The 120,251-nt window shown below is 42.7% G+C and overlaps 7 protein-coding genes across 18 annotated transcripts; 4 read left to right on the plus strand and 3 right to left on the minus strand.

The window, feature by feature from the left end:
• Nucleotides 1–10,942: 10,942 nt before the first annotated feature.
• On the plus strand, nucleotides 10,943–16,585 carry LOC114798242 (nuclear receptor subfamily 4 group A member 1-like). 5 transcript variants are annotated; one of them, XM_028993771.1, is made up of 9 exons: nucleotides 10,943–11,048; nucleotides 11,152–11,184; nucleotides 11,678–11,905; nucleotides 11,980–12,356; nucleotides 12,832–12,961; nucleotides 13,054–13,220; nucleotides 13,323–13,525; nucleotides 15,107–15,285; nucleotides 15,963–16,585. In XM_028993771.1, exons 3-9 carry the CDS (start codon nucleotides 11,680–11,682, stop codon nucleotides 16,214–16,216), a joined length of 1,536 nt encoding a protein of 511 aa, XP_028849604.1. In that variant the 5' UTR covers nucleotides 10,943–11,048; nucleotides 11,152–11,184; nucleotides 11,678–11,679; the 3' UTR covers nucleotides 16,217–16,585. The 5 variants fall into 5 exon arrangements, with proteins under 5 accessions (XP_028849604.1, XP_028849606.1, XP_028849607.1 ...); XM_028993774.1 differs by having other exon boundaries at nucleotides 10,995–11,048; nucleotides 11,152–11,233; XM_028993773.1 differs by lacking the exon at nucleotides 11,152–11,184 and having other exon boundaries at nucleotides 10,961–11,048.
• A 3,210-nt stretch (nucleotides 16,586–19,795) lies between these two features.
• On the minus strand, nucleotides 19,796–28,393 carry letmd1 (LETM1 domain containing 1). Of its 4 annotated transcripts, none has more exons than XM_028993600.1 (9): nucleotides 28,268–28,393; nucleotides 26,040–26,179; nucleotides 25,446–25,561; nucleotides 25,272–25,354; nucleotides 24,432–24,618; nucleotides 21,691–21,792; nucleotides 21,456–21,608; nucleotides 21,161–21,257; nucleotides 19,796–20,003 (listed from the first exon to the last, which is right to left on the minus strand). In XM_028993600.1, exons 1-9 carry the CDS (start codon nucleotides 28,384–28,386, stop codon nucleotides 19,930–19,932), a joined length of 1,071 nt encoding a protein of 356 aa, XP_028849433.1. In that variant the 5' UTR covers nucleotides 28,387–28,393; the 3' UTR covers nucleotides 19,796–19,929. The 4 variants fall into 4 exon arrangements, with proteins under 4 accessions (XP_028849433.1, XP_028849435.1, XP_028849434.1 ...); XM_028993601.1 differs by lacking the exon at nucleotides 19,796–20,003 and adding an exon at nucleotides 20,020–20,817; XM_028993599.1 differs by lacking the exon at nucleotides 19,796–20,003 and adding an exon at nucleotides 20,020–20,976.
• A 9,277-nt stretch (nucleotides 28,394–37,670) lies between these two features.
• Nucleotides 37,671–41,975, plus strand: gtsf1 (gametocyte specific factor 1). The gene is made up of 7 exons (XM_028994135.1): nucleotides 37,671–37,837; nucleotides 37,926–38,029; nucleotides 38,101–38,224; nucleotides 40,279–40,362; nucleotides 40,450–40,513; nucleotides 41,649–41,721; nucleotides 41,795–41,975. The coding sequence occupies exons 1-6, from the start codon at nucleotides 37,750–37,752 to the stop codon at nucleotides 41,719–41,721; spliced, it is 537 nt and encodes a 178-aa protein (XP_028849968.1). The 5' UTR covers nucleotides 37,671–37,749; the 3' UTR covers nucleotides 41,795–41,975.
• Nucleotides 41,976–42,022: 47 nt separating this feature from the next.
• cd63 (CD63 molecule) lies at nucleotides 42,023–52,647 on the minus strand. Its single transcript, XM_028994134.1, has 8 exons — nucleotides 52,504–52,647; nucleotides 49,849–49,943; nucleotides 45,625–45,813; nucleotides 45,335–45,409; nucleotides 44,759–44,854; nucleotides 44,346–44,489; nucleotides 44,064–44,147; nucleotides 42,023–42,478 (listed from the first exon to the last, which is right to left on the minus strand). The coding sequence occupies exons 2-8, from the start codon at nucleotides 49,912–49,914 to the stop codon at nucleotides 42,413–42,415; spliced, it is 720 nt and encodes a 239-aa protein (XP_028849967.1). The 5' UTR covers nucleotides 49,915–49,943; nucleotides 52,504–52,647; the 3' UTR covers nucleotides 42,023–42,412.
• Nucleotides 52,648–59,230: 6,583 nt separating this feature from the next.
• LOC114798547 (E3 ubiquitin/ISG15 ligase TRIM25) lies at nucleotides 59,231–61,470 on the minus strand. The gene has a single exon (XM_028994348.1). It carries the CDS (start codon nucleotides 61,425–61,427, stop codon nucleotides 59,775–59,777), a length of 1,653 nt encoding a protein of 550 aa, XP_028850181.1. The 5' UTR covers nucleotides 61,428–61,470; the 3' UTR covers nucleotides 59,231–59,774.
• A 1,491-nt stretch (nucleotides 61,471–62,961) lies between these two features.
• On the plus strand, nucleotides 62,962–73,635 carry emc1 (ER membrane protein complex subunit 1). 2 transcript variants are annotated; one of them, XM_028993249.1, is made up of 23 exons: nucleotides 62,962–63,096; nucleotides 63,539–63,666; nucleotides 64,288–64,353; nucleotides 64,443–64,536; nucleotides 64,784–64,912; nucleotides 65,022–65,148; nucleotides 65,429–65,584; nucleotides 65,668–65,835; nucleotides 65,915–65,986; nucleotides 66,094–66,192; nucleotides 66,281–66,377; nucleotides 67,151–67,267; nucleotides 67,632–67,640; nucleotides 67,913–68,112; nucleotides 68,279–68,428; nucleotides 68,509–68,670; nucleotides 68,802–68,921; nucleotides 69,002–69,139; nucleotides 69,395–69,568; nucleotides 69,727–69,937; nucleotides 70,283–70,367; nucleotides 70,459–70,588; nucleotides 72,756–73,635. In XM_028993249.1, exons 1-23 carry the CDS (start codon nucleotides 63,005–63,007, stop codon nucleotides 72,933–72,935), a joined length of 2,904 nt encoding a protein of 967 aa, XP_028849082.1. In that variant the 5' UTR covers nucleotides 62,962–63,004; the 3' UTR covers nucleotides 72,936–73,635. The 2 variants fall into 2 exon arrangements, with proteins under 2 accessions (XP_028849082.1, XP_028849083.1); XM_028993250.1 differs by lacking the exon at nucleotides 67,632–67,640.
• Nucleotides 73,636–73,937: 302 nt separating this feature from the next.
• Nucleotides 73,938–119,446, plus strand: ubr4 (ubiquitin protein ligase E3 component n-recognin 4). Of its 4 annotated transcripts, XM_028992759.1 has the most exons (106): nucleotides 73,938–74,096; nucleotides 75,399–75,496; nucleotides 75,658–75,761; nucleotides 75,840–75,969; nucleotides 79,192–79,331; nucleotides 79,498–79,600; nucleotides 79,694–79,835; nucleotides 80,163–80,287; nucleotides 80,388–80,512; nucleotides 81,047–81,106; nucleotides 81,218–81,408; nucleotides 81,547–81,646; nucleotides 81,755–81,892; nucleotides 82,402–82,519; nucleotides 82,925–82,963; nucleotides 83,128–83,315; nucleotides 83,634–83,790; nucleotides 84,001–84,086; nucleotides 84,174–84,343; nucleotides 85,105–85,384; nucleotides 85,617–85,749; nucleotides 85,839–85,918; nucleotides 85,999–86,127; nucleotides 86,194–86,376; nucleotides 86,476–86,598; nucleotides 86,680–86,909; nucleotides 87,262–87,380; nucleotides 87,476–87,573; nucleotides 87,658–87,815; nucleotides 87,906–88,112; nucleotides 88,276–88,377; nucleotides 88,463–88,563; nucleotides 88,681–89,068; nucleotides 89,438–89,501; nucleotides 89,604–89,795; nucleotides 89,930–90,000; nucleotides 90,071–90,218; nucleotides 90,348–90,581; nucleotides 91,202–91,372; nucleotides 91,490–91,672; nucleotides 91,757–91,915; nucleotides 92,128–92,280; nucleotides 92,474–92,701; nucleotides 93,328–93,485; nucleotides 94,197–94,368; nucleotides 94,464–94,665; nucleotides 95,505–95,668; nucleotides 95,808–96,024; nucleotides 96,504–96,720; nucleotides 99,285–99,317; nucleotides 99,598–99,661; nucleotides 99,740–99,874; nucleotides 100,212–100,386; nucleotides 100,569–100,709; nucleotides 100,792–100,913; nucleotides 101,433–101,544; nucleotides 101,646–101,776; nucleotides 101,979–102,156; nucleotides 102,330–102,434; nucleotides 102,590–102,727; nucleotides 102,804–102,972; nucleotides 103,059–103,263; nucleotides 103,665–103,778; nucleotides 103,894–104,103; nucleotides 104,199–104,348; nucleotides 104,512–104,739; nucleotides 104,822–104,900; nucleotides 104,994–105,209; nucleotides 105,298–105,466; nucleotides 105,622–105,766; nucleotides 105,976–106,061; nucleotides 106,152–106,239; nucleotides 106,326–106,519; nucleotides 106,607–106,846; nucleotides 107,011–107,149; nucleotides 107,282–107,407; nucleotides 107,559–107,687; nucleotides 108,648–108,991; nucleotides 109,075–109,165; nucleotides 109,260–109,344; nucleotides 109,429–109,556; nucleotides 109,711–109,840; nucleotides 109,957–110,114; nucleotides 110,199–110,308; nucleotides 110,472–110,613; nucleotides 110,682–110,763; nucleotides 110,963–111,136; nucleotides 111,223–111,344; nucleotides 111,457–111,654; nucleotides 111,970–112,050; nucleotides 112,139–112,226; nucleotides 112,294–112,421; nucleotides 112,514–112,621; nucleotides 112,974–113,093; nucleotides 113,278–113,468; nucleotides 113,674–113,847; nucleotides 113,945–114,044; nucleotides 114,250–114,468; nucleotides 114,594–114,707; nucleotides 115,142–115,284; nucleotides 115,370–115,495; nucleotides 116,687–116,881; nucleotides 116,998–117,222; nucleotides 117,363–117,453; nucleotides 117,541–117,703; nucleotides 118,500–119,446. In XM_028992759.1, exons 1-106 carry the CDS (start codon nucleotides 73,972–73,974, stop codon nucleotides 118,562–118,564), a joined length of 15,519 nt encoding a protein of 5,172 aa, XP_028848592.1. In that variant the 5' UTR covers nucleotides 73,938–73,971; the 3' UTR covers nucleotides 118,565–119,446. The 4 variants fall into 4 exon arrangements, with proteins under 4 accessions (XP_028848592.1, XP_028848593.1, XP_028848594.1 ...); XM_028992760.1 differs by lacking the exon at nucleotides 99,285–99,317; XM_028992761.1 differs by lacking the exon at nucleotides 82,925–82,963.
• The last annotated feature ends 805 nt before the right edge of the window (nucleotides 119,447–120,251 follow it).

Consider the following 120,251-nt stretch of genomic DNA (forward strand, 5'->3'; position numbering starts at 1 on the left):
GAGGTATGTGAGCTGCTCAAAGCTTGAGACTCTGCATTCAGGAAAGGTGACAAGATGGCCCTAAGATCAGCAAGGACCAAACTGTCTCCAGCCATTAGAGCTGCAAAGCTTGCACACGGGCAGAAAATTCACAGCCACTTCCGGTGACACACGGTGCAAGTGGTAGGGCATCCAGGCCATCACAAACTACAGGACTAGAACCTCTGCCTGTGATGGTGAACCCTCCCTACCAGATGGGCTGAATGTCTTCTACGCACGATTTGACAAACAGAACAATGTGGCTGTCTTCAGTGTTGTGTCTCAATGACTACCGTCCCATTGCACTTACATCATGAAACATATGAGGACCCACTGCAATTTGTTATTGTCCAAACCACTTCATGGACGATTTCATCGCCACCACTCTGCAACGAAGGAGATGATTGTTGAATTCAGAAGAAAGTCATGGAGGGACCATTCTCCACTGAACATTAACGGTGTGTGGAGATTGTCAAGAACTCAAAGTTCCTTAGTGTTTATCTAGAGGAGAACCTCTCTTGGAACCTCAACACCAGCTCAACCGCCAAGAAAGCCCAGAAGCATCTCTACTTCCTGTGAAGGCTGAGGTCTCCCACCACCCATCCTCACCAGCTTCTATAGAGGGACCATTGAGAGCATTCTGACCAGCTGCATCACTGTCTGGTTTGGGAACTGTACCATATAGGACCGCAAGACCCTACAGTGGATAGTGTGGACAGCTGAGAAGATCTTCGGAGTCTCTCTTCCCTCCATAACGGACATTTACAACACACCAGCTGCATAAGGAAAGCCACCAGAATTGTGAAGGACTCTACACACCCCTCACATGCACTCTTCACCCTCCTGCCATCTGGAAAAAAGGTACCGAAGCATTCGGACCCTCACTGCCAGACTCTGCAACAGCTTCATCCCACAGGCCATCAGACACCTGAACACTCAGGTACTTTCCACTCTGGACTTACACAATCACACATCACACACACACACACACACACACACACACACACACACTCGCACTACCTCTGTTATATTGTGATATTATCTATCTGTAATATTATCTATTAATGCACCATTCATTTGCACATCAATATTTGCACTATTTTACTTTGTACATTTATTATTCATTTCACTAGTTTAGCACTGTCTGTCTCATTATTGTCTATATGCTTTAGTTAAATGTTATTCTTGCGCTGCCTGTGTTCCCCATTTGCACTTTTATGCAGCCCAGTTTGTCTGTGTTGCACACGTGCCTTTTATGTCAGTATGTAACTTTGTCTAATCGTTTAAATGTTACATGTAGCGCCAGAAACGTTCTTTCGTTTCACTTTGTGCTGTCTAACACGTATATAGCTGAAATGACAATAAAGATCAACTTCAACTTCAACTGGCGGAAAAACAGCATGGGCGTTTGTGGGGGCAACGAGAGATGGGGAGAAGAGGAGACAGTACTTCAGTGGGACACATGGCAGCAGTTGAAGCACACAATGGCCAGAAGGTACAGTCTTTACTGTGGCCGGCAAGAGAATTGTTTTTGGGCAGATCAGAAAGGGAGCAGGCATCTGGTGAGAGCATTCTCATTAAGGGCTATCAGGAGGCAGAACCTGGGATGCACTTGCGGGGCCTGATGAAACATGGTTGAGTTCGTGAGTTGGGGTACCATGGCAATGGAGGCACTTGTCTTCTGGGAGGTCAGATGCCGGATCCCTCTCCCATGGAGCAGCAGGTGTGGAGGGCCAGAGGCTGAAGAGGTGTCCAACGGAAACAGGTCTCTACAGGTTTTTCACTGGGGGTGCGGTGTTGGCGCGGCAGCTGTGACAAGGGCAAATCTGGAGTCAAAAAACAAAGCAGAGTCAATGCAAGGCAATATCAGTCCAAGAAAGAAAAAGCAACATGGTGGTGGAGTAGGGGGCTGTGACACAGAGACAAGAATGTAGACCTACACAAGGCTGGAATGGGTTTACAAGACCATTGCCAAGCAGCTGGGTGAGAAGATGACAAAAGTGGGTGTGATTATTCGCAAATGGAAGAACCATAAAATAACTGCAAATTCCCTTGGTCTGGAGTTCCACGCAAGATCTCACCTTGTGGAGTGTCAATGATAATGACATTTACATTTTTTACATTTTACGTCAGATGCTCAGGGATTTGAACCTGGGTCTTCTGGTTCATAGGTGAGTGTGTTAACCACTAGGCTACTACCACCCCCTGACAACAGTGTTGGAACCAGTCCAGAACTACTTGAGACAAACTTGTCAATGATCTCAAGGCAGCTGGGACCACAATCAGCAAAAGGTCCCTGCAATGTCCACAAGGTCCCTATGCTCAAGAAGGCACATGTTCACGTTCACCACTGAACATCTAAATAATTCAGAGGAGGACTGGGTGAAATGGTTGTGCTCAGATTTTGTGCCACTACTCAACTAGAAAGAGGATGAATGCTGCTTCAAAGAACTCCATCCCCCCCGTCAAGCATGGAGGTGGAAACATGTCAGGGGAAGGGCCATGGTGCACATTAGCAGGAACACAGCAGAAGCAGGAGGGGTTGGAGCTGCTGGATGTGTGATAAAGGCGGGCAGAGAGGGAAGCGAATTCCGAGTACAAACACTTGGGCTGTTCAGGGTGTTAAGGGTGGCACACTGTGCAGCAAGAAAGTCAGGGTTTATCGTTGTGTGGTTGTAGAGGAAACAGGTGTACATTGGCAACAGCAAGGGCAGATGAATCTGAGGGCTGGGTGGAGGCATATTCTTTGGTCAGGCAATTGGTCAAGCACATCAGGGTCAGAATGAGAAGCAACCAAGGACAAATCCATAAGAATGGTAAGAATGCGAAGGCAGTTGGTGTGAAGCAGGGTCAGTCAGTAAACCACAAGTAGAAACAAAAGGTAGAACCACAATGATGAGCAGGCTCTGGACAAGTTGGCCGCAGGATGTTTATACGTGATGCCCACCCTGGTCTCGACTGCTTCCGGGTGGTCATCCCCATGGGTGGCCATGCACGCCCTGTTGGCCCAGAGGTGCAACAGCAACCATGACAAAACATCATGCTTTGTGGGTGTTTTTCTGCCAAGGGGACACGGCAAATGCCCCGCATCAAAGGGAGGATGAATGTGGGCATGTACTGTCAAATCTTGGGTGAAAACCTCTTTCCCTCAGCCAGGGCATTAAAAAATGGTTGTGGGTGGGTATTGTAGCATGACAATGATCCAAAACACATGGCCAAGACAACAAAGAATTGGCTCAAGAAGATGCATATTAAATTCTTGGAGTTTCCTTGTCTCCAGACTTATTCCCATAGAAAAGCTGTAGAGGAAGTGGAAGGTTGCCAAACATCAATCACAAAACATTAATGATATGGAGAGGATCTGCATTTATGATATGGAGAGGGACAAAATGCTTCAAATTAACAGATCACATACTGCATACTACACTGAATAGTAGGGGTGGGGCAACATTGTGTTGCATAAAAAGTGCTTCACAGGCAAGGATATTTCTGCTACTAAGATTGCACCATTTATCAGTGAATGATAAAATAATTGTCCAGAGAAGCATCACCATCAGTCCTGTCATGTGTGGGGCTGCTTCTGATTCCAAGGGAGTGGGCTCACTCACAATTTTGCCAAAGAACACAGCCATGAAAAAGAATGGTACCAAATCATCCTTCTGCAGCAACATCTCCCAACCATCCAAGAACAGTTTGGTGAAGAACAATGCCTTTTCCAGCATGATGGAGCACCTTGCCATAAGACCAAAGTGAGAACTAAGAAGCTTGGGCAACAAAACATTGAAATTTTGGGTGCATGGCCAGGAAATACAATTAAGAACTTGTGGTCAATCAAGAGGCGGGTGGACAAACAAACCCCCACATTTTCTGACAGACATCAAGCACTGATTATGAAGGAATAAACACCAAAGTTTTCAATCTTTTTCTCATTAAACCTTTTGGCAACATCTTTTCTGAAGTTTGAAGTTCTTCCACTTACGGAAGATGGAGGTCACTGTGCTCATTGGGACCTTCAAAGCAGTAGAAATGTTTCTGTGAAGTTATGTACTTAACAAAAAAAGGTGAAATAACTGAAAACTTGTTTTGTATTCTAGTTTCTTCAAAATAGCCGCCCTTTGCTCTGATTACTGCTTTGAACACTCTTGCCATTCTCTTGATGAGCTTCAAGAGGTCGTTACCTGAAATGGTTTTCCAACAGTCTTGAAGGAGTTCCCAGAGGTGTTTAGCACTTGTTGGCCCCTTTGCCTTCACTCTGCGGTCCAGCTCACCCCAAACCATCTCGATTGGGTCCAGGTCCGGTGACTGTGGAGGTCAGGTCTCCACTTTTTGTTAAGTACATAACTCCACATGTGTTTCATAGTTTTCATTCATAGTGAGAATCTACCAATGTAAATGGTCATGAAAATAAAGAAAACACATTGAATGAGAAAGTGTGTCTAAACTTTTGGCCTGTACTGTATATAACTTCCAGAACTGAACTTGGGTACCAGCAGCCAGGACCAAGTCGCCTGACCTGCCAAAACTGTCCAGTAAAGAACAAACTGTACTGAAAAATGCCAACAGGAAAGACATGGGTGGCAGATAACAATAACCTAAAATATGGAGAGGAAACATTGGATGATGCAATAGCATACAGGGTGGGTGAGGACAGGGAAGAGGTGGAGTGAGACCTCTACTGTCTCTCTCTCTCTCGCTTCTTTTTCCTTTCTAGTGACTTTGGACACTTATGACAATTTGTCACCTTCCAGAATCATCAGTTCTTGTCACTGTTGTCAGAAATCCATGTGACCCAGCATTTTAATAAACTGGCATATAGTGGATTGCTTCACATAATAGCAAATGACGCAATGCCTCTTTTAGTCATTATTTGTGGTCACAGTGACATGATGATGCAAAAATGTTTATTTAAGTCTAGCATCAACTTCCTGACATGATTTTAATAGCAAATAATATGAGCCTATCACATCAGGCGAAATCTGTTCCAGTGAACTGTGTCCAAGAAATGATGTGCTGATGTGAAGGACAAAACACAGTGGAAAGAAACAGAACCTGATTGTGGAACGGTCAAGACATCTTTATAGTTCTGGGCAAATCAAAGGTTGCAATACAAATCAAATCAAAGAGTTCTGTTCTGGTAAATCTCCACCCCTCCACCCCTTGAAAAAGCCTTGCACACCCCTTCCCTTCCTGCCTGCTTTCCTGTGAAAGTCTACAATATAAAATGTTGCCTATTCTGGACCCTGTCCTCCAACCCAAGAGCACAGCTTTTAGAGGCTTTTCAAATACAATTTGTTTGTCAAGACAGGTAAACTGATGTTTTTTTCATGTTTATTTAATATGATTTGTCTTATAGAGGACATTCCTTCCTTCTCTGGCTTCCAGAGTCAAAGGTCCTTAAACATTGTATTTAAACACACTTGCACATATAGACACTGATTTTCTGTGAAGTTGTGGACCAGAATGACAGAGACACAGGAGACCTGATGAATATATCCACCCCATGCAAAACCAGGGAAAAGCCGAGCTCCAGAATGAAACTCCTCAACAGTGGCATGCTCAGTTCTCCCTACAAAAAACACTGTGTGACCCAGATGTGGGCAGTGCTGGGGAATGTGTGTGGGTGAGGCCAACAGTGAGCATTTTCAAGACCCTAAACACTGTGATGGACAAGGCGCTTAGTGTGTACAGGCTGAAGCCGATGGCACAAAGGGGAACAGTGTGTATGTGTGTGGGTTCATGTAACATGCATGAGTGGCGCCATGTAAAAAAACAAGCACTCATACATTAAAACTTTGCATAACAGGCCGATACGGAAGTGTAAAGAGCAATGGGCAGGCGCAAGACAGAAGTAGAGTGGAACAATTTATAATATGAAATGGCAATACAGTAAGGATGGTTGTTTAAATGTTTTATCTATTCTGGCATTTACCAGCATGCCTTGCATCAGAGCCCTGAAAACACACCACAAACCCCAAAGAATGCTCTAATATGGCAGATTCCAATACTTTTTTCGTATTAAATGTAAACTAGAGTAATTTGTTAAGTCAAATATTTTTGAAATATTGTGATGCTGAAGGAATTGAAATGAAAATATGTGGCTATAGCGCCCCTAAGTGGAATGGTCATGCCACTGCTTCTCCATCCCACATGCTCTCATATATTATACTTTCACATGAAGAAAATACCTAAAACTATTTCAATTACTACAAATCTATTATTTGCCACAGACAATACTGTGTGGGAAAAGCAGAAATCCAGGTAATGCTAAACTAGATTCCCTACTTCCAGTATATCCAGTTCATTATTACTATCAATATCTTGCACTGTACTGCATCCTGTACTGCATCCTTGAATGTTAAGTCAGTGAAGATCTTCTACCTGTAGATGGCTCCGAGGACTAACATCTCTCTTGCTCGCTCACTTACTCACTATCCACATCTGTTTAATCCCAGTCAGGCATCACGGCTGTCGAGTGGAGCCTACCGAAGGACATTGGGCACAGGGCAGAGACTCACCCAAGGTGCAGCACCTGCACACACCACACACACCTTTGGCCAATTCAGAGTCACCAATCAGATTAGTGTGCATGTATTTGGAGAGCAGGAGGAAACCGAAGAAACCAGCAGAAAATTGGGGTGTTGACATTAATAGACTAATCGGCGATGTTTACTTTACGTTACTTTACTTAGCAGACGCTTTTATCCAAAGCAACATACAAGAGGAAGACACCAGCAATTCTTGTTCGATTTCTCTAGATTTTGCATCGATGCAGTGCAGAACATAATCGATTACATCATAATGATGTTGCTTGGTGAATTTCTGGAAGAGCTATAAAAATTCTTAGTAAAAAATTGTGCCGGTAGTGTAAAAACGCACACATGAAGACCATGTGGTGTTGGAGAAGAGAATAGAGTGTGTAGAAAAAACTCTTTCTCCCTCCACACAGAGCACTGTATTTAACCACTCCAATTTGATGTTACCTGGCAGAAAGAGGCATGGCACAACAGAGGTTAAAAATGAACAGTTTCTAATTTATTAACACCGGTAAATAATTATTGTAGTTACATGTGAATATTGAATGTAAAAAGGTACCAAGGTTATAGAGAAAGTAAACATGAGAAGAAAGAGTAAAGAGGGAGAAGAGAAAGAGAAGGGAAGATAAAAGTCCCAGAAGCCTTCCGGCTTCTGAGGGAAAAAACCCCCTGAGCAAGATAGCTCAGAGGTCCCTTTTCCACATGTGTGCAGACATTTATACCCCTGGCCTACAGGAAGTTGTCACTGGCCTACAGGAAGTTGTCACTGGCCTACAGGAAGTTGTCACTGACCAATCAGAACCTGTTGTTTCTGATGTCACGCCCCCAGTGCCTCCCATTTGGTGAAGACAAAGAGGGTGGGCGGTCCTGACGGCTGATACTTCGCACGTTGACGTCGGACAAAAGACATGTAAAAACCGGGGTGTCGAATCTTCACCCTCAACCATCGACACAGGAATGTTACACTTCCCCCTGCAGACATCTGTTATGCAATGCAAAAACAGGCTCCTGCGATGTCCATTCTTACAGTAGTGACTGTGGTAGCAGTGCATTCGGTCTGAAAGCTGAAAATCTGTGTTCAGTCTGCACTCACCTGACACCATGGACATCTGAACCAGGCGCTTTTCTGGTGTTTGTGACATCAGGTGAGCGTGGACTGAACACCGACCATTTTTCGGCTCATTGTAACAAATCAACGTGTCCACACTGTGTACGAGACCTTAACTCTTGTATTTGAAAACATCATGTGACTAAGTAGAAAATGTATGGGCTGCATTGATGTTGAGGCATTGATAATCATAATTGAATCGAATTGTGAGACCAGCGAAGGTTCACACCTCTAGCAGAAACCCACAAAACTCCTCCCATATCAAGCCAGAGCCCAGATTCAGTCTCTTGGAGGTGTGAGGCCACAATGATGATTAACTTGTAATTATTTCAATTATTAATTTATAGGGATGTTTTAAAGTAGGATTGTCTTGCACATCACTTGCACATCTCAGCTTTTTCATTCATTTTTATTTGTTCTTTGGTTATAATATGTGCTTAGTTCATAATATACAATAATTGTATTTGGCCTACATTAAATACCTCTGATTGAAGCTATAAACATTGATTTAAATCCCAATTTCCAAAATTTCTTATCTGCATCTGTCTTCATGCCACTATCTGCAGGGACAGACCTAGAACAAGGTATCTCAAGGTGATGCTCACTATTCAAAATACAAAAAAATTCTGTCAAAGTACTGTAAGCCACAAAAAAAGATGAACATTGTGTAATGGAGTATTTGTGATCATAATTTGACAGTTTCAATAAAAAAATGAGCAATTGGAAAAATGAACCCTGTTGGGGTTGCTTGGGATTTTACTTGTAGAACTGTAGCATTGCTGCAGTAGACAACAGGACGTGACAGCTGTTCGGAGGATGTAACTCATGCTGTACGGGCAACAGGTGGCTACAGAAAAAAAAGGAGCCAGCGTGTGGGAGAGAGTGCGCTATTAGAGCCTTAAAATTATTCATGCAGAGCTCTGTGCATGCTTAAGTCTGTGTATGCCGTATTTATCCAAAAGTTCAGGCTCCACATTCGTGCTGGTTTTTGATGTCTGCACTTGATAAGGGCATAATGTCCTTTGGTCAGTAATTAGACCCCTGGCCTTCTACCCTTGCTGTAACTCTCTCCTGTCGTCTCCTCCAAATAAGCTGAAGGAATGGCTGCATGTTGAGCCTGTGAAGCATTTGCTTGATGATAAATACTTGTTACGTTCACACATCCACTGCATAAAACATCACATGCCCAAGAACTATGCAACTGCTTCTGCGCTTGTCCTGATCCGATTTCAGGAGCTACTTTTCCTAAAAAGGCCAAGGTCAATGAAAAACACTACCAAGGATAGAAAACTAATGTCTTAATGGAGCTGTCCGTAATTGATTAGATTTAGTTATGCTTTACAATACTAATGTTCTTCCTTAGTGATGTAACGCCAGTGAAGTAAGCCAAGAAGGTTTTTCAAGATGATTTCAATATGGTTAATGTTAATGAATGGATAGAGTGGTGATTCATGAGTTAACAATGATATCTTGGAACAAGCAGGGCTGGATTTGGATCTAGGGTAGCCTTTCCCTGTCACCAAACAAATTGGTAAAATGTTCTGCACTGTCACCAGCCATAATGTTTCTAGGGCTGCTTTACTCCCCCAAAGACCTAGTTGCCATTCAGTCATTGTGGGGACAGTGACTTTGAAGGTGCATCAAAGAGTTTCACATTTTGTTGTTGGTCATTGCGAAAAATATAATGAAAATACAGGTAATTTCTCCTCCAAGTGAAATCAAGTCAGTCAGATTTAATATCTGTTGTAAGCACTATCAAGTGAATGACAAGAAGAGAGGGCCTTGGGCTAATCTCTCACACATTTCCAGCAGGAACATGGAGTTCTTGACAGCTAGTGTTATGCATAGACCAAGAGCTCGCCCATCATATGACATGACACGCCTTCCTCTGTGCCACGCAAACTGATTCCTATGGATGGCAGAACACATTTCTGACATGGGACTTGATTTGACCAAATCTCAGATTTGATAAGGTACAGTCGTGGCTGAAAGTTTTGAGAAAAAGTAAAGTGTAGTGATTGTCACATGTGATACACAGTAGCACAGCACACGGTGCACACAGTGAAATTTGTCCTCTGCATTTAACCCATCACCCTGAGTGAGCAGGGTGAGGCGCCCGGGGAGCAGTGTGTGGGGACGGTGCTTTTGCTCAGTGGCACCTCAGTGGCACCTTGGCAGATCGGAATTCGAACCAGCAACCTTCTGATTTCGGGGCCGCTTCCTTAACCGCTAGGCCACCACTGCCCCTTGCTAGGCCACTGCTGCCCCATGACACAAATAGTGGTTTTCACAAAATTTGCTGCTTTCTGACATGGACTAAAAAAGTGAAATATAATAAAAAGAGAACATGCAGCAATTTAAATTAAACAAGTGGTCGAATAAAACAGAAAATATTTAAGACAACATAGTAAAGAGTTATGAAAAGACTGCCGAAGAACACCGTATAAGAACCGCCTCACACTGGGTTAAAAGCCAGGGTGTAAAAGTGAGTTTTTAAACGCAGTGATTGACTGACTTGACACTGATTGGTAGGTCATTCCATAAACGTTGGGCGCCACTGCAAATGCCCTGTCACCTCTGAGCTTGTGGTGGGGCTTAGGAACAGACAATAGTTCTTTATCCTATATTTTCACTTATGTGCTCCTTCTAGAAATATTATGTAGAACTTGCTTTAAATTCTTTGCCGTTTTAGAGGTCTACATCAATACATTAATGTTTTTTTCCACCTCAGTCACTATCAGACCCGAATCTTTGCTATTTGGAATTATATAAATCTGGTAAATTAACCTCTGGGGCCTTGGCCAGGTTGTGTCCTCACCCTGAGCCTTATATCCTTGCATGGACCCCAGCAGCCTTGACCCTGTTTAGGAATGATCGATTATAGAAAGTGAGTGGGTGAGTGAGTGAGTGAGTGAGTGAGTGAGTGAGTGAGTGAGTGGGTGAGTGTTTCGTTGTTTGTTGGTCCAGTAAGGCCTGCAGATCCACGTCTTCATAAACATGATTTATGCTTTATAGTATTTTTGAAATACAATACTGGCTCACTTTTTCAGAAACTGGTTTGCTTGTGGTTCCTAAAATCTTACTACGTGAACTCTGTGATCCTTTTTTTTTCAGCATTTGGAACACAATGTGCTTTCTCTTTCTATGAAGTAGTAATTTACTCAGCATTCTCATAATTGTTAAAAAGAAATTCCTGTGAAGTGCTCCACCCACAGCAAGCCCATGTTTGTTGGATAGACCTCCCAGAAAAGGAGGTGCCTGTGTTGTGACTGCTTAGTAAATTCAGTGCTATAAATATGTTCAGTGATTTGGATTGCATGCACTGCTAGATGTGTACCAGAGCTTGGACTGACCAACTTTTATACAAAATTGTACATAATACAACACAGGTATGTGTCTATTTCAGTGCTGCTTTTTATTCAGTCACTATGTTACACTGCTAGGTGCAATGATCATTTTAGTAATAATAACAGCTACTATTACTGTTGTTAGGAATTTTGGGGTGGACTGCTGACCGTGCAACAGGTAGACTTACAAGTTTAATGTCTGTGTGCAGAAACACATGTAATTTATGGTGATTTATTCTTTTATTTATTGCTTTTTTGCTCTCTACATGGCTGCTACTTACAGAAATGAATGTGGAAATTAATGTGTAATCACATGAATGCCTGGCTATAAACAGACTTTTATATATCTTGTGAAAAGTCTGTTGTCCATTGTGATAAAGCTTGACCTGTAGTATCCAGCTAGTTGTTCCATTAAGATAGTTTTATGTACTTCAATGTTGATCAATTAAATTATATATTTTATTTTTATGTATTTTGGGACTGTATTATGTTTAAGGATATATATATATATATATATATGTGTGTGTGTGTGTGTGTGTGTGTGTGTGTGTGTGTGTGTGTGGTGTGTGTGTGTGTGTGTGTGTGTGTGTGTATTGCCTTTTGATGATTGGACTGAGCGGCATCAGAGAGTAAAGCTGATGTTTCTCTACATGATATTGTGTATCCTACAGAAATGGCCTGTGTGCAACCCCAGCACCAACTTCAGGTCTATGAGAACCTTACCTTTAGTTCTGACATTGACTCTCTACTGGAGGGTAGTGATTTCCATGACCCCCCCTGTGACACGTCTCTGCCCAGTGTCAGTACCCTGATGGGGGACTATGTTGCTCATTATGACACATATTCATCCCAGATGTCCTCAGCCATGTCTTCCACCCAATCCACCTCTACCTGCTCAGGTGAATATGCTAAGGAGTCCTTTAAGATATCCTGTTGTTTGCACTGAACTCCGCTGATCAAGTGACATCTTCAGGCAGGTCCGACTCTTACTTTCAGACCCAGTCTGTCCTGGACTGGAACTCTCCCTATACCTCATGTGGCCAAAACCTGAACTCTTGGGGGATGCAGACACCTACACCGCAGCACACCCAAAATCTCTCCAGCGTTGGACAAATGACAGTCAATGAGATGCTGCAAGTACAGATGGTGGAGGAGAATCCTTACCTTCCTACATTGCAGGATGGGTCTAACAGCTCTGCGAAACAGGAACAATGCGGTACGGGCAGCCATATGCTTGTTAAGCACTACAAGATCATGGGAAATGAGGTTTGCTGTGCGGTATGTGGTGATAATGCCTCCTGTCAGCACTATGGCGTTCGAACCTGTGAAGGCTGCAAAGGATTCTTCAAAGTAAGAATGATGTGTTTTTTTAAATAATCTTTAAATGCAAATGGCTGCATTGTTTAACACTATAGAACTATGTTACTTAGCACCTCCTACCATGTAAAAAAACATGACAACTTGACTAACCAGTAAGGCAATGCAGCATAGTTTGCAACGAAGGGTAGCAGAACATATAGAAACAATATAGAAAGACTTTAATATTGAGCACAATACCACAAGTAACTTGTTAGACAAATAAAATGTTAAAATGAATTAATCAGTTATGTATGCTCTTATGCTGCTTCCATCCATATGTTTTTTAGTCCCCTAGCATTTAAGTTTTATAGTTTATAGTCGTATAGTTTTTTGTTCAGTCCTGTTCAAAATGTTCACAAGTCATCTGGGTTATCAGAATTATAAATCTTTATTTTAACTTTACAACAAGTCTTGATTTGAATCCTGAATGTAAGCGTTATGCATGTGTTTTTTAATCTGTTTGCAGAGAACAGTGCAAAGAAATGCTCAGTACACGTGCTTGCACAGAAGAGAATGCCCAATAGACAAGCAGCGGCGAAACCGCTGCCGGTTCTGCCGCTTCCAGAAATGTTTGGCTGTAGGGATGGTGAGAGAAGGTGAGGTGCTTTCTTTAGCCATCGTACTTATTCTACACCAAAGTATTTTATAACTGACGTGACGTAACCTAATCTTATGACCTTGTGCGAAGTTGTGCGAAGAGACAATCTGAAAGGCCGAAGGGGTCGTCTCCCCTCTAAACTAAAATCCTCCACGGACTCGACTACAGACTCAGACAGTTCAGAGAAAATCTTTTCGGCGCTCATCCAAGCCCACGTCAACTCCAACCCTGTCACTGGGAAACTGGACTACACTAAGGTAAGAGGAAGGCTTCACAAGACAATGAACTGAACTACTTTACCACAAGTATATGATAGATAGTTAGGAACATTAACATGAAAAAATGAAAACTACTTGCAGTATCAGGAGAAAGTGGCCAGTGGCTCTGTGAAGGAGGATCCAATTGATATTCAGCAGTTCTATGGTCTCCTCACCAGTTCCATGGATGTGATCAGGAAATGGGCAGATCACCTGCCAGGATTTTGCACTTTGTGCCCTGAAGACAGAGAGCTGCTGCTGGAGTCAGCCTTCATGGAGCTCTTCATCCTGCGTTTAGCCTACAGGTACAACAGCATGTCAGCCTTTGGATATCAGCATTCATCCAGATACATCCAGATACAGATACATCCAGATAAGAATGCAACACTAGAAACTAGGGCTAGGTCCTAGTCAAAGTGAACTTTATTATCATCTGAGCCAAGAGTATGGAAAGATGAAAATGTGAGGCTCAGTGTAGACAGAGTGAAGATATTGTGCTTAGGCAAGGACAGCAGTGCAATGAAAAGTGAACAGGATATTACAGTGCATCCAGAAAGTATTCATAGCAAATCACTTTATTATTATTATTATTATTATTATTATTAAAAATTTCTTTAGATGATTCTTCAGCTTAATTTGAGTTCATTGGACCTGATTTAGAAATGCACACGCCTGTTTCAATAAGGTTCAACAGTTGACAGTTCATGTCAGAGCACAAACCAAGCATGAAGGCAAAGGAATGTCTGTAGACCTCCAAGACAGGTTTGTCTTGAGGCACAAATCTTGGGAAGGTTACCGAAACATTTCTGCTGTCCCACTGAGCACAGTGGCCTCCAGCATCTGTAAGTGGAAAATGTTCAAAACCACTAGGATGGCCAGCCACCTACACTGAGTGGGGGAAGAAGGACCTTAATCAGGGATGTGACCAAGAACCCGATAGTCACTCTGTCAGAGCTCCAGAGGTCCTCTGTGGACAGTGGACAACCTTCTAGAAGGACAATTATCTCTGCAGCAATCCACTATTCAGGCCTTGTATGGTAGAGTGGTCAGACGGAAGCCACTCCTGAGTAAAAGGCACATGGCAGCCTACCTGGAGTTTGCCAGATTCATGAATTCCTCTCAGATCATGAAAAACAAAATTCTCTAGTCTGATGAGAGAAAGATTGAACTCTTTGATGAGAATCCCAGGTGTCACATTTGGAGGAGACCAGGAACCGCTCATCACCAGGCCAGTACCATCCCTGAATCCGATTGAACATCTCTGGAGAGTTTATAAAATAGCTGTGCACCAACACTTCCCATCCAACCTGATGGTGTTTAAGAGGTGCTCCAAAAGGAATGGGCCAAACTGGCCAGTTTTCCAGGCTTGAGGCTGAAATTGTTGCCAAAGGTGCATTGACAAAGTATTTATATATATATTTATGTATATATTTCTCTTTTTTTTATTTTTCAGTAGATTTGCCAAAAAATCAAGTAAACTTTGTCACATTGTCATTATTGGGTGTTGTTTGTAGAACAAATAATGTATTTAGAAACAAAATACATTTAATTCATTTTGGAAAAAGTCTGTAACATAACAAAATGTGGAAAAACCGATGTGCTTTCTGGATGCACCGTATGTACTGAAACAAAAACATTCAAACTTCATCAACAGTGGCAAGAACTAATATGCAATATGCCATTTCACTTTGACTGAAATTATTCTAGACAAGAGATTAATAAAAGGGAAAAAAGAAGTCCAGGTATAAAACCGCTGTGGCCAGCATAAGTCATTTTATTCCACATACCTGAAAGCAATGTCTGTGTATTTGGATTTGAAGGGTAAAGGGAGATGTGCTGTGTTCGTTGCTATTGCCTTATTATGAATGTTCTCTGTATCCCTGAAGGTCAAACCCAGAAACTGGCAAGCTCATCCTCTGTAATGGTTTGGTTTTGCATCGACAACAATGTGGGCAGGGCTTTGGAAACTGGATAGACTCTGTCATGGATTTCTCCGAGAGCCTTCATCGCATGGGCATAGATGTGTCAGCCTTTGCCTGCTTTTCTGCCCTTGTCATCATCACAGGTGACATGACACTGATGTCATTCATTGTTTGTGATGGAAGAATCATAAATAACGGTATCCTAAATGTATCCTGTGTCTTTTCCCCATGCGGTCATTGTGCTTTTTGTCACTAAGTAAATCTCCTGCTTTTTGTAAGTCATGCAAATTTGTCCTTTTGTCCATGCACCGCTGCTTATCCCTGGCACCTATATATATAAGGTGCTTGCACACCTTGGAGGTGTGAGGCCATGTCGCAAACTGCTGTGCCACCATGCCACCCAGTACCACTACAATACTAGGGTTGTTCTTTTTCTGACTACATTGTAGAAGAAACACTCAGAAATATTAAATAACACATGTGAAGTTACGTAGTTGACAAAAATATACACAATTACATATTTTAGGCTCTACATAGCAGTGAAACTCTGCTGTGATGATAGAATCTCACTCTGCTGATTACTCTGAACCACTTTTCCTTAAACACTTGTTGGTTGCTTTTTGTTCACTCATGTTTATGAGCATCTTATGAAGATGCCAATAGTGTACAAAGCAGTCACAGAAGAAAAAAAACACTCCTGTTAACAAAAATCTAACTGTTATAAAAATCTAACAATGTTAATCTAACTAAATCTTAGAGTAGGTGTGTTGAAACTTTTCACTGGCAGTAAATTGTACTTCTGCTCAATTTCTGCCTGTAGACCGCCATGGCTTAAAGGAGCCCAAACCTGTGGAAGAGTTACAGAGCCATCTGATCACTTGTCTCAAAGACCATGTGTCCAGTTCCACCGCCTCTTCCCAGGCCAGCTACATGTCCAGACTTCTAGGGAAGCTTCCAGAGCTGAGGACACTAAGCACCCAGGGTCTCCTGCATATCTTTAGCCTCAAATTGGAGGGAAATGTCCCTCCATCTCCTTTGCTGGAGAAAATAATCAAACACATTTTGCCTTTTTGAAATGTGGACATTCAAGATTGACATTAAAGGAAAGATGTCAAATCATAATGGAAGCTTTGTGTTTGGTAGGTTCTTAAACAAGTGAAGAAAAGTACCACACTGGACAGTGTCACATGGACCAAGATTGTGCTGTTTGTGAAAATATCCTCTCTCAGGGAGAGCAAGAAAATTGGGCATGAGTATTTTGTTGATTATTTATACAAATATAATATTTCATTTTCCTATTGCTTTGTCACATGACTTTTTAAAATAAAAAATAAAAAACAGACAATTTAACATCATGTCATTCTTTGATTCAGTTTTCATGAAATCTTACAGAAAATATACTATAAATGTTTTATTGTAACATGTTTTTGGGAAAAAATACTTTTGGGGTGATATCTATGTTCTGAAAATGTACACAATGGATGATTAAGATGATGGCACATTGTATCACAGTGTGCATCAGTAAAATGTATTGAGTAAAGTGTCATACAGATCTTTACAAATACTCAATGGAATAAAGGAAATGGTGTTAGCTTCTTGTGTTGTGGCCATTTTAGAAAAGATTTCATTGTCATTGTGCAGTGCACAGGTATTAAGCCAACAAAGTGCAGGCAGAAATGTAAAAATGCAAAAGCACCTTTTTGCTTTATCAAAAAGGTGTATAATTGTATTATATGTATAATTGTGCATGAAACTCAAGTGGACAGTTTGGGTTGGGAAGATAAATCACATCACATTAAGGTATTATATCATATACAGTCCCTGACAAAAGTTTTGTTGCTTATCTATTTTGTAGAAAGACCTGCTATTAACCTGACTTTTAATGAATCAATTGGTGTCAGAAATAGCTCATATGAAAAGCTAAAACTCCACCAAATTATGTTTAATGCATTGAAATGAATTAGTTTCACTGAAAAAAGATTTATCATTTAATCAAGACAGAAAGGTCACATTTTGGCAAGACAAAAGTTTTGTTGCCTATACAGAAATTGAACAAATTTACAGCAAATACAAAAATATGTCAGCAAATTAAGTAGTGGTGCTGTGAGATCCAATTTTAATATCTTGTATGACTTCCGTGAGCTTGAAGGACTGCATCTATGCGGTCTGGCAAGGATTCATACAATTTATTGATAAATGCTTCCTCTTATAAAATGCTTCCCCACACACGCTCAATGATGTTCATGTCTGGTGACTGGGCTGGCCAATCCTAGAGCATCTTGATCTTCTTCGCCTTGAGGAACTTTGATGTTGAGATGGAAGTATGTGATGGAGCACCATCCTGCTGCAGAATTTGGCCTCTTTCATGGTTGGGAATATAAAAAGGTAGCTAAGATTTCTTGGTATTTCAGACTATTGAAGTTTCCTTCCACCCTGCAGATCTCTCGCACACCCCCATACTGTATGTAACCCCAGACCATGATTTTTCACTGTTTTCTAGGTGAATCTTGGATCCATGCCGGCTCCAGTAGGTCTCCTGCAATATTTGCGGCAACTGTGGTGTAATTCAACAGAAGATTCATCTGAAAAATCCTCCTTCTGCCACTTTTCCAGCATCCATCCTTTTAGCAGGCTGTGAGTTGTGGCAAATGCCACACGGTTTTTCAGTTGTCTTTTGTTTAGTGCTGCCTTCTGGGCACTGATTCGACCATGAAGGCCGTTTTGAGAGAATCCGACAAACTGTTCTGGTTGACACAGGGACTTCAGGTGATAAGGTCTCGTGGAGCTCTGCTGCAGTGGAAAATGGGCTGGCCTTGGATTTTCGAACCAACAAACGGTCCTCTCGAGCAGTTGTCTTACAGGGTCTGGCTGACCTGGGCTTGTCAAAAATGTCTCTAGTCTCTTCAAATCTTTTTTTATCCTCTTGACGCTGAGACACATTGAAGGTGTCTGTCACATCAGCAGTGGATCTGGTCTTCAGCCTCTTGATAATCAACACTTTAGTCTCAGGGACTGCATTTATGCATTTACAGCATTTATCAGACGCCCTTATCCAGAGCGACTTACAATCAGTAGTTACAGGGACAGTCCCCCCTGGGGCAATTTAGGATTAAGTGTCTTGCTCAGGGACACAATGGTAGTAAGTGGGATTTGAACCTGGGTCTTCTGGTTCATAGGCGAGTGTGTTACCCACTAGGCTACTACCACCCTGTAAACTATACAGAGAAAATGTGTAACACATCACTGAACAAAATACAGCAGAATTCTGTTTTCATTTATCTATTTATCAGAACTTGCATAGTGGTGATCCATCATATGCCTGTGGTAGTCATACAGGTTTGTCTAGTTCAGTGGTCTAGGAAGCAGAATTTGCATATAACACACTGCTCATTCAAGCAGTCTTCATTTGGCAAAACAATGAAAAAGAGGCGCAGACAGTTTCAGAAGTCACGTGAGCTTTCGTGGTAACTGTGAACTTAATTTGATTGCAAAAAGAAAAAAGAAAAATTAGCCATGGGTGAGCCATCACTAGTGACGTCATGAAAGTTTTTGTCATTGTGCGTTTGCAGTAGCAGGAGGAAACCTACCATAGCACACACCAACTTGCAATGCTTTTTATGATGAATAAGGCATATACGTTAATAACAATTACAAACACAGATGACATCTTTCTTGATATTTTAAAGGTCCCCTATTATGATTTTTTTTTGCTCTTATGTGGGAAATTCTCTGGGCGGACAAAGCATGAGAAACGGAAGGTAACCTTTCCCCTTATAACAACAAAAGGGGACAAATTCCAGGTCCGATCATCTGAGCTGCCACGCTCTGAAGTATAGCAGAATGGTCAAAGACTTACACCACTTCTGGCCATTGCAGGACCATAGACAGGCTAGGTGAAATCGTATTAATGTTAAATAATGTTTAACCTTTAATATTTAAATTGACTAAAATATAGTTACACTTGTAATTTCTGTATTAAGATGAAGGTCAGTGTCATGTGTCACATTCCCGTCTAGGGCGGGTTGGGTTTGGGGTCATGGACAGGGAGGACAGCACTGTAAACTGTAGACACCACCGCAAAATCCTCAACCAAACACTTACGAACTATATACAACACTGGCACAGAGCCATACATGCTAAGGGGAAATCCACAACTCCACCTCACTCTCACTAATGTTATGCTCTGGAAACATGACTAAAATGTAGCTCCAGTTTTGTTTTCAAAATTTGCATACAAAGTCTGGCAAGACCATTTGGGTCACCCTCGTGACTCAATCACAATATGCAAATACTGAACTGGTTTGTCCAGTTTGAAGAAACTTATGAAAGAAGAAATCGGTATGAACTGTGTATTAAAGTTTACTTCATCTAAACAATTTTCATCCGATATAAAAATAATAATTTCTCCAAAAAAATGCCTGACCTGAATAACTGCACCATTTTTTTTTCTCTGTAATAAGAAATAAGAATATAATAAGAACATTTTGTTTTGCAGACAAAGTTTTATTTGAAAGCATTTTATTTGTCTGTAATTACATTTTAATCTTTCATGCTGTAGTAAAACCATCCTTTAATGCAGTAGTTACAGCACCAGTAAGGCGTTTTAACCTTTAATCACTTTGCAAAGAATGAGGGGAAAAAACAAAACAGACACCCATAAATTATTTTTAATATAGTTAAATTACTCAACATTTGGCAACAATGTGTAGTGGCATCTGACAAGTTCTAAATATAGACATTGGGAATTCTTAGATTGACGGGAGGTTTCCTGGCAGACCCGACTGTTGTCAGCAGCAGGTAGGCTTTGGAAAGTTCACTGTGAGCAGAACCATGCTGTGCAGATACAATGATGTCTCTGATTCTGTGTTAGAGAGATGGAGAAAGAGAATGTTGCATGTTTTTGATCACTATGTCTGATCTCTCAAGTAATGATTTACAAATAAACAAATACATAAGTAATTGTAAAGGCATTTAATGGAAACCAGAATCACATTCTAACAACCCGGTCCGGTCTCTTCTCAACACATATCTTGTCCCACATGCGGTCCGCCCCAGTGGTCTTAGCCCTAGTCATATGTTCTGTTGTCCATCCACGTTCCCTCAACCCTGGTCTGTCATTTCCATATACAGCTACAGCATTTGGAAGACACTCTTATCCAGAGAGCTTTAAATATCACTGAAAACACTTGTTTGGTTCACTACGACACAATATGTAGATACCGTTCACATAACAACTCAGAACCCAACTGTTTTTTTTCGTTTTGTTTTTTTTTGCAATATTGAATATAGAAACTGTTATAGAATTACTGTTAAGAAGTATTTTCTAAACAGGAAGGACATCTAGTAGAAATTCATTCCACCACCTAGGAGCCAAGACAGAGAAGAGTCTAGATGAATGCTTTCCTAGAACCCTTATAGATGGTGGTACCAGTCGAGCAGTGCTGGAGGATTGGTGAGATCGAGGTGCAGGGTGAGAAGTGATGAGAGATCTGAGGTAGGAGGGTGCTGACCCTTCCTTGGCTTTGTAGGCAAGCATCAGTATTTGGAATCTGATGCGGGCAGCTATTGGAAGCCAGTGGAGGGAACACAGCAGTGGAGTGGTGAGGGAGAATTTGGGAAGGTTGAAAACAAGTCGTGCTGCAGCATTTTGGATCAGCTGAAGAGGTTGAGTAGCACTAAAAGGAAGACCAGCCAGGAGAGAATTGTTGTTCTGGGTAAGGTATATAGTGAGCTGATTATAGATACTAAATTCTAGGATTTTTGAAAGAAAGGGTAGGAGAAACACTGGTTTATAATTGGAAATGATTGGCAGTAGATTCTAGGCATTTTGAATGCTGTTGAGACAAGATCAGATGTTAGTGACTTATTAAACATGGATGTGATGAAAGGGAAGAGGTCATGAGAGATGGATTAAATGAACTGGAGCCAGTAAAAAAGGTGTAATCTGGGTATTAACTACAGGTGGTCAGTGTGTCCAAGTTATGAACTGCATATAATTCAACCATAGACAACACATACCTTTGAGGTCTATGGAGAAGTTTAGCCACCGGGAGAGCCACTCTCTGCATTCACTGGGGCTGAGTGAGTTTCCATTCATCCCCCTGACAAAGCATGCCTAAAAGCACAGAATGATTATATATTTTTAGAGTGACTTATGCATGGAAGTATGCATTCTAATTTTAATGGGTTTAGTGTTTAATTAATAACTTTCTGGCCCCTGAGGTCCATATGGTTTCACTGTCTGCAGCCATGCATAGAATTTCAGTATCATTTCTCACACAGATAAGCAAGCGTAGTCCGTTCTTGCTCTAACCTGTCTCATCTCTGCATCGCTCAGCTGGTGCAGGCCCAGGCGAACGATGGCTTGATCAAGGTGCATCAGTTCTAGGGCATGGCTATGCAGCCGTTGCCTAATCAGAAAAGCCGGGAAGCGAGGGGTCAAGAAGAGCATGGGGCATAGCTGTCTCTGGAAGCCAGGTAAAGATGAAGATAAGAAGGGAGAAAAGCATGGTGCATGCTCAACTAAGAAGCCTTGAGTATTTCTGTACCATGAGATCAGCAGTCATTATCTTGATTCCCAAAGGGGGACCTGAAAACAAGCTCCGCACAGCATGGACTTCTGACACCAACGGATGTCCTCCATTTTGCACCTATAATTTTTGGATGCATTATTAAAAAAAATAAATAAAATAAAACAGATGACCACAGGTTCAAACTCCAAGCAAGACATTTAACCCTCCAGGGTTAGTGTCTCCAGGGGGACTGTCCCTATAACTACTGATTGTACGTTGCTCTGGATAAGAGCATCTGATCGAAATGTAATGCAAATATTTAATCCTATACCAATTATAATATCATGATTCAGTGGTATTTTCAGTTCCATGAACTATAAATAAAGTTTACTGATGCAGTTAACTGTTTAAAAATGTCAGGGCTATGATGAACCTTGTTTTATGAAGACATCACAATCAGTAGTGTGTTTCCCCAAACATGGGTAACTTGAATGTACATCCTCAGCTCTTAAGTAGAACTTAAGTAGAGCCAGAACTCTCCCTACAAGCGATGCTGATTTTCACACATCACAAATGTTCCCAACATCAGAGGCACATTATTCATTATCGGGAGTTTATTGCAGTCTGTTCGATTAAAAAGATCCTGCTCCTCTTGAAAGTGATTTAACATGAAAAGTGAGAATGAGAAGCATTTCTTACGCATTATTTTAAGACACTAAGTCATTACTGAAAGAATTTGACAGTTTACCCACCCTATATCTCTCCACTACTGTGTGAACCTGTTCCTTTTTAAAGCAACTACATCAAGAAAAGCACTGCATGTGCAAAAATAAAATTTAAAAGGCACAATATGTGCACAACTGTGTATATTATTCTCTGTGCTCTTACTTTCTATCTACAGGAAAGTATTCACAGCACATCACTTTTTCCACATTTTGTTGCGTCACCGCCTTATTCCAAAAGAGATTGAATAATTTTTTTCCCTTCAAAATCACTTCATACAACACTCCAAACTGACAACGTGAAAAACGTTTGGCAGTGTTTTTCAAGAAAACAATAAAATCAAACCATTGTTTCAGGTGATGAAACTGAAAGAAAACGTGCTCATTTTTACATCCAATCACTGAGCAACTGCAATGCTTCACAACTTTTCAAGCCACGACTGTCGGTGGAGCTACGTTTTTAGGGGAGGGGTGGGAAATACTCTGGGTGGACAAAGCATAAGAAAGGGGAGGTAACCCCTGATGACATAAGGGGAGACAATACAGATCAGACCGTTTGAGCTGCCGCTCTCTGAACAGTGAAGTAGATTGCCCCAAGCACACTTTATACACATCGCTATTTCAAGCCACTGCAGGACCATAGACAGAATCTTTATTGTCATTGTCAAGTACAACAACTAGCATATATTCAAATATAATACAAAATATCATACAAATATAATACAAAATATGGCACTTAAATTAAAGGATGAGGTAGAAACCTTATTGCACATGAAAAAGAAATTGAGGTGGAGTTGGAAAAATCGATGAAAGTTGTGAGTGGCATGTCAGGAATCCTTTATGATGTTTCGTGCTCACAGCAAGACCTGTGCAGTTCATCCAGAGAGGGTTGAGAACAGCCAACGACTGTTTCCTGGGCAGTCTTCACAAAATATAGTCTCTGCTGAGCCTTCACCATCTCTAGTTCACACCCCAGGACAGGTCCTCCGATATGAACACCCAGAAAGTGGATGTCTGACACCCTCTCTCCACACAGTCTCCACTGATGTAAAGTGGTCAGACGCTCCTTCTCATGCCAGTAGGCAGACTCATCTCCACCAGAAATGAGACCCACCACAGTGGTGTTGAATGCAAATTTGACGATGTTGCTGTTGTGGGCGGGGGCACCGTCGTGTGTACACAGTGTGAAGAGCATGGGGCTCAGCACACAGCACTGAGGAGAGCCAGTGCTGACACTGAAGGACAAGGAGATGTGAAAGCCTATCCAAAACCTTTGTGTGTGATCTGTCAGGAAGTCCTAGTCCAGAGACAGGTGGAATAGAAGAGTCCCTGATCTGACAGCTTACACATCTGTGAGGGAGGATGGTGTAAAAGGTGGAGCTAAAGTCTATAAAGAGGAGACGTGTGTAGATCCCCTGGGGCTCCAGGTGGGACAAGTTAGAAGAGCAACCGCTACAGCATCCTCTGTAGACTAGTATTAATGTAAAATAATCTCACAAATTGAAACTTTTCATGATTGGGGACCTTTAAAATGACCGTGCACTGACGCTTCCCATCCAACCTGATGGAGCTTGAGAGGTGCTGTAAAAAGGGAATGGGCCCAACTGGCCAAGGAAAGGTGTGCCAAGCTTGTGGCATCATATTCAGAAAAACATTCGGCTTCTACTGCTGCCAAAGTTGCATCGACAAAGTATTGAGCAAAGGCTCAATAATGTGATTTCGCAGTTTTTTTATTTTTAATACATTTGCCAAAACCACAAGTAAACTTTGTTATTATGGGGTGTTGTGTATAGAATTCTGAGGAAAACGTGCATTTAATAGATTCTGAAATAAGGTTGTAACTTAACAAAATGTGGGAAAAGTGAATGCTGTGAATACTCATCATATCATATAGTACTTAAATTACACTCCGCACATCTAAGGTGGTTTAAAAAGGTATTTTGGAAACTGTGGCCCAGGTCTAGAATATCATCTAGTCTGATCTAGTCTGAACATGTAAAAAGCCTAAAAAAGCCCCCCCTTTCTACACAGACACACACACACACACACACACACCTTGTGGCACAGATCTGTCAGGCGTATTTGGAGGCAGCTGTCTTCAACCTGCCTCACAGTCTGCTCCAAAATACTCAGTACAGGTCTGTAGTGCTGGGCTCTCTGTGAGTGATAAACTGCCTGAAAATCCACCAGCTGCTGCGGTGTCCAAAAGTGGCGGATCAAAACCTGACGTGGGAACAGGTACCTGATGTGAAAGGAATATTAAGGCAGTTAGATTAGTCTCATTGGGTCTGATGACAAGAGGAAATCATTTTGTACAAGCAAATCCAGAAATTCGCTGCTTTGCTTAAAACGCTATCATGCAGTCAAATAAACTACTGAAAAAAATATGCATCGGGCATTATGCTTGGTGTTAAAAATAAAGGTATGTCTGATAATAATTCATTTTTGCACATGTACATAAAACACACCATATTCATAATTGTAAAATAAAAAAAAGGATATTCCCTTCACTAATGCAAAGTTTAATGCCTGATGCCTAGTGATTGGTGCCCTGAGCTGCATGTGCTGTTGATTGGAATCATAGAGCCCAGGGGGCGGCAACCTTTAACACTCAAAGAGCCATTTGGACCACAAAAGTGAAAGCACCGGGAGCCACAAATTCTTTTTGACAGGAAACATTAAGATAACCCTGCACATATTATTTTGCAAATATTGACTTTAAGTTGATAAGTAAGTTAGCATAGTGCTGCAATGTTTGGGTGATCAGATCTCCTCTTTTCCTTGAACATGTCCAGCTGGGTTCTACTATAATTGAACAAACCGATTAACAGATCTGGTGGGGAAAATACACAAATCCTGCATTTTAGGAAATGAAAAAGTCAGAAAAAGACTCACATAAGGGCAAACACAAGGTAGTTGGCAAATGGAGGAATGGAGATTACCACCAGTGGAATGGCTTTGATCATGTCTCTGCGAAACTGAACAGAGAGTAAGAAATGTATGGAAAGCACATTTTATTGCATACTGCCATTATTCATTGACCTGATTGCTCATGTTGAGTAAACCAACCTGCCTCAGTTTCTCTAAGTTGTGATAAGACATCTTGAGGTGATTCATGTCACTAGCTTGAATTTGCGCTCTGATCTTAAACACATCCTTAGCATCTTGGAACAGGAGTCGAAACCCTATAAGAACCACACAAACAAAAACACACACGTGGACAGGATTTTAGTCTTTTCAATGACATAAACCCAGACATTCATGGAGGCATACGAGTGCCAAAATTAAATTCAAAATTAGATCAATAATTAAGTGAATAAAATGAGACATAGATTATTTAAAGTGGGAAATTAAAACATCTATAGTTCATTTAATGCGACAGGAATGATTAAAAAAAAACTGTAAATGAAAACATTATTAATTAATTAAAAGTGTCACCGGAATATTTTACTATTTATTTAATTTGGGCACATTCAGCACATCATGAATTACTTTTATCAGTCAGTCTGACCCATCAAAGTAAGCGAGTGGGTAAGTGAACTAATTAATTATACTTTCATTTCATTATTTAATTACTGGTGTATTTATATATTTAACTTTCACACCCATAGCACATGCAAGATGATTATGATTAATAATGTGTTAGTTCGAAAGCTGTCTTGCCTCGTAGAAAAGTGTGGTAAAGGACATAAAACTGTGGAAAGCGCCGCTGCAGGAATTGCTCATATTTGCTGTTGGTCCACTGTACTCCTTTTAGAATGCTCCGGCCAATCCCTGATCTGGCCCTGGATGTCGAGTAAAGTCTGTGCAGAAACCAATAAAACATTTTTTTGTCATATTTTCTTTTGCTTACTAGTTATTGTGTGTTGTTTACTGTGGATGTGTGTGAAAGAAGTGTGTACAGTCATGGCCAAAAGTTTTGAGAATGATAAATACTGGTTGCCACAATGTTTGCTGCTTCCCTTTTATCTTTTTTATTATGGCAATTTGCATATACTCCAGAATGTTATGAAGAGTGATCAGATGAATTATAAAGTCCCTCTTTGAAATGAAAATGAACTTAATCCCAAAGTAATACATTTTTGTTGCATTTCAGCCCTGGCACAAGAGGACCTGCTGAGATCATTTCAGTGATCCTCTCTCTCGTTAACACAAGTAAGAGTGTTGAGGAGCACAAGGCTGGAGATCATTCTGTCATGCTGATTGAGTTAGAATAGAAGACAGGATGCTTTAAAAGGAGGGTGATGCTTGAAATCACTGTTCTTCCTCTGTTAACCATGGTTACCTGCAAGGAAACACGTGCAGTCATTATTATGTTGCATAAAAAGGGCTTCACAGGCAAGAAAATTACTGCTACTAAGATTGCACATAAACCAACCATTTATCAGATCATCAAAGTTTCAAGTGTTGTGAAGAAGTCTTCACAACAAGACATTACATTAAATTTTTCAGACGCCCTCATCCAGAGCGACTTACAACCAGTAGTTACAGGGACAGTCCACCCCTGGAGCAGTTTAGGGTTAAGTGTCTTGCTCAGGGACACAATGGAAATAAGTGGGATTTGAACCTGGGTCTTCTGGTTCATAGGCGAATGTGCAGGATCGGGGTGCCACCATTGCAGCGCTTGCTCAGGAATGGCAGCAGGCAGGTGTGAGGGCATCTGCACGTACAGTGAGATGAAGACTTTTGGAGGGCAGCAAAGAAGCCACTTCTCTCCAAGAAACACATCAAGGACAGACTGATATTCTGTAAAAAGTACAGGGATTGGACTGCTGAGGACTGAAATGACAAAAGTAATTTTCTCCGATGAAGCCCCTTTCCGATTGTTCGGGGCATCTGGAAAAATGATTGTGCAGAGAAGAAAAGGTGAGCGCCACCAGTCCTGTCTTGTGCCAACAGTAAAGCATCCTGAGACCATTCAGGTGTGGGGCTCATCCAAGGGAGTGGGACACTCACAGAACACAGCCATAAATAAAGAATTGTACCAAACATCCATCGACAGCAACTTCTCCCAACCATCCAAGAACAGTTTGGTGAAGAACAATGCCTTTTCTAGAATGATGGAGCACCAGACCATAACGCCAAAGTGAGAACTAAGAAGCTTGGGCAACAAAACATGGCCAGGTCCATGGCCAGGAAACTTAATCCAAATGAGAATTTGTGGTCAAACCTCAAGAGGCAGGTAGACAAAAAAAACCCCACACAAACTCTGACAAACTCCAAGCACTGATTATGAAGGAACTGGTCGCTATCAGTCAGGATTTGGGCCAGAAGTTGATTGACAGCATGTCAGGGTGAATTGCAGAGGTCTTGAAAAAAGGACCAACACTGCAAATATTGACTTGATGTAATTGTCAGTAAAAATGATTTGAAACTTATTTTAACTTCAATGCACCACAGAAACAACGGACAAAAAGATCTAAAAACACTGAAGCAGCAAACCTTGTTAAAAAACAGTTTTTGAGTCATTATCAAAACTTTTGGCCACGACTGTATGTATTTTTGGCACACAGCAGAACGTATGGTCTATACCAGTGGAATATTTCTTTAAAATTCAACAAGTTAGTGTCTGTAGTTAAATTGTAATCAGAGAAAAGTTGTTTTGTCACATAGAAAATACAAGCAATGCTGTCATGTCATCAGCTAACGAGAAGTTCGATTAACAGATTAATACATGTGAACTTGAAATGTTTCCTATAGGTGAAAATAAAAACGTTTATGGCTAATTTTAAGAATGAAATGTAGGTCCACGGGTGAAGTGAAAGTAAAAGGATAAGTTCACTCCACTTCTAGGGGTTGTGCGGATTCATTCTGTTAGCGCGGCATAGAAAACGCCCAAGTCATTTGCACATAAAGGCTCGATACTTGTTTAGTAAAATTCTTTACAGTACCTAGTCAATGAATGGGTCAGCAATGGAGAGCACAGGCCAGCTCTGACTCCGCGAAGTCGCGATCCGCAGAGCAAAAACAGCACCGAACCATGGCATGTCCGAGTACAGGACAGCGCCATGTTCGAAGCGATGGGCGACAGCTATGTTGCCAGATTGCGTTCGTCCTTGCCCTTCCTGCACGAACGTTGGGTGTGTTGATTTTTTAAACCATATGCATTAAAAACTTTCGAGCTCCAATTTTTTTAGATATAATACATAATAGTCTGAAATGCTTTCAGTAATATTGAAAAACCCAAATGTCGTTGAAGTTGAAATTGCAGTAAACAAACTATTCTGGCAACACGCATTGAATCTATGTGAACTAGAGCGCCCTCTAGACGACGTTTCTTAATCGGCAGTCAAGAACACGTTTTAAAAAACATTTTTTAATAAAATAAAACTATTATTTGGTAAAACAGGCTGAGGTGAGAAAGTACTGAAATTTTAATTAAATTCTATTCAAATAAAAGTAAAAGCACCCATCTAAAATTCTACATGAGTAAAAGTAAACAATTACTTGATTGAGTAATTGAGTAAAAGTTGAGTAAAAGTTACTTAGTTACTTTCAATTACTTTATTTAAAAAAGGACTAGTAATAAATCCAATACTGCACTAGTTGTTTTTATTCAATAAGTGGAAGAAGTTCAAAACCACCATGACTCTTCCTTTAGCTTTCCGGACACCTAAACTGAGAAATCTGGGGAGAAGGACCTTACTCAGGGACGTGACCAAGATCCCAATGGTCAGAAGAGAACCTTCTAGAAGGACAACTATCTCTGCAGCAATCCACTAATCAGGCCTGTACGGTAGAGTGGCCAGATGCCTGAACCACCTCAACTGGCTCCTCTCGATGTGGAGGAGAGGGGTTCTACTCTGAGTCCCTCCCGAATGTCCGAGCACCTCATCCTATCTCTAAGGCTGTGCCCGGCCACCCTACAGAGGAAACTAATTTCGGCCACTTGTATTGGTGATCTTGTTCTTTCAGTCATTACCCAAAGCTCATGAAAATAGGTGAGGATTGCGACGTAGATCGAACAGTAAATCGAGAGCCTTGCTTTCTGGCTCAGCTCCCTCTTCACCATGACAGATCGGTTCAGTGCTCGCATCACTGCAGATTCTGCCCCAATCTGCCTGTCAAGCTCCTGTTCCCTTCTTCCCTCACTCGTGAACAAAACACAGAGATACTTAAACTCCTCCATTTGAGGACCTCTCTCCTGACCCGGAGTTGGCAAGCCACCCTTTTCCGGTCAAGAACCATGGTCTCAGATTTGGAGGTGCTGATCCTCATCCCAGCTGCTTCACACTCAGCTTCAAGCCTACCCAGCAAGAGCTGAAGGTCAGAGCCTGATGAAGCTAAGAGGAAAACATCATCTGTAAAAAGCAGAGACAAGATTCTCCTGCCACCAAACTCGACACCCTCCACACCACGGCGGTGCCTAGAAATTCTGTCCATATAGGTTATGAACAGAACCGGTGAAAAAGAGCAGACAAAGAGTCCAACCCTCACCGGGAACAGGTCCGATTTACTGCCGGACCAAACTCACGCACCTCTGGTACAGGGACTGAATGGCCCTTAACCAAAGGCCATCCACCCCATACTCCTGGAGCGCCCCCCATAGGGTGCCCCTGGGGACACGGTCATAAGCCATCTCCAAATCCATAAAACACATGTGGATTGGTTGGGCAAACTCCCATGCCCCCTCCATCAACCCAGCAAGGGTAAAGAACTGGTCCACAGTTCCACGGCCAGGACAAAAGCCACATTGCTCCTCCTCAATCTGAGATTCAACTATCGACCGGACTCTCCTCTCCAGTACATTGGAGTAGACCTTTCCAGTGAGGCTGAGAAGTGTGATCCCCCTATAGTTGGAACACACCCTCTGGTCCCTTTCTTAAAAATGGGGACCACCACCCCAGTCTGCCACTCCACCGGAACTGCCCCCAATGTCCACACAATGTTTCAGAGACATGTCAACCATGACAGCCCTACAACATCCATAGCCATGAGATACCCTGGATGGATCTCATCCACCCCCGGGGCTCCGTTGCTCTGTAGTGGTTTGACTGCCTCACCGACTTCTGCCCCTGAGATAGGACAGTCCATACCCAGGTTTCCCAGTTGTGGTTCCTCCTTAGAATGTGCGTCGGGGGGACTAAGGAGCTCCTCAAAGTATTCCTTCCACCACCCGACTATAGCCCCAGTCGACGTCAGCAGCTCCCCATCCCCACTGTTAATAGTGTGAGGCGTCGGATGGTTAGCTAGAACCTCTTTGGCGCTGATTGGTAGTCTTTCTCCATGGCCTCACCGAACTCCTCGGGACTGCCACTGCTGAACCCCGCTTGGCCATCCGGTACCTGTCTGCTGCTTCTGGAGACCCACAGACCAGCCATGCCCCATAGGCCTCCTTCTTCAACCAGACGGCTCCCCTAACCTGTCGTGTCCACCAGCGGGTGTCGTGGGAATTTTCCCATCTGGGGAGCCACAATTGAATTGATTATCCAAGTTTATTTACCATGGCCATGGGGGGACTCGCAAGAAGACCTCCCCCCGTAAGTTCACAAGCATATTTATACCACTGTGGGTAATGAAGGTAGGAAAGCAGAATCACGCCAGCTTCGTCATAGGCGCCTGGACAAGGACACCAGAACCTGTAAATTCCCACCACACGGGTATAGGGGTTATCACCACAACTGGCACCGGCGACGCCTCATCAATCGCAGAGCAGAACAAGGTTCATTTGGACTCAAAGTCCCCCACTGCTCTCAGGACGTGGTCAAAGCTTTGCCAGAGGTGGGAAACGAAGACCATAACAGGTTCTTCTGCCAGGCGTTCCCAGCAGACCCTCACTATTCGTTTGGGTCTGCCAGGTCTACATGGCATCTTCCCCTGCCATCTGGTCCAACTCACCACCAGGTGGTGATCAGTTGACAGCTCCGCTCCTCTCTTCACCCGAGTGTCCAAAACATATGGCCACAGGTCACATGATACGACTACAAAGTCAAGTGTACCGATGGGCATCCTTATGTTCGAACATGGTGTTCGTTACGGCCAAACTGCGGCTTGCACAGAAGTCCATTGCCCACGTGAGCGTTGAAGTCCCCCAGCAGGACAATGGAATCCCCAGTCGGAGCACTATCTAGCACTCGTCCCAGGGACTCCAAAAAGGGTGGGTACTCTGAGCTGCTATTTGGCGCATAAGTGCAAACAACAGTCAGGACCTGTTCCCCGACCCAAAGGCGCAGGGAAGCTACCCTCTCGTCCCCTGGGGTAAACCCCAACAAACAATTTTGCCTTGCCACTCTTTGTAATTTGGGATGTACAATAAAATTAGATCAAAACACTAAAATGTATTTCATTTGTTATTCTATTTCAGATGGATGAATAGAGAGATAACTAAGAGAATGGAATCTTGAAGTGTTAATTCCCACATTTGAAGGTATGTAGTAATATTTTACTCGGTTCATTGTAATCATTAGGGTTGCCCTTGTCTAAAGATTTGTGTGGTTGACTTGTGATGTTCATTTGAAGCATTAGTCGGATAATTGCACATTTATTAATAAACCATTTAAATCATAATAATTAGTCTATAATTGCCCACATTGCCTATTTTATAAGGCAAACAGACAGTTTTGGAGTACCGCGCTCAAGTTCATAGAGACTGAGACCGCAGAAAACACATTCTGTTACTTTCATTGTTTTACAAAATTGCAGTGTTTTGTTGTTATTGTGAGCGCAACACTGATACATGTAGTGTCTTTGCATATTTAAAAGGTGTGTTACTCTTATCTAAATGACCAAAAATTAGTGAGTATTCTAAGAGCAAGTGATATTTCTACATTATTATTAGATTGAGCACCCATATAAAGTTGCCGCTATATTTCAGATGATAAGCCATAGCTTATTTGAGGTCGATGGGAGCATTTGTATAGCCTGCCTGATGTTGCTACTACTGCGTAGACCAGCTGTTTACAATCTGCGTGACTTTTTGTCCTGCAACTGAGCAACTAATAACATTTTGGTCGACTAATGTTTAGTCAATTATTGGCCTTAGTAATCATTAGCCACTTTAACGCTTTAAACTGAGAGATTAAAAAACAAATGCCAATTTGCCTTTGACAGGTTAATTCTGAAAATCTGCTGTTTCAGTCTTTAAATCCTTGGCTCAGTGTCAAGTCATTTTCAAAGCAGCTTTATAGTGAATGCAACAAACTCTATATGGCCTGTAAGTTTAACATGATTTGGGAATGCCCTGGGATGACAAGGGGGTGAGTTCATTATATGTGAATCTTTGTTTTGGAAGTGGACTTCTCCTTTCAATTCATTTTTAGTTATATGAGACAAAATGCTTTTTAACAATCATTTTTCAAAGCAATATTTGTTGCTGTTTATGGTCATCTGCATCAAAATACTTTTGTGTTCTGCATATTTTTTTTACTTACAACTGAGAAGATCGACCCAGAAACCCTTCTTCTTTAAGATGATGTCACACTGACTTCTCTTATCCCTATTATTGGACTTCATTTAAATTCAAGAAGTATCTCAAGAATGCGGTTGATGTAAGTACAAGGTATTAGGTGTACACAGTATCGGGTACATTTGCTTTAAATGCAAAAGGTCTTTGGGATCTGGTTTTGTGTGGGATAGCATTTTTTCACATTTGAGAGTTGTACATCATGTATATTCTACATCCACATACTTTCAAACTGGATGTAATCGAAAGTTCAGTATTATTAGATCATTTAGAAGACACCTACTGAAATGTGTTAATGAAATGGAGGAAGCCCCTTTGGTTGAGCCTGAGAACTAGTCATCAAATTCAGTTTTAGAAACTGTTGAACAGAGTGATGAGGAATGTGATGAAATTTCTGAAGAACAAAAATGCAGTTTAAATGCAGCTTCAGAGGGCCCTAATCAAGTCAAAGTCAGCTTTATTGTCAATTCTGCCACATGTACAGGACATACTGAGAATTTAAATTACGTTACTCTCAGACCCATACAAGTAACATTAAATACAAAACAGTAACATTGAATACAAAGGTATAAATACAATTTTAAAAAACACAATATACAATTTTAAAAACACCATATACAAATAAGGGCACATGGTGGAGAGTGCAAAACCATGTAGTGCAACAGAGGTAAGTTTAAAGTGACAAAGTGACAAGTGAGGTAGTTGGCAGACCAAAGCTGCACAGAGTGACTGGTGCATGGTCAGTTTGTGTGTGTTAGGGTTCAGAAAGTTTGTGGAGCAGAAGAGGGGAGTGAGGGGAGTGGGGGCAGAGCCGGGAGGGAGTTGAGTTTCCTGACAGCCTGATGGGTGAAGCTGTCCTTCAGTCTGCTGGTCCTGGCTTGGAGACTCCGCAGTCTCCTCCCTGATGGCAGCAGGCTGAAGAAGGTTTGCATTGGGTGGGTGGGATCGGCTGCTATGCTGAGGGCTTTCTTGGTGAGGCGTGTGCTGTAGATGTCTTGGAGGGAGGGGAGAGGGACACCGATGATTCTCTCAGCTGCTCTGACTATGCGTTGGAGAGTTTTTTTGGCAGGACGCATTGCAGGCTCCAAACCACACAGTAACGCAGCTAGACAGGATGCTCTCGATGGTTCCTCGGTAGAATGTGTACATGATGGGGGCTGGTGCTCTTGCTCTTCTAAGTTTGCGGAGGAAGTAGAGACGCTGCTGTGCTTTCTTGGCCAGTGCAGTGGTGTTATTTGTCCAGGAGAGATCCTCAGTGATGTGCACACCCAGGAACTTGGTGCACCATCCTACCTCACAGCCCTCATTACACCTCGCACTGCACCTCGTCTACTCCGAGCCTCCAGTACTGCTCGCCTGGTCCCTCCATCTCTGAAGGTAAAAGGAAAACATTCATCCAGACTCTTCTCCGTCTTGGCCCCTCGGTGGTGGAATGAACTTCCCCTCGAGGTCAGAACAGCTCAGTCACTGAGCACCTTCAAACGGCAGCTCAAGACCTTCCTCTTTAAAGAATATTTAGATTAAATTGTAATTTTCTTGTCAAACTTTGTGTACAGAATCTACAACAGAGTGAATTAAATAGATGTATTCATAGTTGGGGTCCTAGTGAACCGGAATTGATCTCTTCATCGATGGTAACTTGAAAGCACGTTGTAAGTCGCTCTGGATAAGGGCGTCTGCCAAATGCCGTAAATGTAAATGTAAATGTAAATGTGCTGCTCACTCTCTCCACGGATGCACCGTTGATGGTCAGAGGAGCATGCTGAGTGTTTCCTCTCCTGAAGTCAACAACAATCTCTTTCGTCTTCTCTACATTCATTTACATTTACATTTACATTCAGAGAGAGATTGTTGTCTCCGCGCCACGTGGCCAGGCGGCTCACCTCGCTTCTGTAGTTGGACTCATCCCTGTTATTAATGAGTCCCACCACAGTCTTGATGAAGAGGTTGGAGCAGTGTGACGGAGTGCAGTCATGGGGGCTCAGCACACATCCCTGAGGAGCCCCACAATCACCGGAATGATTGTGGTATCTTTGAAGCAGGTGGGGACGACAGCCTGGGAGAGTGAGATGTTAAAGATGTCTGTGAAGACATCAGTGAGTTCCACTGCACGGTCCTTCAGTACACGACCAGGAATGTTGTCAGGGCCCGGAGCTTAGCGAGCGTTGATCCTGCTGAGGGATCTCCTCACACTGTCCGGGGACAGAGTCAACACCTGGTCACCAGGAGGGGGTGTGGTCTTCTGTGCTGTGGTGCTGTTTTTTTCTTCAAAGCGAGCGAAAAAGGTGTTCAGCTCGTTCAGCAGGGAGATGGTGCTATCACAGGCCTGTGGAGGGGGCTTGTAATCCGTGATGGTCTGTATGCCCCGCCACAGGCTCTGTGTGTCTCTGCTGTCTTAGAAGCTACGAGATATTCCTCTGGAGTACTGTCTCTTAGCCTCTCTGATGCCACGGGAAAGGTTGGTCCTGGCTGTCTTCAGGCTCGCCTCGTCTCCAACTCTGAAGGCAGCTTTCCGAGCTTTCAGCAGTCTGTAGACCTCCCCTGTCATCAATGGCTTTTGGTGACTGTTACATCCTCAGTGCATTTGTTAATGTAGGCTGTAACAGTCTCTGTGTATTCCTGGAGGTCAATGGTGTTGTTGTAAGTGGCAGCCTGTTTAAACATATTCCAGTCTGTGGTGTTAAAGCAGTCCTGTAACACCTCTGAAGACCCTTCTGGCCACACTTTTATCTGCTTACGAACCGGTTTGTTGACTTTTACCAGTGGTCTGTAAGAGGGCATTAGCATGACAGAGATGTGATCAGAGGCGCCGAGGTGGGGGAGGTGGTGGGTGGTGTAAACAAGGTCCAGTGTGTTATATCCCTGTGTTGGAAAGTCAATGTGTTGCTGTATTTTTGGAAACACGCTCTTTAAGTTAGCCGAGGAAGAATGATCTTGTCTAGGGAAACAATTGGTTATTAAACTACTTACCTTAGTAGTTCTGGAACTCTGGGGACCCCCATTATGTAAATTGAGCCAATAATGTATTTTCTAATTCTGTTTTTGTATTTTGTGAACACAAGGAGGCATGGTTCAGTCCAGGTAGATTTCACAGACCTGCCACAGGCTTCCTTGAAGAGTCTTTGTTTTCTGCTTTTAGATATCCCAGGATTTTTACATTTTGAATCCAGACTGTGCTTCAAAACTCACAGAAAATTGGGTATCTGTGTATAAGGATAAGATTCTACTGTTTGCCAGCAAACAAAAACAAGCTCTTAATCTACTTCACGACATAGAAACAATGTCAGCAGTTAATGGGTATTAAGCAAACAGTGTTACAAAAATGAATTACTTTCATTTAGGATAGATTGTGAATATTGTCCCTTTATATAAAAATGACTGTTGGTAATGACAATTTCCATTTTCTTTTTCAGTGTTGTATTTCATAACAGACTTCTATAAATGAATGTCATATACTGTGGTTTATTTTTATTTTTAAGAGACAAAGAGTGACATCGCCATGCAGTGGGGCAGTGGTGGCCTAGCGGTTAAGGAAGCGGCCTCGTAATCAGAAGGTTGCCGGTTCGAATCCCGATCCGCCAAGGTGCCACTGAGGTGCCACTGAGCAAAGCACCGTCCCCACACACTGCTCCCCGGGCGCTGGTCATGGCTGCCCACTGCTCACTCAGGGTGATGGGTTAAATGCAGAGGACAAATTTCACTGTGTGCACCGTGTGCTGTGCTGCTGTGTATCACATGTGACAATCACTTCACTTTAAATGCAAGTCCTTCCTGTAATCCAGTCAACGCATGTGTACAAAATTGGAAGAAAAATGTTCAAATCAATTGTCATATAAACCACGAAAGCCTTCATAGACATACAGCCAGTAAGTTTACAGCTACTGCTAAAACTACATGATTTACAATATATTGTATGAGCCCTTTTCACAGAAAAAATAACACTTCTAGAACAATTTACATATAATGAATTCACCCTCATGTCATCCAAAATGTTCATGTCTTTCTTTCTTCAGTCGTAATTGAATTTATTTTTATTCTTGTCCTGCCTTTCTCTCCCTGACCTCAGTATTCTGGCTCAAGACAGTTAGGGTACGCCAAAAAACTCCCTCAACTTCAAAAATCATTTCAAAATCATCCTACATCGCTGCAGACGTACCAACCCAGTCTTTGCAAAGTGAACATGTAAAGATCAGACACACTTCAGTCTGGTGCATTGTTACTGTCTTCAGTCACAGTGTTTCTATGATACAGTTTGATACATTTTCATAAAATTTGTCTTAATGCTGAGGTGGAGATGGGAAAAATTTCTTAAATTCATATGGACACATTTTTTGACATGTTTTGACATAAATAAAATTCCATTACTGAAGTATATATTGCTGTAGAATTGTTTTTATTTTAGTAATTTTAATCACAAATTTCTAGATTAAATTTCTGACCCATTTTGGGTTTCATTTAACCCAGCAGCGTAGTCATTTTTAACTAATAGTTGGGTTAAACGTGTGACCCAACTTGTTGGGTCAAAATAGCCCGGCGTTGGGTTAGTCCCTTTTTCACCCAGCGCTGGGTTACCAAACTAACCAAAATTGTTTTTTAAAAAGTTTTTAGAGTGTACTTTCTACCTCTGCCCTATATTCATAGTTTGATCTTTGCATCAGACAGAAATCAGAATTACGTTATTCGAGTAGAAGAAAAACTAAACCATATATTAGCATAACGTGACTCTTTTTAATATAACAACATATATACGAGTATAATGCGACTCTTTTCATTTTCATTACACACCCAAAACCTTTCTGAATTCATCATGAATTTTTAACTTCATTAATTTAATTACCACCGGAAACGCGGCTGCGTGTTTTTTTAAACTGCTTTTTAAAAACCAGCAACCACGTGACGTTCCTCCTCAAAGCGCCGATCCAGCGGCCATCGCCGGACACACGCGGGTACGAGGTGCTGCAGAGCGGGGACATGGCGACATTTCGGTTCGGCACGAGTTGCGGTCCATCGTCTGCGAGTTCAAACGGGCAGGCCGAGTGCGAGTGGACCAATGGGGAAGGTAAAAACGACAAAAACCCCGCTAACGTTTACCGTCATTTACAACCCGCGGACGCACGCGTCATAATTGCGCCATGTTGCCCCGGCAGAGCCGAGCGACATCGACCCGAACAAATTTGTCCAGTGCCCCTACGACAAGAGCCACAGCATCCGCGCCGGCCGCTTCCCCTTCCACCTCATCAAGTGCAGCAAGGTCGGCCGGTTCCGTGCGGGTTCGGCGGCTGATGGCGGCGCCCCGCTGACCCGCTTTCCTTTCGTTACCAGAACCACCCGAAGCTGGCCAGCGAGCTGCAGGCGTGCCCGTTCAACGCCCGCCATCGGTTCCCCAATCCGCAGATGGCGCGCCACGTCGCCGACTGCCCGGACAGGCCGAAGGGCCCGGAGGAGCGTAAGACCCGTTTGAAGCCGCTTTTCTGTGGAGGGGACCTGGCCTGGACCAGCATTCTGTGTGCAAATGCGAGGTTTGGCAGTGCGGTGAACAGGATGTTATGAAGGATCCTTTTAAAAAGTCGTAAATGAAGGCCTTACACGTCATTAAAATGACTAGTAAGCCTTCATTCCAAGAGTTAAATGTCTTAAAAATAGTGCAGATTCGACACGCTTATTTGCTGGTAATCTCTAAATAATTGGGCGAACTTCTAATATGTGTTTTTGCATTTTTGTGTATAAGACCGGAATTAGCGGAAGCGCCTATGGGCCTAGGCGGCTAAAATCTGCCCTGAAAGGCGTGCGTGTTCTCCTTTTACGTTAAAAAGTTATCTGATGTGACTGAATCAGCTCAGTGAGGAGGGGAAAGTCTGTTCCTGCATTTTATTTTTCCTCTCAATTAAATGAAACTATCAATTTGTCAATCCGCAGGTCACCGGGTTCACACGTGCAGCGCCGCACAAGCACGATGTCACATCGTGCGGTTTAATTTTGTGAGTGCGTGGACCGAAGCGACAACTCGTTGCCTCGAAGTTTACCAACTGACTAAACTAGTCCGGCTGCTCCGTCTGTTAACTGCGGTCCGGAAAGTGGTGGTGAAATTATTCGCAGGTCCTTATGCGAATTGTTTGTTGCGTTTTAAATTTATGATTTAATATGGACATTTTTTAATGTAAAATTAAAAGGGTATAAATGCTCTGAACAGCTGAATCTGCACAGGAGCAGTTTCCAGGTCGAGCACCGAAGTCACCAAAGTGTGACGAACGTGTGTCTTAGCAGCAAAGAGATGAGAACCAGGCAAGATTGGTTGCCAGTTGTTGCCAGTCAACCCTGGGCTCGCCTGCTTCCGGCTCTGCATCCCGTTCGGCAGCCACACGCCCCCTGTAGGCCCGGTGGTCAAATAGCGGCTGTGACACCTAGACAAGTTACCGAACAGAATGGAAGTCCGCCGTCATAATATTTATCCCGGAGACTTTCCGCTGTAGAATGCAACTCTTAGCCCCACTGTACTGAATTACTTTTCTTGGGCACACCACCATAAATTCAGTGACTGGGAGCCCATTAGAGAGCTGGGAAGACCCAACCACCTACGGAGAAAGCCTTTTTCCGAGGACTTAACCTTACTCCTCATTGTGATACACTGCAGCACGGCACATGGTGACGCAACCAGCAACCTTCAGATTACGGGGCCGCTTCTGCTGCTAGGCCACCACTGCCCCTAAACACTAAGCAATTGAGATTTCAGTGGCTCAAAGCTCATAAACCTAAGTATTCCTGCCAATAAGAGACCATTTAATATAATCCAGTGTGATTTCATGAGCAACGTTCCCAGGTGAATTCTACAATGAAAATAGTTTTGGGCCAGACAGGCAACACTGGTAACTATTTCTACACACCATATTTTACCCTAAACAAGTGAGATTTCAGTTTTAAACGCTATATATTGTACCTGGGGAAAGTCCATATTTATCATGAACCTATGTGCATATGGGCAAAGGTCCCAGGGGCATGTAGAGTAAAAACAGTGTTGGGCCAGACAGTAACAAGTGTTACTATTTATAAAAGTTCTGAATTGAGTTGACATCCAATATAATCACCATATACAGTTTTTTTTTTTTTTTTTTTTTTTTTGTATTTATTTATTTATTTATTTATTTATTATTATTTCTGTCAAGATGGGCTTCTCCAAAGACCCCGTACCCAACAGTTCTCAGTTCCCTCTGTTCTCCGGCACTTTGTGGTAAAGACGGATGGCGGCTGTTCTCCTGCGCAGACCGCTCCGGTGTGCGGCGGGGCAGGCTGGAGCAGCACGGCCGAGCTGCTAATTCGCTGGGGGGAGGGAGATGTGCAGAAAAACCATGGCAAATATGAAATGCAGTTCAGTGATCTGACTACCATTGTGTTCCTGAGCAAGACTCGGAACCAAGAGTTGCTCTAAGGGGACTGTGCAAGATTGTAAATCTATTTGGTGGTGTTGACTGAAATGGTGGCACTGCTTGTTTGTTTCCTGTGCAGTGGACCATGCTGAAGTGCTGCACAAGTTTCAAGTACCTGTGAACACGTGGGCCAATCCCGCCAGTGAGGAGGACTGGGAAAACGGTGAAATTCCACATGGCTTTACTTGACCTTTTCAATACGTATTTTTGGGAGAGCTGCTATGAATGTCCAATGTTTTTACTTTTGCAGAGGCCGATGACATGGCACCGACGTTTGTGTGGGGCGTTTCTACCAATCAGGTTCTTCAGAGCAGGTAGTTTAGGGCATTGTTTTCCAACCCTGGTCATGGAGGTCATCTCAGGAAGTTTTTGTTCCAACCCAAATGTCTTCACAATCTGCCACACTCATTATTAGGCCATTAATTAACACCCGAGGCTATTTAATGTCGGGCTGGAGTGAAGACGTTCCTCCAGGACCAGGGCTAGGGTTTTGTAAATCAATGCACACGGCTCAAAAAATAAAGGGAACACAAAAATAAAAATTTCTAGAGCTGAATGAATGAAATATCCTAATGAAGTACTTTGCTCTTTACATAGTTTAATGTGCTGACATCAATGGAAATCAAATTTATCAACCCATTGAGTGTGAGGTCACACTCAAAATTAAATTGTAAAAACAGACTACAGTCGGATCCAACTTTGATGTATTTAAGTCAAAATGAGGCTCCGTAGTGTGTATGACCTCCCTACAACGCCTGGACATTCTTCTGATGAGTGATCTCCTCCCAGACCTGGTCTAGTATTAGGTCTAGGTCTAGTATTGCCTTGCAATGGTCTCACAAGGGGTCTGAGGATCTAATCTCGGTACCTAATGGCAGTCAGTGAATTTGCCAATCTTTGAGTATTCTGGAAAATGTGCCTCACTGGAAAATGACACCCCCTCTGGATGTCAGGCCCTCATACCACCCTCATGGAGTCTGTACTGGCCTGTCTCCTGGTAGCGCCTCCATGCTCTGGACCCTATGCATGCATGCAGACAGACACAGCAAACCTTCTTGCCACAGCTCGCCATCCTGGATGAGCTGCACTACCTGAGCCGCTTGTGTGGGTTGTAGACTCCGTCTCATATTGCCACTAGAGTGAAGCACCGTCAGCATTCCAAAGTGACCATCAGCCAGAAAGCATAAGAACAGAGAAGTGGTCTGTGGTCACCACCTGCAGGACCACGCCTTTATTGGGGGTGTCTTGCTAATCTGCAATAATTTCTAAATGTTAATTATTCAATTTGCACAACTGCATGTGAAATTGATTGTCAGTGTTTCTTTGTAAGTGGACCGTTTGATTTCATAAGTGTTACATTGTGAAATTTAGTGTTCCCTTTATTTTTTGAGCACTGTACACACACACACACACACACGCTGTTTTTAAATTCCCTTTTTACATGTATAGGCCTACGCTGGACACTACTAACAATCTAGCTCCAGGACTGCGTGCCCCCAGGAACCTGCCATGGCAAAATTGAGTGAGTTTTTGCTGTTTTTCTTTTTTGTTTTTTTGGAACGTTCTAAACACATTTATAAATGTTTCTTTTGCAGGAAAGCAGATAATGCCCTTTAAGTTCTGAAGCCTGCAATTGACCCATACACTAGTTTTCATTTTTATTACATACCTGCAAGAGATCTTGCGTTTTTAAGTAAATTTTTTTTTTCCCCACTTGCTACAATTTTGTATGTCTTATTAAACTGTATTTTTTAATAAAGCATTTGTTTCTTAAAATGTTGTGTTGAGCAGTGTTTTATAATGACAAGACACATTGTCTAACAACCTGTTCCCCAAAATGGTATATTTATATATTGTGAACATCTCAGTAGATTTTACCAGTACAATAAAAATGCTGATGTCACTAAAGGGGCACAATATAGTAAAAATATCAAATACATAATGTTAATTACCTATATGAACAAGGTGGCATTCCATCATTTAAAACATGTTGGTACGAAATATTTAAGTTACAAAATCAGGCACTAAATTATCACAGTTAACAGATCATTAATAAACTAAAATATAGCATCAAGGTGATGTACACAGGGCAGGGAGTTTAGAAATGATCTCTAAAGTCATCGATAAGTCATGATCACTTTCTTTGGTAGGCAAAAACAGGAAGCAATTAAAGAAACTGCAATCATAGGTGTTTGAATTATGCAGTACGGTGATCACATGACTTCATATCCACTTCGAATGCTTCTTGAAAGCATGCACGCAAAAACAATTCCCAAGATCTGCAAAGAAGAAACATTTATGTTACTGAAAATTTTATTTTCTCAACAGAGATTTCATATTTTCATCAAATGCGGTCACTAATCATATTAGTGTTTTCCTAGACAAACCTCTGTTGTGAAAAGGGTCAGAAATTGTGAACTCTTTTCTCAGGTATCTGAACATTATGTGATCAGTGTGAATCAAAAGCTGCACAGAAGTGTTGCAATGTGATGGACATTTGAAAGTTTAAAACTACTGGCAACCCTCTAGTGGAGTAACAGGCTGTATGATCCACGTACAGTTCCGTCTGTGAAGATACAGTGTTTTGTAATTGCTGTGCTATGCCAATGACACACAACTCATCTTATCTTTTCCTCCCTCAGATCTACATGCTGCTTCCAAAATGTTTGCATGCCTAACCAACATCTCATCTTGGATGGCAGCCCATCACCTCAAAATCAATCCCACCAAAACTGAACTAATATTCATTCCAGCAGATTCTTCACCACATCAGGATCTTGCTATTTAACTGGATAACTCACAGCTCTCTCCTTCTACTTTTACATTTACAGCACTTATCAGACGCCCTTATCCAGAGCGACTTACAATCAGTAGTTACAGGGACAGTCCCCCTGGAGCAACTCAGGGTTAAGTGTCTTGCTCAGGGACACAATGGTAGTAAGTGGGATTCGAACCTGGGTCTTCTGGTTCATAGGCGAGTGTGTTACCCACTAGGCTACTACCACCCTTCTATAACAACCTGCAAACTTGGAGTAACAATAGACAACCAACTCTCCTTCTCGACTCACATCAGCAATCTTTCCCGTTCATGTAGATTCCTTCTCTACAATATCAGACGAATCCGCCCTTATCTGTCAACCCAGGCCACCCAGATACTGGTTCAGTCCTTAGTAATCTCAAGACTGGACTACTGCAACTCCCTACTAGCTGGTCTACCTCTATGTACCATCCGACCTCTACAACTAATACAGAATGCAGCAGCACGACTGATCATCATCCTTCCCAAATTCTCCCACACCTCCCCTCTGTTACGTTCCCTCCACTGGCTCCCAGTAGCTGTACGCATCAGGTTCAAAATACTGATGCTGGCTTTCAAAGCCAAACATGGAGTAGCACCATCCTACCTCACAGCCCTTATTACACCTCACACTGCACCTCGTTTACTACGAGCATCCAGTACTGCTCGCCTGGTCCCTCCATCTCTGAAGGTAAAAGGAAGACACTCATCTAGACTCTTCTCCGTCTTGGCCCCTCGGTGGTGGAATGAACTTCCCCTCAAGGTCAGAACAGCTCAGTTACTGAGCACTTTCAAACGCCTGCTCAAGACCTTCCTCTTTAGAGAATATTTAGATTAACTTGTAACCTTCTTATTGTCTTACTTATGTATAGAAACTACAACAGAGTGAATAAAAGATTGTATTCATAGTTGGGGGTCCTGGTGAACCAGAATTGATCACTTCATCGATGGTAACATGGAAGCTCTGGATAAGGGCGTCTGCCAAATGCTGTAAATGTAAATGCTATTCAGGAATGCATGTTCTATCATACAAAAAGTTACACTGTGAGGGCAGCAGTTGTACGTACCTGCACAAAAGCCATCACCAGGGCCGCCACCGCAACCCACTGAATATTCTTCTTCAGGAAGGACTCGACTGCGGTTTCACAGCCCTGAGAAACACACAAACCTGCTTTTTCTTTTCAAATCCACTATCAAGTTCAACACAAGAACTCTGCGTTCCCAGTCTCAATAATTCTACTTTTTCCGTCTTCTCTATAAAAACATAAACTTAACTTAAAAACATAAAAAAAGCATAAACTTAAAACCAACTGGACACATTGGCTGTGCCATTTCTGTGAGTAGGCTACCTGCTGATTGACTTTTGTGGCATTATGCATGGACTGTGAACCACAGCCAACTGTGATGTTGATGCAGCATGAGTCAGGAACAGAGTTTCCAGACGTGGTGAAGTTGGCCCAGTCAGCCGGGCTATTAACCCCGCAGCAGTGCAGCTGTGAAGTAGACAGAGATGATTTTCATTAGAAAGCAGGAAAGGGGACTTCTAATAACCACCCATTTAGTTGTGACTTGAGTGCATATATATATATATGTGTATGTGTGTGTGTTCAATATTTGCTCAGTGAGTCAGGAAACAGGATGCCACATCACCATCACCGTCCAAAGACAAACAGGGCCCAATAATATCCTGCTCAGCATGTGTTTACCCCATACATGGGAAAGTACAGTATTTCTAAGCACTTTTATTTGTCCAGAAACTTACATCACGCTGAATGTCATCCACAGCCTTTTTCACGGCTTCAGTCTTGTTGTAATCCGAGATCAAGTCCTTCAAGCCTTTGTCCACCACTTCTTTCAGCTAAAGCGTAGCACAGAAGAACATTTTAAACCCGTGACCCTGCTAGGTTTGATAAGAGTACAGTATTTTCACAATGACCAATGTGTCTGTATTTTGACTCCTGTAACATGAAGTTTCTTGTTGTTAGTCAGTAAGGAAAGGAGCTTTGTATATTTTAAATGGCCAATTTTAACACAAATGCCAATCAAGAATTTACATTTAAATAATATTTGACATTGTCTCTACAAAATACATCATTTAGATTCCATGACAACAGCAGTATTTAGGCCACTAGAAAACCAAGAATTTGCCACATAAAGACAAATTTAAGATGGAAGCAGTTAAGTGTTGGGCATTTCTGATGGAACCAAGACCCAGTGATCACATTTAAAAAAAATTATTGAGTTTGAAATATTTAAAATGTGTGCCTTGTGCAATTAGCAATGGAAAGTGCATCACAAGGGCAATTAAGTCCATATTTTACCTCAAATTTATCCTTACCTGGCCCCTAAGGACATATCCAGCAATGGCTGTTCCAATCTCAGTAATGATGATCAAAGACAACAAGATGGCAAACTGGAAATGGGAAGAGAACGCACTGTATTACTGGGGAGTTTCCAACTAAATTAAACAATGCATTTGAACAGAAACTGTGCAAATTATATTATTCACATCCTGCAAGTACCAAAATTAGGTCCTCCATTAAAAAAAGGTTTTTACCTCACACATGAGTCATTAATGGACAGTATTCTAATAGCCCTCAAAAACATTTTAACAGAATGCCACGGTACCATTGTGACCATGCACTGGTTTTCTTTCCAAGCTCCACAGCAGCCAAAGAATGCGATGAAGAAGATGATGACTCCCACGCCGATAAGAACCAGAGGAATCTCGGAGCCAGAAGCATTAATGATCAGCAGGGTGCTATGTGCTTTCAGCTGCACCACCACTCCCAGCACGATCAGGGCCAAGCCACAGATCTGAAAGGAAAACCAATAAATTCCCATTAAGGAACAGCAAGCAATACAATGAAAACCAACTGCAGTGCTATTTTAGCATAAATGCAGTCAAAATGGGGACTTCTGGTTTAAATAATAGAGAACCAATAGAACTAGTGAATAATATATATCCACCAAGGTTTCAACCAAAAAGTACAAAACCTCTGCAGATTTCCAAGGCATTCTGGTGAACAAAGTGAGCCAAATCAAAAATTATGTACCAGTAAGTGACAGTTTGTCATTGTGATAGACAACATAGCACAAAACACGGTGCAACGAAATGAGTCCTCTGCTTTTAACAGTCACCCTTAGTGAACAGTGGGCAGCCATGACAGGCACCCGGGGAGCAGTGTGTGGGGACCTTGACGGTTTGGGATTTGAACCTGCAACCTTGGTTACAAGTCCACTTTCTTAGCCACTAGCCACTTAACCACTGCCCCAATGCCACCACCTTGGCATTCATATGTCTCATTAAACTTTTATATGAAACGATGTGTGATGTCTGCATTGATTTTTTTATGTTTTATTTACATTAACAGTCAAACGTGTATTCTTAAATTTACTTTTCTTTCTCTTATTACCGGTTCACTCCTAGTGAAAGACAGCAAAGATGTTGGTACAAGCACAGGATGAAGAATGAGAGGTCTTGGGGTGTGTTTGCTAGTATAAGGTCAGATTTTCTCAGGATTTATAGATGAATAGGTAAAACAAGAAAGACCCGGTTGGTAGTTATCTGTATCCTGAAGGAGAGGAACTAACTAACCTTTTTGTCGGTGTGTAATTATATGTATATGTATGAATAAGTCCGATAATTAACTGCTCTCACGCACACTATAGCGTCATTCTGCATGATTTTAACCAAAGTCCGTCACATGCGCAAACATCATTAGAGAACATTTTTTTCCTGTCTGGTTTGTCTTTTGTATGTATTTACGTAAATTCCAGGTAATCCTGGCACAAAGGTACAAAGTAGGGATGAAACGATTATTCGAATAACTCGAATGATTCGATTACAAAAAATCTTTGAGGAAAATTCTTTACCTCGAGGCTTCGTTTCAAAGATTTAAGGAGCTGCGATTTATTGCCGGAAAATGAAAATACTGGTGTGCATAAAAGGCATGAAATGTCTAAAGTGTGGGACCATTTTACGCTGCATGGACAACGTAGTGCAGTGTATACACTGTAAAATGGACCTGGCTTACCATAATAGTACTTCGTCAATACTACAGCACCTTAACCGAAATAATCCTGACGTAAACCGCACTTCTCCAAGCGGACTCCGAGCTTCTACAAGGTATCGTATTTTATGATTGCTAACTAACATTAGCGCTTCTTAGAACATACATTATTTGTATTTATTTGTGTTATGAGTCGATAACACAAATACACACACACTGATAGGTTGTATCTCATAACACGCCTTCCCCATACATAAGGTAGTAATAATAAATTCAACAGATGGACAAATCTACATTCATTAGCATATAGATTTACTTTTGGGCGAGTTAATAGCATTTGTTGCACAATGTTTTTTTCTTCCCCACAGTACATCACAGCAGCGCAGGCTTGCACATGCATTGCATACACATGCACTAAGACAAATTCTCTATCTCTTTCTCTCTATTTTGCACATAAAATTGCACAAAGACTAACATTGTACCTACCTACCTCATCTGGATACAACCGGAAACTGAACTGTATTGTCTTAAATTGGATTATTAGTAACACTTGAATTGTTTATTTATATTTTCTTTTTTACTATTTTGTACCTTTATACTTTTTTTCTCTTTAATCTCAGATGGGCTATAGCAGGGGCTACACCCCTTTTTCCATTTTTTTTATTAAATTAAAACTAAGGACAAATAGGCTAACCTATGTTTCATAGTTTTTTTTCATGTACATCATGAATGTTTCACAGAAAGATTGTTTAAATGGGCTTAGGTCTGGAGACAAGTAACCCAAAGGTTTTAAGCTTTGATCTAATAAAAGTATTGAGTTTGAATAAAAAACGTTTTTTGTGAGGAATAACAACCAATTGCTTGCACATTTTAAGAGGATTTTCATGTTGCATAACACACTATTGATAGAGTTGTTTAAAAATGCAAAAGTATGAGTTATCCGATTAATCGATTAATCAATGATGGAAAAAAAATAGACAGAATACTCGATTCCAAAAATATTCAATAGTTGCAGCCCTAGTACAAAGTGTTATAACAAGCACTTGAGTTAATACCTTCTGAAACAAAACTGTCAAAACTTATGTGCCCAATGGCTTACTAAGCAAAACCGTGCAACATTCTTTAAGCAATCTATGATTGTGTAGAACGAAGCACCTTAGAATACCTTCAAAACAACTTTTCTAGATGTTGTATTAGAGAAAATACAACCTGATTTTAAAAGCAGAGCAAGTAAGAAGACGACGAGGCAAGCATTAATCCTTCAAGGATAAAAGGAAGCCTAGCCATTTCTGTTCCTGTTTTACTGAAATGAATGGCAAGTGTCTCGCCCAGGGAGGGTCTGTAGATCATGATTCACAGTTTGCAGCGGGGCAGCAAGGAAACGGACCCACAATCAGAAGGTTGCACCGTCCCCACACACACACACACACACTCCCATCCATGTCTGCCCACTGTTCACCAAGTGTGATGGGTTAAAAGCAGTGGGGCAGTGGTGGCCTAGCGGTTAAGGAAGCGGCCCCGTAATCAGAAGGTTGCCGGTTCGAATCCCGATCCGCCAAGGTGCCACTGAGGTGCCACTGAGCAAAGCACCGTCCCCACACACTGCTCCCCGGGCGCCTGTCATGGCTGCCCACTGTTCACCAAGGGTGATGGGTTAAATGCAGAGGACAAATTTCACTGTGTGCACCGTGTGCTGTGCTGCTGTGTATCACATGTGACAATCACTTCACTTTAAAAGCAGAGGACACATTTCGTTAAGTCACCGTGTGCTGTTTCACGTGTTTCACAATGACAGTCACTGAACTGTGAACGTTGGCAGTTTCTGGAGGAGATATTAGAACCCCATTTAGATTCCATGAAAGTTAAAATGTGTATATATGTATACGGGGATGGGGGGGAGGGTGCTCCACTGTACCGACAACAGTTATCATAACTTCGGTCATTGAGCAGTTAAATGAAATGCCACCCACTCCGAAATCTGATTGTTTTGCTAAGTAAAAAACAAAAACCAGGATGTTCTTTATCTAGCATGGGCTACATAAACAGGCAACAAACCCAGTGATCCACACACACACGTTCTCTCTCTTTCTCTCTCATTTCATCGTATTCGCGCTTCTCTCGAGTACGTGATGTGCTCTTGTTTGCTTGCTCTAGTGTCCGGGATATTTTCATTTGTGGGCATCAGGGAGCTGCCATCTGCATTTAGTTTCTCCTGCGCCTGATCCCAGATCACTGTACACTGCCTTCTCGGAACTGAACATTTCAAGTACGGCGAGTTTTCTGTTCCGTCTTCTGCTGGTGTACGGTTTCACAAACAAAGTGTTCCTGCTATGCAACCTGTGACGTCTCTGGACTTCAATTCATATCTCAGACCAACCCCCCCTCCCCCGTCATCTTTTCTGTGCTACAACCACGTTGTTCTTTTTATTCAAGATATTACACTTGTCTAGTTATGTATTGTTTTATTAACATGTTCAAAAAGCAGTAAATTGCACGGTCTACAGCAGAAAAATAGTCTCAAAATGCCAACTTGTTAATTAAAGGCGACACAACATGTAATAACTGGAATTCAAATACAAGTGGACTGAACCGTTTACATTTTGTCAGGACTACCACAGCTTCCTCTTACTTACCTTAAAAAAAATGGTGTGACCGTGTGATAAGGGTGTGTGTGTGTTTGTGTGTTGTGGGGGTGGGGGGAGACAGGAAGTCCATGTGTTGGTTCACATGACTCTGCAATGATATGGCAGAGGTGCAATTCAACCACAGTTGGTTGAATGCTGCATTGAGTTTATGAGCCTTCAATGGGATCCTAGTCCATGTTTGCGTCTATACTCACCCAGAAAATGAAGTTGAAGAAGAAAAGCAGAAACTTGACACATTTCATTCCGCCTTCGACTGCCATGTTGTTTGCCGATCAAGTCAAGCAAGTCACTAGAAACAAGCAAAACAAGATCTTGAGAATCTGACCCCAAAACAATTCCCTGGAAGCCACACAGACTGAAAACAGGACCTTATTCGAGCGATGAGGCCTCATCCATCTGCCGCTTTTGGGCAATGAGGTCAACTTCTACTAAATGTTCACAGGTACGAGTGAACAAGGTTTATAAATCGTATTCCTATTCTTTCCTGAGGCTCGAAAGTGCAGATTTATCTGTTAACATTTCCTTCTTTGACCAAACATTAACCAAGTTTCCACCAGCAACGGAGCTAACAACGTAACATATAATATTGTTTCCAGCACATCTGGACAATCCTTTTTTATTTCCAGTACAGATTGACATAGGGACTGTATGAATAAACAGATATTAAGATGGACAGAAATCAAACGTGAAAAAGTTTGTCAGGGCTTCCTCAGTTTCACACGGTTACAAGTGGGAACAGTGTGACATGCCTGCTAAAGCAATTTAAGGTGCATTTTTGTAATTATAAAATTTATGAACAAGAATATTGACAAAGACATGGCCGAATCATGTGAATATTGTTATCGGTATTATTACAACTAATACATGTATGAACAGATAATCGGTCTCCAATAGTATCTTTAAAATAAATCCATAACTATTATAGGGATGTACTAAATACATCTCTTTGGAGCTGTCTGGTGCTGCATGGGGTTAAACAGCAGACCCGAGGCGGTGAGTCACATGGTCACCATCAGGGGTCAGAAGGCATGTCTGGCTGTGACTTCCCAGCAAAGCAAAGTAGCTGTTTGAACTTAAAAGAAAAAAAAAAAAAAACCACAGGACCTTCTTATTATACTAGTTCTGCTGTATGTAGCCGATTACAACAAACGCCTCCTGTTACGAGCATTGTATACGGTATACGTGCAGATTTGTAATATGACCGACACGCTGCCCGGCTACTTTCTTATCTGTTCCGCGACATTTTCCCAGGGCATTACTTTGTTAAAGACCTTCCAGGGAAGTTTGTACAATGATACATAGGTGCACTGGCTACGGTGACCTGAATGTGCCACGTTTGATTTAACCCCACACGCATGGGCGTGTTACCGAATGGACCACAGCAGACAAAACGGGAGAACTCCCACAAAGGCTATATTTATCCTTCTACTTTGGACATGGCTGGCCTCAGATGTCAAAAAAAAAAAATTCCATAAATCGCTGGTCATGGGTGAAGCTGGGCTTATGTCTGGCCCAGTCAGAAGACTTCGGGCATTAAGTCAGCCTTGTGATGTAGCCCCAGGACTACAGGTCAATCAGCAAAGCAAGAAAAAAAAATTATATATATATATATATATATATATATATATATACACACACACACACACACACACACACACACACACACACACACACACACACACATATATAATTTTATTTGTTTATTTATTTATTTTTTACAGTTATGCAACATAGCTGATATGGCCTTTCGTTTGGACTCTTACTTACCAGGATTATAAGGTGCCAAGCTTCAGCCCACACCGCAACTTTATTCATTTATTTGTATATTTAAAAAAAACGGTTGGGTACCGAGTTAGAAATACCAAACGAGGGATTTCTACGACGGTCACGCTCACGGAAGTCACTCTGGACGAGAGCATCTGCCAAATGCTATAAATGCAAATGTGAACTTCTCATGAGGCCGGACCTCGTATTCGTGCTGATGCAAGCAATGATTTCATAGTGAATCCTGATCCCGTGGCTGGCGGTAAGCCTGCCGTCACAGGCCTTCCACCCGCTGGTGATCTAGTCTTTACTGTAAATGGGTCCCACGCAGTTACTGTTTGCTTGTGGGTAAACGTGGCCGAGCCACAGTCGCTGTTAAAGCTTGAACTAACAGCGCGAAGTTTGGCGAGGGTGTTTTCTCCCACCTCGCACGAAGGCAAACTTTCCAAACCAGAAGCTACACAGATCTGATTTTTCCTTTTTCTTCGAAATATTAGTAGAAATTGGACTTTGGAAGTACTCTAGAAGTAGCCACCTTTACTCGACATTTACTTCCTTTTTATTTTACTCTGCAGACCATGTAAGCCAGTCACCGGTGTTGCTCAACTCATCACCTGACTTGCTTCTCAGGACCGAGGCTTATAACGCTTCACAGCTGGACAATAAAAACCGAGGAATCCCGGCGTTAACACGGCAGTCCCGCTATGTGGCTCTTCTCACGTTTTCAATATTACGTTAATGGACCGTTTTTTTAGAGGTTTCTGAGTGTTTTCTACGTCAAATAAGCCGCAACACGTACAAAGCGTAGTTCCATTTTTTTAACACAGACGCGCGGTTCATTATACTTCTGGAAGTTTGTTAATAGCGGGGTACATCGGTTGAAGTTTTTTGTCCGAGCCTCCGTGACCATCTGGACCGATCGGGGCCCGCTCGACGACGTGCGCAACGTCCCGAAGAACAACGCAGCCGATCCGCTAAACCAACTCAATCACCTCGAATCGAATTAAACTAATGCGCAGAACGAACCGATTCCCCCCCGCGAGTCGTGGGACGCGGGGACGCGTTGAGAAGGAAGCCGCGCTTACCTTCAGCTCTCGGACGCGTCGACTTCGCTGCGCGGGGCTCTCGGGGTGTGAAGCCGGACGCGGAGCGCAGCGGAGGCTCCGCCCCCCTCCCCCGGTGACCGACGACCGTCGCCTCCCAGCCGGCGGGGACACGGGGACAGGAGCCAGAGCGCCGTCACACCTGGAGACGCTGGAGTCAGAAACCGATCATCCTGCAAATTAGACGCGTTCGCGTTTGGAATGTCAGTGTTTGTCAGGGTGGTAGTAGCCCAGTGGGTAAAACACTGGCCTGTGAACCAGAAGACCCGGGTTCAAATCCCACTTACTACCATCGTGTCCCTGAGCAAGACACTTAACCCTGAGTGTCTCCAGGGGGGGACTGTCCCCTGTAACTACTGATTGTAAGTCGCTCTGGATAAGGGCGTCTGGTAAATGCTGTAAATGTTTCAGGTCACCACACTGCATGATGGAATTATAAGTTCAAGTTATAGTTAGTTTAGTTTAGTGTGTATATACATATATGTTATTCTTTCTTTTATGATCTTTTATGATTGGGTGAACATTGTTTCAATACACGGCGCACCGTGTATACCGTTGTACTGACCATAAACTTGAATCTTGAATAACTGAAGGTTTCCAGAAGACAACCTTTCATATGCTCATTTCTGACTTGCCACGTTCATTTTGTTTGTGTGAAATTAAGAAATAATAGTTTTCTTTATAAAACACGTCACACTCCTGGTTGCGTCCCATTTCAGGGCCCGCGTTGTCCTGACGGTGTGAACAAAGGCCGACGGTGTCTAAAGGTAACCGTGACACACAGCAATGCTCCTTCATTTGCAGGTTAGAAAATTATGTGATTTTTTTTCTCTCAGAGGATCAAAAAAATCCTCTGTTTCTGCTGACAGCTTGTCGTGCGAATAAGAGCTCAGACCATCTAATTTAACAACATTCAGATTGACAGGGGACAGAGGTTGTCTCTGGATCGCAATGTCCAAGGAGTAAGAAGTATTTCTTCACATTTGAAGGAGCCTTCGAAATCGGATAGTCATGCTGGTCGGCCCCAGCATGTAACGTTTTTCTTATTGTTGCTTAGAACAGTGTTTCCCATCCCTGGAGGAATGTCTGCCAAAAAGTCATCAACCTCAAGTGTTTCATAATGACCCAATAATGAGTGTGGCAGGTTGCGAAGCCATGCGGGTTGGAATGAAGTTGGGAAACGCTGCCTTAGAAAGTTGCAGTGGAACATCAGAGCAGCTCAGGAATTGGCATTACATTCCCAAGCACAAAAAAAGATTTGTTTGCATCTATTTTCTTAAATATTGAGTTAATTTGCTTAAGTTCTTCCTACTCTAATTGGGGTCATGGGGGCAGTGGTGGCCTAGTGGGTAAGGAAACAGACCAATAATCAGAAGGTTGCCCGAATGAATTACAAACCGCCAGGGTGCCACTGAGGTGCCACTGAGCAAAGCACCGTCCCCACACACTGCTCCCCGGGCACCTGTCATGGCTGCCCACTGCTCACTATGGGTGATGGTTAAAAGCAGAGGACACATTTCGCTGTGTCACCGTGTGATCACTTTCATGTAATAATGTCCACACTGTTTCAGATTGATTAAACCTTGCTATAGATGTTATTTAGACTAAACCTGATGAAAGATATCATGTTGAGCTTTCTCCAGTATCTGACCAGCACAGCCAATCGAATTTGGCAGCAAAGTCACCAAACAGGAAGTGAGTTCACAGCTTAGCTAAACATCTGAACGTGTCTTTTACAAAATGGGAACTATGCCCTGCTCAGTTGCTTGATTAAATTTGCCCCTTACATCTACAACCATTTGCTAATTAGTAGTGCTTTGTCATGAAATAGAAATATAGGCCACTGGGGACACATCTGACCGCACGTTTCTAGGTGCCAGTCTGGAGCCTGGGTAAATGGGAAGGGTTGTGTCAGGAAGGGTGTCCTGCGTAAAATTTATGTGGATGACAAGACTGGTTGAGGAGCAGTTCCAATCTCCTGGCACACAATTCTCCCCACACTGCAACACTAAATTACAGCACAAGCCTCTTTACTCTCAGCGAACTTCATACATACATCAGTGTACTTCATACGTACCGTTTTTAATTTAAGTTTTCATGATCTTTGTTAAACATTACAAATTTTCCACTACCTATTTTTCCTCTAATAGAGATCTGAAAGAACAATCAACCTTGCAAACCCATGTCCCAGAAATAAAGTATGATTCGCACTTCCCCAGTGCTAATCTGAGCTCTGGTGACATCGTTTTCAGAGATAAAAGAAAAATATTTTAAGCAGAGCAGTATTATTTTAAAGCAGAGGTGGCAGTAGCTGCTGCTGAGTTACCTTTAAGTAGTTGAATAGTTCACTTCACGGCTCGCCGGACACCTTTCATATCTGCCCACTGCCCATCAACATGTACATTTACATTTAAGGCATTTGGCAGACGCCCTTATCCAGAGCGACTTACAACGTGCTTTCAAGTTACCATCGATGAAGTGATCAGTTCCGGTTCATTAGGACCCTCAACTATGAATACAATCTTTTTATTCACTCTTGTAGTAGATTCTGTACACAAAGTTCGACAATAAGAAGAATACAAGTTAATCAAAATATTCTCTAAAGAGGAAGGTCTTGAGCTGCCGTTTGAAAGTGCTCAGTGACTGAGCTGTTCTGACATCAAGGGGAAGTTCATTCCACCACCGAGGGGCCAAGACAGAGAAGAGTCTAGATGAGTGTCTTCCTTTTACCTTTAGTGGTGGAGGGACCAGGCGAGCAGTACTGGAGGCTCGGAGTATATGAGGTGCAGTGCGAGGTGTAATAAGGGCTGTGAGGTAGGATGGTGCTACTCTATGTTTGGCTTTGTAGGCCAGCATCAGTAGTTTGAATCTGATGCGTGCAGCTACTGGGAGCCAGTGGAGGGAACGTAACAGAGGGGTGGTGTGGGAGAATTTGGGAAGGTTGAAGATCAGTCGTGCTGCTGCATTCTGTATTAGTTGTAGAGGTCGGATGGTACATAGTGGTAGACCAGCTAGAAGGGAGTTACAGTAATCCAGTCGTGAGATTACTAAGGACTGAACCAGTAGTTGGGTGGCCTGGGTTGACAGATAAGGGCGGATTCGTCTGATATTGTAGAGAAGGAATCTACATGAACGGGAAAGATTGCTGATGTAAGTCGAGAAGGAGAGTTGGTTGTCTATTGTTACTCCAAGTTTGCGGGTTGTTATAGAAGGAGAGAGCTGTGAGTTGTCCAGGTAAATAGCAAGATCCTGACGTGGTGAAGAATCTGCTGGAATGAATATTAGTTCAGTTTTGGTGGGATTGATTTTGGGCTGCCATCCAAGATGAGATGTCGGTTAGGCATGCAAACATTTTCGAAGCAGCATGTAGATCAGAGGGAGGAAAGGAGAAGATGAGTTGTGTGTCGTCAGCATAGCAGTGGTAGGATAATCCATGTGAGGAAATGACCTCACCAAGTGATCTCGTGTAGAGGGAGAAAAGGAGAGGACCTAGCACCGAGCCTTGAGGAACACCAGTGGAGAGTCTATGTAAGGCAGAGGTGGATCCTTTCCAGGTCACTTGGTAAGATCGGTCGTCAAGGTAGGAAGCAAACCACTGCCATGGTGAGCCCTGAATTCCAAGCCTCTTCAGGATTGACAAGAGAGTCTTGTGGTTAACTGTGTCAAATGCTGCAGAGAGGTCGAGGAGAATAAGAACTGATGACAGTTTTTCCAATCTGGCTGCATGTAGCTGCTCGGTAACAGCCAGAAGGGCCATCTCAGTAGAATGAGCTGTTCTGAAGCCAGACTGGTTTGGATCCAGTTAGAATGCAACATATGCATTCATATTTAACCTTTCATAAATATTGTGCATGGGTGTGACCAAAAGAATGCCAACAAGAAAGTAATAATCAAACTAATTATACTAGGAATATCAATACTCTCTGGCTCTCTTGTCACCTGTTTCACGATCATAAAATGTGGAAGTTAATGAGTAGCCAGTGAAGGATGGAGAGTTTGTGCAATCACCACTGAAAGTTGATTACTCATTAGTGGTGGCAGTTTTGGCCTAGCGGTTAAGGAAACAGACCCGTAATCAAAAGGTTGTCGGTTCAAATACCAAACCTGACACTGAGGTGCCAATGAACAAAGTACCATCCCCACACATTGCCTTTCTTTGCTGCCCTCTCCTCCCTCTGGGGACGGGTTAAATGCAGAGACCTTGCTGGGTGCTGTGCTCACTTTTTCAACAAATACAGATCTCTACCCCCACAAAAGGACCTTTTAACTGGCTCGGAAATTGCAATGAAGGAAATCAACAGAGAAAATCAACAGAAGGAATTAAAGTACTCCACAAACTGGAGAAGATTTTTTCCAAGCGGAATCTCCACTCTGCTTGGCAGGGACTGGAAACCATGGCCTCTGTGAACACCGTTGTCTCCAGCCCCAGAATCATCCATGTCGAGGGCAGCAGCACCACATCCCTCGACTCATTTTACACGAGGTATGAGTCAGACAACACCACTCAGCTCCAGGGTCTAAGATCCTCACTCAAACCAGGCAACTACAGTCCACAGTCATCCCCATTCCCAAAAAAACCCAACCAAAGCCATGAATGGTCTTCAGCCCATGGCTCTTACCTCTCTTGTGACGAAAGCTATGGACATCACCACATCATCAGAAATTCTCTGAAATTCTCCTCCAACACAGAGGACGTTCTCCGAAAGTGTCACCAAAGGCAAAACCTCCTCAGGAAGCTCAATTCCTTTGCAGTCAGAAAAGACATTTTAACCGACTTTTTAGTACTCCTTCAAAGAAAGTGTCACATCATTCTCCATCATCTGCTTCATCATTCCACCAGCATGCAGCACAGAAACCTGCCACAGGGAACTGTCAACGTGTGCTCTTAAGATTAATCCTCATTACACATCTGTGACCAGCAGACATGCAGGTTGGCAGTCAAGATCATCAGAGACCCCTCACACCCACTGAACTTTGAGTGGCCTTTCAGTGGCTCCCCTCCAAACGCCGGCTCCGATGCGCCGGCTGCTGGACACAGAGGAATAAGGTCACCTTTGTTCCCAAAGCTTCTGAACTCCTGACACCTCCCCAGAACAACCATTATCCCCTCACACACTCCCACCCCCACACCCCCAACTCAAATCTACAGAGAAAATGGTTTTTGTGTGTCATCTGGCCCTGGGGGACAAATAAAGGTCTGTGAATTCAATTACTATGGCTTTGTCATATTAAAACCAGACAGCAGGTGGCGCCAGACATTCAAGTCGACGAGTGACCAATGACTCAGTCTACTGTTCTAAAGACCGTTTGTATCTGACTCTCTTCAGGCCGAAAATAAAATCCTAAAAAAATACGTGAAATGAAATATTATTAGTAAGTGGCGATTCTAGAACACCTATTATTCTTATCTGACTTCTCAAGCACTTATATTATAGTACTTTTTTATGGTTCGGCAATGAAAGTGGACTTTGTAATGGGAACAAGAGAATGAACAGAATGATAAATACTGAACCTCCAAGGTGCCACTGTGGTGCCACAGGTGTCCTTTTCACCTATATGGGTCCATGGACGTTATGGGATCCATCTATCCAGAAAAGCGCCCGTCAGACCCCTTTGTCAAGTTTTGACAGATGGGCTTGGTTCGGAATTCCCTGAATGGTGCGTAACAGACCATGACATTTCAATAAAATCATCGTGTGAATGGCATTAAGAATTTGGCTTGGGCTAGTTGCATCCACATCACCACAGCTAGCATCGGAGATTGCTAGATTAGATTGCTAGCTGACCCAGACAACACAAGCTACATTGCTCTTCTTTCATCTGTCGTTTATTTAGTCCTGTGGAATTTAGGCGTCCCGGACAGGGGTCTTGGCTCTAGATGTAGGGTGGTAGTAGCCTAGTGGGTAACACACTCGCCTATGAACCAGAAGACCCGGGTTCGAATCCCACTTACTACCATTGTGTCCCTGAGCAAGACACTTAACCCTAAATTGCTCCAGGGAGACTGTCCCTGTAACTACTGATTGTAAGTCGCTCTGGATAAGGGCGTTTGATAAATGCTGTAAATGTAAATGTAAATGTAGATGACATACAGAGCTCAGTCCAACATCCTCACTATCACATGCAGAACGCTGCATGGTATACTTCATTCACACACCTACCTACTAGAGCTTTTTGGGTTCTTGTGTGTGACAAGTGGTCTGTACATTCATGTTACTGCGTCCTGAACTTAGCTGCTAATTTCTTCAATTCCGTTGGGCCATTTCCATGTCTTGTCTGCCTTACTCTCATTTGTCTTTAATTATACTTAATAACTCTCTGTAGTTAAGCTCCCATGCTTCCCCGCTACCTTTGTCGCCCATGTGCTGTGGACCCACGTTAGCGATGTCCGTTCTGTTTAATTTGGCCGCTGTGCTTGTGTAGCTTTATGTGCCCTCTATTTAAAACAGTGTTGTGCCTCGTGCCTCAGCTGTAATGAGACGTACTTAAAAGGAATACTTTCCAAATACTTTCGCTTTCTGAAATTCTCACCCCTTGAATTCATTTTTAAGTCCATTCAGTTAAAATACTGATATTAATATGCTGTTTTTTTTTACTTATTTGTCACAGTACATTAGTTTTAGTAAAATGCAATGCATACATGAAAGAGCGTTTTCATCATCAAAAAAGAGACTGTACTCAAAGAGCATTTAGCAGGTTTATAGTAACACATGATTCTATCACATTTTCAAATAGTCTAGGAATACATTTACATTTACAGCATTTGGCAGACGCTCTTATACAGAGCAACTTACATGAGTGCTTTAAAATAACCATCATAGAAGTCCCTCATTTGGTTCAATTCTTCACAGATGTATCTGCATTTCTCCCCACATCTTCTTATTCAGCACCAATGCAGACCCCAAAAAGACTGCTTAAAAGTACTCTCTCTGCTACTGGTGTCCAGCGTTTAACTTTTCATGTGAAGTTCACCATGCTGGGAGTTCCAGACACGTGTTTATAAGGCCTTGTTCCCAGTTTTGTATATTGGGGGGAAAGATATTGGGCTGCCATGGCATATGTTTCGTGGCAAAATGAAAGTGCTTTTAGCCAATGTACAAAAACTAGAATCTCTATGTACAAGCCCAAAAGATCAAAATATTATCACCTTTGTGTTGCTTAGACCTAGTTCATTTTATATATGCTATGCTTACCGCTTCTGTCAGAGTCATCACTACATGTCCTGACTACAAACAGTTAACATTTCAGAACTTTTACACTTTTGATTGTAGAGTAATCCAGGAGTTTTCGTTACTGGAGTGCAGCGCGAATGCTGGATACAGAGTTTCTTGAAAGAGAGCCCTAAATGTATGCAGGTGCTCCTTACGACTTTTGCTGTTGTAGAAGCTCAGCCTTCCCCCCTCATAATCCAACATGACCTCCAGCCTCTGTGGGGGTGTAGGTGGAGCATCAGCCAGAGCGAAGCTGTTGGAACCATGGCACACAGTGAGCTTCTTGTTTTTCCACTGCAGCCGCCACGACGCCGAGTTGTGGCCCATGCGACTGTGGTCACCCTTCCTCGGCACGTTCCTGTAGCTTGCACCCACTGACCACATGCTCTGGCTACTGACCTCCACCACCCAAGCATGTTGCCCGTTGGAGAAGCCCTGAGTGCACAGCACTTGCACAGCGGTGGTGAAGCGCTCTGGGTTCTCCTGGTAGGGCTGCTTGTTGGAGCTGAATTTGACAGTTTGGAGGTCTTTAGAGAGCAGGAGGTTGACGTGTGCCGTGTTGGGGTTGAAAGTCAGTTCCAGTGGGTTTAGGAGGCTATGCAGCTCCTGATGGAGCTGACCCATCTCGGCACGAAAGTCCTCACTGTTCAGGCTGGTACTGAGTTTCTTGGCACTGAAGGCGATGCGTTCTGGTGCTTGTGGAATGGAACTGGACAGTACTTCCTTCAACTTGGGCTCAACTTGCAAAAAGCCAATGATGAAAAGTGGCTCAGCTGTCTCAGCCAGCACCCTGGTGATATCTTCCTGATACTCACAAAGACTCTGGGCCTGGTCTTTCAGCAGATCTACGCACTGGTCCCAATTCTTCTGCTGCTGGCGCTGTTCCTGTTCTACATGCTTCTTCATTTCCTGTTGGAAGAGGTTTGCCAGTGACTTCATAGCATCTAGCAATTTCCCGACCTGAGTAACAAGCTTCTCTGCTGCTGCTGCAGAGGCACCACCCTGATTGCCCTCCGTTGCTGTTTGTAGAAGGCTCTGTGTCATCTGCAGGCGGTCAGCTACCGCCTTACTTTGAATCTCCAGCAGGTGCCGCATCTCAGCCTCAGCGGCAGCAAAGGTCTGCACCTCGTGGTTTTGATGGTCCCCTTCTGCTACACAGGTACTGCACAAGAAACCGCGATCGCTGCCACAGTAGTATTCCAATACCTGGTTGTGCTGTTTGCATTTGCTCCAGCTTTGCTCAGTAGAAGGTTCTACAAAGGTGCGGTTGTGGAAGGAGTGCCTTTGGGCATGATGTTCTAGGTGAGCCTGGCATGAGGACACATTGCAGTGCAGGCAAGACATTTCACCCGGCACAGAGTTCTTCTGGCAATGATCGCAGAACACTTCTGGTTTTGGTCCATCGCTGTTTCTTACTCCACCGCCAAGTAAGGATGCTTGGAAATGCTCCACAATGCTGCTGAGCTTGAAGTTCTTCTGCAGGGAATCTGGACCCCCAAAGTCCCTCCTGCACTCTGGGCACTGGGATTGTCCCTTGGGCGCATTCTCACACAGCGTGGCTTTCTTGATGCAGGTCAGGCAGTAGTTATGTCCACAAGGCAGAACCACTGGATTACAGAACAACTGCAAGCAGATGGGGCAGCTCAGCTCCTGAGCCAAGATATCCTCAGCCTTGACCGGAGTAGACAGAGACATGACAACCTTTCTCTTCACCTCGCAAGACTGTAATGCGCTCTGCCTCCTGTGCCGGGTGGACAAGAGGCGGGCAGAATGGGGAAGAGGGTGGTGACTGTTACTGGAAACACAAGTTATGGAATGTAGGCGTACAAGGCGATTGTCACATACAATCATTAAAGTATAAATCAAGTTTAAATACACAAAAGATTAAACAGATTCAATTAATCGTTTAAATAAAATGCCTATAATAACTCAAAAAAGAAAACCTCCAGTGTGGACATGAAACAAAAAATAATTGTGGGACTATGGCTCTACTGAAGAATGAAGACAATAAGTAAGGATGTAAGCTGGATTCATGTAATATTTTCATGTTTAATTACTTTTGCATGGTTACACTGCAAAAGAAATGTCAAAGATGCGGAACGAGAATTATAACATTGTTTTTTTGTCTCTCCTCAGGAAAAAAATAAGCCTTGAAGTTGTTGACTATATCAAGTCATCTAAGTAAGTAATCTGAGAGTAATATATTGGGGGGAAAGATATTGGGCTGCCATGGCACATGTTTCGTGGCAAAACAAACTGAAACTGCTGCTGGGTAATATGTTGTCTAGATTCAAGTTAGTCATCTGAATTGTGACGGATTCATTTCGCCTGAGAGCTCTTTGGACTCGAACTCACTTGGATACTAGAAATGCCAGCACTAGAATGTTGCCAGGCTTGTTTCATTCTTCATGCATTCTTCATGCATTAAAAGTGCAAGACACTTAAAAATAGGACGATGACGATGACAATGACTTTCCCTTTTTTCACAGCACTTCACAAAAGTGGCAAAGAGTACAAAAGAATTTAAGAAATAATGGGCTGCTGTTTAGTCTGTTAGTCCTTGTTTTAAGGCTCCTGTCTCTTTTTCCTGACGGTAGCAGTTGGAACAGGTCATGAGCTGGGTGCTGTCGTGGAAAATAAAAGATTCCAATAACCCAGCTCGGTGAGAAAAAAATATTATTGAGAGCCTCTGCTGCGCAGGGTTTGTTTATGTTCTCCTCATTTGTTTCCCCTGTTTTTGGCCCTCGTGCCTGTTTGAGTTGTGTTTAAATTAATCATGTCAGTGCTGAACACCAGAATGTCAGAATGTGATGTTGGTGGCATCACCCGTTTGGATGAATTCTTATTGCATAACTCACCACACAACAATGACAATGTAGACTTAGATTTTCACTGTCGGTTGTCATTTCAAATTACGACACGTCATGAATTTACGCTTTTTCATTTTAAACAGTATACACAGGTTAATACTATACTCCAGGTTAAATATTGCGTCCCTGAGCAAGACGCTGAACCCTGAGTGTCTCCAGGGGGGGACTGTCCCCGTAACTACTGATTGTAAGTCGCTCTGGATAAGAGTGTCTGATAAATGCTGTAAATGGTTACTAAACCGATGAAAGAAAAGACACACGTAAACAAAGGCAAACAATTTTAGAATCAGAATGAGTTTGTATGGATTCTGGGTTGTACAGGCCCATGCTCGGTCCTTCCCTTGGAATCATGGGAGCGGGGTGCATTGTGGGAAATAAGTGACGCTTCCGCCGTTCCGCAACATGTCAGCGCTCGTGTGCAGAGTTGTGGCGTTTTTTTGTTTGCTACGGGCCAGTGCGGCTGTGTTTGAAGACCAGGTCGGGAAGTTTGACTGGTGAGACGCGGGCTTTGGGAGTGAAATTTAGCAGGAAGTGGCGGGGACGCGTTAAAGCAGAGCCTCCGCTCGGCGAGCTAGCTGCTAGCGCCGGTGTCGGTCCTGAGAACCGCAGCTTATTAGCGGGGGGGGGGGGGGGGGGGGGGGGGGGGGGGGGTGATGTCGGTGCTATAAATGCTCTACACCGTCATTAAAGTAACAGTAATTTACATCGCCGATGCCTTACAGCTCCGTCGTAATATAAATGGTGCTGTTCTGAGTTGCGGTGAAGGTCACTGCTGTGTAAAAACAGAAATAACCAATGGGATGAGTCGGAGCAGCATTCTGATTGTCTTAATGTTGTTACCGCAATGGAGAGACTACCTGACGGCTCCACCCTGTGTTGGTCGTGCAGATACTCAACCGAAATGCTTCATTATTGTTTCTGTCTCTTTGTGTACAGGAGACAGCAGTTTGTGGGAAATGTCCGCTTCGCTGCCTTTGACGCTCATTCTCAGGCATCTAAAAAGCTGCTTGTAGCCACAGAGAAGAACATATTTGCCTCAGTGAACTCCAGAACAGGAGAGCTCTGTGAGTGGTGATTTCTTTTCTTTCGTGCTGTGTAGATATCAGGTATGCACCAGTCAGAAATCCGTGTATCAGATGTCGGTCAAATACTTGGATCGGTTCTCAGTAACAGGGTGCTGTTTTTGTGTTTGCACACTACATCCTCTTTGTACACTCTATAATGCGTACGCAGTGCGCTGGTGTAAAGTTTTACTAACTTAACGTGTTTATTGCATGGAGGTGCTACACCCTGTTCCACAGCTACTGGCAACATCCACGAAGCTAGTGTTTTGAGGGGCAGCAGGGCAATGTAAAACACTACCAACTAGCGTTATGTGTGTTTGTGTAATTGTAATGCTTGTAAAGTATTTAATTAGGAGAGGATTCGCATAGCAGAATACTGTCGTCTCCTCAAAGTAAGATGTTTTATTCAGTAAAAACTAGTATCAGATCAGTACTCTGGGGATGGATTATTTCCAACAGCTATGAGTATTTGGTATTGGAACTGAGAGATCTGGATCAGTGCTGGCAAAAAAAATAAATAAAAAATTCTGACTGCAATGTGATCATGTTATCATCTGAGACCCGAGGGAATTTCAGCTCTGGCTGTGCATGTTGAAACTCTGAGCTCTCTACCCCATCCAGTTTGGCGTCATGTAGATAAGACGGGACAAGATGGGCAAATCGATGCCATGTTGGTTCATGGACAAGGTGAGTTGCACTGTGCCGTGCTGTAAATATCTATAGAGAATGCTAACTTTCCCACAGTGTTTGATGAATTGTCTCTGGTGTCCGCACAGATGCAGTTTTGGTGGTGGGAAATGGCCGTTTGCTCCGTTCCTGGGAGACCAACATTGGGGGTCTGAATTGGGAAGTAGTGATGGACACCGGGAGGTAAAAACACATGTTTCAATCTGAAATTTTGATATCTGACTTGTTTCCAAGACAGAGCCTTCGGAAGAAAAACAAACATTTGGAATTGCTTAAAAAGTAACTAAACTGGTATTCTTTTTCAAGATATGTTCTTGAAGAGTCAATACATGATCAGGTTATTTTCTTTTTATTAATGGGGAAAAAACAGTTCTACCCCTAATGCCCAACCCTCTGGCTAAAGCACCAATAAACTTCATTTGCATCCTAGCTTTCAGACGGCTCAGTTGATTGGACTTGCAGACATTGTGAAGTTTGTGGCTGTGTTGAAGAAATCCGCCATTTCTCTCCATTACCTCTCCAACGGCCATCAGAAATGGGTCGAGAATCTTCCAGACAGGTACGTGCAAATTTGTGTTTTTTTTAAGTTTGATTTGATTTTCACTTTTTTTGCCGATACTAATAAGCCTTTGTACAATACAAGTGAGACTTCCCCTCCCCATCCTCAGTGACACTGTGCAGTATCAGACTGTGTATTCCAGTGGGAATGGCGACGTCTTTGTCCTGGGCTTGGTTCCACATTCCCACATTGTTGTTGTGGCTTATAACATTGAAGATGGAGAGATAATGAAACAGGTAAGTCATTCCATTCTATTTTCCTGTTATTCTAGGTACTTGTACAACAATTTTTGTTGACTAAAATATTCTTGGTTAATTCTGACTAAAATGTGACTTTTAGTTGACTGAAACTTGACTAGACTAAAATGAGTCTGAACATGACTAAAACTAATAAAGACTAAATTGACCGCAAACTCTAAGACTAAAATTAAGACAGGCCACCAAAAACAACTTATATTAATAACAAGTTTTGGAACATGTGCCGTGTGGATACAAAAAGTGTCTAATATACCCTCAGGTATCAGTTGAAGCCCCATGGATCACTAGTTTGGATTCCAGCTGTGCTGTGGTTGGATCAGCGGTCCTGCTGTGTGTGGATCCAGTTAGCAGTTCCCTCTACACCCTCCAGCTAAATGCAGAGGGTCGGGCCGAGTTTGTACATATTCCGCTACAGGTGCCAACTGCTATTTCAGAATTTACACAACCCCCTCACCCCAACGTGTGAGTGAAGCCACGTTACTGTTATCTGTGTTGCAGTCCCTGGACTTGGAGGCAGAGGCTGGATTTCACCCTGTGGTCATCGCCACCCAACCACACCCTGCTCGCGTTCCCCTCAAAGAGTTCTTCCTGCAACTTGGTCCTGAGAGATTTATTCTGTTGCAACTGAAAGATGGTGCCATCGCCCCCCTCAGGGATTTTAACCCGGTACAGAGTCTCGGCATGGTTTTTAAATGACATTTTTGCCATTTTACAGTGTTATTTATTTTTTACTCTCTCTCCATAGGCCAACCTTGTAGCATTTGCAACAACTGGTGAGAAAACTGTTGCAGCGGTCATGTCCCCAAAGAATGAAACGGTGAGCTACTTCAGTCATGTTTCATGATTGTGTTGGTTTTTTTTTTCTTTTCTTTTTTTCTGTTTTTTATCTAACTCAATTTCTACTTATTCTGAATTATGTTTTAGGCCTGTTCTATCAACCTTTTCTCTGCTGACACTGGACGGAGGCTTCTGGACACAACTGTCACATATAACTTGGATCCAAATGGAGGGAAACTGAACAGGGTGAATGATGATGCTGCATTTATGTTTCATATCTGTTCATTAAGAACCTGGCTATTCCAAGATTGACGCAACGTTGTGTGTGTTTCAGTTGTTTGTCCTGGCGTTCCTCAAGAAAGATGACTCAGTGGGCTACAGAGCACTGGTGCAAACTGAAGATTTTGCCCTCACCTTCCTCCAGCAGCCTGGTGAGTCTCTGCTTGGTTTTCCTGACTGGTTAAGCGTCCCTGAAGCACTGGATATCAAGTATAATCTGTAACACATTACAAATACATATATGTGTACAGGTAAGAACAAGACAACGTTTTAGTGGTTTGGATTCAAATTACTGGAACATGGGCTCCCTCTAGTGGTACACAGAGTCTATGAGATGAAAAAGTCTATGGCAATGTCTTGGAAAAAAACCTTATGCAGTGTACATAATATTGTCACTTTATGGAAATTTGCAATCCATATTCAGTGATGCTTGGTCTACACTCCATACTTCGACTGTTATTGTGTATATTGTGTTGTCTTGTTTATTTATAATCTGTATTTTGTGCACACCTGTAAATAAGATCCTGATATTGTATATAAGAAAAGAAAGTGATGTGATTGTCACTTGTGATACACAGCAGCACAGCACATGGTGCACACAGTGAAATTTGTCCTCTGCATTTAACCCATGAGCAGTGGGCAGCCATGACAGGCGCCTGGGGAGCAGTGTGTGGGGACTGTGCTTTGCTTGAGAGACATCAATGATGGGAACCAAAGTCCTATGTGTGCTAACATACTTGGCTTAAATCATGATTCTGATTAAATGTATTTTTAAGTATTCTGAGTGTGTTCTGCATACTTTTTGTTTATTTTAACAGAATAATTCACTGAATAGATTTATGGCAGTGTATTCAGTATTGAGGGATTGCTATGTTTTCTTTTCAATACTTTTGTCCCGCATTGATAAATGCTTGTTGTTTTGTAGGCCGAGTGGTGTGGGTGAGGGAGGAAGCACTTGCTGATGTTGTTACCATGGAAATGGTTGACCTGCCACTGACGGGAACACAGGCGGAGCTGGAGGGTGAATTTGGGAAAAAAGCAGGTAACATGGTCACATGGTTCTCTGTGAGAGACATGTGCTGCTGCAGCTGCTACTAACCCTTTTTTCTGCATGTTTTCTGACCTTTCATATCCTTTCATTTAAATTATTGGGTTACTTTAATTGTTTGTGTACTCAAAACGTCTAAAAATGTTCTTGTGCCACAGTCACTGTTTTTCTGTTTTCATGTTTTGCCACTAAATCTAACACTTTGGCACTGGGTTTTATTCAGTCCAGATTTTTGGCCCTCCGTAATTTTGTGTGTTTTGTTGCTATGCTTCTCTGTTCTGCTGCTCTCACTGGCTTTGTCTCTGTATTTATTTTTCATGTATTCTTTGACTTTTCTTACTGCTGCACTGGGATCCAGCCATTCAAGGTAGAGTGGAAAAAGTCATATCACTCTTTCCCTGGAGAAAAACCTGGCTGTTTTGTAATGTTTTAACAAGTGGTTGGCTTAATTGTGTATGAGAGAATGTGATTTTAATTTTTTTTCCCTCCCCCTTCACTGTTTTGCTCTGAAATGTATAATAAAAGCTGTCTTCCCTTTGTCCATGTTATTACTATTATTATTATTAGTTTGGTTTGGAATTTATTTCTCAATCTCATGTTGCGTCTGTGCCTTTGTATTTCTTGTATGCTTTTGTGCAGATGGACTGTTGGCGATGGTGCTGAAGCGTCTCTCTTCCCAGCTTATACTGCTGCAGGCGTGGATTGGTCACCTGTGGAAGCTCTTTTATGATGCCCGCAAGCCACGCAGCCATGTGAAGAATGAGGTGACCATTGAGACACTTGCACGTGATGAGTTTAACCTGCAGAAGATGATGGTGATGGTGACAGCATCTGGCAAGGTATAAACGGTGCATGATTAAATTTACTTAATGATGTCTCACATTGCATTTAAAATAAGTTTAACACCATTAAGATAAGTCACAGCATTGTGTTGTGGTATGTTTTTGCATTTTGCAATTTATTGTCCTTTTGTAGACGGATATTTTCTTCTTTTTATCTTTGCAGCTTTTTGGTATTGATAGCAAATCTGGAACCATCCTGTGGAAGCACTACCTACAGAACGTTCAGCCTAATGCTGCTTTTAAACTGATGGTGCAGAGAACCACAGCACATTTCCCTCACCCCCCTCAATGCACGCTGCTGATTAAAGATAAGGTACTGCTCCCATTACCCCTCTACTGTACTTCTCCACTTGAAGTTGTTTTTGATGTATGATTTTTGTTACTTCGAATCAGGACACAGGTCTGGGCTCTCTTCATGTCTTCAATCCCATCTTCGGTAAGAAGAGCCACATTGCTCTGCCCACTCTACCCCGCCCCATTCAGCAGTCCTTGTTGCTGCCAATTATGGATCAGGATTACACCAAGGTCCTTATGCTTATTGATGATCAATATAAGGTAGGTTAATCACTCATCATGATTAGTACCCTTGTGTGATATTTACATTGGCCATGTTACAAAATCCTTGGGTTATGGTCTCTCTCATGAAGCTCTTTTTAAGTGTATGTGATGGCTTGCTCTCCTCAAAGGTCACTGCCTTCCCATCCACCAAGAATGTATTGCAACAGCTGCAGGAGATGGCTTCCTCCATCTTCTTCTACCTGGTTGACTCCAGTCAGGGAACATTGTCTGGCTTCCGACTGCGCAAGGTAAGCATGCCCTTCCCACACATATTCATAAACTCCTGCAACTGCACACACACTACTGACTGACTTTTGTGTGTGTCCAGGACCTGTCCACTGAGTTGATGTGGGAGGTTGTCATCCCTGCTGAGGTTCAGAAAATTACACTGGTCAAAGGGAAGCGTGCTAACGAGCACGTGCACTCTCAGGGGCGCGTCATGGGCGACCGCAGCGTGCTCTATAAGGTTTGCATTCTTGTTGCATGTTTCCTCATAAATGTGAGTCTGATTTTAGGTTTAGTTCTGGAGCAACATTGAGGTAAATGTGTTGATTGAGAGTTACAATGGCAGTATCAGGAGATTGTGTGGTGTATCTGGTTGATTTCTATTTCTGCCTGCTATCTGGGCTCTGTTTTAAGTCAGTGAGGCTTGGTTTAATTGAGTTGTTGTAGTGTCTTCTTTTTTTTAAGCTGTTGCACATATTGTGTTTTTGCTCCTCAGTATCTGAACCCAAATCTGCTGGCAGTTGTGACTGAGAGTACAGACACACACCCGGAGCGTAGTTTCATTGGGGTCTTCCTGATTGATGGGGTGACTGGTCGTATAATTCATGAAGCTGTGCAGAGGAAGGCCCGTGGGCCTGTTCACCTTGTGCACTCTGAGAACTGGGTGGTGGTGAGTAATCAAACATGCTTTAATGTACAGGTTTATACAATAAATAAATTATACAGTATCTATGATTAATCCTATTGGTATATGTATCTAAATGTTGACCAGAAATTGTAGGCTGTTTTCTCAGTGAATTCACTGAATTCTCCTTTTCCCTTTGGCAGTATGAGTATTGGAACACCAAATCTCGCAGGAATGAGTTTTCTGTGCTGGAGCAATATGAGGGCACAGAGTTATACAACAGCTCCGTGTTCAGTTCTCTGGATCGGCCCCACCCTCCGCAGGTGCTGCAGCAATCTTATATCTTCCCTTCCCCCATCAACACGCTGGAAGCCACCCTCACTGAGAAAGGCATCACTAGCCGCCACTTGCTTGGTCAGTCTCACCTCAATTATCCATTACTGATAGAGGCATCCCAGGCCTACGATGCGGGTTTTTTCCTGTACTAATTTCAGACAACACAACCTTCAAAGTAGTGCGGTTGTGCAGTTTTAGTGACTTTTATTCTGAGGTATATCAAAATGTTTTAAATATTTACTTGTCAGACCTTTAGTGGCCACATTCAAGATGAGAAATGAGCTCTGATTATAATTTTTTTTGCACACTCTGTTGCAAAAAGGAACTTTTAAGTTGCTGAAGAAGATTGGTTATAATGGGGTACAAACCTGTGCATAGTATCTGTAAATGTAAAAAAATGTTGTCTGTTCCCTGCTGGTGTAGTGGGACTTCCATCAGGAGCAATTCTTTCTTTACCCAAAATGTTTCTGGACCCACGAAGACCAGAGGTGGTTTCTGAACAGAGCCGGTGAGTTGATCGTTTTAATGACTATTCGCTTAATTGTAAATTCTTACACTGACTCTACATCTACTTGTGTGTGTGTGTGCGCACATCACAGAGAGGAGAATCTTATTCCTTATGCACCAGAGATGCCTATCAGAACTGAGTGGTTTATAAACTATAACCAGACAGTGTCAAGAGTTAAAGGAATCTACACTGCCCCCTCTGGCCTGGAGTCCACTTGTCTGGTGAGTACAAACTGTTTTGAAAGGGATTGATGATATGGCATCATCAGAAATGAGTCCACATGATATTCCATGTTTAACAGGTTTGTGATTTTGGTGGCAGTTTTGGGAAGTGGTGTTCACCTCATGCAGAGCATTCAAATAGTGGCCAGTAATAAATGTGCCGAGTGCTTCTCACTTCTGCTCTACACTTTTTGCATAAAGCCATAATCACCACCACCAAAATGATAGGTAATTCTTGGATTCAAAGATGCATTCAAGATTGCACTGGAGTGTTTGGCTTGCCAGTGTTAATGTTGTTTGCTTTTGCTGAGTTTAACTGTAAATGTCTACTGTCTACTTGTATATGATCTGCAAACACTGCTTCACCTTTTGGTTTTCTGTGAAAAACCTGACGAGAGTGGAATCTGCTAGACAGGGAAGATTGCCCCCATTCCCTTTGCTTGTCTCAGAGATTGTCTCACTTCCGCCGGACCCTGACTCCACCTCCCCAGTGAAAGCGTACTACTCGCTGCCGCGGTCAGTTACGCGAGGCTAAACGTTTATTTGAAACGCACTTCTGCACCTTTCCTGTGGGAATAATTTCCTCTGGGTACCTCATCTCTGTATTCCTCTACGCCTGGCTGGTGCCTGTCGTTCCAGCTCCGTAGGCTCTGCTCTCCTCGTCCTCTGCTGAACCTGTGGCCTCTCAGCCGCATTCCCAGGACTGCGAAAGTCGCGGATCCACCGATCTCTACCAGGACTGCTCTGGTGAACACTAGATCGCTAGCAATGAAAACATTTATTTTAAGTCTTGTTCTCTTCACAAGGATAGGATTTTTTTTATATGTGTGACAGAAACATGGCTAAATGTTGGTGAGTCCAATGTTTTACCAAATGATTTCTGCTATTTAAACTCCCCTCGTCTATTGAGGACTAATATAATAATAATATAATAATAATAATAATAATTTAACTGTAAGAAACTGTCACAATCATCTTCATTCACCAGCTTTGAGCTGAGATTGTTTGTTTGAACTGCTCGAGTCTCAGATGGTGCTGTGTGCAGTGATTATTTCTGCCACTGAGCAAGGCACCGTCCCCACACACTGCTCCCCGGGCGCCTGTCATGGCTGCCCACTGCTCACCAAGGGTGATGGTTAAAAGCAGAGGACACCGTGTGCTGTGCTGCAGTTTTTCACAATGACAATCACTTTTCTTTCAGACATCTTCTGAAAATCTTCTGCTTAAATATTATGGTGTTGTAGTTGTTGGGGTTTTTAATATCCATGTGTGTTCTCCTGGTATGCCCATGGCTAAGGGCTTTTTTTAATCATATTAAATATTTTAATTTTGTGCAATATGCATCTGCTCCAACTCATGAACACGGTCAAGGGCACAAAATGTTTGCAATAGGGTGCAATATCTTATTTCTCTTACCTTATTTTATGAAGATTATATTTTGTACAGTACAGGACAAAAGTTTGGACACACATTCTCATTCAATGCGTTTTCTTTATTTTCATTACCATTTACATTGGTAGATTCTCACTGAAGGCATCAAAACTATGAATGAACACATGTGGAGTTATGTACTTAACATAAAAAGGTGAAATAACTGAAAACTTGTTTTATATTCTAGTTTCTTCAAATTAGTCGCCCTTTGCTCTGACATTCTCTCCATGAACTTCAAGAGGTCACCTGAAATGCTTTTCCAACAGTCTTGAAGGAGTTCCCAGAGGTGTTTAGCACTTATTGACCCCTTTGCCTTCACTCTGCGGGCCAGCTCACCCCAAACCATCTGGATTGGGTTCAGGTCCGGTGACTGTGGAGGCCAGGTCTCCACTTTTTGTTAAGTACATAACTCCACATGTGTTCATTCATAGTTTTGATGCCTTCAGTGAGAATCTACCATAAATTTTCTTTTTCAGTTATCTGTACAGTGCTAGGACTGAATGTTAAAGTGCCTTATAAATAAAGTTGTTTTGGATTTCTTCTATATTGCCATGTAATTCTAATTTAGGTGCAAATGTGGCTTTTAATATTAAATTCAAATAAAAATGTTGTGTTCTTCTGCTGTTCATAGACATTTGGATATCAATGGTATGCAAAAATAACTTCTAAGTGCAGTGTTGTCATGCAGTTTCTTTTTGGATACAAAATGTATTAATTCCTTTTTGTGTTTTCGCAGGTGGTGGCATATGGACTGGATATCTACCAGACACGCGTATTCCCGTCAAAGCAGTTTGATGTGTTGAAGGACGATTATGACTATATGCTGATCAGTAGCGTGCTGCTTGGACTCTTTTTCGCCACCATGATCAGCAAGCGCCTGGCGGAGGTTAAACTACTTAACCGGGCATGGCGGTAAGAACTCTTCACTGGCCCGAGCAGCTGTCCGCTCAGCCCAAGCCTTGCGCAGAAGTCTCCATGACAGCCAGGGACCCAGTAGAAGTCTGCCAGATGATTGTTTGCTTAGGATCCGTTTTGTGAGCAGAGCAGTGCCTGGAAGATGCCATTACTGTAACTTCAGGGTCGACTTTGCTGTGTTTTTTCCACTGTCTACCTGGCATCCAATTTCTGTGTTTTTGTCAACTTGTTTCTTCTGTCCATGGTTAAAAAAGCTGTCCAACCTTGATAAAATCTGCTCTATGCACAGCAGTACAAACAAGAATATAAAAAGTTCAGAAGGGTGCATGTTAATTTTTTTTTTTTTAGGAAAGACATTACATGTTTGTTTTATTTGTAGTCCTTGGAAAATCTAAATTAACATTTATTTCAGTCTTAGGGTTAAATCTATGTATAAATGCACTGGATTCATTTTTTTAGGGTATGTGTGTGTATGTGTATGCACGTGTGCTTGTTATTTATATTGCCTTTTGAAATGTGAGTTCCAGTAAAGAATCTGAACATAGTATAACAAATAATTCTGAGTAGCTGTTAAATTTGACCCATAACTATTATAATTATATCTTTTAGTAAGCCATGATTGATCTTCATAAATTATTAATTAAATTAAACATTTTGCTGTTTGTGCCACAGAGACAACAATAAACATTTCCCTGAAAATACTTTTCTTGCAAATGTTTTTTTTTTTTAATAGAAATGTTACACTTGACTGAATTTAAATAAATGTTGATGTGTAGTGCACTTACATGGAAAAAAACTTCAAAGAACCTGCTAATAGTTAATATTTCTTGTGAACATTTTCAAGGGAAAGATAGAGTGATTATTGAAATTCTTGGTATATCGTCCAATATAAACCACTCAGAATCCAGAAGGGTCCTTCTGACGTCACCAGTCAACGTCATCGCGAGTTTTAGCTATTTCAGTGACAGTGCTTCCTGTTGTTTGAGCGGTGATTTACCTCACTTCCGGCGTTGAGTTTTCTAATAGAGGATCTCAAGATGGCGTCGAGCGGAGGAGGCGCAGAGCCCGAGTGGACCGCGGCGGTTCGGCCGCTTTTATCAGCGTCCTACACGGCCTTCGAGACCAAGGAGTTGCCTCAGCTCATCGGCTCCATCAACAGCAGGTCAGACCCGGCGCGGCGTCGGCTCCGAACCGCTTGCCAGCGGCGTGTCAGCGGCTATCGCGTTAGCTGAGCGGCTACCGAGAATCTGCTTCATCATCAGGCCGACGGTGTGGCGCCCTGTCGGGGCAGAGAGACGCCCGTTTCCCCTTCAGGGTGACAGTGCGCCAGGGGCATGGGACCTAACGGGATAACTGCGCTTGTCCGGCGTCAATTGAACCAGAGCTGACCAGCACTAAAACAGCTGACCTGGGAGCAGCTCTCTGCTCAGCTGCTGGCCGGTGCGGAGTGGAGGTGGGGCCGAGTACCAGTTTCCTTTCCACCAAAGCGAAAGCGGCGGTTCCTTAGACCGGATTGGAACGCGCCCCTGCCGTCTACCTGTCGGCCGCGTTCCCCGTGATCTGGTTTCAGGCGCAGCCACGGTCCGACACGACGATCCTGTTAGTACTGCAGGGCCGAACCCGAGGAGCAGGGAGGGTCGCTGGCTGCCTGGCGTTTTTCGGTTGTGAGCGGATGGTCCTCTGCCTGCACACGAGAGCAGGCTTGCTGCTGTCCGGCTTCTATTGACTGTCATTTATAGACCTGGCAACGCTCTTGTTTACATCACAGCAACGCAACGTTGTATAATTTTATATACGACTTTAAAAAGCCTGAACAATGTTCTGTTCGGGGCACAGTTCTTTAAAAAAAAAAAAAAAAAAAGAAAAGTTTAAGCTGAACACGATGACGGAAAGGAGGAGCAGTGTCAGTCGAAACTTCGGCTTTAAAAGGCTTGCTGTAGACCAAACAACTATTGTCTGGTGCAATTTGGTGGAGCACCAAGAATGTGAGAATTCTGGGAAAATTACCACCAAATGCCGTTATTCTGGTGCTGTGCCAATTATGTATGTAACAAGGTACACAACCTGCCAACAGTGAAAAGTTTTCCTGCGGTAAAACCATCCGGCATGCTGTGGCTTTGTTCAACGTGGATCATTATTTATACACACTCAGTACTTATTTATGGCCACTCAGTACTTCTGAATGTTTTCATGAGTTCTTGTTAAAATTTCCCCAGACAGTTTTGGACCGCAGCGCTGCTGCATGCTGGATATATTTTGGCTTGTAGGCCACAGCAGTTGTGGTCAAAAGTGACTTTATACCTTTTTACCTAATAAAGTGGGAAGGGGAGCGCTCAATTTGTTTACTTGAGCTGAGGCTACGCTGCCCTGTAGATATTTGATCTTATGATTGCCTTATTCACAAGAGTACCAAAAAATACCAAAGGTTTTTGCACTTTTTATATCCATTTTTTTTTTATTGCAGCGCATCAGAGATTCTGCATCACGACAAACAGTATGAGCCTTTTTACTCTTCATTTGTGGCTCTCTCTGCACATTATATCACCACTATATGTGGACAAAGTAAGTAATGTTTTGTTGTGGATTATGTATGCATCTGTTGTTTTCTGGTGTTTAATATGTTTGAAATTGGTCTGATGTGCTTTCCTGCATATTTTTTGGTCATGTGAAATTTAATGTTTAATATGCAAAAAAATTATTATTATTTTTTTTGTCATTTCCAGTCCCAAGAAACCAGTTGCTGTCTGTAGCCTCTGCCTGTAAAGTATTGATTGAGTTCTCCCTGCTTCGGCTGGAGAATCCAGACGAAGCATGCGCCGTGTCTCAGGTATGCATCTGCTGCTTTTGCAGGGTGCTGCTGATCTCAGTCTGTGCCCTGTGACCATCATGTCTCTTCCTCCTGCAGAAGCACCTGATCCTGTTAATAAAGGGCCTCTGCACAGGCTGCAGTCGGCTGGACCGAACAGAGATCATCACCTTCACAGCGATGATGAAGTCGGCTAAGCTGCCTCAGACCGTGAAGACCCTTTCAGACGGTGAGGTTTGATCTTTGTTTGTGGAAATGTCAAGGAGATATGTCACTTCTAACCGCTGCATGATATTTGCAGTGTAATATCACAACCTCAGCATTGCAGTGCACATTGTGAAATTGCTTTAAGTAGAATCACATTACATGAAATGCTCAGTCTTAAAATTTTAGAAGTATTTAGTAATTTTCCTGATTAAAAATGTATATGGTGAAATGCATTTTATATTTTTATTTTTTGGGGCATGGCTCTCTTCGCCATGATGCTCCACTGAACTGATGATAGTTTCCAGTTACCATCACTTTGTTCCTTGAGACGTTAAAGTAAAGCCCGGCCTGAAAGCTGATTGGCTTGTTTTGCTATGTACATACACAGGGGTCCACACACGCATGTTCTCGCTCTCCATCTCTCAAGTTTCACTTTCACTACTGTCTTCCATGGTCTGCTTGCTGTAGTGTCCGGGATATTTTATTCAATTTGGGGGCCTCGGGGAGCTGCTATCAATATGCACGGGACTCTCAGAAGTCCTAGGATACTTGAGATGTCTGGCAGCCCCATGTCTCCATTTAAACTGTCACCGAATTCGAGCTGTGTTTTATCATGATCATTGATCGGGATCGTGTATTCTCTTAGCACTAGTCTAGGATTCAAATTTATGGCATTTAGCAGACCCAAAAATGCAAAGAACTAGTGCTGCACAATTAATCTAATCGTAATCGTGATGTCAGTCTGTGCGATTACATGAACGCAAAAAGCTGCGATTTAAATATGGGTACACGTACGTCAACGTCGCCACCATATTGCGGCAGGCTGTGCTGTGCAGTGAAGCATTTACATGTCTATGGAGAGACGTGCATAAAAATTCCTCACTCTTGTGCTGCTTGGGGCTGTACAAACCGCTGTACGCTCCAAACCAGATCCCGGGGGATTACATTTCATATGTAAGGCTGGACAATTGTTTTGAATATATTTGCCCATTATAAAATCCCGTTTTATAAGTCTTAACCTTAGCTAAGCTAGGCTAAGCTAGCAAAGCTATGCATTTCTGTGTTCAAGTCAGCCTCCATACAACGTTTTGGCTAAACGTAGGCATTAACTATTTAGACTGTTCTTAGCTGTTTAGTTAACTTTTCTCAAACTTTGAAGGTTTCCTAAAGAAATTCACCTCAGTTTACAAATCTTAACCTTAGCTAAGCTAGAAAAGCTATGCATCCCTGTGTTCAAGTCAGCCTCCAAATAACGTTTTGGTTAAACGTAAGAACTATAATACGGGATTTTATAATGGCCAAATATAATCAAAACAGTTGTTTAGCCTTACCAGGGTTTGTCGTTCGACAGTAATGAGTTTTTTGTGATTATTTAATTTTGTAGAATATTGTATTTTGAAAGCACTGGGCATTTCAAGTTGTTATAAGTAGTTTGTATGTTTCACTTTGAAATTACCTTAGCTAAGCTAGAAAAGCTATGCATCCCTGTGTTCAAGTCAGCCTCCAAATAACGTTTTGGTTAAACGTAAGAACTATAATACGGGATTTTATAATGGCCAAATATAATCAAAACAGTTGTTTAGCCTTACCAGGGTTTGTCGTTCGACAGTAATGAGTTTTTTGTGATTATTTAATTTTGTAGAATATTGTATTTTGAAAGCACTGGGCATTTCAAGTTGTTATAAGTAGTTTGTATGTTTCACTTTGAAATTAAAAATTTCACTATTAGTAATTTGTATGCGACTTTTCATTGATATACAAGCAAGTGCCCTTTATCATATCACAATCACATATCGCAATATTGATCTCAATAATTGCAATATGTCTTTTTCCCCAAATCGTGCAGCCCTACAAAGAACCCTCTGCTTTACAGGGTTTCATTTATCTTAACCTTAATGAAGAGTGGCCCTTTAGTTCCTAAGATATTGGTCACTCTCATAGGTAGAAGCCATGTAATAGCGTTATGTAATATAATTATAAAAAATGTTGAAAAATGTCTGATTTGTAAGCCAATATTTCTTCTAACTATAGACCTACTTTTCAGTTTAACTTAATAACAGTTACAAAAAGCATTATGTGGTAGAAGCCTAGTAGGTTAAACAGCTGCCTATTAACCAGACAACCCCAAACAACCATAAAGTTCCTCATGTTATTTTGTGAATTTGAACATTAACGTTACGGTAGAATGAGGCCTGAACTCTTACCATGTGGTGACTTCTTATATTATCAAATTGATACATAAATTGACATCATAATAATTTATTGAAAATAGTTTGGCAGTAGGTGAACTTTGCCAGGTTACACAATTAAATTTTTTTTAAAAGAATATTAACTCAAAAGTAATTGTGTAATTATGGAATAGTGACACTTGTATTACATTTTAAATAGGGTAACTTGTAATTGTAACATTTCAAAAGTAATCATCCCAATACTTGTAGAAACAGCCCTGTAGCAATGTATGGTGTGGAATGCAGTGGTGCCACACCCACAGATTTTTGTCCTCTGTCCAGAACTGGCCTGTATTATCACTGATCCTGCTGGTGAAGGCTTTGAAAGCAAAGTGAATTTGTGCAGCAGGAGAAACATTTTGTGCTGAAAAGATGAGGCGGCTGCGTGGTGCGGGGAATATAGTGCTTCCAATTGCAGACTGGAACTGCACTTGTACACTACTGCATAAGTTATACTGTATTGTACCATACAGTTTGTATGCTAGAGAATCTGAAGAGAATCCAGATATTTTCTTGAATTTTTTTTTTTTTACTTTCTAGTCTTGATTTATTCATGTGTTTGTTTAATTATAGGTACTTTTGTTGAGGTATAATTACTGGAATTTGTGCATCTTTGTTCTCATCGATCTTTGAGCTGTCATATAAGCTTAAAAGTAACAAATATGAATCAGTTTGGTTGCAACGGGCTTAACATTTGCATTTTGTTTGTCACCATGATTCTCTAATTACATACATGGTCATGAATGAACTTTAGATGTTGTTTTTCTCTCACTCTCTCGCTCTGAAGTGTTAATGGAAGGTATCCAAGGGGTGACAGATATTTGAGCTTCCAGAAAAGTACACACACTATTGGCAGGAGAAACAAACTGTAGTGCAGTTTCAAGTAGATACTTTAATAGAAATTATTTTAGAATTTGGAGTGGTAGTTTACACTATTCAGAATAGGAATCTGTAGCCAGCAATTCAGTATTTCCTGATAGGGTTTTTGATTGATCTTCTGAAATGATTGTGTGCAGTGGAGGACCAGAAGGAACTTCCCTCCCCAGTTAACCCAGAGCTGCGGCAAAAAGAGGTTCAAATGAACTTTTTCATTCAGCTGACCTCAGTGTTCAACCCTGATATCACGGTCTTGGCCTCTCCTGCCCCGCACATGCAGGTCAGTAATACGGTATGCCACGTAAGACTCATGCACAATGATGCTACGGATCTGTGCTTTCTCTGAAAACAGCTGGATATTGATCTGTATTCAGCGTTCTGTCTTTATTTATTTTTAAACATTGGCATAGTTCCATTTCCTTTTTCTGTGTGTCTCCTGATTACAGACTGAGAGTGAGTGTGATGACCAGTCCTCCACAGACCAGGCTACTCAGGTCAAAATGAAGAATGCGTTCATCTCCCAAAATGTGTCAAGTTTACAGGAACTTGGTGAGTTGTTTGCTTTTGTTTAACTGAAGGTCTTTATGCTCTTTGAGTGCATATGTATGAGGTGTGTGTACTGAGAGTGTTTTCTTGTTGCAGGGGGCTCAGAGAAGCTCCTCCGTGTGTGTCTCAACCTGCCCTACTTCTTAAGGTACATCAACCGCTTCCAGGATGCTGTGTCTGCAAACTCCTTCTTCATCATGCCAGCTACCGTGGCTGACGCCACTGCAGTGCGCAACGGGTGAGAGACTATCTGGGAAACCGTGCCTTTTCATCTGCCTGAACAACGTTTAGGAGATTGTTTGAAGGAATGGGAATAATTAGTTGTATGCACGTTTATGTCCTGCTTTTCAAACTTTTGGGACATGGTGAAAAGGTTTTTCTCCTCCTCTAAAAACACTTTTAGGGTTGGCTGATTTGACAGAAATTGTGATTGCATACATCAGTCAGCAGTAGCTTAATTTGTAATTGTATTTCTATTTGACCAGTACTGGTCAAATCAGGTATGCAGCCATAGTAGCAGTTTCCCGGTTTTAGGCACATCATAAAATCTCTGTTGTGTTTCCAGATTCCACTCTCTGGTGATTGATGTGACCATGGCACTGGACACACTGTCCCTGCCTGTGCTGGAGCCACTGACTCCTGGCAGGCTGCTGGACGTTACCGTGCTGGCCCTCAGCTGTCTGTATGCTGGTGAGTTATGCACTATAGCAGAGCCACGCGTCAGAATAGACTTGGCATTGGGCTCAACAGGCTTTTGCCTGGCTCACCATCTCTCTTGTCCCTTCTCCAGGTGTGAGTGTGGCCACTTGCATGGCCATTCTGCAAGTCGGCAGTGGACTGCAGCTCCGCACTGCCTCCACAGGCTCCAAAGAAGAAGACTATGAGAATGATGCTGCTACAATTGTACAGAAATGTGTAAGTTCAGAATGAACACATTCTCATGGATTAACGTTTTCCATCGCTGTGATTTATGTGCACTCAGTTGACAGAAATCAGACCTTGGGACATGTCCGTTGAGGCACTGCGCTCTGAATCTCATTATCTGTGGGATGTGCATCGGAAGAGTGTGTTGTACTTTGGCAAACAATATGCACAGGTGCCCTGCAAACGAGCCTCTGCAGACTCTGTGGTCAAATTTGAATATTGTTGAATTGTGACTTATTAACCCTCAACCAATGGAAACAAAGCATCGAAGCGGTGCTTAAACCAGAAAAATGTCTGGTGCTGTAGGCTGCCAGGTGTGTTTTGACTGAATATTGCTTGTTGCTGTAATACCTTCTTTTCAGTTTAACTGAAATAATGAGATAGTTATAACATTCATTATGTGGTGAGATTGTGGTGCTCAGTAATGCCATTAAAAAAAATTTGTGTGTTGTAATTCATGCATTCGCCATCCTAGTAATGTTAATCTTCATTTGAGTGTTAAACATCTTTCTGATTTGTTGACAGTTGGAGATTTATGACATGATTGGACAGGCCATCAGCAACTCACGGCGAGCAGGGGGGGAGGTGAGTTCAGAACTGCTTGTTCTGTTAGTTTTCATCCCCTTTTTAGAGATCATCCCACGACTGTGGGCTTTATTTGTGTATTTAAACATAGTTTGACTTCTCTCTCTGCAGCACTATCAGAATTTCCAGCTGCTGGGTGCCTGGTGTCTGCTAAACAGCCTCTACCTGATCCTCAACCTCAGCCCCACTGCACTGGCTGATAAAGGCAAAGAAAAAGACCCACTGGCAGCCCTTCGAGTCAGAGATATCGTTTCCCGCACCAAAGACGGGACAGGGTCCCCAAAACTTGGCCCTGGAAAAGGGTAAGAGCTTTTGTTTGTGCTATTTTATTTACTTTCAGGGTACCAAAACCAAAGTTTTTCTAATTCAAATAAGTTGAAAATGCATATAATAACTGCTTAAATGAGTCTTGTATATAATGAGTCTTGATTTAATTTCAGGCACCAGGGATTTGGAGTTCTGTCAGTTATCCTGGCGAACCACTCAATCAAGCTGCTCACCTCACTGTTTCAGGACCTACAGGTGGAGGCTCTCCACCGGGTAGGTGGAGTTGTTGCTGTTCTTTAGAGCTGGGCCCACTGCGGATTTATGTGTGGTACATTTTTTCCTCTTAAGACCTCCTCACTGAAAAATGTTCCCCCTTTTCAGGGCTGGGCCAGCGACGGCCCCCCAGCCGAGCTCAACATCATGGCCCAGAGCACCTCCATCCAGAGGGTGCAGAGGCTTATCGACTCGGTTCCACTCACAAACCTCCTCTTCTCCCTGCTGTCTACTTCTTATAAGAAGGTTGCTGAATTAGTGACAGTTTAGTGTTTTAAGGAAGAATCAATGTTTTGGTAACTAGCCATAACTATAAAATGGTCAGATAGTGTCACGTACTTTAGTGGCCTGCAATGAAGTCCAGTTCCCTTTTAGTAGTCATGCAGAAAAAAAATGAAGACTGTCAAAATTAGCCTGTTAATTGCTGCAATTAATGTGTTCATTTCTAAAGTGTTAACATTTTAAATAATACAAGTCAGGTGTGCTTTGTTTACTTCCTGTGTCAATCTGACCTATGACACAGATGTGAAATGCATCCTAGCCAGAGACAGTCCTTTTTTAAACAAGGGAGCGGATTTAAAAGTACTGTGACACACAGTTCACAGGATTTTTAGTCACATCATCTGACTAAAACCAACATTGGAATCCTTGGGAGAAAACAATAGTATCTTTTGTTCAGATCAGTCTGTCCTTTTGTTTTTCTGAAGGCATGTGGTACAGATGTACACGGTCTCACGTCCCTCCCATGTTTTCAGGCCTGTGTTTTACAGCGGCAGAGGAAGGGCTCCGTAAGCAGCGATGCCAGCGCCTCCACCGACTCAAACACCTACTACGAGGATGACTTCAGCAGCACAGAGGAGGACAGCAGTCAGGGTGGGCAGAGATGACCTGCGTTTGTATTCTTTCATCACAATCGATTGCACGTCCGTGTGGGAGCGTAGCAGACATGGCATCACTTCCTGCATGCCGTCGCACAGTTTTTGCCCCCCTCACACTAATTTACTGAGCTGCTGTTAAATGAAAGCAGCTTACGGCAGGGCTTCTGCTTATTTGTGTGTGCGCATGTTGCACGTCTGTGTGTGTTAGTGTCAGGGCTGAGGTGGCTCAAAGCTGCCTTGAGACATGCTTACTGCAGTGTCGTAGATACAGTTGCACGTGTGAGTAGGTGGTGCAGAGGCAGGCAGCTCCAGAGGTTAGAGGCAGGTTAGTTTTTCATGCTGCCAGCCAATATCAGCAGTCTTGGTGGCAGGTCAGTGACAGTATCTACTGTTTTGGCAGAGAGAAGAGAGGCGAGGACAAGGGCAGCCAGTTTCTCAGGTCAGCAGCTTCCTGGTCCGGGTGAGCCTCGGTGCACTCACCGCTCTTAGATGTGCCACAGAGTAGCTACTTCTGTAGTGAAGGCTTCGTCCACCCTATACCAGACATAGGAGAGGTGCTCACTCATCCTCACCTTGTGTAAAGTTCTATATTCTGTTTGACAGACGATGACAGTGAACCCATACTAGGCCTGTGGTTTGAGGAGACCATTTCACCCAGTAAAGAAAAGGTGGCCCCACCTCCCCCTCCACCACCTCCGCCATTGGAGACATCACCACGACTGAAGAGCCCAAACAAGCAGACGGCAGGCGAGAACGGAAACATCCTGGCCAGTCGCAAGGACCCAGAACTGGTCAGGTTTCCTCCATGTTTATATACATTGTGCTCTCTGGTGCTGTGTGCTAGTTTTCAGTATTGTGAACCATACAGTGGTTGTCCATGCAAATCCCTTAGCTTTTAACGAAGAATCATGTATCTGTGTATATATAACTCATTTAGAATTTATGTGTAGGACCAAATAATTTTTTTCTATTAAAATTGATAGAGCAGTATTGCTCTTGAGGTACACTATGGTATGACAAAAGAAGGTAGAACCAGTGCTTGCTTGACTAGGGGAGAAGAGCCTTAGTCAGGGAGGTGATGGATTTGTACATTTTCCCATTTTTTGCAGTTTCTCAGTTTGGCCTCAGGCATCCTGAACTTCATCACCACCTCCATGCTGAAGTCCAGAAACAACTTCATTCGGAACTACCTGAGTGTGTCGCTCAATGAAGTGCACATGGCCACTCTAGCTAGCATCATCAAAGATGTGGACAAAGATGCCAAAGGTAAGCCCCTGTCATTAAATGTCCAAGGTCAACCATCTTTCTCTAAATTTTGCTGTTTTCTTCATAAACATGGACTTGGTCAGGTTCTGATTTATTTTAGTTATTAAAGAGGTCTGATAGTTAAGTAAATGGTAGGGTAAAGTAACACTCTAAATTAAACAAGCCTCTTTGACATTTAAAGAACCCAACTCACAGATTATCATCTTGCAGGGGCTTCTGATGAGGAGTTTGCATCGGCACTGTACCACTTTAACCACTCGCTGGTGACATCGGACCTGCCATCTCCTTCACTTCAGGTTTGTATAACCAGAAAGATGCTCTTGAAAATACACGTTTTGTTGAACTTTGCTTTGAACCTGAACCTGTGTCTGTGTGTTGTGTAGAACACGCTGCTGCAACAGCTAGGTGTGGCTCCATTCTCTGAGGGCCCCTGGCCAATGTACATCCACCCACAGTCCCTGTCAGTTTTGTCACGACTGCTACTTATTTGGCAACACAGAGCTGGTCAGCAGGGGGACCCTGATGTGCCTGAATGCATGAAAGTTTGGGAGAGGTACGACAGACTTTACTTTGTAATGCTGAACATTGTTTGTTGTCATGCAGAAGTGTTATTACATCTGACTTATTTACTAGTGGACTTAATCTTGTTATAACAATGTGAGATATTGCATGCTCTTAATTAAGGCTGCTCGGTATAAACGGTATGCGATATAAATTTGGCCAACAAGAGAAATTTTGATTATACCAGTGTACCACAGAAATACTTGCAGCACGAGCCATTAGTTTCGGCCAAAGTGGCATAGCGCACAGCAGAGTTTCTACTGATCTTTAAAAAATATATATATATGATATTTAATTTTTTATTATTTTTTTTCTTACAACGATTCTCCTGGATTGGTACATTTACATTTATGGCATTTATCAGGCGCCCTTATCCAGAAGGACTTAAAATCAGTAGTTACTGCGAGCCACATAAGGTTAAGTGTCTCATTCAGGGACACAATGGTAGTAAGTGGGGTTTGAACCTGTGAATTTGTGGTCTTCTGATTCTGGTTACCCACTAGGCTACTGCCACTCTATTGGTGCCATATGCACCAACACAAGACTGCTGACAGGAATAAAATATGTGACTTTGCAGGATATGGCCATGCAATCACATGTTGTTATGTTTACTGTTACAGTTGGGGATTGCAAGTGATCAGTAGTAACTGTTTTATCTTAAATTTGCATTTGCAAAAATGACGTTTTGTCTTTAGTCAACAGCTCACTCTGTTACAATTGTCTTTCTATATCTCTCTCCTCCCTCTGTCACAGGTTTGTTGGAACGCTGAAACAGTATACTCTGCAAGGCTCTGCACCAGGCGAAGAAGACCTAAATGTTGAACATCTTCAGCTGCTACTCTTGATCTTCCACCAATTGTCGGAGAAAGGCCGGCGCTCTGTTCTGACCCTGTGTACACAGGCCATCGCTGAAGTGGCTGCCCACGTAAACTCGCAGCTACAGGCTGTGCCACTTACGCTGGCTAGACTCCTACTTGTCTTTCACTACCTACTGCATCAGTACTCCAAAGCTCCTGTTTACCTGTTTGAACAGGTAGGACCTGCTTTCCTGCTTTAGAAACATATCCAATTTATTAATATGCTTTGACTCCTGATGAGAGTTAACTTTGGGTTAAGTGTCTTCCATGGGTGCACAATGGTGGGGGTTTGAACCTGTGATTTTGCAATTGTATTAACCACTAGACCATTACCAATCCTTTTTTCCTGTCGCACCCATCTCTTTGTACGTATATTTGCATCATTGTGTGTTGTCTACATGGTTCCAGGTTCAGTACAACCTGTTGACCCCACCTTCAGCAGCTTCCATTGCTAGTCAAGATGGAGCTAAAAAGGGAGGGGCACCTCTCTACTATGGCTTTAAGGAGGTGGAGGACAACTGGGCAAAACATTGCTCCACAGGTAACAGGTCCCCCATTCCTTTTTTTGATTCAGTTCATTTGTCTCTTTTATATAGATATTGTGGTATTCATGTTTCTTTCATTATGTAGACTGCACAGTGCAGCCCAAATTCTACTGTCTTCTCTCGCCTGAAGCGTCAGAGGATGACCGAAGTCGACTGGACAGCAAGGTAAGGGGCAAAAAATCACAGTAAATTGGTGTCAGAATTGTGAGTGTGTTTGGGTGGGGTCATCTGATTGTGTTTTGCAGGTTTTCCAAGTGCTCTTCAGTGGAGTGGTGAAGTATGATGAGGTTTACTCAAGCCTAGTCTCTCTGCTGTCCGCTGGATCACGATTTGACACAATCCGCCGACAGGATAACAAGTCTATCACTGCAGCGGTGAGTCTAGGTGTGGACTTTAAGCATAGAGAAGAGTCCTTACTAATCACCACTCTAATTGGACAGGAGGCATGTTCTCTCCAATACTACTTCCTGGTGCTGTGGAGGGTTCTGGGAGTGCTGCCACCCTCTAAAGTGTACATTGAACAACTAAAGACAGGCATTAGTGACCATAATGAGAGTGACATCCTGCACACATTACGCTGGTCATCACGGTTGCGTGTCAGTATGTACGTCAACTGGATCAAGGTCAGTTTTTTATTTCACACTGGTCAGCAATAACACCAATAGCACCAAGGAATAACTTGGGCATATGAACAAAGTCTCCTAATTTTTTTTTCTTCACAGGAGCACCTAGTGAAGCAGGGAATGACACCAGACCATGCAACCTCCCTGATTGAGGTGGCTTCTGCCAAGTGCAGTGCTGTGAAATATGACGTAGATGTGGCCGAAGAATATATTGCCAGACAGGTAGAGGCAAATGCGCTCTGTCTCCAACCACAACATGTGAGCCACATGAAATATTTACGAACTCCCCCCCCACCCCTGCAGATCTCTTCTTTTTCACACGTGGACCCCAGCACCATCCTGCCTCTGCACCAGGTCCCCTCCCTGCAGGCTATCTACACACTGGACGCAGTCATTTCTAAAGTGCAGGTCTCGCTAGATGAGCACATCTCAAAAGTGGCAGCTGAGGCGGACCCCCACAAATCCATAGAGATTACCAAGAACCTGCTTCCTGCCACGCTTCAGCTCATTGACGTTTATACTGCCTTCACCCGGTGAGCTCGCTAGATCAGTTCCTTCATGCCTATGTCCAGTCTTTGCACTATTACATTTAAATTTAAGAGACCAATTGTATTCACATTAACATTCATGGCATTTATCAGACGCCCTTATCCAGAGCAACATAAAATCAGTATTTACAGGGACAGTCCCCCCGGGAGCAACTTAGGGTTAAGTGTCTTGCTCAGGGACACAGTGGTAGTAAGTGGGATTTGAACCTGGGTCTTCTGGTTCATAGGCGAGTGTGTTACCCACTAGGCCACCACCCTATAGCCCATGTCTGTCCAAAGAATACCTGAAAATGAAAACTACTCCTGAAATCACAAATGCCTAATTTTTGTGTGTTAGGTCCTACCTCTTGATGAGTTTGCCAGAAGATGGAGAGACTAAGCGCTCCGATGCAAAGCTGCAGGGATATGCAGCAGTCCTCTCCATCGGATCCACACGCAGCAAGGCTAATGTGCTTGGTATACCTCATCCCTTTGCATATACTCTTAAGGAATATCCTTTTTTTTTTTTAAAGTATTATACCCTGACCCCAGGTCTGTATGGGTTCTTTCAGGACCAGCTGTGATGCAGAACTTGCCAACAGCAGTGCAGACACTTTGTGAAACCTGGAACAACATTCACACCAATGAGTTCCCAAACGTCGGCTCGTGGGTATGACTAGCCTCTTACACACATGTTAAACTGGATGGGGTGGGCTGTCAGTTTATCAATGTGTAAATATGTAATTTATTCCAGCGTAATGCATTTGCCAATGATACCATCCCATCTGAGAGCTACATCAGTGCCATCCATGCTGCCCACCTGGGAACCTTGAGCAACCAGTCTTTGCCCCTGGCATCATCCCTCAAACACACACTGCTGTCCTTGGTGCGTTTAACTGGGGATCTGATTGTGTAAGTGGCACTTCTTTTCACTTCTTACACGAGACAAGCAAAAATCTGGTCATGATCATGTCTTAATGTACCAGTTTTTTACTTTTTCAGTACGGAAGACCTGAACCCTTCCCAGGTGATTCAGACGCTGCTGCCACTGATGCTGGACGGCACCACAGAGAGTGTTGCTGATATCAGCAGCAGTTCTCTTGAGCGGATCCTGGGCCCTGCTGAGTCTGATGCCTTCCTGGCACATGTTTATGAACGGCTCATCACTGGCTGCTATAACATTATTGCCAACCATTCAGACCCTAACAGGTAGGTCAGCAAATGTTTTAGGAAATGCCACGTCTGTTATTTTGGACCTTGGCTAAATAAATCAGCATTGTATAGATTATATTTGAGATGTGGTTATGTGGTATTACTCATGGCCATTGACTTGGGGTTATTATTTGATGTGTGGTGTACTCTGTTCCTTTAGCGGTCTTGATGAGTCTGTTTTGGAAGAATGCCTTCAGTATCTGGAAAAGCAATTAGAAAGCAGTCAGGTTCGGAAAGCCATGGAAGAATTCTTCTCTTTCAGGTGTGGCACTCTTTTCAGAACAGATGTGATTTATAAATGAGCAGGAATTTTATATAAATTTCTCTCTTCATCATTTTCATCCCAGTGGTGAACTTGTACAGATCATGATGGCAACAGCCAATGAGAACCTGTCAGCCAAGTTCTGCAACAGAGTTTTAAAGTTCTTCATCAAGCTCTTCCAGCTCAGTAAGTATTTATGACATGTTGATATATATATTTTTATAATTTGGTTTTTAATTTAAATTTTTTTTTAGTTGTGAGAGAAGAATTAGCATAAACTTTTTACTTTCTGTCTCTGTTTAGCGGAGAAAAGCCCCAATCCCAGCCTTCTTTATCTGTGCGGGTCTCTGGCCCAATTGGCATGTGTGGAGCCTTCAAAGCTCCAGATGTGGCTGACTCGTCTGACCGCGTCCCCACCCAAAGACTCAGACCAACCTGAGACAGTTCAGGAGAACCGTCAGCTACTCCAGCTCCTCACCTCCTACATAGTCCGTGAGACCAGCCAGGTGGGCGAAGGAGTCTGCACTGTGCTCCTCAGCACGCTCATTCCTATGGCAACAGAGATGCTGGCCAATGGGGATGGAGCCGGATTTCCTGAGCTCATGGTAGTCATGGCAACATTAGCTAGTGCTGGACAGGGGGCGGGGCACCTGCAGCTTCATAGGGCAGCCATCGATTGGCTGACAAGATGGTGAGTATTCGGTGGGGGTGATTTAATATGGAATATACTGTTTATTTTGTCTGTTACATATTCTATACATTTATGGTTAAAATAGTGAAGACTACATGCATAGAAGGAAAAGCCACTCAAAAAATATATATATATTGCATAATTTTATCACTGCATTTTCTGAAACAATAGAAAAAGACGTCAGTTCAAAGGTCAACTTAAACCTCAGTTCATCTGTGTTGGATGGTAGTGTATTGGTTTATGTATCACCTTTTGCTGCATTGAGTATTTTGTGTTCCCACTGTTAATTTCAGCAGTAGCAACCTCGCCATGTAAAGTGACTCCGTGCTAACATTGTGTGTGCACAATGTTGTCCTTTTTGTGTTCCAGTAAAAAGTATTTGACTCAGAAAAATGTTGTAGAGAAAGTGAGCGCCAACGTTTCCCAGGGCAAAGTAAGCATGAAATCGATTTTTGATCATTATTATTATTATTAATCCTTTTTTGGGGGGGGGGGGTACTTTGCTGATTTACAAGATGGTTTGTCTATATATCAGCATGCTTCAATGCTGGAGTGCTCTTGCCACATTATCTCCTACCTGGCTGATGTGATGAACGCTCTGAGGCAAACCGGTGGGCAGGGCTCCACTCAGCTGGTCATGGAAGGTGATGAGAAGGCAATTGAGGTTGACTCTGACTGGGTGGAGGAGCTGGCCGTGGAAGAAGAAGACTCTCAGGCTGAGGATTCGGTGAGGAGATGGGAGGGAGCTTTTTGTTTATGTAATCCTAACTTCATAACTTCCGAAATAATACACTGTCAAGCTGCATGTCTTCATTTCATTGTGTTTTTTTTTTCCCCCTGTTTCTGTAACAACACTTACAGGACGAAGATTCCCTTTGTAACAAGCTCTGCACATTCACAATCACGCAGAAAGAGTTCATGAACCAACACTGGTAATTACTCTCTCCTCTGCCTCTCCTCTCTGTGAATAGGCTGTCCTCAGCTACCTTTTTGTTTGTGCAGGTACCACTGTCATACCTGTAAGATGGTGGATGGTGTAGGGGTGTGCACAGTGTGCGCTAAAGTCTGTCACAAAGACCACGAGATTTCCTACGCCAAGTACGGCTCTTTCTTTTGTGACTGTGGTGCTAAGGAGGATGGCAGCTGTCAGGTGAAACCAGATACTCTGTGACATCACATAGTTACATTTTTTTTAACAATACAACTACAATTGAACAGCAACCATATGTTATTGTTGAAAATATAGTGTGTGAATAATTGTCTCTATTTTAACATACAGGCCCTGGTAAAGCGCAGCCCCAGCAGTGGTATGAGTTCCACCATGAAGGAATCATCAGCATTCCAGAGTGAGCTGCGCATGCCAGAGAGCGCAATCCGGCACCAGAACGCCTCCCCTTCAGACAAAGGGAAAGTAACCATCTGCGATGGGAAAGGGGGTGAGGAGGACCGACCAAAAAAGAGCAGTGTGTGCAAAAACATTGAGGGCTGCAGAGAAGACTTGCTCGCACAAGTGGTAAGGAGGAATTGACTTGTTCATGCACTAGTTGTGGACTCTTTGGACTTCATGAAATCAGGCACTGGTGTCCCAATGTAATAATAAGTAACAATTCTAAATAGTGAAAGGCCAGATACGATATTGCCATTGGTTTCCGATAATGATGAAATGTAGATATCTGACATCTGCGTGCTGTGACTCAGTTGCACTGTTACAAACAGAGCATTGAAGCCAGCTTTAAAACCAATATGGAGGAGAGGTTGACTGGCAGTGGGTGCATCCCAGGTCTGTCTGCAGCTGATTTGATGTAGTACAAGATCTGCAGGGTGAAGAATAAACTCACTGCGGTCATGTTGGACAACTTTTTGCACAAAGATTGACTGCAATGTAGAGCTCGCTGCATTTGCATTTTTACTTTTATGAACATTTTGTTTATTTATTTATTTATTGATTGATTGATTGTAAGTATGAAAGCAGTTGGTTTATCCCTAACCATGAACATGTGGCAATTTCCTTGCTACATAACCATGTTCTATTAATTCTGGCTTTTGTGCTACATTGAGGTAAGATGATGATGATGATGATGATGATGTAGCACCATGATTTAGTGTAGTTGATTTTGGATATTTTTTCTTCAGGCTGGATCAAACACTGCGGCGTTGATTCTGGAGATGTTGATCTTCCTAATGGATGCCATTCAGACCAACTTTCAACAGGGCTCTGCTGTGGGCAGCAGCAGTCGGGCACAACACGCCCTCAGTGAGCTGCACTCTCTGGACAAAAGTGTGGAGATGACAGACCAGCTGATGGTGAGAAACAACACACAGTTTGTAATATCAATTATTCTTGATGGTCTGGGTAATGGCTGGTGACTATTAAGTCTCTCTTGTCTATTGAAATGATGGTATGTCTGTGTCTTACTTTAGGTCCCAACACTGGGCTCTCAGGAGGGTGCATTTGAAAATGTTAGGATGAACTATAGTGGAGACCAGGGTCAGACAATCCGGCAACTCATCAGCGCACATGTCCTGCGTAGGGTAGCCATGTGTGTCCTGTCTTCTCCCCACGGCCGGCGCCAGCATCTCGCGGTCAGCCATGAAAAGGGCAAGGTGTGTCATATGGGTGAACTTCTGTGCACATATTTGTTTTGGAGGTGATGAGTGCCTGTCTAATGCACATGTCCTGTATTTTAGATTACGGTACTGCAGTTATCAGCATTGCTGAAGCAGGCTGACTCCAGTAAGAGGAAACTGACCCTTACCCGCCTGGCCTCCGCTCCTGTTCCTTTTACTGTTCTCAGTCTCACAGGAAACCCTTGTAATGAGGACTACTTGGCTGTCTGTGGCCTCAAGGTCAGAGTAACTCCTTATAGGTTCACCTTTTTAAGGCTATCCTCAATGCCTCAGGAGTCGAGAACCTGTCCTGACTCGATCTTGAGGTCGAGTCAGGACAGGGGTTTAAGAGGTTTAATTTGTATACTGCATACTGTCAATGTGTTTATTCCATGTTCAATATAACTTGTAGCCCTGTTCTGTGTTGTTCACATATGCCGTGTTGCTGGTAGGATTGCCACGTTCTAACCTTCAGCAGCACAGGCTCAGTGTCAGACCACCTGGTGCTCCACCCCCAACTGGCCACTGGAAATTTCATTATCAAGGCAATTTGGCTTCCAGGCTCACAGACGGAGCTGGCCATCATCACTGCAGACTTTGTCAAGGTGAAAAATACCTTTTCCTTACGGTCACACAATGTGAATTATATTGCCACAGTTCAAGGCCAAATGCCATAAATGTAAATGTTTTCAAAAAGCAATTTATTTTTACTGATCTCTGCTGACACCTCAACATGATTCTCTATTTGTTGAATGTTGAGAGGATCTAGACACTAAACATTTCCATTCATTCCCTCAGGTCTACGACCTCTCTGTAGATGCCCTGAGTCCCATGTACTACTTCCTTCTCCCAAGTTCTAAAATTAGAGATGCTACATTCCTCTTCAACGAGGAAGGCAAGAACGTCATTGTCATCATGTCCTCAGCTGGTTACATGTACACGCAAGTGATGGACGAATCCAGCAGTGCCCAGCACGGCCCTTTCTATGTTACCAATGTGCTAGAGATTAACCACGAGGACCTCAAGGTAATTTATTTATTTCTTCACCACTATCAAGCCCAGTACATAATTACTGTTATTATTTTACCTCACTTTGTTACAATGCAGTATACTGCTCTGCTTGTATGTTAGCTTGGCCAGGGTGTGAACATAGTGTAAACAAACCAGAAATGTGAGCGCTTTTGCTCCTTTATTTCCACTTTTCCTCCACTTTATACAAGTGCCGATTGGAAAAAGCGAGTAAAACTGAGACAGACAGTAGAAAGAACCTTAGTGCATCTCTGGTAACATTGTGAGATTGCTAATTTTAACCATATACATTAATGCATTAAATGATAGCTAATTATATGTGTAAACTAGCGTAACACTAGTATCAACTGCCACTTCTCAACACCTGCAGATCTGTGGTCTAGCAGAACCTGTGAAGAACCGTATTTATATTATACTTATGCTTAAAATAAAAGCATTTACAATTTTACGTTCATAACGTTGGTGTCATTTTATGCGATAAAGGGCTGAATTTTGTATTTACAGTACATATCAAGATGAAAATCATGGATCAAAATATTGCAATATAATTTGACCATATTGTCTAGTCCTTGCAAAACCTTTGCTTTAACACCATTTAATGATTTGGTCTGTTTGTATTTTAGGACAGTAATGGGCAGGTGGCTGGAGGCGGCGTGTCTGTCTACTATTCCCATGTCCTGCAGATGCTGTTCTTCAGTTATAGTCAGGGCAAGTCCTTTGCTGCCACCATCAGCCGTAGCAGCATGGACACTCAGAGACTTTTCCCCATCAATGTCAAAGGGTGAGCTAGGACATACCCCACTTCACTCATTTAAGCAAAATTCATTTTAGAATACATTGGTTTTATTATTATATCATATGTACAGATAAGCCATAACATTATGAATATTATCTTACTATGGCATCTGGCAGTGTGCATGACTATATTGGCGTGTATTGATATTTCAGAAGTAGCAACCATAAGAATTTTAGCAACTTTGATCATTGCCTGTAAAAATGTATTTCCTTTTTCAGCAGGATAATGCACCCTGCTACATTGGTTCAAGCATGATTTAAGGAACAGAATGACAATCAGTTGTCGACTTGGCCCCCAAATTGTAGGAGGTGCTGGGGGAAAATAAGTCTCTCAGTTCACTTACAGGATTTACTTGTAATATCTGACACACATAACTTGGTCTTTTGGTGTCCTTGACATGTCAGTCAGTTAATGACATACTCTGTCAGAAGCCATAGTAATATGGTTGATTTGGTGTGGTGTGTAATCACAATACAGCATGAAAACTAGGGTGCAGTTACTGGTATCCCATGGTACAGTCTGTACCTTGGTTTTTTATTTAGATTTTGTGTGTGTAAAGAGAACAATAGTTTTTTCTCTCTCAGAATTATGTTTATTTAATTAATTTATGTAACCGAAATTCCATAGTCCATAAATGCATATTGGACCATGCAGGGTGGACCAAATTGTTCAATATTTTATGTTTTTTTTGCGCAGCTCTAATGGGGGAAGTAAGACATCCCCAGCACTCTGTCAGTGGTCTGAGGTAATGAACCACCCTGGACTGGTGTGCTGTGTCCAGCAGACCATGGGAGTTCCATTAGTAATCATGGTGAAACCTGACACCTTCCTCATCCAGGAGATTAAAACGCTGCCTGCCAAGGCAAAGGTATGGTTTATAAACCTTTTTATTTGCCACAGAGAACATATACAGGTTATCCATCTTTTTATTTGCCCAGGTAATGTATACTCTGTCTGTTTCAGATCCAGGACATGGTTGCTATACGACACACAGCGAGCATCGAGCAGCAGCGCACCACAATGATCCTGCTGTGTGAAGATGGTAGTCTGCGAATCTATATGGCCAATGTGGAAAACACTTCATTCTGGCTTCAGCCGTCCCTGCAGCCCAGTAGCGTCATCAACATCACCAAGCCTGTACGCAAGCGCAAGGCTGCCGCTACCAGTGAGTCCACAGCATTTACATGAAAAAATCTTTAAAATTGTCTGTACTGTGCACATACAGTATTTGCCACAAGTATTAGGACACCCCTCCAAATCATTCACAGATCACTTCCATGGCCACAGGTGTACAAAATCAAGCTTTTTACAAAAAAATGTAAAGAGAGCAGGCTATACCTGTAAAGGTATGGATTACAATTCTCTTTGGGCAGTGACATTTGGTCTCTATTCATGAATTGTTACATTTTAGGCCTATATGTTTGTAGCAACTACTATGATAGGTCCCCTATTATGAAAATTTCACTTTATTTATTATTAATATGAGTTCCCCAAGCCTGTCTGTTTCTGCAGTGGCTAGAAATGCGATATGAATAAATATGAGTGCTTTGTCTATTATTCTTTGCTGTTCAGAAAGCGGCAGCTCAGATGGTCTGATCTGGAATTTGTCCCCTTATGTCATTATAAGGCGAAAGGTTACCTACTGTTTCTCATGCTTTTCCACCCAGAGAATTTCCCACCCTTCCCCTAAAACATTATCTCCACCGATCATCATGGCTTGAAAATGTGCAAAGCATTGCAGTTGCTTGGTGGTAAAAATGCCCACAAATAAATGTTTTTAACCTCATGCGAACCAATGGGTTAATGGTTTTTTTTTCGGGCCCATCATTTTAAAATCTAAATGCAACTCCAATTTCTATATTTCACGACTCCTACAATGCTGAAGAAACTATGTATTATTATTTTAGGAAATATATTCATATTAACAATTAATTGTTCATTTTATTTCAGAGATTACTGACTATGTCCCTGGCTTCACTGTTAAACTTTTGTGTTTCTTTTAAGCTGCACGGATGTCCAGTCAGGTGACCTTTCCGGTGGATTTCTTTGAGCACAACCAGCAGCTGACTGAGGTAGAGTTTGGTGGCAATGACCTGCTTCAAGTTTACAATGGGCAGCAGATTAAACACCGCCTCAACTCCACCGGGATGTATGTGGCAAACACCAAGGTATGTGTGGTTTCACAGTGGTACTGTACAGGGCTTACTTTATACTGCTGTATTGGCCTGAGAGTAACAGAAGGCAAAGTAGAGTAAATGCATTTGTTTTTGTGTGGGGTTGACACACTGAGCTCTGTTCAACTTGTAGCCCGGTGGCTTCACGATTGAGGTGGTGAACAACAACAGCTCCATGGTGATGACAGGCATACGGGTGCAGGTTGGAACCCAGGCCATTGAGCGGGCGCCATCGTACGTGGAGCTCTTCGGTCGCACCATACAGCTCAACCTCACGCGTTCCCGCTGGTTCGATTTCCCTTTTACCCGAGAGGAGGCACTGCAGGCAGACAAGAAACTCTCCATTTTCAGTACGGGGCATTCTATTTTCTAAGAACTCAAGACCTTAAACAAGGTTTTTTCCTAAAAGGGTAGTTTTACATCTGCTTTTACTATCTTCCTGGCGAAGATGATGCTTTTGGTTGTTATATGTACAACAAGAGTCAATTAAGATCCCACATCACCTCAAAATCGTTGTAGTTTGTTTTTAGAATGGGAGACTACTAGTGGATATTGAAGTTTTGTTCATTTAATGTCCTGTGAGGTTAGTTATTTTGTGCACCAAACTGCTGCCCATTTAATTTGAGAGGAAATCGAGAAATTTAGTATTTTATCATTTTATTTGATTAACCCTGGTTTAAAGCAGCCTTGCCTGAACCTAATGTCAAAATCAGAAGCTGACAAAAAAGTGACTTATCACTATTATGTCCTTAATGTGTGCCTGTCTTTGTATGTGTGTTTTCCCTTCCCTTTCTCCCATCTCCTACACTGTGGGGCCCTTCTTATTCAGTTGGGGCCTCTGTGGACCCAGCAGGTGTGACAATGCTGGACTCTGTGAAGATTTATGGGAAAACCAAGGAGCAGTTTGGCTGGCCGGACGAACCTCCGGAAGATTTCCCCTCTGCTTCTGTGAACAATGTGTGCAGTCCCAATCTGAATCAAGGCAATGGGACCAGTGACAGTGACATCGCCACTCCAGTCTCCACTAATGGCACAGTTCTTGAGAGGTACACCCTGAAAACATGCTTGTGTGTTCCATTGACTGGTTACGCTTAAATCAGTTTGTACTGTTTGTTTATGAAGTTAATTAGTTTGTGAATTTCCCATCAGTGGTACCCAATCCTCTCCTTCCCAGACTACGCAATTTTAAGACCAATTTTGAGGTGGCTGACCAAAGTACCTGATTAGTGGCAAATTGATTGTGAGAGACTCATCATGGCTTGGTTGAGTTGCCATTGACAGCCAACAGACCAGTCAGGGGTGAAAGATTGTGTAATGCAGGGCTGATAGCTTTCAGGTGCTTCTAATCCATAGACTAGATCTGAGAGGTACATCTTTTGCACGATTATGGCAAAAATTATAATCATGATTATTTTTTATCAGTATTGTGATTATTTTAGGTAATTTAGGTATTTAGGTATTGCACTTTTTTATTTTAAACAAACTGAAATTTTGAAACCTCAAATAAAAATAGCTCATAAATAATAAAACTAATTACCCAATCTTAACAATCTGAAAAATTAACATTCATTTACCTGATTAAAAAGTAATTATAGACATGGCAGGTCCATATACAGATGCATTTTGTATAGATTTATCAAGAACTATAGACAATGAACTGCGATATGTAGAGGTTTCAGTAGAGAAGCTGTGCCTTTCCTATGGGGTGGGGGTGGGAAGACAGATGCTCTGGTCTGTAACATGAACAGCATTATTTGTTGAACTCAAAATTTGGTAACATACAAGAGAATAAAACAAAATCTTACTTGATTCTTCTTCTGTTCGCTGGTTATTACAACCACATGTACAACAAAAGTCTGGCAAGTCCAAAGCGTGGTTGAATGAGCTTGGAACTAGAGATGTAATTCTTGGACCGAGCCAAGAAGTTGCCCCTCAGTTTATGCTTTTGTTTGCCCCCTTATGCATAACTGTCTTTTGTTTGAGAAAGTGCTTTTATTTTATATGCAGCAGAGCCCACTATTGAAATGTTAACATACGTGACTATCATCGTATAATTGTGGCAGGCAAAATCGTGATCATGATTAAAATTCGATGCAGCCCTGCTCTCAACCACATTAACAATAGGCCTACTAGCCAATTAAGAAATGGGCCTTTCAGCATTTGGTCTTGGCCAAACAGATTGATGCAAATACAGCAGTCGCTACACGTGCGAATGTGTTTTGTGTTTTCAATACTGGCAACACAAACCGTAAGTCATGGACAGCATGTTTATGAAGCCAAGGGAGGACACCAAAGATGTTGATAAAGGCATGAGGAATAAATGGCCATTTGGACACTGGTGCCAAAATCTCTGGTAACCAAGACCATGCTTCTGCGCTTTGTGCACAAGGAAACTGCTATATGGCTCTAACTGGAAAAAAGAACAGTCACAGGACGAATTAGACCCTAGTCATAAAGCAGCAGTTGAGCCACTAGTGTTTATCAACCAAATTTAACGAACCTATATGACTGAAACGAGACCCAACATGAATGCTGGTCACGTGACTGTAACTATAATGAAATATCATGTATTTGTATTGATTAATTCAAATGAGACTGTTTATTAACAAACTAAATGTTGTCATTTCAATTGATTAAAACGAGGAGTTGATATTTCCTTTCGTTTAATGGTCTTTGCCTATGCTCTAACTTGCCAATTCAGAAAACGAGTTAACACCGATAAGACTAATAATCAGACTAAGACTCCTCTGAACTTACCCAGCATGCCGAGCTACAGCTCGTTAAATTAACCAGAGCAGCTGGTTGTTGCACCTGACCTAAGGTATTCATGACATGAGTTGTATTTTTACACGATAACGTGACTTTAGCAAGTCCTGGATTTAGAATGTGTCGCTTGGGGTTTTTTTTTTTTTTTTTTTTTTTTTTTTTTTTTATATATATATGATTGTGACTTAAAATGGCTTTCAAAGCATATTGTTTTGTTTTTTTTTATATTAAACTGGAAACATGTCCATATGTCTTCTCTTCACTTTCTCCATGGCACTGACATATTGTGGTGTTTTCATGAGAAACCACCTGTTTCAACCCAGGTGCATAATGTGATCTCCATCAATCTCCTACAGTTATGTGCATCTGAGCACCTTAACGCTCTCGGAAAGATATCCCACCTTCAATTACCGATTTAAAAATTCACTTATGCTCATTCATTGCTGAACATGACTTGTCATTTACTATCGCTCATCCACTTGTCCACGGCCACGGACAAAAGTATGGGAAAAAAAAAACCCTGGCATTTATTATAAATCCTAAGGTCCTGATCAGAAAGTGGTGTCGCGTGAACTGAACAGCAGTCTGACTGCTTTTGAAAGTTGCGTTTTCTGGGCCGTATCTAACTAAAGTATCTCTGTGTCTGTATTTGAGTAGGTCTGTGTGATCTTCTGTCAAGTGGTGTCCCTCCAATTAGCTGTGTGTGTTGAGAGTTGTGCATGGCTGCTTTTCATAACGATCTTCTTGCATGCACACATTTCCTCTGTTTTTAAAATCATTTAAATCATTTTTTCTTGTTTCTGTTCTCCTCATACATTTTTCTTTTTCTTTGCTCCCAAAAAAGTTGTGAAACTGAGTCTTTATCAACATTGGACCGGTTAGTAACTGCCCTTTCTCTGCTTGTTTGCATGGAGTTTGTGGGTGTGTGTAGTAATTGTGTGTGGGGAAAAAAGCTGGGCAAATGTGACCGCAGGGCTTGACTGTTTCATCTGTGTATCTGAGGATTTCAGTTTTTGCTGCTTTTTTTGCTGTATTGTAGAGATGACACATGTTCCCAATGACATTCTGCTGCAGTTTGATGTGAATTTTGAAACGCACTATGTCACATACCTTTGGAGCAGCTGACTGATCGCCTGCCTGTCTGTTTCCTCCTGTAGGTTGGTGTTGAGCTCACTTGAAGCGCTGGAGAGCTGCTTTGCTGTCGGCTCCACAAATGAGAAGGTGAGAGTCTCTCCCACATGTTATTTGCATGGTGTTCACCTACAGACACGTAAACCAATCTTTAATCTGTCTCTGTAGGAGAAAAACAAGACATCAGCACTGGACTTGGCAACATTGCTGCTCTCCATGCCCACTCCTGCTGGTGTTCAGCAACAGACCAAAGGGCTCCTGGCCAGTCTGCACACCAACAGAACAGCCTATCACAACCATAAGGTACACACTCACACGATAGAGTAGAACCTTGGGCATCCACTTGCATGTGTTCATGCACAGACATTGTGAAGTGCATCTGTATGTAAGGGATACATGACTTAATCAATACGACCAGGGAGGTTGGTTGTAAGGAGCAGTACTGTGCATAAAATCACTGATGTAAAACTTGATGTGCTTTGTTGCTTTTATAAATTATTTTAATACAAATGAATATTTATATTAATAACACTTGCTTAAATTCTCTTAAAGAGACACCTAAGGGTTCTTTCTGCCTTGAACAGGGGATTTTGATTTTGTCCTAATTACTGACACGTTCCTGGACTATCGTCCTTTACAGGACCAGTCTTTGCTCAGTAACGCAGTCCACTGCCTGAACAGCTGTGGCCGAGATGCAAAGGAGCTGGACCCTGATGTCTTCCAGAGACTTGTCATCACTGTGCGTTCCATTGCTATCATGAGGCCCAACAACCTGGTGCACTTTACAGAGTCCAAAACACCTCATACAGACACAGGTATCCATTGCACGCAAAACACTCCAAACAGATCTCCCCCAGAAATGCTTAGTTCAGTTTATGGTGCAAAAAAATACCTCGGCCAAAATTATCCAAATGGTCAAAGGTTTTTGGCACAAATGCACCTTACAGACACTCGGTATTTGAGCAGTGTAAGTTAATTTATTTGTTTACTTTCTAAGACCCCATAGAGGATGTTAAGGATGGACAGAAACAGGTAGAGGTCGAAGGCTGCAATTTCATCATGCAACTGGTAAATAACTTCTGGAAACTCCATGCTCTCAAACCGAAGAATGCCTTCCTTGCGCCTGCTTGCCTGCCAGGTAATGTGGTTTCACTGCAGCAGCCCTTATCTCTGAATTTGCAGTGTTCTGAAAAATTGGGAATCCACTTGCTCTCACACAGGTTTGACTCATGTTGAGGCCACAGTGAATGCATTGGTGGACATCATTCATGGATATTGTACCTGTGAACTGGACAACATCAACGTGGCATCCAAAATCTACATGCAGATGTTGCTCTGTCCTGTAAGCCTTCTTAACATGAATTTTAAAAGATAAACTGACTTTCAATGAACGCTTTTATTTCATAAAAACAAAATTAACATTAAGTGGCAGGACAGTGGTGGCCTAGTGGTTAAGGAAGCGGCCCCGTAATCAGAAGGTTGCTGGTTCGAATCCCGAGCCGCCAAGGTGCCACTGAGCAAAAGCACCGTCCCCACACACTGCTCCACCGGCGCCTGTCATGGCTGCCCGCCAAGGGTGAAATCAGAGGGCACATCTCGTTGTGTGCACCGTGTGCTGTGCTGCAGTGTTTCATAATGACAATCACTTCACTTTCACACCATTGACAGACAAACTCTATGGCAATATGTGGATCTTTGCTTGTAAATAGTACTTTTTACTATTTGGTTCACAATCCTGCTCTTGGAGGTCCCACTGCCATTCCTTTTAACAAAAATGTTCATTTAGAGTTGTACTGTTTTAGAGTTTTCCTTTTTAATGATGTTTGGGGGTTTGTTCTGTTTGGATAAATTTTTTCCCCAGGACACCTCCGTGAGCTTTGCTTGTAAACAGGCCCTGATTAGAGTTCTGAGACCCAGAAATAAACGGCGTCATGTCACACTGCCCTCCCCACCACGGTCAAACACACCCATAGGTATGTCCAGTCAATGAGAGGCTCCTCTTAAGCTCTGAATTGTACTATTTCAATGTGGACTGGACCTTATTTTTTAAAATATTCCGCTGCTCACAATTAAGGAGATAAGGACGATGACGACGATGATGACGCAGATGACAAAATGCAGCAGTCAGTCATGAACCCTGGAGAGAGCGGGAGGCAGGAGAGTCAAGAACAGAGTGAGGTGGACCATGCAGATTTTGAGATGGTGGTAAGTTTTGTCTTGACCTTTGTCTCAGATAAGGTGTGGATTAGTTCTGCATGGACTGAGTAAAATTTGAGGTTTGTGCCAAATTCAAGCTTTAATCCTTCTCTAGTAAAATATGCCTTTTTCTTGTCCAAATGACATGCAGTTCTGCCATTTTGATCTATGGTCCAATGGTGGTGTGTATCCCTTGCTCTGTGTTTCACAGTCAGAGTCCATGGTTCTGGAGACTGCAGAGAATGTGAACAACGGGAACCCGTCTCCTCTTGAAGCCCTGTTGGCAGGCGCTGAGGGCTTTCCCCCAATGCTGGACATTCCTCCTGATGCTGATGATGAGACCATGGTAGAGTTGGCCATTGCTCTGAGCCTGCAGCAGGACCAGCAAGGTCTGTCCCAATCTTTTCTGCTTTCTTATGCTTATGTTATAGCTTGTACAGTTTCTTGCATTTTCATGCAATTTCATGTTGACTTTGCATGTTGGAGCTTAACTATGGACATTCTAGTATGATATTACCATACATCTGGTTATTGTACAGAACATTTTTCATGGGTTCCACAGGTAGCAGCAGCAGCGCATTAGGACTTCAGAGTTTGGGGTTGTCTGGCCAGGCTCCCAGCTCATCATCTCTGGATGCAGGGACCCTGTCAGACACCACAGCCTCAGGTAACATCCTTTTCCGAGTGCACTTCTTTTCTTTATTTGTGCTGCATAAAGATGTTAACCCCCAGTTATCTGAACCGTATCTGTTGTGCCTGTCAATTAGCGAACTGAGCACCCTTGCTGTCTCTTTCCTGTAACAGCTCTGGTTATGCTTTCAGCCCCAGCATCGGATGATGAGGGCAGCACGGCGGCCACTGATGGCTCCACACTGCGCACCTCCCCCGCTGAGCCAGGTGGCAGTGTGGGCTCCGAGAGTGGCGGCAGCGCTGTGGACTCTGTGGCTGGAGAACATAACGGTAATCAGACTGGCTGTGTGTTGTCATCAGGACTGTGTGTGGATGTGCTTGTATTAACACTGAGTATGTGTTACAGTATCAGGACGCAGCAGCGCGTATGGTGATGGGGCAGGTGAGGGTCATCCACCAGGTCCAGGCAGCGTGAGCTCCAGCACTGGTGCCATCAGTACCACCACAGCTCAACAGGAGGGAGATGCGTCTGAGGGAGAGGGAGAGACTGAGGGAGACATCCACACCAGCAACAGGTATGCACACACATGAACATGCACACATTATCAACAGGTTATCACACAGAATAGTTACACTAAAATGATCGTGTTCTGTTGAACAGGCTACATATGGTCCGGCTGATGCTCCTTGAGCGTCTGCTGCAGCACTTGTCTCAACTGCATAATGTAGGGGGAGTCCAGGCCATTCCCTACATGCAGGTCATCCTCATGCTGACCACTGACCTAGACGGGGACGATGAAAAGGACAAAGGGGCCTTGGATGATCTGCTGGCACAGCTGATTGCTGAACTTGGCATGCACAAGAAGGTTTGCACAACACTGATCTCTTAGCACGAAACCACCAGCAGTTGCAGTGGGCTTGAACAGACCCTGGCAGAGGACACCCCTAAACAAAACACTGACTGACTGGATAGCGGGAGTATGGAGAATGTTCCTTCTCCAGTGTAAAATGAACATGCAATAGGTGTTTCAGTGTTTGTTTATGTTTGTGGGGCATATGTGACCTGCTATTGTATTGTTTTATTTGCATAAAGTAAAACGTTTTAAGTAATAATAGTACATATTTTTAAGGAAAGAATTTGTTATTCCTCCTAATTCATAGCAAGGAACACAGCTCTTCCACTTCCATAGTATGGAAGTCTTCTTGCTTGTCTATGAAGACATTTGAGCATACTCTTACTCATTCCTGCTTCTGTTATCGTCTTCAGGATGTTTCCAGGAAGAATGAGCGCTGTGCCATTAATGAGGTTCACCTGGTTATCATGAGACTTCTGAGTGTCTTCATGTCCCGAACAAAGTCAGGATCCAAGTCCTCTTGTGAGGTACACACTTTCCTCACATCAGTCCCGTGATTTGGCTACTGTGCAACTTTACTTACTCGCTCAGTCTTGATTTCTTGATTTGTATTTTCTAAGTCCTTGTCTCTTCTCTCCTCAGTCATCCTCCCTGATCTCTAATGCAACAGCCACTGCCCTACTCAGTCTAGGAGCAGTAGACTATTGTTTACTGGTGCTCAAGTCTCTGCTGGACTTCTGGAAGACACAGCAAGGAGAAGAGGAGCCTGTAGCTGCCAGTCAGCTGCTGAAACCTCATACCTCCTCCTCTCCTCCAGACATGAGCCCATTCTTCCTGAGGCAGTATGTTAAGGTGGGACTAGGTTGTAAACAGAGCAGTTTTCCCACCTCTGCTTTAATATTTGGATCTCGTGAACTCACTGTGCTTTGTTGGCTTTCATCAAACAGGGCCATGCTTCAGATGTGTTTGAAGCTTATTCCCAGCTGCTTACTGAGATGGTACTGAGGCTGCCCTATCAGATCAAGAAGATTGCAGATGCCAACCCACGCATTCCACCACCCATCTTTGATCACTCCTGGTTTTATTTCCTGTCTGAGGTATGGTTTTAGTGTCCTGTGCCATTCTGACATACAATGGACACGTTTATTTTTTTTTTATTTGTTCAGGCATGGCCCTTTGATCAGAAATGGACTGTTAATTAAGGCTGTGGCGGGTATCTGATAAACTGTCTACATAAACATTCCACCTACTGTCCTGCAGTACTTGATGATCCAGCAAACGCCATTCGTGCGCAGACAAGTGAGGAAGCTCCTGCTCTTCATCTGTGGCTCTAAGGAGAAGTACCGTCAGCTGCGCGACCTCCACACACTGGACTCCCATATCCGTGGTGTCAAGAAGTTGCTAGAAGAGCAGGGCATCTTCCTCAGGGCTGGTGTTGTCACCGCATCATCGGGCTCTGCCCTGCAGTATGACACCCTTATTAGCCTGGTGAGTATGTTCTGCATGTTCCGTGAGAGTGAGTTGTACTGTGTTAGTGATTTTATTAGATTTGGTCTTTTTGCCTGTGTAGATGGAGCATTTGAAAGCCTGCGCTGAAATTGCCAGTCAGAGAACCATCAACTGGCAGAAGTTCTGTATGAAGGATGATTGTAAGGAATTAACACCTCGTCCTGTTCTTTGCTTGTAAATTTTTGTCTGCGTATTCCATCAGTAACGCTTACATACCCTCCTCTTCCACGCAGCGGTGCTATACTTCCTGCTGCAGGTGAGCTTTCTGGTGGATGAGGGTGTGTCCCCAGTTCTGCTACAGCTGCTCTCCTGTGCACTTTGTGGCAGTAAAGTTCTTGCCGCTGCCTCATCTGGGGGATCTGGCAGTGGGTCGGGGGCCACGCCTTCCTCACAGAGTAAATCATCTAGCAAGAAGAACAAGAAGGAGGACAAAGAAAAGGACAAAGAAGGTGACTAAAGCTGATTTGACACTGAAGAAACCAGCTCATTAACATGAAACCCTTAATGTTCTAACCTCTTCTATCTTTTGCTTGTCAGGAGATGGGCAGGCTAGCCAGGAGGAGCAGCTGTGCACTGCTCTGGTCAGTCAGCTCAACAAGTTTGCAGATAAAGAAACTCTGATCCAGTTTCTGCGCTGCTTTCTGTTGGAGTCCAACTCGTCATCTGTACGCTGGCAGGCGCACTGCCTGGCCCTGCATATATACAGGTATGAACCTGATATATGTTACACGTCATAGAAATGTGTCTCCAGTACATGTGTGGATTATCTTTTGTTGTCTACTAGGTGAAACAGCAGCTTTTTGTCCTTCATTAACACATTGGATAAAATCTCTATTCAGACTGTTACTGGTACTTTTACAGAAACTCCAGTAAGTCCCAGCAGGAGCTGCTCCTGGACCTCACATGGGACATCTGGCCAGAGCTCCCTGCTTATGGTCGCAAGGCAGCGCAGTTTGTGGATCTGCTAGGCTACTTCTCCCTCAAGACCCCACAGACAGAGAAAAAGGTAGTAGAAGAAAAGAAATGGCGGAAAAAGCATTCACAATTAGTTAAGACAGCATGACCTGGAAAAAAAAAAAACGACCTCAAATAATATGACATGGAATATGGCCTAATAAAGCTGACATTGAAGCATGTGGTTAATTGAGATAATAGGTTCAGACTGTGATATCATGTGCTGCATGACTGACTGTAACATGATGTTCTATTATCCAGCTAAAGGAGTACTCTCAAAAGGCTGTGGAGATTCTGAGGACTCAAAACCACATCCTCACCAACCACCCCAATAGCAACATCTACAAGTGAGATCCTGAGTAACTGGAAAGGCATTAAAATGTTCTGATTTGAAGTCTGTTTTTTAAATGAGTTTTTATCTTTTTTTTCTTTTTAAGCACTCTCTCTGGGCTGGTGGAATTTGATGGATATTACTTGGAAAGTGACCCTTGCTTGGTCTGCAACAATCCCGAAGTGCCCTTTTCTGTGAGTGGATGCATATATGAGTTATATCAGACACATACGTTTTTTTGTTCACTTAATGTTCCTAAACTCTTGTTTTTCTCGCTCAGAATATTAAACTGTCTTCAATCAAAGTGGACACACGTTACACAACCACACAGCAGGTGGTGAAGTTGATTGGCAGTCACACAATCAGCAAAGTCACTGTGAAGATTGGAGATCTAAAACGTACAAAGATGGTGCGCACAATCAACCTCTATTACAACAACAGAACGGTGCAGGCCATTGTTGAGCTGAAGAACAAGTATGTTTCAAGATATTCTCATGTGTAATATTCATAGTTTTGATTATTCAATTGTTTATGCAACTAACCCAAAAAAAATTTCAACAGGCCTGCTCGGTGGCACAAAGCAAAAAAAGTCCAGCTCACCCCTGGACAGACAGAAGTGAAGATTGACCTCCCACTGCCCATCGTAGCTTCCAACCTGATGATTGAATTTTCTGACTTTTATGAGAATTACCAGGCATCTACAGAGACACTCCAGTGCCCACGATGCAGTGCTTCAGTGCCAGCTAACCCAGGGGTGTGTGGCAACTGCGGGGAGAACGTGTACCAGTGCCACAAGTGCAGGTATCGGAGTGGGTTCAGAATGTTCCAACTGCATTTTGAAAAGCTGGAAGTTGCATATGTAGACCATAAATAAATATGGCCTGTTCATTTTCCTATTATGGCTGAGTCCAGTCTAAATGGCTAATGGCAATGATGTTTCTTTTATTTAATTTTTATTTGTGTAGGTCCATAAACTATGATGAGAAGGACCCATTCCTCTGCAATGCATGTGGCTTTTGTAAATATGCCCGTTTTGACTTCATGCTTTATGCCAAGCCTTGCTGCGCTGTGGATCCCATTGAGAATGAGGAGGACAGGAAGAAGGTATTAAGAAAGATTACACACACATACATATTTTATTTTACTCACTGTTGCAGTGTAATATTAGCTGGAGGTACTGTAATATAGTAGTGGACTCTAGCCTAATTTCTAATTAGTTTGTTTTAATCCATGCAGGCTGTGACTAACATCAACACCCTGCTGGACAAAGCTGACCGTGTGTACCACCAGCTTATGGGCCACCGTCCACAGCTGGAGACTCTCCTCTCTAAGATCAATGAGGCAGCGCCTGAGAAACCACAGGTGAATCTTGCATGAAGCAAGTATAACTGAAAGAACTTGTACCCTGGTGACAGGTCCATGGTAGTAACCATTTAAAAATTTTGTTGATTTTATGTGACCACTTAGATAGCAAACCATTATCTTTTACTTTGAAATTTTGTATTCTGTGCAGGATGACACTGGTGCAGGAACAGGACTGGGCGCCTCTTCTGCAAGTGTGAACCGGTACATCCAACAACTGGCGCAGGAGTACAGTGGGGACTGCAAAAGCTCATTTGACGAGTTGTCCAAAATTATCCAGGTATGCTGGACTATGTTTAGGTAGCACACCCCACTCACTCTTTTTTTGAGACCTTAATCAGCATTTAAAATGTTTTAGTAAAACACACATTCTTAGTGATTTAAAACTGGCTAGAATCATATCAATTAGGCAGTCGAGTGGTCTATTTTGGCATATGACATTTTTAAAAATATGAACAGTTTGGAAATAACCAGTACACTTTTTAAAAATTTCCAAAAAACAATAAAGAATATACATGAAACAAAGCTAACAATACAAAAGTCTACTATTTCGTAATCTCACACACAAACAATAACTTTAAATGGGAAACATCAATACAAATACACCAAACTGACAAAAAAAAAAGTTAGGGTTAGGAGGGGAGAAGGTGGGAGATGAATTGGGCAAGAGTAAAATGTGCTTTGATAACAAGGGGGATAGGTTGCTCAACCCATGAAGGCAACATCAACAAGCCCTGGAAATGGCTCCCAAAACAAAGTGATAGTCTGCCGAAGATGCTATTGATTTATTTAAATTTATGAAGAGGAATTAGTAATTAATTTATTTTTGCATTTCTGTTTGTTCTAATCTTCATCACATATATTTATTTATTTTAACAAAACCATGTAGCCCTGAAATATGAAACCGAAAATATTGCTGTCGCCCCCCTAGTGGCTTGCTGCACTACAAGTGATATGAGTCTTGTAACATTGACAATGGCTAAAAAAAATAGATTTGGAAGAAAATATCCAAAAAATATATTACTTTATATAACACAATAATACTATTGTATTTTAGAAGAGCATCTGGTCCTCTCGGTGTCTACAGACACTGGAAAAATGTAGTTGACGACCCTGCATCTTTTCTGCATGTACCAAAGCTGCTCTTCCAACTCCAACTTGACACATTTTACAGCCCAATTTAGAGCTGTCCCACTAATATTAATAAGTTTGTAAACTTTATTCAATGTCTCCCTGGCAGAAAGTGCTGGCGTCTCGTAAGGAGCTGTTGGAATATGACCTCCAGCAGCGGGAAGCAGCAACAAAATCATCCCGCAATTCAACCCAGCCCACGTTCACTGCCAGCCAGTACCGTGCCCTCTCTGTCCTTGGCTGCGGTCACACTTCCTCCACCAAGTGTTACGGCTGTGCCTCCGCTGTCACTGGCCACTGTATCACCCTGCTGCGTGCCCTGGCCACCAACACTGCCATCAGGCAGATTCTGGTATTGCAGGGACTTATCCGTGAGCTTTTTGAGTACAACCTACGACGGGGCACTGCTGCGATGAGGGACGAGGTGCGGCAGCTCATGTGTCTGCTCACCAGGTAACACCCATGCTGCCTCTTTGTTGGCGATACTTCCTGCTCTTTCTGTATTTGGGCTAGTAATGTATTGATCGACTTTGCAGGGATCACCCTGAAGCCACACAACAGATGAATGACCTCATCATTGCTAAAGTTTCAGCAGCATTGAAGGGACACTGGGCCAATCCTGATCTGGTACGTCCTCTTTCACTGCAAGCTGACTGTGTGTTTGTGTGGGGGGTTTTACAAAATTATTTTGATATTTGAGGGGTCTCTAAATTTTGTGCAGGTGAGCAGTTTGCAGTTTGAGATGTTGCTCCTCACAGACTCCATAGCTAAGGAGGGTGGATGTTGGGAGCTACGTCTCCGCTGTGGTGAGAAAATGATGCATTCAGCATCTTACTGTATTGTACTGTATTGTATCTTAGTCTCAGTCAGTCTGTGTCTTGTGTGGGCAGCGCTCAGCCTGTTCCTGATGGCTGTGAACATTAAGACACCAGTTGTGGTGGAGAACATTACCCTCATGTGCCTCAGGATCCTGCAGAAACTCATCAAACCCCCTGCCCCCACTAGCAAGAAGAACAAGGTCAGCAGTTCAGATTTTCCAGCTCCGCTTAACAGAATTTTTTCTTGACTTATTTCATCTGTTTAAACTTTTCCCTCTAAGATCCATGACTGTTCTACAGTGCCACTGCATCATGTTTCACACTTTCCAGCTCACCAAATTATATTTCCTGTAGGATGCTGCAGTTGAGTCTATGACCACAGTAAAGCCATACAGTAACGAGATCCATGCTCAGGCCCAGCTCTGGCTCAGAAAGGATCCCAAAGCCTCATATGAAGCCTGGAAAAAGTGCCTTCCAGCCCGATGTGAGTTATAGTTTTAATTATTTTGTTCTCTCTTTAACTCTATATTTCTGTAACCTATGGCTCAGATGCGCAGTAACATGTCTGCAATTTTTTTTCCTCCCTCCCTGGCATTACAGCTCAGGAGGCTGTCCCCAAGCCTATGAGCCGGCCAGACATCAGGAGACAGTACCTGATGGAGAAATACGTATGGAAATGGAAGCAGGTCATGAGGTCCCGAACTGAAGGCCTGTTTCCTCGGCTGCTTAAGCTAGGCCACAACAACTGGCTACGCCAGGTAAGATCTGGTCTTCCCCTACTTGTGTTTTAAACACTAATGTTAAATTAACTGGCTGCTTCACTTTATAAATGGGCTCCTCAGGTGCTGTTCACACCGGCCACCCAGGCAGCGCGGCAGGCTGCATGCACCATTGTAGAAGCCCTGACCACCATCCCGAGCCGCAAGCAGCAGGTGCTGGATCTGCTTACCAGGTAATGGACCCTGGTGGTCAGTCACCAGCTCACACTGGACAACTTGAACTTGCTTGGCTTTCTTTTTTTTTGTGCATTTTTTTCAGTCTTCTAGTACATTATGGATTCTGAATTTGCTTTGTGTGTGTGTGTGTGTGTGTGTGTGTGTGTGGTTGTGTGTTAGTTACCTGGATGAATTGAGTGTTGCAGGTGAATGTGCTGCGGAGTACCTATCTCTTTACCAGAAACTTATCAAACCTGCCCACTGGAAGGTTTACCTGGCGGCCCGTGGAGTCCTGCCTTACGTTGGCAGTCTCATTACCAAGGTACGAGATTTAGTCAATTTAACCAAAATGCTACAAACGATTGGTCTCTGAAAACCTGTTTTTTGCAGGAGATTGCTCATCTGTTGGCACTGGAAGAGGCCACGCTGAGCACAGACCTGCAACAGGGTTATGCCCTCAAGAGCCTTACAGGTGGACATTAACAACCTTGTGTGCTTTTGAGCCCGATATTTACCATTGTAGGATTTTATGGCATAACATGGCATAACATAAACTACCTCTCTACTGGATAGAAGGAATATTTTTAGCTTGAATTTCAGTCTGTCTCCATTTATGTGAAAGTGGCTGTCTGAGTATGGCTTTGTTGATGGTTGGATCTGTAAAACTGCAGGTCTGTTGTCCTCCTTTGTGGAGGTGGAGTCCATCAAACGTCACTTCAAGAGCAGGCTGGTGGGCACGGTGCTGAATGGGTACCTGTGCCTCAGGAAGCTGGTGGTCCAGAGAACAAAGCTGATTGATGAAACCCAGGACATGCTGCTGGAGATGCTGGAAGACATGACTACAGGTGAGCAGTTTTAAAATGAGCCTAGATTTAAGTGTAAATCTCTGAAATATAAACCAAATTCTTTTTTTGCTTGGCAACATTCACAGGGACAGAGTCAGAAACCAAGGCCTTTATGGCTGTGTGCATTGAGACTGCAAAACGGTACAGTCTGGATGACTACCGCACTCCTGTGTTCATCTTTGAGAGACTATGCAGCATCATTTACCCGGTGAGTTGTGGTCATCTGTTCATATCCCCTGGAAGCTTCTGTTAGCATGATATTAATTGCAAATAAGGCATAATTACTATTATATTAGAACCCTTTTTCTCTGTCCTTCCAGGAAGAAAATGAAGTAACTGAGTTCTTTGTGACGCTGGAGAAGGATCCTCAACAGGAAGACTTCTTGCAAGGCCGCATGCCAGGCAATCCTTACAGCAGTAATGAGCCTGGCATCGGGCCTCTCATGAGGGACATCAAGAACAAGATCTGCCAGGACTGTGACCTTGTGGCCCTTTTGGAGGACGACAGTGGCATGGAGGTACCAGCTGTAGCCTTTTGTGGCTCACCACACCCCTTACTTGAGAGTTATCTTTAGGGTGGTGGTAGCCTAGGGGTAACACACCAGGTTCAAATCCCACTTACTACCATTGTGTCCCTGAGCAAGACACTTTAACCCTAAGTGTCTCCAGGGGGCACTACTGGTTGTAAGTCGTTTGTATAAATTGTTTGTATAAAAATACACGTTATTTTGTACTTCGTCAACATGTCCCCAAAAGCTTTATTTATGTGTGTATGTAGTGAATTCCCACTGTCTGGAAATGGATGTTAATTAATTCGTTTTTTCCCCCTACAGCTCCTTGTGAATAACAAAATAATTAGCCTGGATCTCTCGGTTGCTGAAGTCTATAAGAAAGTCTGGTGCCCTACTAATGAGGTCAGTAAAAAAAAAAAAAAAAAAAAAGACTTTTAATAGAACAAATGACTGATGTGTCTAACATGAACTGGCTGAATTGGTTGACTAGGGTGAACCAATGAGGATCATCTATCGGATGAGGGGTCTGCTGGGTGATGCCACCGAGGAGTTCATTGAGTCATTAGACTCCACAACAGGTAGGATTGACCAGCAGTGAAAGGCAGTACAATGCGGAAACCGTGTGTGACTTTGATTTCTGCACAGACGAGGAGGAGGATGATGAGGATGTGTATAAGATGGCTGGGGTGATGGTCCAGTGTGGTGGGCTGGAGTGTATGCTGAACAGGCTGTCTGGCATTAAGGACTTCAAACAGGGCAGACACCTGCTGACTGTGAGTGCATTTTCACTTTATTTAACACTGAAGAATTGTCTGTGTGGAATCATTTGTATATTTTGCTTTGTAATATATGGCGCCCTTTGCAGGTCCTACTGAAACTCTTTAGTTACTGTGTAAAAGTGAAAATCAACCGACAGCAGCTGGTGAGGCCCGAGATGAATACCCTGAATGTCATGCTGGGTACCCTCAACCTGGTGTGTAGACCTTTCTTCATTTGTTGAAAACAATGCCGTACTCCAATTGATTGCAATTAAACATGGCCATTCATATGAGCGATGCAAGTTCTTATTAAATGAATTAAAAGCAAAGTGGAAAAAAAATCACCTTTACATTGGTATTTTTTAACTATTTTTTGTAGTTTTAAACATGTAGGATCAGGCTGCTGTTAAGTGTTGACATGAAGTATATGCCATTTGTAATGTTATTGCATCATTGGCTGTATCCTTCTTATCTGTGTCAGTGAAATGAAATGTTTATATGCAGTTGTTCCCTGCTTTGTATTGTTCCAATTACACTGAACACAACTGCTCCATCTCCATATGTCAGGCCCTGGTTGCAGAGCAGGAGAGTAAGGACAGTGGTGGAGCATCCATTGCTGAGCAGGTTCTCAGCATTATGGAGATTGTCCTGGATGAGGCCAATGCGGAGACTCTGTCTGAAGACAAGGTGAATTCTCTCTCTCACTCTGGTGACACTAAATTCAAATTCAACTGGCTGTAAGTAGCAAACAAAGGTTAAACATGGACAAATGTTAGCTAGTTTGAGTACATGTGCATCTTTTTTTTTTTTGCAAATGTGATTCAATTTTAATGGAAACTAACCGTGATATGTTCTCTGATCTCGCTAATAGGCAAATCTGCTTCAGACTGGGGATAAGGATCAGCTGGTGACGCTGCTAGACCAGATCAACACACCATTTGTCCGTTCCAACCCTAGTGTCCTGCAGGGCCTGCTCCGGATTATTCCATACCTGTCCTTTGGAGAGCTGGAGAAGATGCACATCCTGGTGGAGCGTTTTAAACCCTTCTGTTGTTTTGACAAGTATGCATTCCTATGCACCCACAATGCCCCTGTATATCACTATTGTGGCAGTAGCCTGTGGCACAGTGTGAGCTCTCTTCTCAATCTTGCAACTTTCAATATTGCAACAATCTTACCTTAACCCTTAATCCTGTGGTTTCCCAGTGGAAACCTTTATAACAAATTAGGTGTTAAATGTAAATTTATGGGGTCTTGCCTTTTCCAGGTATGACGAGGAGCACAGTGCTGATGATAGAGTGTTTCTGGACTGCTTCTGTAAGATCGCTGCGGGCATTAAGAACAATACTAATGGCCATCAACTGAAAGACCTAATTCTTCAGAAGGGGATTGTTCAAAATGCCCTGGACTACATGAAGAAACACATCCCAAGCGCCAAAAAGTAAGTAGCTCTTTAACTTAACTTTAAGAGAAATTATGCCTGTGACAGATTTCTAGACGTATCTATTTTTAACTGGTGTGTGGTTTTCTCTATCTAGTTTGGACGCTGACGTGTGGAAAAAGTTTTTGTCTAGACCCGCCTTGCCCTTCATCCTCAGACTGCTGCGTGGTTTGGCCACCCAACACCCCCCTACACAGGTACAGCTGCTTCAGCTTGCTGCACCCAAACCTACAGGGCGTAGCATGTTAGACTGTGAGCTCTGTTTTCATCACACAATGCTTCATGGATATCAGATGATTAATTTGAAATGCATTCAGGCTAGCTATGTTTTTCCAAAGGAAAATCTTAATTCTGGAAAACCCCCCCCCCCATTTAACATGTTTCTGAACCCTTTTGCTGTAGATGTTGATTGGAATTGACTCCATCAGCAACCTCCACAAGCTGGAGCAGGTGTCGAGTGATGAGGGCATTGGCACATTGGCCGAGAACCTTCTGGAAGCTCTGCGTGAACATGCAGAGGTCAACCTGAAGATTGATGCTGCACGGCGCGAGACCCGCGCAGAAAAGAAACGCATGGCGATGGCCATGAGACAGAAGGCCCTGGGAACGTTGGGCATGACTGTACGTTTTAGTCTGGTGGCTGTGTTTTAATATATATTAGCTTTACACACACCAGAGCTGTTTTCTCTGTTCTGTATGCAATTATAATATTTAGTGTAATATTTACCTTCAACCTTATTTTACAGACCAATGAGAAGGGCCAGGTGGTGACAAAGACATCACTTCTAAAGCAGATGGAGGAACTGATTGAGGAACCTGGTCTCACCTGCTGCATCTGTAGAGAGGGCTACAAGTTTCAGGTATACACAGAAATATAGACACAGTTTCATCTGTTTTAAAACAGATATTTGATTTTTTGTGTACCACCCATTATGACGGGCATTAAAAGTCCTAGGCCAAATATATATATATATATATATATATATATATATATGTATGTGTGTGTATATATGTGTGTGTATGTATATAAATTAATACAGTTGTCTAAAACACAGCAAGTGAGGATATTAACTTCATTGAGAATATTAAAAATAATATTTACATTGCATTTACACTGTAACTGTGAATATTAGCAGGGATCTCCTGGTCTACCACTAGATGGAGCCAAAGAACTACTTATACCACAGTTTGAGAACCAAGTCTTTAAAACAAATGCATGTGCATTTAGCAGGTCTTTAGTTTGTTTAATGTTCAGTAATTATATTCACATGTATTATGTGTTTCTCTTTGATAGCCAACCAAGGTGTTGGGTATCTACACCTTCACCAAGCGTGTGGCTTTGGATGAGTTTGAGAACAAACCACGAAAGCAGCAGGGCTACAGCACTGTGTCCCACTTTAACATTGTTCACTACGACTGTCACCTGGCAGCTGTCAGGTACTGACTCATATCTGCAGCTTTCAGCATGTAGTCCAAACTTTCAATCAAGAAAAGTCTGAGTCAGACTCTCTATCTCTGTCAGGTTGGCTCGTGGAAGAGAGGAGTGGGAAAGTGCTGCCCTGCAGAACGCCAACACTAAGTGCAATGGTCTGTTGCCAGTTTGGGGCCCACATGTCCCTGAATCAGCCTTCGCCACATGTCTAGCCAGGTATGACTTCCACCCATCTAATATAGCCACACCAGGTTTTTGTGTAAAGGTTTTATGTGGTGCAGACAATTGTTTGAAGTAGACGGTTTAACCCTTCAGCAAGCTACAGATTCCATTCTACAGTCAAGGTATTGAGAATGACACAAATACTGGTTTTCATAAAATTTGCAGCTTCAGTGTTTTTAGATCTTTTTGTTAGTTGTTTCTGTGGTGTATTGAAGTAGAATTACAAGCATTTTATAAGTTTCATAGGCTTTTATTGACCATTGCATCTTTACAGTTACAAGTTTATACAAAGAGATCTCAAGACCCTGACATGCTGTCAATAAAGTTTTCTGACTAATCCTGACTGATGGTGACCCATTCCTTCATAATCAATGCTTGGTGTTTGTCAGAATTTGCGGGTTTTTGTTTGTCCACCTGCCTCTTGAGGATTTGACTACAAATTCTCAATTGGATTAAAGAGTTTCCTGGCCATGGACCCAAAATTTCAATGTTTTGTTCCATGAGACACTTTAGTTCTCACTTTGGCCTTATGGCACGTTGCTCCATCATGCTGGAAAAGGCATTGTTCTTCAGCAAACTGTTCTTGGATGGTTGGGAGAAGTTTCTCTCTGTGGTTTTGGTACCATTCTTTATTCATGGCTGTGATCTTACGCAAAATTGTGAGTGAGCCCACTCCCTTGGAGGAGAAGCAGCCCCACACATGAATGGTCTCAGGATGCTTTACTGTTGATATGAGACAGGACTGATTGTGGTGCTCACCTTTACTTCTCCGGACAATCATTTTTCCAGATTCCCCAAACAGTCGGAAAGGGGCTTCATCAGAGAAAATTACTTTACTCCATTCCTCAGCAGTCCAGTCCCTGTACTTTTTGCAGAATATCAGTGTGTTCTTGATTTTTTTTTTCTTGGAGAAAACCAGTATTTGTGTCAAATTTTTTGCCCATGACCGTACTTTTTGCCCAAAACCATTAACCACTGATATTACACAAAATAAATGTATGTCACTATAGGTCTTGTGTATATGCATTGTGTTTAAGGTTCAGATTTCATTTCACTTTTGTTACTTCCAAAAGAAGTATGAAACTTTCTCTGGTACTAAAAAATGCTGTAAATATATAATGCGACTAATGATTTTACTTCTCTTTTAAGTGCTATTGATGGTGACTGTGGTTCTCTCTATTGCAGACACAACACATATCTGCAGGAATGCACAGGGCAGCGTGAGCCAACCTACCAGCTCAACATTCACGACACCAAGTTGCTGTTCCTGCGCTTTGCAATGGAGCAGTCCTTCAGTGTGGACACAGGTGGAGGCGGCCGAGAGAGCAACATTCACCTCATCCCTTACATTATCCACACAGTCCTCTACGTCCTCAACACGTATGTTACCACGTACTGCAAATAATTGTTGTTATGCAGGACATTTTTGTTACTTTTAATTGCTGAAATAACTCCTGTCTCATTGAGGACATGAAAGCACTTTTTTTTCCCTGTAGCACCAGAGCAACTTCCCGTGAAGAAAAGAACCTGCAGAGCTTTCTGGAACAGCCTTGTGAGCGCTGGGCTGAGGCGGCTTTTGAAGTGGACGGGCCGCACTACTACACAATCCTTGCCCTGCACATTATGCCCCCCGAACGCTGGCGTGCCACACGCATAGACTTCCTTCGCCGCCTGCTCCTTACCGCACACATCAGGAAGATCTCACCAGGGGGTGCCAACAAGTAAGCATCAGTAGCCTCCTTTTCTCAGGGCGTTTTTCTTTTAGAACATTTTATTTCTTTGTAAAATGTCTATATTCCATTTTTTCCCATTTATTTGTGCTGTGGTATACGTATGTATGTCTCTTTTATTTTTTTCTCAGGCTAACAGATAAAGCAGTGAAGGAGTACTCAGTGTACCGCTCTCCTCTTCTCTTTTGGGGCCTGGTGGATCTCATCTATGACATGTTCAGGGTATGATGGGACAGCAATGGGGTCATTAAAATCAAGCATGTCAAATAAGGCATCACGTATGATGCTATTTTCCTTTGGCCTGTGCAGAAAGTGCCCACCAGTAATACAGAGGGAGGCTGGTCCTTCTCGTTAGCGGAGTACGTGCGGCACAGCGACATGCCGATCTACGAGGCCTCCGAGCGGGTGCTGCGCTCCTTCCAGGATGAGCTCATGCCAGCTGAGTCTTTCTCAGAGTTCCTGGATGTCGTTGGTCAGTATCTCTGTTATTAACTGTATCATTAGCTTTGTTGAAGCGAGTAATTTTATTTAGGGGTGACAACTTGCTAAAACCTGATTTCAGCAGCTAGATCAACTCTGGCCCTCAGCCATCTGTTAATGCTGTCTTGTTTGCCTGATGGCAGTGAAGAAGACAGTTATCTGGTGGTACAGATTCAAGGCATGTGTATCAGTTGCATCTTTATTTCATATATTTTTTAACTGCCATAATTTTCAATTACAGTGTTCAGAAAATTAAACAAATTCAATACACATGTGTGAAATACACATGTATGTACTTATGGAAAATCTGACACATGAATGTTTAACGAAGAACTATATCTTTACTTGCTTTACGTAATTAACCATGCCATTGCTTCCATATTCCAGCACCTCCACAGCCACAAGTCTCCTTTTAAAGTAAATGTAAATTACAGCTGATTATCTATGCCGGAACCGTATTTTACTTGGGCTTGCATGGTCTTGGAGTAAGAAACAAGTGTTTTAAAACAATATTTTGGTAAATTTCACTTTTTGTTTTTTCTTTCAAATTTGCACAGAAATTTCAGCGAACATTTGCCTTAGAGTAATTTAAAATTCATTTAAAAGCAATGGATATTCTTTTGTACAAATGTTTAAGAATACTTAGTGCAAGCGAATAAAACTCAATTCTGCGACAGTGAACATAATTTGGATTCTGATTTATAAAAGGCCAGTCATTGAGAATCCCTTGTATCTGGCTGAATATATGGCAGAAATCTCACTCTTGATGTGTGATGTCTGTCTTACAGGTCTTCTCTCAGATATCCCAGACCCCGATGGCTTCTTGCAAGACGTGTTGAACTCTCTGCCCTGAACATGCTCAGTACAGCACTGGCCTGGACCCGTCACCCTGCGCTCTGCTCAGGATCCCCCTCAGCAGGGAGGCTGGCTTTTGTGTGTCCCAGGCTACTGGTCTCTCCAGGGACACATTACAATCAGAGCTCTAGCTCCCCACTTTCTCACACTCACACACACTTATACAGGCACACACAAATGCGCCACAGAAGGGGGTCTCAACCCCCTTCTGATTTATTATTGAACATCTTCAACTGTAACTCATAATACAGAAATGCTATGTTTAGTCAGACTTGTTAATGCATTTATTACAACATTTCTGTAACATTTTTATGACACTCTTTTCCCCCTTGTTGAGTCAACATCTTGCAGGCAAACTCTGCAAAATTCTTTTTTGAAAAGTTTTGTAATTTGGTTATGAAAAAAAAGTTTTTTTTCCCTCCCATTTTTTTCTTGAGTTTGATTTGAGTTGATAACAGAGCTGATCGCTCTGTCATGCACTGTGTTTCTGGGCTTTTTGCAGTGGTGTTCTTTGGCCTGGTTGTATACTGTTAAGAAAGACTTGACACAGGTTGTGTGTGTTTTTTTTGTTTTTTTTCAGTTGATGCGCATGTGTAAGGTTTCCTCTTATTAATAACAACTGCATAATTGAATCCATGGCTAATTGAGGTCCATTTCTGGTAATGGAATTTTCAAAAGAATTCTTGTAATAGGTTTCATCTGCATTATCAATTAAACTTCTCAAATGTCAAGATGAAAGTAAAAGGGCCTGCATCTTTGTTTTATTTTCCGTCTGTTCCCCCTTCTCCTCCCTGCAAGCTGCAAAGTCTCATAAATTCACTCAATTGTTAAAAAACTTTTTTTTTTTGTCTTAATGCTCAAATGTAACAGGTGAACAACACACACAAGACATTTGTCACAGCTGTTCGTGTTTCCAGTAAGCTAGGTGCCACTAAGAGCAGCCTCGGCATTTCAGCCGCTCTTATCCCTGAACTATGGACCGGTGTCCCCTGTGCTCTGAGCTGAATGCATGGTGTGGTGGAGTTTGTCTCTTTAAAAAAAATTTAAAATAAAAAAGTTAGTGTTCATTCACCTATTCCCGCTGCTACTGTTGCTGAATGTTTGCTTTTTGGATTTAGCTTAAAGATAATAAAGCTACAATAACTCCATATCAGACTCGGTGTGGTGTCTGAGTATTCGTTTACCTCTTACTCACCATCTGGGACTAAACAGACAAGTTCCCGTGGCCTTGGACATTCTCTCCCTCACTCGCTTTCTAGAACCGGTTAGTCTAACTCGGGGGTTGCAGCTGCCAAATCCCCTAATGGTACATTGGGCGGAGGTTGGGGCTCAAAGCAATGTGCAGTCACCAGGTTTAATTTAGTCTGCCCAGTAGCTGCCCATGTTCTGACTTCAGTGGTACAACCTCATGGACTTTTTCTGGAGGGAGCTCCACAGAGAAGCTGGATGCCTTCAACGCCAACTGGGCAACATTAAATTCCTGTTCCACAGCCGCATTCAGAGTGTCTGTGTGGCCTTCTGGACAGATCTCGGGTGTCAGGCACATGGAGTAACTTGTCCAGCTGTCCTTCAAGCTGCAGGACATGCTGCATGAGTGCAGGGAGAAGAACAGGTTAAAGACCTTGAAGGTTGCGGTTTTTGGAAGGTAACATCTGTGTATCATGAATCCGGAGAAACAGAACGCT

This window comes from Denticeps clupeoides, chromosome 10 (genome assembly GCF_900700375.1).
Source record: "Denticeps clupeoides chromosome 10, fDenClu1.1, whole genome shotgun sequence".
Lineage (NCBI taxonomy): Eukaryota > Metazoa > Chordata > Actinopteri > Clupeiformes > Denticipitidae > Denticeps > Denticeps clupeoides.

Bases quoted from the DNA above. Each gene is read 5' to 3' on its own strand.
- cd63 (XM_028994134.1), bottom strand. From the start codon at position 49,914: ATGGCAGTCGAAGGCGGAATGAAATGTGTCAAGTTTCTGCTTTTCTTC. The intron at 45,410-45,624 runs GTACCGTGGCAT...TCCCATTTCCAG, and splicing joins ACCAGTGCATGGTCACAATG to TTTGCCATCTTGTTGTCTTT. The intron at 44,855-45,334 runs GTAAGGATAAAT...GCTACGCTTTAG, and splicing joins GATATGTCCTTAGGGGCCAG to CTGAAAGAAGTGGTGGACAA.
- LOC114798242 (XM_028993771.1), top strand. From the start codon at position 11,680: ATGGCCTGTGTGCAACCCCAGCACCAACTTCAGGTCTATGAGAACCTT. The intron at 13,221-13,322 runs GTAAGAGGAAGG...AACTACTTGCAG, and splicing joins GGAAACTGGACTACACTAAG to TATCAGGAGAAAGTGGCCAG. The intron at 15,286-15,962 runs GTGACATGACAC...TTCTGCCTGTAG, and splicing joins TGCCCTTGTCATCATCACAG to ACCGCCATGGCTTAAAGGAG.
- letmd1 (XM_028993599.1), bottom strand. From the start codon at position 28,386: ATGGCGCTGTCCTGTACTCGGACATGCCATGGTTCGGTGCTGTTTTTG. The intron at 25,355-25,445 runs GTTGGTTTACTC...CTCTCTGTTCAG, and splicing joins ACTTAGAGAAACTGAGGCAG to TTTCGCAGAGACATGATCAA. The intron at 21,258-21,455 runs GTTAGAGCAAGA...CTGTGCTTTTAG, and splicing joins GCGATGCAGAGATGAGACAG to GCATGCTTTGTCAGGGGGAT.
- LOC114798547 (XM_028994348.1), bottom strand. From the start codon at position 61,427: ATGTCTCTGTCTACTCCGGTCAAGGCTGAGGATATCTTGGCTCAGGAG.
- gtsf1 (XM_028994135.1), top strand. From the start codon at position 37,750: ATGGCGACATTTCGGTTCGGCACGAGTTGCGGTCCATCGTCTGCGAGT. The intron at 38,225-40,278 runs GTAAGACCCGTT...TTTCCTGTGCAG, and splicing joins GCCGAAGGGCCCGGAGGAGC to TGGACCATGCTGAAGTGCTG. The intron at 40,514-41,648 runs GTAGTTTAGGGC...TTACATGTATAG, and splicing joins AATCAGGTTCTTCAGAGCAG to GCCTACGCTGGACACTACTA.
- emc1 (XM_028993249.1), top strand. From the start codon at position 63,005: ATGTCAGCGCTCGTGTGCAGAGTTGTGGCGTTTTTTTGTTTGCTACGG. The intron at 64,354-64,442 runs GTGAGTTGCACT...GTGTCCGCACAG, and splicing joins CATGTTGGTTCATGGACAAG to ATGCAGTTTTGGTGGTGGGA. The intron at 70,589-72,755 runs GTGAGTACAAAC...GTGTTTTCGCAG, and splicing joins GCCTGGAGTCCACTTGTCTG to GTGGTGGCATATGGACTGGA.
- ubr4 (XM_028992759.1), top strand. From the start codon at position 73,972: ATGGCGTCGAGCGGAGGAGGCGCAGAGCCCGAGTGGACCGCGGCGGTT. The intron at 104,740-104,821 runs GTGAGTATGTTC...TTGCCTGTGTAG, and splicing joins ATGACACCCTTATTAGCCTG to ATGGAGCATTTGAAAGCCTG. The intron at 107,408-107,558 runs GTGAATCTTGCA...TATTCTGTGCAG, and splicing joins CAGCGCCTGAGAAACCACAG to GATGACACTGGTGCAGGAAC.